The sequence below is a fragment of the Megascapheus bottae genome, unplaced genomic scaffold (assembly GCF_031878675.1).
Source record: "Megascapheus bottae isolate mThoBot1 unplaced genomic scaffold, mThoBot2.hap1 HAP1_SCAFFOLD_74, whole genome shotgun sequence".
NCBI classification, from domain to species: Eukaryota; Metazoa; Chordata; class Mammalia; order Rodentia; family Geomyidae; genus Megascapheus; species Megascapheus bottae.
Genome location: NW_028327284.1, coordinates 596720 through 740898, shown reverse-complemented (window position 1 = coordinate 740898; position 144179 = coordinate 596720).

Genomic DNA, 144179 nt, shown 5'->3' with positions numbered 1-144179 from the left:
AAGATAGAGTCCCTCCTACTTTTGGCCAGCTTCTTGTCCTTTGATACTTTTTTCTGCCAGTCCTGGGTTTTGAACGCTAGGCCTGGATGCTGTCACTGAGCTTGAGCTTCTTGCATTCAGTAGTTTATTGCAGATAAGATTCTCATGGATTTTCTGTCCTGGGTTGGATTTGAATTGTGATACTCAGATCTCAAACTCCTGAGTAGCTAGGATGACAGTCTTGAGCTACCAGTACCTGGTTCCTTTGCCTCTTTTACCCTTTTTTTGGCCCCACCACAGCCATGGTATCTACCTTCCTATGTTCTCTCCACCTGCCCCCAGACAGGGGTCTGACAGATGCTTTCCACCCACTTATTCATGTCCTCCTCTGTATTGGCTGACAGCTAAGACATGCACTCACATTTCTGGATGCCAAACACAAAGCCATGTGATTGTTTCTCAGTCTCGAACATCCTATCAGATTTATAGCACCACAGAGGGTCAGGTTGATGCTCCTCCAGGGCTTCTTAAATTGTTCTCATATTAATCCACAACACGTTTGTCATCACTTGTCCACCAATTCATGGACTATAGCAGCATTCCCTACAAACTTAGATCCCAATACCATGAGGACACTCAAGGGTGCATTAGGAGTGTGACCTGCAGGTGGATGTGAGCCTGTCTAACTTGGAGGGGATTTTTCCACCACAGGAAATGGAATACAAATTTAGAATCTGCTTTCATGAGGTGACAATCTCTGGCAGATGTTCTTATCAAATGTGGCACTGCCTACTTCCAGCTTAAAACATGGGTTGATGACCCAGCATAACAGAGAATGTATTCACCCAGGCCCAACACATAGGCTGGGACCCTGAACTTTCAGGTAGCATTTGGCTTTGAAGGTCATGAGATCTTAGTCTACAAATGATGAGCCCCCTCCCGTGAGGCATAGCAAACGGAGCCAAAGGGCAACCCAGTTAAGCACCAGATCAAGCTTCCCTTCTTCAGTAGGGTATGGTTTGAAAACTGTGCATAGCTTCTATTTGAAGCCAGTCCAGAAAGGAAAGTCCATGAAGCTCTCATTTCCAGTTAACTGCCAAGAAAAAGCCAAAGATAGAGATGAAGCTCAAGAGAGCTAGAGAGCCATCTGAAAAGAATGGTTACACCCTGCAACATCCTCATTATCTGATCTTGAAAACATCTCTGCGTGCATCCCAGCATGCAGCCAGCATCTGGGGGTGACAGTGACCCCTGCGGCCATTGACAGTCTGCACTGTCTCTGACATCTGTAATGTGAACCTCATTCTGTTGGGTTTGTGAAGCGGTGTCAACCCTGCAGAAGGAACCAACTGTGCCCTAACTCCCTCTGTCCCCTGGGGCCCCTAGAATTCCCCCATCTGCACCCCTCCTGTGGCTTCTGATCCTAGGGAGCCCTCCTGCCCTGTCCAACACTCACATGAAGTGCATATTTCTTCTCCTGGGGCAACTTCTCCACAGAGAGTACATGACATGCCCACTCTCCAGGCACGGGGAGATCCTGTCAAAGTAGCAAATCAGTGATAAGGACATAAAGTGATGAATAGAATTTTAGATCCTGATGGTAGACAGTCTGCAAAATCCAAGGGGGAATGGAATTGGAGGGTACCAGGGATCAGGATGTGGGCATGGAGATTCCCTGCAAAGGGGGTGGGGGAAGTCACAGGCTGGGGGATGCACAGGATGATCCATGGGCCCTGTGCAGCTACTGGGTCACCCCCTTCTGCATCTCAGCCTTTGGCTTTGAGCTCTGTGATCGTCAAGATGTGCACAGTCTGTACTCTGGCTGGCAAAAGAAAGGACCCTGGGAAGACAATTGTAGACCCTTTGTGAGTGTAGGAAGTGGTAGGCTGGACAACCAGTCCAAGAGGAGCTAAAACTGGAGTCGAGGGGTGTGCAAGGAGTGGGTGTGAGGGTTGTGGGCAGTCACAGTCACGGCAGAGGTGGCTCTGTCTGTGGGGTGAGTGCCTCCCTGCAGGCACAGCACTGGACATGTCAGAGATCCACATGAAAAGGAAAAGCTGGAAATGGCACTATGGTTCAAATGGCAGAGCATCAACCTTGAGCAAAAGAGCTCAGGGACAGTACCCAGGACCTGAGTTCAAGCCTCATGACTGTAAAAGAAAAAGAACCAGGACTATGAGAGGGAACCTGGTACTCTCTTGGTCTAATCAGACACAAGAAGAGGCCGGGATAGGCTGTGGAAAAACACAGAGAACATCTTCCCCCAGCTCATCCTGTCCTGCATGCAGGGACAGCCATGTAACTAGGGCTACGGTGAGATCACCTTCACCCCTGTGCTGCCATCTGAATTGTAGGCCTGTCCTGGCATGGGGTGTCCTGATGGCTGAGCAGGTGCCCTAACCCTAGATGGAGAGCAGCCACTGACTTTGGTAGCTAAGGAGAGATCTGTTCCATAGCTATCAGGCCACCCAGCATGGGAGCCATAACTACCCCTCACCCAGGTAGAGGCCAATGGTTCTCCAGGTGCTACTAACATTGCCCCACCCCTAGCTCTGGGTACACGTGACATTCCCTCCACAAGAAGCAGGACTAAGTGAAGGATCAGGAAGCTGCCTATGGGCTTCAGATGATGGCCAGGCTGGCACTACAGATGGCCTCACTCTGTCACCACCTTCCCCTGCCTCCATCATTCCTCCATCATGCCTCTCTTCCTCCCACCCATTAACCTTGGAAACCAATGAACTGGACTCTCATCATTCCTCTCATCTCTTCACCCACCTTGCCATGCGTCCATCCCTCTGTCACTTCCACCCCACACACATCCCACCACCAGCCACCCTGTAGCTTATGAGGATCCCAGAGGAAGCTCTTGGTGAAGGGCTTGTGACCACAAAACAGTTACTATCACCCGCTCCGGCCTGATCCACCACAGAATAAGAACAGCCAAGCAGGCACACACTGCAGCAGAGTTGCTCTGCTGCCACCCTGATTTCTTCATGGCCAGGACTTGGCTCTCCTCAGCCTCCCAGCTCAGTAACCAGAACATTGTGCTTTCACAGAGCCATGGCTTCCAGTCTCCATGGATACAATGACATCAAGGTGATGCCAACTTCCCCATCTCTATATAATTCTAACTATGGGATGGGAGCTGATGTTCTCTTCTGTGACTCCATCCGCTAAGAGGCTCATGCAGATTTCTATCCTTTGCTCATCATGGTGACTCTTTGTTTAACAAGTCACTGCTGGGCTTCCAGTTCACCACATATAGAATCCATACTCCAACACTTTTCTTAGAAGGACTGATGACTTTTAAATATTCTCTAGTTTTAAATTTCTAGTTCCTTCTCTCTTTCATTTATATATTTCCCTTCCTCACATACTTCCCTTTTTTCCCTTCCTTCTTTCATTCCTGGCCTTGAACTCAAGACCTGGAGCTTTTTCTTAGCTTTTCTTTGCTCAAGGTAGCACTCTAGCTCTTGAGCCACAGCTCTACTTCAATCTTTGTTCGTGCTCTAAACTGGGAGTAAGAGTCTCATGCATTTTTCCCTTTGCTGGGTTGATTTAAAACCACAATACTAAGATCAGGATCCTGAATATGCCTTGGATTACAGGTATTATCTAATCAAAACAAATTCCTGATTTCTTTTTTAGACATAATTAGTTCTTTCAGGTGAGCCACCAGCCACTCATGCAAGAGCATTGCAGGATCCCAGCATTCATCTTGTCTCCAGTCTTATTCCATCCATCTCACAATGGTCATCTAAAACACACTGCTGCATGCCTGAAGTCGCAAGGAACGTTGTCAACGCCATGAGAAGCCCCCTTAAGCTCTGCCTCAGACATGCCCAGCCCCCATCCCACTTCAACATGAGCATTTGTTTAGGAGAAATTTCCTGAGTACATCATCATCTTTTCCTCACCATTCAAATTTCATTTTTGGAGTCATTTCTCCCAGACAAAGAGGAACATGATCCTTGGTTTGATAGCAGCTCCAGCTTCATAGTTCCAGCCACCAACAACCCCCCTTACCCTGCCGGACACCTGAATTCAAGAACAATGTTTTCACTACCCCTGACTCTTATCAAATGTTTTAACTTATACAGTGCATTAAAATAATTTTACTAAATGGAATAAACACATGGCATTAAGCTTCAGAATCTTTGCACCTGAACTTTTAGTGAATAACAGACACACCAGCATTTCTGTAGCCAACAGAAATCTTAGATTTGAGATTTCAGCATTCCTGGTATCCAAGTTTGGATGTGCTAACACTGCCCTTAATGGGGCACTTCAATCACACAATCCCACAACAATCAATATCATTTGACATTCACTGGTAGGTGGTGCTAGGAAAAAGACTGATGTGCCAACTCCATGCTGGCTTGACCTATGCCATCTTCAAACCTGGAGCAAGTGGGCTCCTCTCTCCATGACACCTTTTGTGTACTACCCCAGGAGGACCTTTACCTTGAGACAAAATTATGAAGACTATCTCTACCAGCAAAGATTCCAGTGAGATGTGCCTACATGGATAAAGCTAAAATCTCGCTAAAGGGAGGTTGTTGGCAGTGCTGGAGCCTGAACTCAGGGCCTGGGCACTAAGCATTTGTACTCAAGACTAGCCCTTTACCACTTGAGCCCAAACTCCATTCCCAGCTGTTTTTATTTTTGGTAGTAAGAATCTATCAGACTTTCCTGTTCTAGGTGACTTGGAACTTCCATACTCAGATCTCAGCCTCCGGACCAGCCTGGATTAAAAGTGTGGATCAGCCATGCGCCAGACCTGAGGACTTCTGCCAGCACATTTTTTCCCAAAAATTGGAAGAGGAAGATGAGGGAGGGTTGGGCTCTTCCTGCCCTGCATATGAAGGAGAGCATCAGCGCCTGAACTTCATTCCCTGTTGTAGGCTGCTGGAGGAAAAGGAAGCAAATAGGCACAGGCTGGCAGCAGAAGACACAGAACAACTTGTGACCAAGACTCCCAGAGCAGACCTCAGAATCGATGACAGAGTTGGATCTACCCAGTAACAGAGGCAGTGGTGACACCTGAAACTGCGCGTTTGAGCCTTTGCTGCTAGTAAACAGGGCCACCTATGTCTCAATGAGAAAGGTGAGATTTTGGTGGAGAAGGTGAGATTAAACATTATCTATCATGCAAGAAGACAGACTATACGGGGTCTTTTATTATTCCAAGTGAAATTTTGGATTTCCTCTTCTGTTTCTTTAAAGAATGACATTGGGATATTGATGAATATTGCACTGAATTTGTAGATAGTCCTAATCAAGATTGCCATTTTTACAATATTTCTTCTTCCAAACCAGGAGCATAGGTTTTTGCATTTCCTCAGTTCTGCGTTAATTTCCGTCTCCAGGGTTTATAGTTCCATCAAAAAGGTGCTTTACATTCTAAGTTAATTCCTAGGTATTTATTTTCTTTGATAGCAAAATGAGTTGCTATCCTGATTCTTGCCTCATTCCTGTCATTTGTTGGCATATAGGAAGGCAGTTGACATTGAGGGTTAATTTTATACCCTGCTACCTTACCAAAGTTTTATATCAGCTCAAGCAGCTTTGGAGTAGAGTCTATAGGGTTCTTTAAATACAGAATCATGTCATCTGTAAGGAGAGAAAGTTTCAGTTCCTCTTTCCCTTTTCCTCCTCACTCCAGTTAGAATGGCCAAGATCCAGAAATCTAATAACGTATGCTGGAGGGGATGTGGCCAGGAGGGATCACTACTACACTGCTGGTGGGATTGCAAACTCGTTCAACCACTATGGAAAGCACTATGGCAGTATCCCAAAAAGACTAAACATAGAGCTCCCCTGTGATCCAGCAATTTCACTACTTGCCAATCGTCCAGATAGGACATACTAAATTCACTAGAACAATAACATTTATCACAGCACTATTTACTATAGCAAAGGTATGGAACCAACCCAGATGCCCGTCAGTTGATGAGTAGATCAAATATGGTATTTTTACACAATGGAATTCTGTGCTTCTGTCAGAAAGAATGACATAGACGAATTTGTAAGGAAATAGAAAGACTGTAAAATTTAGAAATTAGTTTCTGTCTCCTTCTCTCTCTCCTTCTCTATCTCTGTAAAATTTAGAAGTTTCTGTTTCTCTCTCTTTCTCTCTCTTTTCTCTCTTTCTCTCTCTCTTTCTATCTCTCTATGTCTCTGTCTCTGTCTCTGTCTCTGTCTCTCTCTCTCTCTCTCTCTCTCTCTCTCTCTCTCTCTCTCTCTCTCTCTCTCTCTCTCTCTCTCTCTCTCTCCAATCCTTAGGCTTGAACTCAGGGCCTGAGCTACTTTTGCTCAAGGTTAGCACTCTACCATTTGAACCACAGTGCTGCTTCTGGCTTGCTCTTTTCACGTAGTATTGAGGAATCTAACCCAGGCCTTCATCCTTGATAGGTTAGCACTCTACCACTAAGCCACACAGTCAGCTTTTAGAGGTTTCTGACAAAGGTTTCCCTACAGGCTATTATTTCTTCTGTGAGTGCTCTTAATGCTTGCTGAAGGTTGACTTTGTTTAGAAGACTTACCCTAATGCTCCCATATACAGAGATTCTATATATAGCTAAATGTTTTTCATTACTCAGAATTTCTCTATTGTGTATGTTCTGAAATGTACTGAAGACTGACTTCTGATTAAAAGTCATTGCACATTTGTTCTATTCATTAGTTTTCTTTTCATCTATGGGAATCAGGTTTGTGATGAACACAGAAGTATGCCTTCCAGGTCAAACACTTTCCACATTTGTAATATTCATAAGGTTTTTCTCTCCTATGTGCATTTTATACTTAGTCATGCGTTCATGATGGATTTTTCATATTCTTATATTCATACGATTTTTATCCTGTGTCTGTGTGGTATCATGCAAACTCAACTATGAGTTCTTCAAAGAAATTTCCCTTTCACTTTATTCATAGGATTCTATCCTGTGGGTGTTTAGTGATAAATCTTGACTTGTGCCTTCTGGGGAAAAGACTGAACATTTGCTACATTCATTAAGGGTTTTATCTTGTGTTGGTTCTGTGACACAAGCTGAGTTTTCTTCCACAGACTAAAAAGTCTTTCCTATTTATTACATTGCTAAGGCTTCTCATATGTGTGAACTCTCTTACGCTTCCTGAAGGGTGAATACTGCACGAAAGACTTTCAACTTTGGTTATATTCCTAAGGTTTCTAATATGTGTGAATTCTGTTATGCCTCCTGTAATGTGACTTCCATCTGAAGGTCTTACCACATTTGATGCACTCGTACAGTTTCTCTCCTGTGTGTGTTCTCTGATGCAATTTGAGGGAAGACTTCCATTTGAAAGACATTCCACATCGGTTACATTCATAAGGTTTTTCTCCTGTTTGAATTGTCTTATGCATGTTGAGGTTTGGCTTCTGTGTGAAGGACTTTCCACATATGTTACACTCATAAGGTGTTTCTCCTGAGTATATTCTCTGATGAACATGGAGATTTACCTTCCATTTGAAAGACTTTCCGCATTCACTACATGCATAAGTTTTCTCTCCTGTGTGTGTTCTATTATGCCCATCAAGATATGACTTCCACTTGAAGGTCTTTCCACATTTGTTGCACACATAAGGTTTCTCTCCTGTGTGTGTTCTTTGATGCAATTTGAGGGAAGATTTCTGTCTGAAAGACTTTACACATTGGTTACATTCATAAGGTTTCACTCCTGTGTGTATTCTCTGATGAACACGAAGTTTTCCCTTCCCTTGGAAAGACTTTCCACATTCATTACACTTATAAGATTTCTCTCCTGTGTGTGTTATTTGATGAACTCGAAGGTGTATCTTCTGGGTGAAAGACTTTTCACATTTGTTACATTCATAAGGTTTCTCTTCTGTGTGTCTTCTCTGGTGCAAAGTGAGGTATGATTTCAGTCTAAAAGTCTTCCCACATTGATCCCATTCATAAGATTTCTCTTCTGTGTGAGATCTCTGATGTGTGCTGAGAGCTGAATTGTGGGCAGAAATTTTATTACGTTCCTCATATTCATAAGGTTTGTCTTCTCTTGGAGATCGAGGTTGGAGCGTCAGGTCTGACTTCTCAGAAATTAATTTTCACACGATGTACGCATCACATATCTCAGGATATTTGTTCTGAGGTATTGTAAGGCGTATTTCATTACTGAAAGATTTCTCACATTCACTACATGTATGAGGAGTCTCTCCTGTGTACATTTTCGGATGTGTAGTGATGGTCGGTGTTAAGTACAATATTTTTCATCACACAGTACATTTAGCAGTTTTCCTCCCTCCCTGAAGAATTTCTTGGGCAGGGAGAACAGAATTATGATACTGCAGATCTTTTGGACTGTCACAATCATGAATAAAATGCTCTGAATATCCGATGGATTTTTTAAGAACAGGAGACATACGAGATCTATATGCAGCATGCATCTCATCAGGCTTAGGAGACAGAAGCATGTTCTGACACTTAATGAACTCCTCAGTCCTCACCCCTAAGTTGTTACCGTTATTACTAATCAGCTCTGGATTATGTGTAGAGCTCAAATTTAAAGTTGTTGCAAATCTCACGTTTTCCTCCACTTCGATACTACTTGCAACTGCTACTTCACAAAGACATTCATGTGGACTTTCCTGGCAGGTCTTGAACACATTTTCCATTACCTGGACATCTAAAATGAGTCATAGAAAAAAAGACACAAACATACATGAGATACAAATATTCCTTACTGTAAAGGTAATGACTTTACTTTCCCATCCTAAGTGTTAGATATTTTAAAATATAAAAGTGGAAATTGATTTGTGAGAAATATATGCTTTTCTCCCTAACATATTAAGAAAATGATATTTTACAATGACCAATAATGTTTTTCTGTGTTTTAGTTCTCTTTTATATCACAGGAAATATTTATTGAAATTACCCAACTCTGTATTACTACAGTTTTAAGCTGAGTACTACCTATACTATACCTGCAGCTGTTTTTATTTCAAATAATGTTTTGTTTATACATTGAGGAATAGCTGCCTTTCTTTTATTTTTGAGAAATAATCTAAATACTGTGCTGTTTTGCATCTTTTTAAAACTTTCTTTTCTTTTCTTTTCTTTTCTTTTTTTTTTGTAGTTCATAGGCCTCGGCCCTGTCCCTGAATACTTCAGCAGAAGACTATAACCCCTATCCTTGAGCTACAGCCCCACTTCCTCTTTTCTAGAGTTAACTACAGATAAGAGTCTCAGGTCCTGAGTAGCAGATAGGATTACCTTACCCAGTTTCAATGCTGTTTGCTTATTAACCATTAAGTGAGGAACACGAATTTTTTCTAGATTCAGCGGCCACAAGTTTGGTTTATATGTCTGTTTGCCTTTGATCCAAGCAAGAACGATTCTTGAGAGTAAGGACTTACACCTATATCCCTTCAGTTACAACTTCTCACTAAAGTCTCAATTTAGGTATTTGTGGGAATTTTGAAATTTGTTTCTTTCCATTTGAAGTCTTATAAAAATTCCTTTTCTAACACTCCTGTCCCTCAGAACCATGGAAGACCAGAAAATCCCCAGCTCATTGTCTAGTTAATTTTCTTATGTTGATTGAAACTTTGTTGTTTTTTTTCTTCCATTCCTGGGTTTGAACTTAGGACCTAACCACTGTCCTTGGGTTTTCTCAAGACTAGGACCCTATCAATGAAGTCATTACTTCTGGCTTTTTCTATGTATGTGGTAATAAGGAATCAAATCTGTGTCTTTGTGCATGCTAGGCAAGCACTCTACCACTAGGCTCAATTTCTGGTGGAAAGGTCTGGTTCTGAATACCAGTCTCTTCCTACCAGCAAAAAGATATTATCCTTATCAGAGAATAATGCCCTGACTTATTCCTTCTTTGCTCAATCATTTATAGTCTTAGTTTTAAAGAAATTAAATATCTTTCTTTCTTTCTTTCTTTCATTCTTTCTTCCTTTCCTTCCTTCCCTCTTTCTTCCCTCTTTCTTCTTTCTTTCTTTGTTACTCTCTTTCTTTCTTTCTTTCTTTCTTTCTTTCTTTCTTTCTTTCGTTCTTTCTTTCTTTCTTTCTTTCTTTCTTTCTTTCTTTCTTTCTTTCTTTCTTGTTTGCAGTCATGGGACTTGAATTCAAGACCTGGCTGTTCTTCCTGAGCTCTTCAGCTCAAGGCTAATGCCCTATGTCTTTAGCCTCAACCCCACTTCTCATTTTCTATTGGTTCATTGGAGAGAAGAGTCTAAGGTGTTTTTGTGATAGGTCAGTCTTTGAACCTTGATCCTCAGATCTCAGCCTCCTAAGTAGCTAGGATTACAGGCATGAGCCACGGGCTCAAGGCTTTCTCATTTTATTTTGTTTCACAGTGATTTCTACAGAGAAATCTAACTTTAACTCTACTGCCACATAGAATTCGAAATATCACCCTATGATTCTTGGTGCCGGGGGTTTGGGCTAGCATGCACAAAGACCTGGTTCAGTTCCTTGGTACTACATACAAAGAAAAAGCCAGAAGTAGTGCTATGACTCAAGAAGTAGAGAGCTAGCCTTGAGAAAACCCAAGGACCATGCTCAGGCCCTGAGACCAGGCATAGGATTGGGAAAAGAAAATGATTCTTGATTCATTCACAAAGAATTCCATAGGTTCCACACAGGATTTAGGGTAACTAAGAATATTATTGCTCAGTACATCACAACATGAACTTACCAATGGGGCTCAGGCTCCAACATCAATATGAAGATGCATTCACTCACCTGTGATATTCTTGTCAGAGGAATTTCCTATCCAGAGTTCTGCACAGTGCTCTAGCTTGTCAATTAATACAGGTTTGGGAACACAGGGCCCTGTAAATTAGAAACAGTAGAGAATTATTGCTTATGCTGTGTCATCATTGCTTTAAGTTCGCAGATATTATACTCACAAGTTATCTATTAAATCTTTTTTCTCATTTCTCACTGGCTCCATGGTTGACTTTTCCCCAGCTCTGGATTCTTTTATGGCATAAACTTAGCTGTCTTGCTCAAGGCTAGAAAAATACCAGTTTGAGTCCCAGCTCCACTTACATGCATAGGTCTTCATGCATGCTAGGCAAGCACTCAACCACTAAGTCAAACTCTTGACACTCCACTAACATTTTTGAGGGGTTACTTGGAGTTATACAGTTTCATGGCAATTTTTATGCCATTGCTGGCTTCAAATTAGAATTCTTAGATTTCTTCCTCCTGAATATTTTAAGATTACAGGCATGAAACATTGCACCTAGTGCCAGGTTTCCATTATAAACTCACTGTTTAGTGATTTGTAGATCCTATTTCCAATAATGATATATATTCTATTCTGGATGGTTTATCCACTTACAAATACTGTGTAAGTTTGGAATGTCGTCTCCATTAGAGCAAACATAATTTAGAACTGTTGTCAAAGTATCCTGAAGGTATCCAGAAGAATGAGTACAAAATTACCTTAGGTTTTCTTTAGAAAGTAATGATACTTCTCAGGGCCTGGAATCTTTCATTTAAATAGTATTGAAAGTTTGATAAACATTCACGTATCTGCAAAATAACAAGGTACTTGGCCTTGCAAGTGAATTTGACTTTTGCTCACCTAAGGACACCAGGTTGCTGTAGGTCTCCAGCATTACATCTCTGTACAGGGTCCTCTGAGCATTGTCCAGATGCTGCCACTCCTCCCAGCTGAAATCCACAGCTACATCATCAAATGACACCAGCTTCTGGAATGGCACATTTTCATCAAGTAATTAGCACTGAGTTATAAACACACCATGTCTGGAATTTTATTCTTTTTTTGTTGGAATTGTATTCCTTTACTTAAATGTTTAGACTTACATGAAATATTGACCTGAAAAGCTTAGGGATGGTGCCTAGGCCCAGAGTTCAAGTCCCAAGACCGACAAAAAAATAAAAAGTCAAGCCAGGTGTTGGTGGCTCACGCCTGTCATCCTAGCTACTCAGGAGACTGAGATCTGAGGACCATGGTTCAAAGCCAGCCTGGCACAAAATTCCATGACACTCCTTTCCAATTACCCACCATAAAATGTTTAATGGCTTGTGGCATATCATGGTAGAGCAATTGTGGTATCAACAAAAATAAGTCGGGGGAGTAGATTTAGGTTATAAATGGAATTATTCCATTGAAAAGCAACTACATTATATGATGACATATGCTGGTACTGTGAGAATATTGCAAAATCTTAGGGTATCAAGTAATAATACTGTGAAGTACACCCAGAATGTTAATGTTCTATGGCTGGCATAATAATCACTTGGGGAAGAAACTTTTTTTCTTTTTTTGGCTGGGGGATTTGTAAGGCTTGAACTCTGGGCCTGGGCACTGTTCCTGAGCTCTTCAACTCAAGGCTATCACTCTACCTATGAAGCCACAGTGCCATTTCCCATATTCTAGTGGTTAACTGTAGATGAGAGTCTCATAGATTTTCTAATGCCCAGGCTGGCTTTGAACCAGATCTTTAGATATCAGCCTGATATCTGAGTAGCTAGGATTACAAGTAGAAGTCACTGCACCTGGCAAGAAATTTATTTCTTGCTGTTTTATACTACAAATTTACTGTATGTTTTACTTTTTCAAAAAGACTGAGGATGACCTTTGTTCTGTATATAATGGGAAGAGGGATAGGGAGCTGTGAGCAGAAGAACTGAGGGGCAATACTCAGGGTAGGACAATAGCCTTGAACTAAAGAGCTCACGTCCCAAGGTCCAAGCCCCATGACTTTCACCACTACCCCTCAAAAAAAGGGAAAAAAATTGGAGATTGGAGAGGATTTTCTAAAAAGAATATATAGAAATAGTAGTTCAAAATGTAGAAAGAAGTTCAATATTAACAGTCATGAGAAAAATTAAAATTACAATGAAATCATTACTTTAAATATATTAATATAAATATAGTTTTAAACAAAAAGATCCACATACACACACACAAACACACACAAACACACGCATACAAAAAAACAACTTTCAATGTCTAACTACTACTGGGAAGGTAGTGAGAAGAAGTAGAACTTTGGAATAGTTCTGCAAGGAATATAAAACAATCAAAATTGCGTGGAGAGTGCTAAAAAGTACTAAATATAGAATTACATAGAAATATGGTCCAACACTTCTATTTCTAGATTTGTACCTAACGGAAGAGAAAGCAGAGACTAGAACAAATATGTGGAGAATCCATTCACAACTATTAATAATAATCAAAAGATAGAAATATGCAAAACAATGCATTGAAAAGGAAGAACATTTTACTTTATTGTACAGATGAATCTTGATTACAGTAAACTAAAAATACAGCAGTCATAAAGGAAGAGCTAGGGTATGTTTTTCCTTCCCGAGCTTCCAAGGATCAACAAACCCTTAGAGCCAAAAAGCACGATGGTTCCAGAGAATGGAGTAGAGAGGAACAGGAGCTGAATGTTTAATGATTATACATGGAAGATTAAAATTGCTCTAGATGGGTAGAATGAAGAGAGAACTGTACCCTAAACAATGGTTATGTAGCCACACAGGATGGGACAAACCTATACTCCCTGATCTTGGGAAACTCAAGAAGGATTTCTAGCCATCCTGGATGCATGGAAAGATCTATCATAAAAACTAATTTGGAGGGGCTGGGAGTTTGGCATATTTGTAGAGTGCTTGTATGAAGACGAAGGTTCAATTCCGCAGTACCACATACACAGAAAAAACCAGAAGTAGTGCTGGGGCTCAAGTAGAAGATCAGTAGGCTTGAGGAAAGCTGAAGGACAGTGCTCAGACCGAGTTCCAGCCAAAGGGCTTGTTTAAAAAAACCCCAGAAAACTGAGCATGATGGGGTGGTGGCTCACTTCTATAACCCTAGCTACTCAGGAGGCTGATATCTGAGGATCAAGGTTTAAAGCCATCCTGGCACAAAAATACCTGAGACTCTTATCTCCAATTTACCTTTAGAAAATGGGAAGTGGGGCTTGGCTCCAGGGTAAGGTGGTAGCCTGGAGCTGAAAAGCTCAGGGATAGTGCCCAGGCTGAGATCAAGATCTATGACCCACCAAAAAAACCAAAAAACAAAAAATAATATGGAAAAATTTGGATTCTGTGAATTTTATCAGGCATATAAATGTCTTTTTTTGCTGTTGAAATAACAAATTGTTTGGAAATATTTTAAAAGTTTTACCTAGAAATGTACACTACAAATGGAATTAATAACAAACACAAAATATGCAAAAGATACAAATTATCTTACACTGGCAGAATCTTCAATCTTTTGAGAATCTTCAAAAGGGTGTGTAAATATTTAGGATCGTTATGTCTTCCTGGAGGAAAGATCCCTTTAGTAGTATGTAGTAACCTTCTTTGTCTTTTCTTACTAATTTTAGTTTGAAGTCCATTGTATCTGATATGAGGATGGCAACTCCAGCCTGTTTATGGGGGCAGTTAGCTTGATAGAATTTATTCCAACCTCTCACTTTCAAAAGATGATTGTTTTGGGGTAAGATGTGTCTCTTGAAGACAGCAGAACGATGGCTCTTCCTTTTTGATCCAACTAGACAGACTATGCTGTTTAATTGGAGAGTTCAGTCCATTGATATTGAGAGTTAGGATTGAGAGATATTTATTAGTTCCTACCATTTTTAAAAGCTTTTAGTAGGGCCAGTGTCTTGACAGTCCTTGTGGTCCTTAGATGGTATGCTGTTTAGGTGCCATTTCTTTCCCTATGTTGCATTTATTTTGGTTTTCTATGTATAGAGCATCTTTGAGAATTCTCTGTATTGTTGGTTTTGTTTCGACATATTGTTGCAGCTTTTCCCTGGAATGGAATGTTTTTATTGTTCCCTCAGTTATGAATGAGAGCTAAGCTGGCTACAGTATTCTTGGTTTGATTTAAGGGCATGACATATATGCTTCCAGTAACTTCATGCTTGCATGGTCTCTGCTGAGAAATCTGGGGTTATTCTGATTGGTTTGCCTTTATAGGTTACTGATCCCTTTTCCCTGGCTGCCTTTAGGATCTTTTCTTTTGTTTCTATTGATCCAGATCGGATCACAATGTGGCGGTGGGATGTTCTTTTCTGGTCAGGTCTGTTTGGGGTTCCAAAAGCTTCTCGTATCTGGATGGGCGTGCCCTTCTGGATATTTGGGAAATTCTCTGAGATGCTTCCCTGAAGTATATTTCCAATACCATTGACCTCTTTCTCCACACCCTACTCAATACCAACTAGCCTTAAATTAGGCTTTCTAAGTGTATCTTGGAACTCCTGAAGCACTCGCTCATATTTCCTAGATTTGGATTGACTCATATTCTGTTCTTTCTCTATAATAACTAAATTATCTTCAGCCCCGGAAATTCTCTCCTCTGCATTGTCTAATCTGCTATGAAAGCTATCTACTTTATTTTTCATCTCCCTTGCTTCTAATTGCTCATTTTTGATGCCTTGCATCTCTTGTTTTAGAACATGTATGGATTTCTTTATCTCCTTGATTTAATGTTCAGTGGTTAGCTCAGTAGCTTTATTTTCTTTGGACATTTGCTGGAGTTTGGTCATGTTTTTATTTGTGGATTCTATGAATTCATCCATCTTTCTTTGAAAAACCTTTGTTATGGCCTCCTTTATGGCTTCTTCTTTTTCACTTATCACATTGTTTATGCTTTCCTCTTGTTCAGCTATGGCTTCCTCCATAATCTCTTTCTTTATATTTTCTCATTTTTCATTAATGATGTTTATCAATTGCATTTGTGTAGCACTTGGAAGACTCTCCTCTAGGTTTGCCAGTGACAGTTCCATTGTCTGTTTACATTGGGTGGGGGATGTTGTTTCTTGATTTGACATTTTTCTTGAGTTTCTTGTTCTGCCCATTTGAAAATGGGAGCAAGATTCCTACTAAATACGATTATAGTTATTCAGATATAACCAACCTAGACGTCTGTAGCTGGCAGAAACTAGATGTTCACAAGTTTTGATTGATATTATCACTCTTTCATTTTGTGCACTTACAGACCAGTGTAATACAACCACTGATAAGCGATTTATACCCAAAAAATAAGCCTCTCAATCCAATCTCTATTGTCTTTAAGTCCCTCTGAGCCTAGAGAATAATTAACCACCTACATATACAATATTGCTCAACAGCCATCAAGTGTATATCCGTGCAGTATAAGGGTTGAAAGACGAGCAGAGGTCCAGAGATAGAAAAAAAGAAAGAGAGAGGTCAGGGGAGGTGCAAGAGGATTAACGTAGGAGTGTAAGAATATTGTAGTAATAAAGAAAAGGTATAGCATAAGGATAACTGACCTAAGTTGGTAAGTAGGTAGCATATTTGAGTACAAAGTTTGGAAAGTATTAGAATAAAACTTATGTGTTGCTGCACGACTAGCTCTTAGCCCAACCAGTGGCCTCACAGTGGACCATGGGATGGATCTCTTTTTCTTGTCTACGTTGAGGGAAAGGGGTATTTCACAAGATGCAGAAGCGAATATTTCAGAAGCAAATGCTGTGAGTGAATTAGCTCATAAAAAGCATTTTTATTTTCTTTTATCTTTCTGCCAGTCTTGGGGCTTGAATTCAGGGCCTGAGCACTGTCCTCGGTTTTTCTCAAGTCTAGCCATCTGCCACTTGAGCCACAGTGCCACATCTAGATTTTCTATCTATGTGATACTGAGCAATCAAACCCAGATCTTCATGGATGCTAGGCAAGCACTCTACCACTATGCCAAACTCTCAACCCTGACATAGTAATTATAAAGTCATCATCATCATCATCATATCCAAATATCCTTTCTCCTACAAAGAATGAACACTTAACTGTGTTTAATGCTTTTTTTTTAATTTCACTAATTCTTCTGTGTTTTTCCCTCTTGCATTTTTTACACATGACAGCAAAGCTAATCATCAGGAAAAATTGATTAGGATACAGAAACCTAATAATATCCTAGTAGATTGACGTCAAAAATATGTGCAAGATGCCCTGTGTGTTTGACCTAGTGGTAGAGTACTTGGCTACCAAGCAATAAGCCTCAAGTTTGATTCCTCTTTACCACATACATAGAAAACGCTGCAAGTGGTGCTGTGGCTCGGTGGGACAGCTAAAGCCTAATGAAAGCCCAAGAACGATGTTCACACAATGAGGTCAAGACCCAAGACTAGCAAAAACAAAAAAAATTCGACAAGGGGCAAAATGCAGGCAGAGAAGTCACTGTGAAGCAAATGTTTTGTAAAGGATGAGGGCAATATTGACCCTTAAGTTTGGATCTTACCTAAGAAAGGCTCCTTGAGCCTGAGACCAGACTGGTAGTTGGGCCTAGTGGAAGACATTGGGATTGGACAAATAAGGTGTGCTGTATACTACATCCACATGTATATTGTGAGATTGGAGGAGAGATTCAGCCTCCAGTATGTCTTTGGTGAGGTCTTTTGTGAGCAAGGATCTTTGGTCATTGGGCCCTGAAAGGTGACCCTGCCTCCCTCACAATGGAACAGAATATGGAACCCTGGTAACCAAGCCACTGTAACTAACAAGGAACTCAAGCCAGCTCACTTGGCCTGTGGCTCAGGAGGAAGAAAGATGTTGCTGTGCTGTTGCCAAAGGTCAGGAAACTCGAGTCTCAGGCATGGAAGTTGTGGATGTCTTACTCGAAGACGTACATGCTAGATCATTGCCAAGCCACAAATCCAGTATAACAGAACTTTCTCTAAGAAGAAGGCCAGGAAAATCCAGGGCAACCAGATGAGGTAAATTTCTAAGAAGAAATGTATTTGACCCCATCATCCTCCCCACACACTACAAATTTCTTTTTTTTTATTTTTTTATTGTAATTAGTAAACGGGTTAGATGATATTTGCCAGATAGAAGGTGCATTAAGTCACATACATTGATACCCTTTCACATGTCTTGGTACCCATTTCCCTCCAACCCCACACCCCCCACCCGTCTTGGTTTTCCCCCCTTCCCTATCAAATGTCAAATATCCAAATACAAATAAATTCAATATATCAGATAACAAAGTGAGATACTATACCAATATGGGATAACCAAGGGACAGCAAACGAGATGAGAGACAACATAGTACATTAAGGACAACAATCATTCATTATATGGCTTTTGTGTCAATATCCTGGAGGTCCTTTCAATTAGCTTCACATTATATGGCCTTATATATGGCCTTTTGCTCTATTGCCAATCTCTGCTAGTAGAGCCCAAGGTTTCTACTGATTATGACGAATGAGGGAAACCACTGAGCCTAAGTTCCTTTGAGTCTGGCTTACTTCACTTAATATGATTTGTTCTAAGTCTTTCCATTTCCTAACAAATGGGGCGATGTCATTCTTTCTGACAGCAGCATAGAATTCCATTGTGTACAAATACCACAACTTGTTGATCCACTCATCAACTGAGGGACATCTGGGTTGGTTCCATATCTTTGCTATGGTGAATAGTGCTGCAATGAACATTGTTGTGCTAGTGGGTTTAGTATGCCCTTGTTTCTGGATTGTTGGGTAAATGCCAAGTAGTGGAATTGCTGGGTCATAGGGGAGTTCTATGTTTAGCCTTTTGAGGCACTGCCGCACTGCTTTCCATAGTGGTTGAACGAGTTTGCACTCCCACCAACAGTGTAGTAGTGATCCCTCCAGGCCACATCCCCTCCAGCATCTGTTGTCATTCGTTTTCCTGATCCTGGCCATTCTAACTGGAGTAAGGTGGAATCTTACACTTGTTTTGATTTGCATTTCTTTTATGATCAGAGATGTTGAGTATTTCTTCATGTGTCTATAGGCCATTTTTGTTTCTTCTTCAGAGAAGACTCTCTTTAAGTCTTTGGCCCATTTTTAATGGGATGGGTGTTACTTTGGGGGTTAGTTTTGGAGTGATTCAATTTTTTGAGTTGTTGATATATTTTATATATGAGGCCTTGGTCCGTTGTTTGGTCGGTGAAGATCTTCTCCCACTCTGTAGGCTTCCTGATTAGTTTACTAGCTATATCCGTTGCCATACAAAAGCTCTGCAGTTTAATGCGGTCCCACTTATCCAGCCTTTCTCTGATTTGTTGTGATTCTTGGTCCTTATTAAGAAAGTTTCGACCTGTGCCAAGGAGGCCTAGTGTATCTCCTATTCCTTCCTGTAAACTTTTCAGTCTGTCAGCTTTTACCTCCAGGTCTTTGATCCATTTGGAGTTAATTCTAGTGCAAGGTGACAAAGGAGGATCCAACTTTAGTTTTCTGCAGGTGTTTAACCAGTTCTGACAGCACAACTTGTTGAAGAGGCTATCTTTCTTCCATTCTATTTTTTTGGCTCCCTGGTCAAAGTTTAGGTGGCCATATGTCTGTGGTTTAATATCTGGGTACGCAGTTCTACTCCATTGGACTTCAGGCCTGTTCTTGTGCCAGTACCAAGCTGTTTGAGAATTATAGCTCTGTAATAGAGCCTTAAGTTTGGAATTGAAATTCCTCCAGCGCTGTTCTTTCTGCTAAGAAGTGTTTTTGCTATACGGGGTCTTTTATTATTCCATATGAAATTTTTAATTGCCTCTTCTATTTCTTTAAAGAATGACATTGGGATGTTGATGGGTATTACATTGAATTTGTAGATAGCCCTTGGCAAGATTGTCATTTTCATAATGTTGATTCTTCCAATCCAGGAGCATGGGAGGTTTTTCCATTTCCTTAGTTCTGCTTTAATTTCCTTTTTTAAGGTTTTAAAGTTTTCATCTAAACGGTCCTTTACATTTTTAGTTAAGCTAATTGCTAGGTACTTTATTTTCTTTGAGGCTATTGTGAAAGGAATTTCTTTCCTGATTATTGCCTCGTTCCTCTCAGTGTTGGCGTAAAGTAAGGCAGTTGATTTGTGAGGGTTGATTTTATGGCCTGCTACCCTTCCAAAGCTTTGAGTCAGCTCAAGGAACTTGGGAGTAGAGTCTATAGGATTCTTTAAATACAGAATCATGTCATCTGCAAAGAGGGATAGTTTTATTTCCTCTTTCCCTACTTGGATCCCCTTTATGCTTGCTTCTTGCCTTATTGCACTGCCTAGGAATTCTAGTACTATGTTAAAAAGGAGTGGAGATAGTGGGCATCCTTGTCTCGTTCCTGATTTTAGAGGGAATGGCTTTAGATTTTCACCATTAAGTATAATACTAGCAGTGGGTTTCTCATACACAGCCTTTATTACATTGAGAAATGTTCCATAGATTCCTAGTTTCTCCACATCTTTTAACATAAAGGGGTTTTGGATCTTGTCAAATGCCTTTTCCGCATCTATTGAGACAATCATGTGATTTTATCCCTGCTCCTGTTGATGTGTTGAATTATATTAATTGATTTGTGTATGTTGAACCAGCTTTGCCTCTCTGTGGTGAATCCAGTTTGATCATAGTGTATAATTTTTTTGATGAGTTGTTGTAGACGGTTGGCCAGTATTTTGTTGAGAAGTTTTGCATCGATGTTCATCAAAGAAATGGGTCTATAGATCTCTTTCTTTGATGAATCACTGTCTGGTTTAGGGATGAGGGATATGCTGGCTTCACAGAATCAGTTTGGTAAAGAACCTTCATTTTCAATTTCGTTGAAGAGCTTGAGGAGTATTGGTGTGAGCTCTGCTTTGAAGACTTTATAGAATTCAGCTTTGAATCCATCTGGCCCTGGGCTCTTTTTAAGTGGAAGTTGTCTAATTTCCATTTCTATTTCAGAGCTTGAAATAGGTCTGTGGAGTTGAGTTAGCTCTTCTTGGTTCATTGTGGTTACGTTAATATTGTCTAGGAATTCATCCATTTCTTCTAGATTCTCAAATTTGTTGGCGTAAAGGTTTGAGAAGTATTCCCTCATGATATTCTGGATCTTGGTAATTTCTGTCGTGATATTACCATTTTCATCTGCGATTTTGTTCATTTCGATATGCTCTCTTCTTTTTTTGGTAAGATTTGCTAAGGGCTTGTCAATTTTGTTAATTCTTTCAAAGAACCAACTCCTTGTTTTGTTGATTCTTTCTATAGATTTTTTTTATTCCAAATCATTTAATTCTGCTTTGATTTTAATAATTTGCTTTCTCCTAATCGGTTTAGGGTTGGTTTGTTGCTCTTTTTCCAGGAGGTTAAGGTGAGACATTAACTAGTTGGTTTGCCATTTTTCCAACTTGCTGTTGTAGGCACTCAGCGCTATAAATTTTCCTCTGAGTACTGCCTTTTTTGTGTCCCTACGGAGTTGATATTTGTGTACTCCTTATTGTTAAATTTCATAAACAGTTGGATATCTGTTCTGATCTCTTCGATTACCCATTGTTTTTGATTCAACAATGTGTTGTTCAGTCTCCATGAGTTACAGGGTTTTCTTTGGTGGAGATGTGTGTTCAGCTCCAATTTGATGCCTTTATGGTCTGAGAGTGTGCATGGAATAATTTCAGTGTTTCTGAATCTGTCCAGGTTTGCTTTATGGCCTAAGATGTGGTCTATTTTGGAAAATGTTCCATGTGCTGCTGAGAAAAACGTACATTGTGGTGTTACTGGGTGGAATACTCTGCAGATGTCTGTTAGATCTAGTTGGTCTATATAGTTGTTCAGTTCTAAGGTTTCTCTGTTGAATTTTTGCCTTGTTGATCTGTCCATAGGTGAGAGTGGTGTGTTAAACTCACCAACAATCACTGTATTTCAATCTATGTATGGTTTCAGTGTAAGTAAAGTTTGCTTGATGAAGTTTGGAGCTCCGGGATTGGGTGTGTAAATATTTAGGATCGTTATGTCTTCCTGGAGGAAAGATCCCTTTAGTAGTATGTAGTAACCTTCTTTGTCTTTTCTTACTAATTTTAGTTTAAAGTCTATTGTATCTGATATGAGGATGGCAACTCCAGCCTGTTTATGGGGGCAGTTAGCTTGATAGAGTTTATTCCAACCTCTCACTTTCAAAAGATGATTGTTTTTGGGTAAGATGTGTCTCTTGAAGACAGCAGAACGATGGCTCTTGCTTTTTGATCCAACTAGACAACCTATGCCGTTTAATTGGAGAGTTAAGTCCATTGATATTGAGAGTTAGGATTGAGAGATATTTATTAGTTCCTACCATTTTTAAAAGCTTTTAGTAGGGCCTGTGTCTTGACAGTTCTTGTGGTCCTTAGATGGTATGCTGTTTAGGTGCCTTTTCTTTCCCTATATTGCATTTATTTTGGTTTTCTATGTATAGAGCATCTTTGAGAATTCTCGGTAGTGTTGGTTTTGTTTCGACATATTGTTGCAGCTTTTCCCTGGAATGGAATGTTTTTCTTGTTCCCTCAGTTATGAATGAGAGCTTAGCTGGCTACAGTATTCTTGGTTGGTAGTTATTTGATTTAAGGGCATGACATATATGCTTCCAGTCACTTCGTGCTTGCATGGTCTCTGCTGAGAAATCTGGGGTTATTCTGATTGGTTTGCCTTTGTAGGTTACTGATCCCTTTTCCCTGGCTGCCTTTAGGATCTTTTCTTTCGTTTCTATTGATCCAGTTCGGATCACAATGTGGCGGTGGGATGGGATGTTCTTTTCTGGTCAGGTCTGTTTGGGGTTCTAAAAGCTTCTCATATCTGGATGGGCCTGCCCTTCTGGATATTTGGGAAATTCTCTGAGATGATTCCCTGAAGTATATTTCCAATATCATTGACCTCTTTCTCCACGCCCTCCTCAATACCAACTAGCCTTAAATTAGGCTTCCTAATTGTATCTTGGACCTCCTGAAGCGCTCTCTCATATTTCTTAGATTTGGATTGACTCATTTTCTGTTCTTTATAATACCTAAATTATCTTCAGCCACGGAAATTCTCTCCTCTGCAATGTCTAACCTGCTATCAAAGCTATCTATTTTATTTTTCATCTCCCTTGCTTCTAATTGCTCACTTTTGATGCCTTGCATCTCTTGTTTTAGATCATGTATGGATTTCTTTATCTCCTTGATTTCCTTTTGAGTGGTTAGCTCAGTAGCTTTATTTTCTTTGGACATTTGCTGGAGTTTGGTCACGTTTTTATTTGTGGATAATATGAATTCATCCATCTTTCTTTGAAAAACCTTTATTATGGCCTCCTTTATGGCTTCTTCTTTTTCACTTATCACCTTGTTTTTGCTTTCCTCTTGTTCAGCTATGGCTTCCACCATTATCTCTTTCTTTATATTTTCACATGTTTCATTAATGATGTTTATCAATTGCATTTGTGTAGCACTTGGAAGACTCTCCTCTAGGTTTGCCAGTGACTGTTCCATTGTCTGTTTACATTGGGTGGGGGATGTTGTTTCTTGATTTGACATTTTTCTTGAGTTTCTTGTTCTGCCCATTTGAAAATGGGAGCAAGATTACTACTAAATACGATTATAGTTTTTCAGATATAACCAACCTAGACCTCGGTAGCTGGCAGACACTAGATGTTCACAAGTTTTGATTGGTATTATCACTCTTTCTTTTTGTGCACTTACAGACCAGTCTAATACAACCACTGATAACTGATTTATACCCAAAACAATAAGCCTCTCAATCCAATCTCTATTGTCTTTAAGTCCCTCTGAGCCTAGAGAATAATTAACCACCTACATATACAATATTGCTCAACAGCCATCAAGTGTAGATCCGTGCAGTATAAGGGTTGAAAGACGAGCAGAGGTCCAGAGATAGAAAAAAAGAATGAGAGAGGTCAGGGGAGGTGCAAGAGGATTAACATAGGAGTGTAAGAATATTGTAGTAATGAAGAAAATGTATAGCATAAGGATAACTGACCTAATTTGGTAAGTAGGTAGCATATTTGAGTACAAAATTTGGAAAGTATTAGAATAAAACTTATGTGTTGCTGCACGACTAGCTCTTAGCCCAACCAGTGGCCTCACAGTGGACCATGGGATGGATATGTTTTTCTTGTCGACGTTGAGGGAAAGGGGTATTTCACAAGATGCAGAAGCGAAGATTTCAGAAGCAAATGCTGTGAGTGAATTAGCTCGTAAAAAGCATTTTTATTTTCTTTTATCTTTCTGCCAGTCTTGGGGCTTGAATTCAGGGCCTGAGCACTGTCCTCGGATTTTCTCAAGTCTAGCCCTCTGCCACTTGAGCCACAGTGCCACATCTAGATTTTCTATCTATGTGATACTGAGCAATCAAACCCAGATCTTCATGGATGCTAGGCAAGCACTCTACCACTATGCCAAACTCTCAACCCTGACATAGTAATTATAAAGTCATCATCATCATCATCATATCCTAATATCCTTTCTCCTACAAAGAATGAACACTTAACTGTGTCTAATGCTTTTTTTTAATTTCACTAATTCTTCTGTGTTTTTCCCTCTTGCATTTTTTACACATGACAGCAAAGCTAATCTTCAGGAAAAATTGATTAGGATACAGAAACCTAATAATATCTTAGTAGATTGACGTCAAAAATATGTGCAAGATGCCCTGTGTGTTTGACCTAGTGGTAGAGTACTTGGCTACCAAGCAATAAGCCTCAAGTTTGATTCCTCTTTACCACATACATAGAAAACGCTGCAAGTGGTGCTGTGGCTCGGTGGGACAGCTAAAGCCTAATGAAAGCCCAAGAACGATGTTCACACAATGAGGTCAAGACCCAAGACTAGCAAAAACAAAAAAAATTCGACAAGGGGCAAAATGCAGGCAGAGAAGTCACTGTGAAGCAAATGTTTTGTAAAGGATGAGGGCAATATTGACCCTTAAGTTTGGATCTTACCTAAGAAAGGCTCCTTGAGCCTGAGACCAGACTGGTAGTTGGGCCTAGTGGAAGACATTGGGATTGGACAAATAAGGTGTGCTGTATACTACATCCACATGTATATTGTGAGATTGGAGGAGAGATTCAGCCTCCAGTATGTCTTTGGTGAGGTCTTTTGTGAGCAAGGATCTTTGGTCATTGGGCCCTGAAAGGTGACCCTGCCTCCCTCACAATGGAACAGAATATGGAACCCTGGTAACCAAGCCACTGTAACTAACAACCAGCTCACGCCAGCTCACTTGGCCTGTGGCTCAGGAGGAAGAAAGATGTTGCTGTGCTGTTGCCAAAGGTCAGGAAACTCGAGTCTCAGGCATGGAAGTTGTGGATGTCTTACTCGAAAATGTACATGATAGATCATTGCCAAGCCACAAATCCAGTATAACAGAACTTTCTCTAAGAAGAAGGCCAGGAAAATCCAGGGCACCCAGATGAAGTAAATTTCTAAGAAGAAATGTATTTGACCCCATCATCCTCCCCACACACTACAACTTTCTTTTTTTTATTTTTTTATTGTAATTAGTAAACGGGTTAGATGATATTTGCCAGATAGAAGGTGCGTTAAGTCACATACATTGATACCCTTTCACATGTCTTGGTACCCATTTCCCTCCAACCCCACACCCTCCACCCGTCTTGGTTTCCCCCCTTCCCTATCAAATTTCAAATATCCAAACACAAATAAATTCAATATATCAGATAACAAAGTGAGATACTATACCAATATGGGATAACCAAGGGACAGCAAACGAGATGAGAGACAACATAGTACATTAAGGACAACAATCATTCATTATATGGCTTTGGTGTCAATATCCTGGAGGTCCTTTCAATTAGCTTCACATTATATGGCCTTATATATGGCCTTTTGCTCTATTGCCAGTCTCTGCTAGTAGAGCCCAAGGTTTCTACTGATAATGACGAATGAGGGAAACCACTGAGCCTAAGTTCCTTTGAGTCTGGCTTACTTCACTTAATATGATTTGTTCTAAGTCTTTCCATTTCCTAACAAATGGGGCGATGTCATTCTTTCTGACAGCAGCATAGAATTCCATTGTGTACAAATACCACAACTTGTTGATCCACTCATCAACTGAGGGACATCTGGGTTGGTTCCATATCTTTGCTATGGTGAATAGTGCTGCAATGAACATTGTTGTGCTAGTGGGTTTAGTATGCCCTTGTTTCTGGATTGTTGGGTAAATGCCAAGTAGTGGAATTGCTGGGTCATAGGGGAGTTCTATGTTTAGCCTTTTGAGGCACTGCCGCACTGCTTTCCATAGTGGTTGAACGAGTTTGCACTCCCACCAACAGTGTAGTAGTGATCCCTCCTCGCCACATCCCCTCCAGCATCTGTTGTCATTCGTTTTCCTGATCCTGGCCATTCTAACTGGAGTAAGGTGGAATCTTACACTTGTTTTGACTTGCATTTCTTTTATGACCAGATATGTTGAGTATTTCTTCATGTGTCTATAGGCCATTTTTGTTTCTTCTTCAGAGAAGACTCTCTTTAAGTCTTTGGCCCATTTTTAATGGGATGGGTTTTACTTTGGAGGTTAGTTTTGGAGTGATTCAATTTTTTGAGTTGTTGATATATTTTAGATATGAGGCCTTGGTCCGTTGTTTGGTTGGTGAAGATCTTCTCCCACTCTGTAGGCTTCCTGATTACTTTACTAGCTATATCCGTTGCCATACAAAAGCTGTGCAGTTTAATACTGTCCCACTTATCCAGCCTTTCTCTGATTTGTTGTGATTCTTGGTCCTTATTAAGAAAGTTTCGACGTGTGCCAAGGAGGCCTAGTGTATCTCCTATTCCTTCCTGTAAACTTTTCAGTGTGTCAGCTTTTACCTCCAGGTCTTTGATCCATTTGGAGTTAATTCTAGTGCAAGGTGACAAAGAAGGATCCAACTTTAGTTTTCTGCAGGTGTTTAACCAGTTCTGCCAGCACAACTTGTTGAAGAGGCTATCTTTTTTCCATTCTATTTTTTTGGCACCCTGGTCAAAGATTAGGTGGCCCTAGGTCTGTGGTTTAATATCTGGGTCCGCAGTTCTACTCCATTGGACTTCAGGCCTGTTCTTGTGCCAGTACCAAGCTGTTTTGAGAATTATAGCTCTGTAATAGAGCCTTAAGTTCGGAATTGAAATTCCTCCAGCGCTGTTCTTTCTGCTAAGAAGTGTTTCTGCTATACGGGGTCATTTATTATTCCATATGAAATTTTGAATTGCCTCTTCTATGTCTTTAAAGAATGACATTGGGATGTTGATGGGTATTACATTGAATTTGTAGATAGCCCTTGGCAAGATTGTCATTTTCACAATGTTGATTCTTCCAATCCAGGAGCAGGGGAGGTTTTTCCATTTCCTTAGTTCTGCTTTAATTTGCTTTTTTAGGTTTTTAAAGTTTTCATCTAAACGGTCCTTTACATTCTTAGTTAAGCTAATTGCTAGGTACTTTATTTTCTTTGAGGCTATTGTGAAAGGATTTTCTTTCCTGATTATTGCCTCGTTCCTCTCAGTGTTGGCGTAAAGAAAGGCAGTTGATTTGTGAGGGTTGATTTTATGGCCTGCTACCCTTCCAAAGCTTTGAATCAGCTCAAGGAACTTGGGAGTAGAGTCTATAGGATTCTTTAAATACAGAATCATGTCATCTGCAAAGAGGGATAGTTTTATTTCCTCTTTCCCTACTTGGATCCCCTTTATGCTTGCTTCTTGCCTTATTGCACTGCCTAGGAATTCTCGTACTATGTTAAAATGAGTGGAGAGAGTGGGCATCCTTGTCTCGTTCCTGATTTTAGAGGGAATGGCTTTAGGTTTTCACCATTAAGTATAATACTAGCAGTGGGTTTCTCATACACAGCGTTTATTACATTGAGAAATGTTCCATGGATTCCTAGTTTCTCCACATCTTTTAACATAAAGGGGTTTGCGATCTTGTCAAATGCCTTTTCCGCATCTATTGAGACAATCATGTGATTTTATCCCTGCTCCTGTTGATGTGTTGAATTATATTAATTGATTTGTGTATGTTGAACCAGCTTTGCCTCCCTGTGATGAATCCAGTTTGATCATAGTGTATAATTTTTTTGATGAGTTGTTGTGGACGGTTGGCCAGTATTTTGTTGAGAAGTTTTCATCGATGTTCATCAAAGAAATGGGTCTATAGATCTCTTTCTTTGATGAATCTCTGTCTGGTTTGGGGATGAGGGATATGCTGGCTTCACAGAATCAGTTTGGTAAAGGACCTTCATTGTCAATTTCGTTGAAGAGCTTGAGGAGTATTGGTGTGAGCTCTGCTTTGAAGACCTTATAGAATTCAGGTGTGAATCCATCTGGCCCTGGGCTCTTTTTAAGTGGAAGTTGTCTAATTTCCATTTCTATTTCAGAGCTTGAAATAGGTCTTTTGAGTTGGGTTAGCTCTTCTTGGTTCATTGTGGGTATGTTAATATTGTCTAGGAATTCATCCATTTCTTCTAGATTCTCAAATTTGTTGGCGTAAAGGTTTGAGAAGTATTCCCTCATGATATTCTGGATCTTGGTAATTTCTGTCGTGATATTACCATTTTCATCTGCGATTTTGTTCATTTCGATATGCTCTCTTCTTTTTTTGGTAAGATTTGCTAAGGGCTTGTCAATTTTGTTAATTCTTTCAAAGAACCAACTCCTTGTTTTGTTGATTCTTTCTATAGATTTTTTTTATTCCAAATCATTTAATTCTGCTTTGATTTTAATAATTTGCTTTCTCCTAATGGGTTTAGGGTTGGTTTGTTGCTCTTTTTCCAGGAGGTTAAGGTGAGACATTAACTAGTTGGTTTGCCATTTTTCCAACTTGCTGTTGTAGGCACTCAGCGCTATAAATTTTCCTCTGAGTACTGCCTTTGTTGTGTCCCTACGGAGTTGATATTTGTGTACTCCTTATTGTTAAATTTCATAAACAGTTGGATATCTGTTCTGATCTCTTCGATTACCCATTGTTTTTGATTCAACAATGTGTTGTTCAGTCTCCATGAGTTACAGGGTTTTCTTTGGTGGAGATGTGTGTTCAGCTCCAATTTGATTCCTTTATGGTCTGAGAGTGTGCATGGAATAATTTCAGTGTTTCTGAATCTGTCCAGGTGTGCTTTATGGCCTAAGATGTGGTCTATTTTGGAAAATGTTCCATGTGCTGCTGAGAAAAACGTATATTGAGGTGTTACTGGGTGGAATATTCTGCAGATGTCTGTTAGATCTAGTCGGTCTATATAGTTGTTCAGTTCTAAGGTTTCTCTGTTGAGTTTTTGCCTTGTTGATCTGTCCATAGGAGAGAGTGGTGTGTTAAACTCACCAACAATCACTGTATTTCGATATATGTATGGTTTCAGTGTAAGTAAAGTTTGCTTGATGAAGTTTGGAGCTCCGGGATTGGGTGTGTAAATATTTAGGATCGTTATGTCTCCCGGGAGGAAAGATCCCTTTAGTAGTATGTAGTAACCTTCTTTGTCTTTTATTACTAACTTTAGTTTGAAGTCTATTGTATCTGATATGAGGATGGCAATTCCAGCCTGTTTATGGGGGCAGTTAGCTTGATAGAGTTTATTCCAACCTCTCACTTTCAAAAGATGATTGTTTTTGGGTAAGATGTGTCTCTTGAAGACAGCAGAACGATGGCTCTTCCTTTTTGATCCAACAAGACAACCTATGCCGTTTAATTGGAGAGTTAAGTCCATTGATATTGAGAGTTAGGATTGAGAGATAATTATTAGTTCCTACCATTTTTAAAAGCTTTTAGTAGGGCCTGTGTCTTGACAGTTCTTGTGGTCCTTAGATGGTATGCTGTTTAGGTGCCTTTTCTTTCCCTATATTGCATTTATTTTGGTTTTCTATGTATAGAGCATCTTTGAGAATTCTCGGTAGTGTTGGTTTTGTTTCGACATATTGTTGCAGCTTTTCCCTGGAATGGAATGTATTTATTGTTCCCTCAGTTATGAATGAGAGCTTAGCTGGCTACAGTATTCTTGGTTGGTAGTTATTTGATTTAAGGGCATGACATATATGCTTCCAGTCACTTCGTGCTTGCATGGTCTCTGCTGAGAAATCTGGGGTTATTCTGATTGGTTTGCCTTTGTAGGTTACTGATCCCTTTTCCCTGGCTGCCTTTAGGATCTTTCCTTTCATTTCTATTGATCCAGTTCAGATCACAATGTGGCGGTGGGATGTTCTTTTCTGGTCAGGTCTGTTTGGGGTTCTAAAAGCTACTCGTATCTGGATGGGCCTGCCCTTCTGGATATTTGGGAAATTCTCTGAGATGATTCCCTGAAGTATATTTCCAATAACATTGACCACTTTCTCCACGCCCTCCTCAATACCAACTAGCCTTAAATTAGGCTTCCTAATTGTATCTTGGACCTCCTGAAGCGCTCTCTCATATTTCCTAGATTTGGATTGACTCATTTTCTGTTCTTTATAATACCTAAATTATCTTCAGCCACGGAAATTCTCTCCTCTGCAATGTCTAACCTGCTATCAAAGCTATCTACTTTATTTTTCATCTCCCTTGCTTCTAATTGCTCACTTTTGATGCCTTGCGTCCCTTGTTTTACATCATGTATGGATTTCTTTATCTCCTTGATTTCCTTTTGAGTGGTTAGCTCAGTAGCTTTATTTTCTTTGGACATTTGCTGGAGTTTGGTCACGTTTTTATTTGTGGATTCTATGAATTCATCCATCTTTCTTTGAAAAACCTTTGTTATGGCCTCCTTTATGGCTTCTTCTTTTTCACTTATCACCTTGTTTTTGCTGTCCTCTTGTTCAGCTATGGCTTCCACCATTATCTCTTTCTTTATATTTTCACATGTTTCATTAATGATGTTTATCAATTGCATTTGTGTAGCACTTGGAAGACTCTCCTCTAGGTTTGCCAGTGACTGTTCCATTGTCTGTTTACATTGGGTGGGGGATGTTGTTTCTTGATTTGACATTTTTCTTGAGTTTCTTGTTCTGCCCATTTGAAAATGGGAGCAAGATTACTACTAAATACGATTATAGTTTTTCAGATATAACCAACCTAGACCTCGGTAGCTGGCAGACACTAGATGTTCACAAGTTTTGATTGGTATTATCACTCTTTCTTTTTGTGCACTTACAGACCAGTCTAATACAACGACTGATAACAGATTTATACCCAAAACCATAAGCCTCTCAATCCAATCTCTATTGTCTTTAAGTCCCTCTGAGCCTAGAGAATAATTAACCACCTACATATACAATATTGCTCAACAGCCATCAAGTGTATATCCGTGCAGTATAAGGGTTGAAAGACGAGCAGAGGTCCAGAGATAGAAAAAAAGAATGAGAGAGGTCAGGGGAGGTGCAAGAGGCTTAACATAGGAGTGTAAGAATATTGTAGTAATGAAGAAAAGGTATAGCATAAGGATAACTGACCTAAGTTGGTAAGTAGGTACCATATTTGAGTACAAAGTTTAGAAAGTATTAGAATAAAACTTATGTGTTGCTGCACGACTAGCTCTTAGCCCAACCAGTGGCCTCACAGTGGACCATGGGATGGATATGTTTTTCTTGTCTACGTTGAGGGAAAGGGGTATTTCACAAGATGCAGAAGCGAAGATTTCAGAAGCAAATGCTGTGAGTGAATTAGCTCGTAAAAAGCATTTTTATTTTCTTTTATCTTCTTGCCAGTCTTGGGGCTTGAATTCAGGGCCTGAGCACTGTCCTCGGGTTTTCTCAAGTCTAGCCCTCTGCCACTTGAGCCACAGTGCCACATCTAGATTTTCTATCTATGTGATACTGAGCAATCAAACCCAGATCTTCATGGATGCTAGGCAAGCACTCTACCACTATGCCAAACTCTCAACCCTGACATAGTAATTATAAAGTCATCATCATCATCATCATATCCTAATATCCTTTCTCCTACAAAGAATGAACACTTAACTGTGTCTAATGCTTTTTTTTAATTTCACTAATTCTTCTGTGTTTTGCCCTCTTGCATTTTGAGGCACTGCCGCACTGCTTTCCATAGTGGTTGAACGAGTTTGCACTCCCACCAACAGTGTAGTAGTGATCCCTCCTGGCCACATCCCCTCCAGCATCTGTTGTCATTCGTTTTCCTGATCCTGGCCATTCTTACTGGACTGAGGTGGAATCTTAGACTTGTTTTGATTTGCATTTCTTTTATGACCAGAGATGTTGAGTATTTCTTCATGTGTCTATAGGCCATTTTTGTTTCTTCTTCAGAGAAGACTCTCTTTAAGTCTTTGGCCCATTTTTAATGGGATGGGTGTTACTTTGGAGGTTAGTTTTGGAGTGATTCAATTTTTTGAGTTGGTGATATATTTTAGATATGAGGCCTTGGTCTGTTGTTTGGTTGGTGAAGATCTTCTCCCAGTCTGAAGGCTTCCTGATTAGTTTACTAGCTATATCCGTAGCCATACAAAAGCTCTGCAGTTTAATGCAGTCCCACTTATCCAGCCTTTCTCTGATTTGTTGTGATTCTTGGTCCTTATTAAGAAAGTTTCGACGTGTGCCAAGGAGGCCTAGTGTATCTCCTATTCCTTCCTGTAAACTTTTCAGTGTGTCAGCTTTTACCTCCAGGTCTTTGATCCATTTGGAGTTAATTCTAGTGCAAGGTGACAAAGAAGGACCCCACCTTAGTTTTCTGCAGGTGCTTAACCAGTTCTGCCAGCACAACTTGTTGAAGAGGCTATCTTTCTTCCATTCTATTTTTTTGGCTCCCTGGTCAAAGATTAGGTGGCCCTAGGTCTGTAGTTTAATATCTGGGTCCGCAGTTCTATTCCATTGGACTTCAGGCCTGTTCTTGTGCCAGTACCAAGCTGTTTTAAGAATTATAGCTCTGTAATAGAGTCTAAAGTTTGGAATTGAAATTCCTCCAGCGCTGTTCTTTCTGCTAAGAAGTGTTTTTGCTATACGGCTCTTTTACTATTCCATATGAAATTTTGAATTGCCTCTTCTATTTCTTCAAAGAATGACATTGGGATGTTGATGGGTATTGCATTGAATTGGTAGATAGCCCTTGGCAAGATTGTCATTTTCACAATGTTGATTCTTCCAATCCAGGAGCATGGGAGGTTTTTCCATTTTCATAGTTCTGCTTTAATTTCCTTTTTTAGGGTTTTAAAGTTTTCATCTAAACGGTCCTTTACATTCTTAGTTAAGCTAATTCCTAGGTACTTTATTTTCTTTGAGGCTATTGTGAAAGGAGTTTCTTTCCTGATTATTGCCTCGTTCCTCTCACTGTTGGCGTAAAGGAAGGCAGTTGATTTTTGAGGGATGATTTTATGGCCTGCTACCCTTCCAAAGCTTTGAATCAGCTCAAGGAGCTTGGGAGTAGAGTCTATAGGATTCTTTATATACAGAATCATGTCATCTGCAAAGAGGGATATTTTTATTTCCACTTTCTCCACTTGGATCCCCTTTATGCTTGCTTCTTGCCTTATTGCACTGCCTACGAATTCTAGTACTATGTTAAAAAGGAGTGGAGAGAGTGGCATCCTGAATGCTAACCCTTACCACTTTTATGCAAAGCTTAGGCCTGTGGCATTTTACGCACAATTCAACGCTCTGTTTTTTGCTGGTTAATTAGAGGTAAAAATCTTATGGAATTTATTGCATGGCTGATTATGAACTGGAATCCTCACGTGTCAGCTTATCTTGAGTAGCTAGGATTACAGTACTTTTACAACCTGTATGCTCATACACATCGCTTCTGATCCAAACACTCATTGTTCAATTTAACTAACAAGATGTGAGGAAAGATGATTGACTGTAATTTACTAGATGGGCTTCTAGTGAGTATATATATATCCACTTCCACTCTGAAGCCAGGGAAATGTTTCTGGTACATGTTTCAACTATCTCCCAAAGAGGAAATTATGTGTGAGTACGTTTGCTAGTATTTCAGATAGGAGATGTACTTTGGTGTTTGGAACCTGTTGAGCAGATTGTATCAGCTGAGCTGTGATAACAGAGATGATGTTTCAGACAGGAATATTTTCATAACAGACAGACTTAATCCAGATCCTTGGATTTCAGGCCTTGAGTAGATAGAATTACAAGTGTGAGCTGCCACCACCACCTGGTTCATTTTGGAAACCTTAATTGCTTCTCATTTGTTCCTTTCCTTTTTTGGAAGATTGATCTAAGCTGGCTGATTGTGCATCACAATGAAGTGATTGGCCTCAGGAATTGCAAATATTTGTTTTATCAGCACGGAATGAATGAAAGTTGATCTAAACCCAATAGTATTTTCCTTCTGATAAATAGGGAACTTACTTAAATCATTTTTCCTTGCCTTTGCTTTCCCAAAGCAAGCAACATGTTTCTTAAAACTATACTTCATGAGAATAGTATAATTAGAAGCTATCTTCTGCACACTTCAGAATAGTCCTTGCATTTATAAACTTATATTACAATATTAGGTAGAAGAATGGTGACTGTTAGTTTCATAACTATTTCATATGTTTTACTCTTTAAGGCTCATTAACTCAAGAAGTGATTAAAGACATTTAGATAATAGTAGATCATAGCTGCTGCTGATTTGATGTGTGTGCAGATGATACACAGATTTATTAGGATTACTCAAAAGTTTTCTTCAAATTTTCAGTAGTAGACTGCTATGCTAACGGGAAGGTGATAGTAATGATGCTGAAATTCTATGAATCAGCTATGAAGCAGAATTTCAGGGGAGAGTATTTGCTAGGGACTTAATTTCTAAGACGCATATCAAGAATATTGAACTATAACACCAAATGATGGAGGACTCAGCGTCACATTTTGTTTGTTTTATGCAAGTCCTGGGACTTGAACCCAGGGCCTGGGAACTGTCCTTAAATGTTTTTTTCTTTGCTTCAGGCTAGTGTTCTACCACTTGATCCACAGCTCCACCTCCAGATTTTTGGTAATGAACTGTAAATCAGAATATCATGCAATTTGTTTGGGCTGGATTCAAACCTGATTCTGTGTAGATAGGATTCCAAGTGTGAGCGCACAGAGCCTGGCTAGTATCATTCATCATTCAAGTCATAGGACTGCAATTCTGCACCTGGGTCTTGTCACTGAGCTTTTCAGCTCAAGACTACTGCCCTATCCCTTGAGCCATAGGGCCACTTCTCGGTTTCTGGTGGTTAATTGGAGATAAGAGTCACATGGACTTCAGTGCCCAGGCTGACTTTGAACTGCTATCCTTGGATCCCAGCCTCTTGAGTAGCTACATTTACAAGTGTGAGCCACCATACCCGGCTAAATTATTTTTTAAGTTAATTTTTTTTGTTAAGTCAATATATAGTTGGCATACGGTTACATAAGTAATGAACACATTTCTTAAGAAAATTGTTATCCCCTCCCTCATTTTTCTCTCTTTTCCTACCCTCAGCCCCCTCTCCACCCAGATTGTTCAGTTCATTTCCGTTTAGTGTCTTCCAAGTAGCACTGTTCAATTGGTTCACCCTTTTTCCTTTGTTGTTTTTTTTTTTTACCATTTTATTATACCCTCTCCATTCCCCAAATCACCTAAACCTATGTACAAGACACAGGGTACCCGAATTCAACACAGTGACTACAGAGAATAAAACTAAAGGGAAAAAGAAGAAAAGAGGTAAAATCAAAGAAAATGAAAGAACATCATACAGTACCTTAGAAGCAACAACACTGAAAAAACAAAACATAAAACCTTGGGCTGAAAATGAAGCTTGCCTAGCATGTATGAAAACCTGGATTCCGTTCCTCAGCACCACATAAACAAAAACTGGAAGTGCGACTGTGACTCAGCTGGTAGATTTCTAACGTTCAGCACAGAGTGTCTCCAAGTGACAAAAATCTGTCACATTTAAGTCAGGCTTTAAAAATTTGCTAGGAACCAGTTACGTGATTTGGAAGAAAGTCCAATTTTCAAAAGATCACTAGCCAGGCGCTGGAAGGTCATAATTGTCATTCTACTAGCCAGGGAGAAGGTGATTTAAAGCCTTTGCAAGCAAAACAAAGAAAACAAAAAAACTGTAAGATTCTTCTCTCCACTTAGCCACCCAAAAACTAAGTGGAGTTGTGGCTAAAACTGGTACAGCATTAGCCTTGAAGAAGAAGAACTAAGAGACCTTGCCCAGGTCCAGAGTTCAAGTTCCCCACCAAGAAAGAAAAAAAAGGAGTCCAGATACCTTAGTTTCAAAAGTATATCTGGATATCTTAGTAGATTTTTCTGATCTTTCCTCATTCATCTGATGGAACCACATAATCTTGATCCTGACCTGACTAAGAGCCTGCATTGTGCTTAATAAATTCATTCCACATATTCCAGTAGAATCTGGACAGCTAACAGCCACTTACTAATGCTTTATTCTACGTTTAGGCCAGTATGTCTTCACACCATCTACACAGTCAGCTATATCATCTTTCCAGAAGTATCATTGAGTGTAGAACACTCAGAACGAAAATAATTGCATAAAGATGTAATAAAACCCCTTGATTCATTAAAAAAATTTCTGTACCACTTAGAGCAAGTACATTAGTGGTATTTACCTCTAGCCTCTTTTTTAAAAAATTTATTAACATTGAATTTTACATCATATTTCAAATGTCATGTTTAACCAACAAGTATTCAAAAAGGGAATTGGTATACAATCACTGGCACATAAATTTTAGAATATAGTAAAAATTAAGCTGAGTCTTTGTATGTCATAGATACAGATTAATCTATAATAAAACACATGTCTATAGAGTGTATAGTCTATCCTAGATTTTTATGTCTATGTAGTTATGTTTATATCTCCAAAATTATGTCCAGAACTTTGGGTATCAACTATTCAATCATCGCTCTACTACTGTTTGAAACTAATATCCATATATTAAGGATACCATGTACCTTTTGTTCCTTCTTCTTGACTTATCGCACTCAACAGGATTCACTCTAATTTCATCCACTACCCCAAAAATGCCATTATTATTTTTTTCTGTGCAGATCTTCTTTTATGTATTTATTTTTATTGTAATTTATAGAAGGGTTACATTATATTCACCAGATAGAAGGTGCATTACTTCTCAAACTTTGATACCCCATGTAATGATATGGTCCCCATTTCCCTTCCCCTACCCCCACTCATGTTCATTTCCCCCCTTCCCTATCCAATTTCAAATAACCCATTAGGCACATATGAAATATATCAGAAACCAAGGTGAAATATTGTAACAATATGATATAACCAAGGGACAACAAAAGAGATAAGAGATCACATAGTTCATTAAGGACAACAATCACTCATTATATGAGTTTTGTTTCTTTATCTTGGAGGTCCTTACATTTAGTGTCATACTATTTGTCACGATGTCTCTAGATTTTGTTCTATTGTAAATCTCTGGTAGCAGAGCCCAAGGTTTCTACTGAATTTGACAAATGAGGGAGACTCTTGGGGCTATGTTCCTTTGAGTTTGGCTTACTTCACTTAATATGATTTTTTCCTTTTCATTCACTTCCCCGAGAATGCCATTATTTTATCTTGTCGGTTGGCTATGTATCATTCCATTGTGTGTGTGTGCGTTTGTGTGTGTGTGTGTCTGTGTGTGTGTGCATGTATCACATTTTTTGTAGTAGGGCATCTGGTTGTTTCCATCATCCAGCCTCATTTTCTACAGATATTTTTATAGTCTCTTTTTTATTTTCAGGGTAATGTATAGAGGGGTTACGATTACATTTACAGGTAGTGGACTGCATTACTTCTTAAACATTTATTCCACTCCACATGTTTTTCTCCCCAGTTCCCTCTCCCCTCCCCTTCCCAATCATCTTGTTTCCCCCCTTCCCTTTCCTATTGGACATAAACAAATAAACATATATACAATATGCCAGGGAAAAAATCAGATACAGTAACAATCTGACATTAACCAAAGGGCAAAATAAGAGATGAGAAATAACATAGTAGATTAAGGACAAAAATCACACAAGATTAAGAGCAACGATGACACAAGATATAGCTCTTGTTCCCATATCCTAGAGATCCTTTCATTTAGTCTCATCTTATATGACCTTATATACCTAGGTTTTTGAGTTATTGTAATGCTCTGCTAGGAGAGTCCTAGATGTGAACTAATTATTACAAATGAGGGAAACCATTGAGCTTATGTTTCTTTGCGTCTGGCTTGCTTCACTTAATATGAATTTTTCCAAGTCTTTCCATTTCCTTACAAATTGGGCGATGTCTTTCCTTCTGATGGCAGCATAGCATTCCATTTTGTATAAGTACCACATCTTCTTGATTCAGTCATCTACTGAGTGGCATCTGGGTTGGTTTCATAGCTTTGCTATGGTAAATTGTGCTGCAATGAGCATCATTGTGCTAGTGGCTTTAGTATGTCCTTTTTTCTGGACATTTGAGTAGATGCCAAGTAGTGGATTTGCTGGATCATAGGGGAGCTCTATGTTCAGTCTTTTGAGGAACCACCACACTGCTTTCCCTAGTGGTTGAACGAGTTTACACTCACACCAGCAGTGTAGGTGTGATCCCCCCTGGTCAGTTTCCCACCAGTATCTCTTATTAGATTTTTTGATAATGGCCATTCTGACTGGAGTCAGGTGGAATCTCAAAGTTGTTTTGATTTTCATTTCCCTTATTTCTAGAGATATGGAGCATTTCTTCATGTGTCTAAAGCCCATTTTAATTTTTTCTTCAGAGAATACTCTTTTAAGTCTTTAGCCCACCTTTTAATAGGATGGTTGTTTCTTTGAAGATTTGTTTGGGAGAGATTCATTTTTTTCAGCTATAGATATATTTTAGATAACTACATATATTATTGTAGAAAAACAATGGAAGCCATCATGCTGGCTCACAACTTAATTTCAGCTACTTAGGAGGCTCAGGGCTTAGGATCACAGGTCAAATCCAACCAGGGCCCTACAGTGTGTGAGATCAAACTCTGTGAACATACAATGACTGTAAGAGGAATCTCACTGCCTGGGAATGTAGCCTAATGGTAGAGTGCTCACCTAGAATGCATGAAGACCTAGGTTCTATTCACCGGTACTGCATACTCAGAAAAAAGCTAGAAGTGGTGCTGTGTCTCAAGAGGCAGAGCACTCACCTTGGGCAAGCGAGTCCAATGAAAACGTCTAGGCCCTGAGTCCAAGCCGTAGGACTGGCAAAAAGAAAAAAAAAGAGCAATCTTACTTAAGTAACAAGGAATGTACCCTATATTTATACAGACTGAAAAATTCATTAAGAAATTAGAAAATATGTATAAAGTGCATAATTTCTTTTGTGTGTTGGCATTGGGTCTTCAACTGAGTGCTTCAGCTCTATCCCTGATCTTTTCTGCTCAAGGCTAGCACTCTACCAATGCAGCCCCAAATCAACTATCTTCAATTGAGATATAAGCGAGGGATATTTCAGGGTGCTTCATGAAAAACATATTTATAAATTGAAACTTTCAACACAGTCTTATTTTAGTATGAATGTTGAGATGGGAAGAGACAGAAAAAGTGAAATGTTTCCTGATCCCCATAGAGAAGAGACTCAGCAGAACCACTGTGGTCTGCAGGCTTCTTTGTGAGTTTTGTTTGTTTGTTTGATTTTTGTCAATTGTGGGGCTTGAACTCTGGGCCTGGGAACTGTCCCTGAGCTCTTCAGCTCAAGGCTAGTGCTTTAATCTGTGAGCCACAGTGCCACTTCTGGTTTTTCTGGCAGTTAACTGGGTACTTTGGCTGGCTTTAAACTTTGATTCTCAGATCTTAGCCTCCTGAGTAGCTAAGATTATAGGTGTGAGGTACCATCACCAGGCTGCTGCTCTGTTACTATGCAGGTTCTGGATCAAGAACTTCAAGTTCTTACTTCAATTTTTTCTTCTCTTGCCTGATACTCTGCCATTTGAACGAAGCCCCAGTTCCTGGTCTTTGTTGGTTAGTGAGAGATATTATGATTTTCTAATATTCAGAGCAACGATTATAAAACCCAGCGTTTTACTTACTTGAATAAATTAAGAGACAGGACCTAGTGAGATGGAAAACAATTTTTTTTCAAGTTGCTATCCTGTTCTAATGCATAAGTCTGGCTATTTTGCTTACACACAAATATATATTTTACCAGTTTCTACTCTATTTTTGCTTAGCTTAAAACCACCACTGCCATTTCATAGATTTTGTTGTTGTTGTTTGCGGTGCTTGAACTCTGTGCCTGGGCTGTTCCTCAGATCTTCAGTTCAATGCCAGTGCTCTACTACTTTTGATTTGGCCAGTCCTGGGCTTGAACTCAGGGACTGAGCACTGTCCTTATATTTTCTCAAGGCTAGGGCTCTACCACTTCAGCCTCAGCACCACTTCCAGCATTTTTCTATGTATGTGGTATTGAGGAATTGAATCCAGGTCTTCGTGCATGCTAGGCAAGCACTCTACCACTAGGCCAAACTCCCAGCCCAAAATTATTCATCATTACTATTAGCTATCTTCTTTTATTATTATTGATTCATCATGGTGCTTGGACTTTGGCCTGGACACTGTCCCTGAGCTCTTCAGCTCAAGGCTAGCGCACTTCCTCTACAGCTCCATTTTTGGTTTCTGGTAGTTAATTGGTGAGGTAAGTCTCACAAACACATGTGTCCAGGCTGGCTTTGGGCTTTGAACCAAGATCCTCCAATCTCAGCCTCCATAGTAAGTAGAATTACACGCTTCAGCCAGCAGTGCTTGGCTGTTTGATGTCTCTGTCTCTGTCTCTCTGTCTCTGTCTTTCTGCCTGTCTGTCTGTCTCTCTCTCTGTCTCTGTGTCTCTGTGTCTCTGTCTCTCTGTCTCTCTCTCTGTCTCTCTCTCTCTGTCTCTGTCTCTCTCTCTCTCTCTCTCTCTCTCTCTCTCTCTCTCTTTTGGTTGTAAGACTTTAATTGTGCACCTGGGCAGTGTCCCTGGGCTCTTCAGCTCAAGGCTACAACCTTAAACACCTTGAGCCACAGTGTCACTTCTGGTTTTCTGGTGCTCAAGTGGAAGTAACAGTTTCATGGACTTTAGTGTCTGGCCTGGCTTTGAACTGTGATCCTCAGAACCCAACCTTATGAGATCATTTCCAGCTTTTCTTTTTTGGTGTAAGTGGTACAGAGTAATTGAACACAGGGCTTTGTGCATACTAGGCAAGCAAACTACCACTAGTGTGCACTCCAGCCTTAGATAGGGGCTTTATATTTCTTTTTCTTTTTTTCACTCATGGGGCTTGAACTCTGGGCCTGGATGTTTACCTTAAGCTCTTCAGCTCAAGGCAAGAGCTCTACCACTTGAGGCACATTGTCATTTTGAATTTTCTGGCTTATTTGGAAATAAGATTCTCACAGATTTTTATGCCTGGGCCGTCTTTGAACCTGGATCCTTCAGGGTAGCTAGGATTACCAGGGTGAGCCACCAGTCACGGGCATTAAATTATTATTTTTTGCATGTCCTATGGCTTCAACTCATGGCCAGAGCACTGTCCTAGGGCTTGCTCAAGGATAGCACTTTACTTCAGCCAGCCAACTCCCGGTCCAAATAGGCCACTCTTGAAGCTAGAATTACAGAGATCTGCCATAATACTGGCATGTCGTTATCTAAGTATATAATTTTTCTCCTATTTTTGATGGCTTTTCCTTAGTGTACCTATTTCCTACATATTTTATGGAAAACTTCCTTCCCACTGGGGCCATAAGTTAAGCCTAGTGGAAGAGTTCTTGCCGAGCATGAATGAAGACCCAAGTTCAATTCCTCAGCACAACATAGATAAAAAAAAAATAAAAGTAGTGCTGTGGCACATGTGATAGAACTTGCGCCTTAAGAATAAACAAAAACAAAAACAAGGATCGTGCTCAGGTCCTGAGTCTAAGCCCAGTACTGGCAAAAAAAAATCTGCCCAAAGTAGACATTTAAACTTATTGTACTTTTCAAAAAATTTGTTGTCAAGGTGATATACAAAGAGATTGCTGTTACATATGTAATGAGTACATTTCTTGTAAACACTGTTACCCCCTTCCCCTTTTCTCTTTCCCATACCCCCAAGTCATAAATTTCATTTACAACAAATATATATGTATTTTCATTCCTGAAAAAAATAGTTTAAAATGTGTTCAAATAAATGATGTAGGTTAATATATTTACCAAAATGGATTACTTGAACTCTAAAATAAACATTCTAGGTAATTTTTCTCATAAAATTGTAGTAATGCTATAAAACTAATGAAAAAGGAATTTTAGTTATTAATTTCTTATGTTTTACATTTAACATTATTACACTAAGCATACTGATTATGGCATTAATACAGACAGCATGAAATATGATTATGTAAAAAAATTAAATGATTAAAAATAGTAAGGTTGTGGGCCAGTAGTTTGGCTTGGTGGCACACACCCTGGACTGGCAAAAAAGAAGTAGGTTTAGATAAAACAGATTTATTTCCAAATGAGAAACAGAATGTCCTTCCTGAGTTAAGAGGGGGATGGATTCTGGTTTGTCGAATGGAGATTGAGTCTCTTTTAGTGAGATGGATGGGTCTGGATATTCTGTGAGGATGGATTCATTTTCCTCCAATGAATCCAGTATTGAGAATACACTTGATGCTTCCCATGGGGACATTTTCCATGAGCCCAGCGTGTGCCCCTTCAGCTTGCACAATAAGTGGAGTGTTACTCTGACTCAGATGGACTGACTCTGGGTGGAGTGTGAAAGGAAACGGAAGGAAATCTGGCTGCTCTTTTTCTTCCTCCATAGTATCTGCAGGTTCAACTGTGTCACACATGGGGTTCAGAGCAAAAGGTATATCCACAGGACTCTAAACCTGTTTGGTAATTTCTACAGAAGGCCCATGGTTTCTGGAGTGCAGTGATGATTCTCAGTCTCCCTCAGTCACCAGCTCCATTGGTGGGTTTTTCATCCGGAGTTCAGGATAAGCTCTTCCACGATGACCCAAACCTAAGAATGGAAATAGGTACAGAGTGGACAGAGTGGACTCTGCAAGTTGAAGTGTCACTCAACTTCCATGAGGATCTAATGGAGGAACCTGTAGAACTGGAGTTTGGACTGAACACTGAGGAGGTATAGGGTCTTTCTAATGAGTGCTCATTCCCGAGTCCTTTCAGAGGACAGACATTACCTGTCTGACACCAGCCATAAAGGGCATTTTTCCAAGCTCTGTAGAAGTAAGGGCCAACCAATATCTAGACCACATGGGCTTCCTACTCACAGGCTCTGAGGCACCCACACCAGGACTTCTACTTTTTCTTGGTCTTACTGGTCGCACATTCCTCCAGCTGGTCAAAAATTATGTGTTTAGAAGAGCAGGTCCAAAGCCGGCATGTGGAGCCTCATATAGAGCTTGAGATGTGTCAGGGTGTGGCAGTTCTTGAACTCGTAGAAATCACTGGGGTAGAAATCCATTCACATAGTTTAGATGGAACACATGATTCTGTGGGCACATTCGCTTCAAGGAAAGTGAGAGCCCTCTCTCTCCATCCTGAGCCTTCTACAAAAGCCCCTTTCTTGCAGAACTCTAATGCTGTGGCTGTCCTGCAGAGATGTGCACTTATGTGCTGGGAGGGGGGTAAGAGACACTCGAGAACAGGATGACTTTTACACCCCACTTCCAGAAGCTTCTGAGAGAGGCCTCTATGCATCTGTCCAAAGTAAACGCACCTTAAATTAACTAAGTAAATGCTCTAAATAAATCAATAAGTGAATGCTCTAAATAAAGAACTAAATGCTCATTCCTCTAATCTTAGCCACCCAGCAGGCTGAGCTCTGAAGATCACAGTGGAAAGCCAGTCTAGTCAGTAAAAGTCTAAAGGCACTTGTCTTCAATTAGGCAGCAAAAAGCCAGAACTTGACCTATGACTCAAATGGTACAGTGCTAAATTTTGAACACCAAAGGGATGGCATTTAGACCTGGGTTCAGGTTCAAGTGGCAGCACTGGACCACACACCAAAATGTAAATGCTTTCAGGTTCTAACAGGCAAATCTATCACAATCCCTCCCTGATGGCTCAAAAGTGATTCAGCCCCCAGCTTTTCCTCTGACTCCAGTATTTCACAGGCCTCCGCCATTAGTACTGACACCTCATTTCTTACTGGGAAATGGGATTTCCTAGGATGTCACCTAGGTGAGGGCTGCAGTTGGGAGCCACTTACTCATGCCTGAAATCCAACTTCTCAGTAAGCACACTGTTGAGACTCCAGTAGCTTGTGAGGGAAATGAAATGGCATGGTGTCCCAGTCTTAATGGAGTAGTTTGTGCACTTGTATCATGCTTAGCTCCCCTGTGAACACCCAGTGAACCAAACAGGCTCAGAGAGGAGCCAAGTATTCCAAGACTTGGCCAGGAGGGGTGAGCAAACCTGGGTTTGGAGGGGGAACACTAACTTTTTCAAGAGAATTTCCAGCAACTACTACATTGTCCTCCACTATTTGAAATTGTGCAGGAAGTTTCCCACATAAAAGAGATCACCTTTCTGGTAGGCAGGGATCAGCTTTGTCAGCAGCATCTCCAACAGGCCTTCCTCCAGGATCCATAGGTTACAAGGCTCATTCAGAGTCTTAGCTGACTTACCATCACACTATGTTGGCAAAACAGTGGATATTTCAAACGTAGGAATGGGACCACTCTTCACATTGAGGAATTGGAATAGAGTAGATTGGAAATGACACACTCTAATCTCAGTAGAGTCACTTGAAAGCACACAAGAAGGTTGTAGTGTGTGGGCTGGATGATGGGTTCAAATAGGTTTCCTCTCAATATACCTCATCTGAGTTGCCCTGGAGTTTCCTGGCTTTCTTCCTAGAGAAATGCCTGATATACGGGAATTTTGGCTTTGCACTGATTCAGCATCTACTTCTTCAAGTGAGAGATCCATATCTCTCATGCCTGAGATCCGAGCCTCCTGACTTTTGGCAACAGCACAGCAACAACTTTCTTCCTCCTGAGCCACCGGCCAAGGGAGCTGGCTTGCGCTGGTTGTCACATACAGTGGCTTGGTTACCAGGGTTCCATATTCTGTTCCATTGTGAGGGAGGTAGGGTCACCTTTCAAGGCCCAGTGACCAAAGCTCCTTGCTCACAGAAGACCTCCCCAAAGACATACTGGAGGCTGAATCTCCCTTCCCACCTCACATATGGATGTAGTAAACAGCACACCTTTTTGGTCAAATCCCAAGTCATTAAGTAGGCGTAAGTGCTAGCCTGGTCTCAGGCTCAAGGAGCCTTTCTTAGGTAAGATCCAAACTTAACTGTCACTATTCCCCTTACCCTTCACAAGACATTTTGCTTCACAGTGCCTTCTCAGCTTGCATTTTGCCTCTTGCACCTTTTTTTGCTAGTCCTGGGACTTGACCTCAGAGCCTGACCATTGTTCTTAGGCTTTCTTTAGGCTATAGCTGTCCCACCAAGCCACAGCACCACTTCCAGCGTTTTCTATGTATATGGTACTGCAGAATCAAACCGGCGTCTTTTTGTGTGGTAGCCAAGCACTCTACAAATAGATGAAACACCCAGGCCATCTTGCACATATTTTTCACTTCAATCTACTAGGACGTTGTTAGGTTTCTGTATCCTAATCTATTTTTCTTCCTGATGAATATCTGTGCTGTCATCTGTAAAAATGCAAGTGGGAAAATCACAGAAGCATTGGTGACATAAAAAAGTCTTACAGACATAGATAAGTGTTCATTCTTTGTAGGAGAAAGGATATTTTGATATGATGATGATGACTATTTATAAATACTTTATCGGGGTTTAGAGTTTGGCCCAGTGGTAGAGTGCTTGCCTAGCATCCATGAAGATCTAGGTTTGAGTCCTTAATATCACACAGATATAAAAATCCATATGGCAATGTGGCTCAAGTGGCAGAGGGCTAGACTTGGGTAAAGCCAAGAGCAGTGCTCAGGCCCTGAGTTCAAGCCCCAGGAATGGCAGAAAAAACAAAAGAAAAGAAATGTGCTTTTTACAAGTTATTCACTCACAGCATTTGCCTCTGAATTCTTCGCTTCTGCATCTTGTGACTTATCCCTTTCCCTCAATGTAGACAAGAAAAACAGATTTTATTACTTGCTATCCTGTTGTCCAATCTTTGGATATTAATTCAAAATACAATATTGCCTGAGATATTGTGTGTGTGCGTGTGTGTGTGTGTATCTGCCTATGTGTGCATGCACACATGTGTACAGGGTTTAGGGCTTACTCATAGGGCCTGTGTGATAACCCTCAGCATCTTTTCCTCAAAGGTATTGGTCTTTCACTTCTAGCTTATTATAGCTAATTGGAGTTGAGAGATTCACTCAATTTCTTGCCCTGTGCATTGGAACCCAGTGCTGGGTTCTCATATTGTTAATTGTAGCTATAGAGAAGGCTGAGGTCTGGGGATCCTCGTTAGAATCCAGCCCCTGAAAGAAAGTCACTGATAGAAATCTTTATCTTCAGTTAAGCACGAATAAATAAGGCAAAAGTGGAACTGTGGCTCAGTTCCTCTTGTACCAGCCATGAGAAAATTAGTAATTGGCAGCACCTGGTCCCTGAGAGAAATCCTTAGCACTGGTTCAAAAAAAGAAAGAAAATAATGAAAAAAATTAAAACTTGCTGAGGAATCCATAAGGATAAACGTGCCTGTGAATAATCTTGTCATTTCAGATTCCCTCAAGAGCTTATGTCTCTGTATATTTTATCAAGTTTTTTTTAAAGATATTTACATATTTTCTATCTTTCTTAAACAGAGATAGCCATCCACAAAACACAAACACAAACTCTCACACAGTATACCACTCACCCATAAGTGTCTGGCTATGTATATATGTATAGTCATATGTATTGATCTGTCTCTCTCTACTAATATATAAATGCATAAACATATGTATTTAGACAAACAGGAAACATACATAGATAGGTCTCAGGCATTTCCAGATTTTGTGCAAGTCTTCTGAGTGCAACTTACCATTGTATTGTTTGTCAAGATAGAGTCCCTCTAACTTTTGGCCAGCTTCTTGTCCTTTGATACTTTTTTCTGGCAGTCCTGGATTTTGAACGCTAGGCCTGGATGCTGTCACTGAGCTTGAGCTTCTTGCATTCAGTAGTTTATTGCAGATAAGAGTCTCACGGAGTTTCTGTCCTGGGCTGGCTTTGAATTGTGATCCTCAGATCTCAAACTCCTGAGTAGCTAGGATGACAGTCTTGAGCTACCAGTACCTGGTTCCTTTGCCTCTTTTACCCTTATTTTGGCCACACCACAGCCATGGTATCTACCTTGCTATGTTCTCTCCACCTGCCCCCAGACAGGGGTCTGACAGATGCTTTCCACCCACTTATTCATGTCCTCCTCTGTATTGGCTGACAGCTAAGACATGCACTCACTTGTCTGGATGCCAAACACAAAGCCATGTGATTGTTTCTCAGTCTGGAACATCCTATCAGATTTATAGCACCACAGAGGGTCAGGTTGATGCTCCTCCAGGGCTTCTTAAATTGTTCTCATATTAATCCACAACACGTTTGTCATCACTTGTCCAGCTAATTCATGGACTAAACCAGCATTCCCTAAAAAATTAGATCCCAATACCATGAGGACACTCAAGGGTGCATTCGGAGTGTGACCTGCAGGTGGATGTGAGCCTGTCTAACTTGGAGGGGATTTCTCCACCACAGGAAATGGAATACAAATTTAGAATCTGCTTTCATGAGGTGACAATCTCTGGCAGATGTTCTTATCAAATGTGGCACTGCCTACTTCCAGCTTAAAACATGGGTTGATGACCCAGCATAACAGAGAATGTATTCACCCCGGCCCAACACATAGGCTGGGACCCTGAACTTTCAGGTAGCATTTGGCTTTGAAGGTCATGAGATCTTAGTCTACAAATGATGAGCCCCCTCCCGTGAGGCATAGCAAACGGAGCCAAAGGGCAACCCAGTTAAGCACCAGATCAAGCTTCCCTTCTTCAGTAGGGTATGGTTTGAAAACTGTGCATAGCTTCTGTTTGAAGCCAGTCCAGAAAGGAAAGTCCATGAAACTCTCATTTCCAGTTAACTGCCAAGAAAAAGCCAAAGATAGAGATGAAGCTCGAGAGAGCTAGAGAGCCATCTGAAAAGAATGGTTACACCCTGCAACATCCCCATTATCTGATCTTGAAAACATCTCTGCGTGCATCCCAGCATGCAGCCAGCATCTGGGGGTGACAGTGACCCCTGCGCCCATTGGAAAGCTACACTGTCTCTGATATCTGTAATGTGAACCTCATTCTGTTGGGTTTGTGAAGCGGTGTCAACCCTGCAGAAGGAACCAACTGTGCCCTAACTCCCACTGTCCCCTGGGGACCCTAGCATTCCCCCATCTGCACCCCTCCTGTGGCTTCTGATCCTAGGGAGCCCTCCTGCATTGTCCAACACTCACATGAAGTGCATATTTCTACTCCTGGGGCAACTTCTCCACAGAGAGTACATGACATGCCCACTCTCTAGGCACGGGGAGATCCTGTCAAAGTAGCAAATCAGTGATAAGGACATAAAGTGATGAATAGAATTTTAGATCCTGATGTAGACAGTCTGCAAAATCCAAGGGGGAATGGAATTGGAGGGGACCAGGGAACAGGATGTGGGCATGGAGCTTCCCTGCCGAGGGGGTGGGGGAAGTCACAGGCTGGGGGATGCACAGGATGATCCATGGGCCCTGTGCAGCTACTGGGTCACCCCCTTCTGCATCTCAGCCTTTGGCTTTGAGCTCTGTGATCATCAGGATGTGCACAGTCTGTACTCTGGCTGGCAGAAGAAAGGACCCTGGGAAGACAATTGTAGACCCTTTGCGAGTGTAGGAAGGGGTAGGCTGGACACCCAGTCCAAGAGGAGCTAAAACTGGAGTCGAGGGGTGTGCAAGGAGTGGGTGTGAGGGTTGTGGGCAGTCACATTCATGGCAGAGGTGGCTCTGTCTGTGGGGTGAGTGCCTCCCTGCAGGCACAGCACTGGACATGTCAGAGATCCACATGAAAAGGAAAAGCTGGAAATGGCACTATGGTTCAAATGGTAGAGCATCAACCTTGAGCAAAAGAGCTCAGGGACAGTACCCAGTACCTGAGTTCAAGCCTCATGACTGTAAAAGAAAAAGAACCAGGACTATGAGAGGGAACCTGGTACTCTCTTGGTCTAATCAGACACAAGAAGAGGCCGGGATAGGCTGTGGAAAAACACAGAGAACATCTTTCCCCAGCTCATCCTGTCCTGCATGCAGGGACAGCCATGTAACTAGGGCTACGGTGAGATCATCTTCACCCCTGTGCTGCCATCTGAATTGTAGGCCTCTGTCCTGGCATGGGGTGTCCTGATGGCTGAGCAGGTGCCCTAACCCTAGATGGAGAGCAGCCACTGACTTTGGTAGCTAAGGAGAGATCTGTTCCATAGCTATCAGGCCACCCACCATGGGAGCCATAACCACCCCTCACCCAGGTAGAGGCCAATGGTTCTCCAGGTGCTACTAACATTGCCCCACTCCTAGCTCTGGGTACACGTGACATTCCCTCCACAAGAAGCAGGACTAAGTGAAGGATCAGGAAGCTGCCTATGGGCTTCAGATGATGGCCAGGCTGGCACTACAGATGGCCTCACTCTGTCACCACCTTCCCCTGCCTCCATCATTCCTCCATCATGCCTCTCTACCTCCCACCCATTAACCTTGGAAACCAATGAACTGGGCTCTCATCATTCCTCTCATCTCTTCACCCACCTTGCCATGCGTCCATCCCTCTGTCACTTCCACCCCACACACATCCCACCACCAGCCACCCTGTAGCTTATGAGGATCACAGAGGAAGCTCTTGGTGAAGGGCTTGTGACCACAAAACAGTTACTATCACCCGCTCTGGCCTGATCCACCACAGAATAAGAAAAGCCAAGCAGGCACACACTGCAGCAGAGTTGCTCTGCTGCCACCCTGATTTCTTCATGGCCAGGACTTGGCTCTCCTCAGCCTCCCAGCTCAGTAACGAGAACATTGTGCTTTCACAGAGCCATGGCTTCCAGTCTCCATGGACACAATGACATCAAGGTGATGCCAACTTCCCCATCTCTATATACTTCTAACTATGGGATGAGAGCTGATGTTCTCTTCTGTGACTCCATCCGCTAAGAGCCTCATGCAGATTTCTGTCCTTTGCTCATCATGGTGACTCTTTGGTTAACAAATCACTGCTGGGCTTCCAGTTCACCACATATAGAACCCATACTCCAACACTTTTCTTAGAAGGACTGATGACTTTTAAATATTCTCTAGTTTTAAATTTCTAGTTCCTTCTCTCTTTCATTTATATATTTCCCTTCCTCACATACTTCCCTTTTTTACCTTCCTTCTTTCATTCCTGGCCTTGAACTCAAGTCCTGGAGCTTTTTCTTAGCTTTTCTTTGCTCAAGGTAGCACTCTAGCTCTTGAGCCACAGCTCTACTTCAATCTTTGTTCTTGCTCTAAACTGGGAGTATGAGTCTCATGCATTTTTCCCTTTGCTGGGTTGGTTTTAAACCACAATACTAAGATCAGGATCCTGAATATGCCTCTGATTACAGGTATTATCTAATCAAAACAAATTCCTGATTTCTTTTTTAGACATAATTAGTTCTTTCAGGTGAGCCACCAGCCACTCATGCAAGAGCATTGCAGGATCCCAGCATTCATCTTGTCTCCAGTCTTATTCCATCCATCTCACAATGGTCATCTAAAACACCCTGCTGCATGCCTGAAGTCGCAAGGAACGTTGTCAACGCCATGAGAAGCCCCCTTAAGCTCTGCCTCAGACATACCCAGCCCCCATCCCACTTCCACATGAGCATTTGTTTAGGAGAAATTTCCTGAGTACATCATCATCTTTTCCTCACCATTCAAATTTCATCTTTGGAGTCATTTCTCCCAGACAAAGAGGAACATGATCCATGGTTTGATAGCAGCTCCAGCTTCATAGTCCCAGCCACCAACACCCCCCCATTACCCTGCCAGACACCTGAATTCAAGAACAATGTTTTCACTACCCCTGACTCTTATCAAATGTTTTAACTTATACAGTGCATTAAAATAATTTTACTAAATGGAATAAACACATGGCATCAAGCTTCAGAATCTTTTCACCTGAACTTTTAGTGAATCACAGACACACCAGCATTTCTGTAGCCAACAGAAATCTTAGCTTTGAGATTTCAGCATTCCTGGTATCCAAGTTTGGATGTTGTAACACTGCCCTTAATGGGGCACTTCAATCACACAATCCCACAACAATCAATGTCATTTGACATTCACTGGTAGGTGGTGCTAGGAAAAAGACTGATGTGCCAATTCCATGCTCGCTTGACCTATGCCATCTTCAAACCTGGAGCAAGTGGGGCTCCTCTCTCCATGACACCTTTTGTGTACTACCCCAGGAGGACCTTTACCTTGAGACAAAATTATGAAGACTATCTCTACCAGCAAAGATTCCAGTGAGATGTGCCTTCATGGATAAAGCTAAAATCTCACTAAAGTGAGGTTGTTGGCAGTGCTGGAGCCTGAACTCAGGGCCTGGGCACTAAACATGTGTACTCAAGACTAGCCCTTTACCACTTGAGCACAAACTCCATTCCAAGCTGTTTTTATTTTTGGTAGTAAGAATCTATGAGACTTTCCTGTTCTAGGTGACTTGGAACTTCCATTCTCAGATCTCAGCCTCCTGACCAGCCTGGAATAAAACTGTGGATCAGCCATGCACCACACCTGAGGACTTCATCCAGCACATTTTTTCCCAAAAATTGGAAGAGGAAGATGAGGGAGGGTTGGGCTCATCCTGCCCTGCATATGAAGGAGAGCATCAGCGCCTGAACTTCATTCCCTGTTGTAGGCTGCTGGAGGAAAAGGAAGCAAATAGGCACAGGCTGGCAGCAGATGCCACAGAACAACTTGTGACCAAGACTCCCAGAGCAGACCTCAGAATCGATGACAGAGTTGGATCTACCCAGTAACAGAGGCAGTGGTGACACCTGAAACTGCGCGTTTGAGCCTTTGCTGCTAGTAAACAGGGCCACCTATGTCTCAATGAGAAAGGTGAGATTTTGGTGGAGAAGGTGAGATTAAACATTATGTATCATGCAAGAAGACAGACTATAAGGGGTCTTTTATTATTCCAAGTGAAATTTTGGATTTCCTCTTCTGTTTCTTTAAAGAATGACATTGGGATATTGATGAATATTGCACTGAATTTGTAGATAGTCCTTATCAAGATTGCCATTTTTACAATATTACTTCTTCCAAACCAGGAGCATAGGTTTTTGCATTTCCTCAGTTCTGCGTTAATTTCCTTCTCCAGGGTTTATAGTTCCATCAAAAAGGTGCTTTACATTCTAAGTTAATTCCTAGGTATTTTATTTTCTTTGATAGCAAAATGAGTTGCTATCCTGATTCTTGCCTCATTCCTCTCATTTGTTGGCATATAGGAAGGCAGTTGACATTGAGGGTTAATTTTATACCCTGCTAACTTACCAAAGTTTTATATCAGCTCAAGCAGGTTTGGAGTAGAGTCTATAGGGTTCTTTAAATACAGAATCATGTCATCTGTAAGGAGAGAAAGTTTCAGTTCCTCTTTCCCTTTTGCTCCTCACTCCAGTTAGAATGGCCAAGATCCAGAAATCTAATAACATATGCTGGAGGGGATGTGGCCAGGAGGGATCACTACTACACTGCTGGTGGGATTGCAAACTCGTTCAACCACTATGGAAAGCACTATGGCAGTATCCCAAAAAGAATAAACATAGAGCTCCCCTGTGATCCAGCAATTTCACTACTTGCCAATCGTCCAGATAGGACATACTAAATTCACTAGAACAATAACATTTATCACAGCACTATTTACTATGGCAAAGGTATGGAACCAACCCAGATGCTCGTCAGTTGATGAGTAGATCAAATATGGTATTTTTACACAATGGAATTCTGTGCTTCTGTCAGAAAGAATGACAGACGAATTTGTAAGGAAATAGAAAGACTGTAAAGTTTAGAAATTAGTTTCTGTCTCCTTCGCTCTCTCCTTCTCTATCTCTGTAAAATTTAGAAGTTCCTGTTTCTCTCTCTTTTCTCTCTTTCTCTCTCTTTCTGTCTCTCTCTTTCTGTCTCTCTCTCTCTCTCTCTCTCTTTCTCTCTCTCTCTCTCTCTCGCTCTCTCTCTCTCTCTCTCTCTCTCCAATCCTTAGGCTTGAACTCAGGGCCTGAGCTACTTTTGCTCAAGGTTACCACTCTACCATTTGAACCACAGTGCTGCTTCTGGCTTGCTCTTTTCACGTAGTATTGAGGAATCTAACCCAGGCCTTCATCCTTGATAGGTTAGCACTCTACCACTAAGCCACACAGTCAGCTTTTAGAGGTTTCTGACAAAGGTTTTCCTACATGCTATTATTTCTTCTGTGAGTGCTCTTAATGCTTGCTGAAGGTTGACTTTGTTTAGAAGACTTACCCTAATGCTCCCATATACAGAGATTCTATATATCTAAATGTTTTTCATTACTCAGAATTTCTCTATTGTGTATGTTCTGAAATGTACTGAAGACTGACTTCTGATTAAAAGTCATTGCACATTTGTTCTATTCATTAGTTTTCTTTTCTTCTATGGGAATCAGGTTTGTGATGAACACAGAAGTATGCCTTCCAGGTCAAACACTTTCCACATTTGTAATATTCATAAGGTTTTTCTCTCCTATGTGCATTTTATACTTAGTCATGCGTTCATGATGGATTTTTCATATTCTTATATTCATACGATTTTTATCCTGTGTCTGTGTGGTATCATGCAAACTCAACTATGAGTTCTTCAAAAAAATTTCCCTTTCATTTTATTCATAGGATTCTATCCTGTGGGTGTTTAGTGATAAATCTTGACTTGTGCCTTCTGGGGAAAAGACTGAACATTTGCTACATTCATTAAGGATTTTATCTTGTGTTGGTTCTGTGACACAAGCTGAGTTTTCTTCCACAGACTAAAAAGTCTTTCCTATTTATTACATTGCTAAGGCTTCTCATATGTGTGAACTCTCTTACGCTTCCTGAAGGGTGAATACTGCACGAAAGACTTTCAACTTTGGTTATATTCCTAAGGTTTCTAATATGTGTGAATTCTGTTATGCCTCCTGTAATGTGACTTCCATCTGAAGGTCTTACCACATTTGATGCACTCGTACAGTTTCTCTCCTGTGTGTGTTCTCTGATGCAATTTGAGGGAAGACTTCCATTTGAAAGACATTCCACATCGGTTACATTCATAAGGTTTTTCTCCTGTTTGAATTGTCTTATGCATGTTGAGGTTTGGCTTCTGTGTGAAGGACTTTCCACATATGTTACACTCATAAGGTGTTTCTCCTGAGTATATTCTCTGATGAACATGGAGTTTTACCTTCCATTTGAAAGACTTTCCGCATTCACTACATGCATAAGTTTTCTCTCCTGTGTGTGTTCTATTATGCCCATCAAGATATGACTTCCACTTGAAGGTCTTTCCACATTTGTTGCACACATAAGGTTTCTCTCCTGTGTGTGTTCTTTGATGCAATTTGAGGGAAGATTTCTGTCTGAAAGACTTTACACATTGGTTACATTCATAAGGTTTCACTCCTGTGTGTATTCTCTGATGAACACGAAGTTTTCCCTTCCCTTGGAAAGACTTTCCACATTCATTACACTTATAAGATTTCTCTCCTGTGTGTGTTATTTGATGAACTCGAAGGTGTATCTTCTGGGTGAAAGATTTTCACATTTGTTACATTCATAAGGTTTCTCTTCTGTGTGTCTTCTCTGGTGCAAAGTGAGGTATGATTTCAGTCTAAAAGTCTTCCCACATTTATCCCATTAAAGATTTCTCTTCTGTGTGAGATCTCTGATGTGTGCTCAGAGCTGAATTCTGGGCAGAAATTTTATTACATTCCTCATATTCATAAGGTTTGTCTTCTCTTGGAGATCGAGGTTGGAGCGTCAGGTCTGACTTCTCAGAAATTAATTTTCACACTTGATGTACGCATCACATATCTCAGGATATTTGCTCTGAGGTATTGTAAGGCGTATTTCATTACTGAAAGATTTCTCACATTCACTACATGTATGAGGAGTCTCTCCTGTGTACATTTTTGGATGTGTAGTGATGGTCGGTGTTAAGTACAATATTTTTCATCACACAGTACATTTAGCAATTTTCCTCCCTCTCTGAAGAATTTCTTGGGCAGGGAGAACAGAATTATGATACTGCAGATCTTTTGGACTGTCACAATCATGAATAAAATGCTCTGAATATCCGATGGATTTTTTAAGAACAGGAGACATACGAGATCTATATGCAGCATGCATCTCATCAGGCTTAGGAGACAGAAGCATGTTCTGACACTTAATGAACTCCTCAGTCCTCACCCCTAAGTTGTTACCGTTATTACTAATCAGCTCTGGATTATGTGTAGAGCTCAAATTTAAAGTTGTTGCAAATCTCACGTTTTCCTCCACTTCGATACTACTTGCAACTGCTACTTCACAAAGACATTCATGTGGACTTTCCTGGCAGGTCTTGAACACATTTTCCATTACCTGGACATCTAAAATGAGTCATAGAAAAAAAGACACAAACATACATGAGATACAAATATTCCTTACTGTAAAGGTAATGACTTTACTTTCCCATCCTAAGTGTTAGATATTTTAAAATATAAAAGTGGAAATTGATTTGTGAGAAATATATGCTTTTCTCCCTAACATATTAAGAAAATGATATTTTACAATGACCAATAATGTTTTTCTGTGTTTTAGTTCTCTTTTATATCACAGGAAATATTTATTGAAATTACCCAACTCTGTATTACTAGTTTTAAGCTGAGTACTACCTATACTATACCTGCAGCTGTTTTTATTTCAAATAATGTTTTGTTTATACATTGAGGAATAGCTGCCTTTCTTTTATTTTTGAGAAATAATCTAAATACTGTGCTGTTTTGCATCTTTTTAAAACTTTCTTTTCTTTTGTTTTCTTTTTTTTTTTGTAGTTCATAGGCCTCGGCCCTGTCCCTGAACACTTCAGCAGAAGACTATAACCCCTATCCTTGAGCTACAGCCCCACTTCCTGTTTTCTAGAATTAACTACAGATAAGAGTCTCAGGTCCTGAGTAGCAGATAGGATTACCTTACCCAGTTTCAATGCTGTTTGCTTATTAACCATTAAGTGAGGAACACGAATTTTTTCTAGATTCAGCGGCCACAAGTTTGGTTTATATGTCTGTTTGCCTTTGATCCAAGCAAGAACGATTCTTGAGAGTAAGGACTTACACCTATATCCCTTCAGTTACAACTTCTCACTAAAGTCTCAATTTAGGTATTTGTGGGAATTTTGAAATTTGTTTCTTTCCATTTGAAGTCTTATAAAAATTCCTTTTCTAACACTCCTGTCCCTCAGAACCATGGAAGACCAGAAAATCCCCAGCTCATTGTCTAGTTAATTTTCTTATGTTGATTGAAACTTTGTTGTTTTTTTTTCTTCCATTCCTGGGTTTGAACTTAGGACCTAACCACTGTCCTTGGGTTTTCTCAAGACTAGAACCCTATCAATGAAGTCATTACTTCTGGCTTTTTCTATGTATGTGGTAATAAGGAATCAAACCTGTGTCTTTGTGCATGCTAGGCAAGCACTCTACCACTAGGCTCAATTTCTGGTGGAAAGGTCTGGTTCTGAATACCAGTCTCTTCCTACCAGCAAAAAGATATTATCCTTATCAGAGAATAATTCCCTGACTTATTCCTTCTTTGCTCAATCATTTATAGTCTTAGTTTTAAAGAAACGAAATATCATTGTTTCTTTCTATCTTTCCTTCCTTCTTTCTTACTTTCTTCCTTTCTTTCTTTCTTCCTTTCCTTCCTTCCCTCTTTCTTCCCTCTTTCTTCTTTCTCTCTCTCTTTCTTTCTTTCTTTCTTTCTTTCTTTCTTTCATTCTTTCTTTCTTTCTTTCTTTCGTTCTTTCTTTCTTGTTTTGCGGTCATGGTACTTGAATTCTAGACCTGGCTGTTCTTCCTGAGCTCTTCAGCTCAAGGCTACTGCCCTATGTCTTTAGCCTCAACCCCACTTCTCATTTTCTATTGTTTCATTGGAGAGAAGAGTCTAAGGTGTTTTTGTGATAGGTCAGTCTTTGAATCTTGATCCTCAGATCTCAGCCTCCTAAGTAGCTAGGATTACAGGCATGAGCCACGGGCTCATGGCTTTCGCATTTTATTTTGTTTCACAGTGATTTCTACAGAGAAATCTAGCTTTAACTCTACTGCCACATAGAATTCATTATATCACCCTATGATTCTTGGTGCCGGGGGTTTGGGCTAGCATGCACAAAGACCTGGTTCAGTTCCTTGGTACTACATACAAAGAAAAAGCCAGAAGTGGTGCTATGACTCAAGAAGTAGAGAGCTAGCCTTGAGAAAACCCAAGGACCATGCTCACGCCCTGAGACCAGGCATAGGGTTGGGAAAAGAAAATGATTCTTGATTCATTCACAAAGAATTCCATAGGTTCCACACAGGATTTAGGGTAACTAAGAATATTATTGCTCAGTACATCACAACATGAACTTACCAATGGGGCTCAGGCTCCAACATCAATATGAAGATGCATTCACTCACCTGTGATATTCTTGTCAGAGGAATTTCCTATCCAGAGTTCTGCACAGTGCTCTAGCTTGTCAGTTAATACAGGTTTGGGAACACAGGGCCCTGTAAATTAGAAACAGTAGAGAATTATTGCTTATGCTGTGTCATCATTGCTTTAAGTTCGCAGACATCCTACTCACAAGTTATCTATTAAATCTTTTTTCTCATTTCTCACTGGCTCCATGGTTGACTTTTCCCCAGCTCTGGATTCATTTTGTATGGCATAAACTTAGCTGTCTTGCTCAAGGCTAGAAAAATACCAGTTTGAGTCCCAGGTGCACTTACATGCATAGGTCTTCATGCATACTAGGCAAGCACTCAACCACAAAGTCAAACTCTTGACACTCCACTAACATTTTTGAGGGGTTACTTGGAGTTATACAGTTTCATGGCAATTTTTATGCCATTGCTGGCTTCAAATTAGAATTCTTAGATTTCTTCCTCCTGAATATTTTAAGATTACAGGCATGAAACATTGCACCTAGTGCCAGGTTTCCATTATAAACTCACTGTTTAGTGATTTGTAGATCCTATTCCCAATAATGATATATATTCTATTCTTGATTGTTTATCCACTTACAATTACTGTGTAAGTTTGGAATGTCGTCTCCATTAGAGGAAACATAATTTAGAACTGTTGTCAAAGTATCCTGAAGGTATCCTGAAGAATGAGTACAAAATTACCTTAGGTTTTCTTTAGAAAGTAATGATACTTCTCAGGGCCTGGAATCTTTCATTTAAATAGTATTGAAAGTTTGATAAACATTCACGTATCTGCAAAATAACAAGGCACTTGGCCTTGCAAGTGAATTTGACTTTGCTCACCTAGGACACCAGGTTGCTGTAGGTCTCCAGCATTACATCTCTGTACAGGGTCCTCTGAGCATTGTCCAGATGCTGCCACTCCTCCCAGCTGAAATCCACAGCTACATCATCAAATGACACCAGCTTCTGGAATGGCACACTTTCATCAAGTAATTAGCACTGAGTTATAAACACACCATGTCTGGAATTTTATTCTTTTTTTTGTTGGAATTGTATTCCTTTACTTAAATGTTTACACTTACATGAAATATTGACCTGAAAAGCTTAGGGATGGTGCCTAGGCCCAGAGTTCAAGTCCCAAGACCCACAAAAAAATAAAAAGGAAAGCCAGGTGTTGGTGGCTCACGCCTGTCATCCTAGCTACTCAGGAGACTGAGATCTGAGGACCATGGTTCAAAGCCAGCCTGGCACAAAATTCCATGAGACTCTGTTCAATTACCCACCATAAAATGTTTAATGGCTTGTGGCATATCATGGTAGAGCAATTGTGATATCGACAAAAATAAGTTGGGGGAGTAGATTTAGGTTATAAATGGAATTATTCCATTGAAAAGCAACTACATTATATGATGACATATGCTGGTACTGTGAGAATATTGCAAAATCTTAGGGTATCAAGTAATAATACTGTGAAGTACACCCAGAATGTTAATGTTCTATGGCTGGCATAATAATCACTTGGGGAAGAAACTTTTTTTTCTTTTTTTTGGCTGGGGGATTTGTAAGGCTTGAACTCTGGGCCTGGGCACTGTTCCTGAGCTCTTCAACTCAAGGCTATCACCCTACCTATGAAGCCACAGTGCCATTTCCCATATTCTAGTGGTTAACTGTAGATGAGAGTCTCATAGACTTTCTAATGCCCAGGCTGGCTTTGAATCAAATCTTTAGATATCAGCCTGATATCTGAATAGCTAGGATTACAGGTATAAGGCACTGCACCTGGCAAGAAATTTATTTCTTGCTGTTTTATACTACAAATTTACTGTATGTTTTACTTTTTCAAAAAGACTGAGGATGACCTTTGTTCTGTGTACAATGGGAAGAGGGGTAGGGAGCTGTGAGCAGAAGAACTGAGGGGCAATACTCAGGGTAGGACAATAGCCTTAAACTAAAGAGCTCACGGCCCAAGGTCCAAGCCCCATGACTTTCCCCACTACCCCACAAAAAAAGGGAAAAAAATTGGAGATTGGAGAGGATTTTCTAAAAAGAATATCTAGAAATAGTAGTTCAAAATGTAGAAAGAAGTTCAATATTAACAGTCATGAGAATAATTAAAATTACAATGAAATCATTACTTTAAATATGTTAATAGAAATATAGTTTTAAACAAAAAGATCCACATACACACACACAAACACACACACACACACGCATACAAAAAAACAACTTTCAAAGTCTAACTATTACTGGGAAGGTAGTGAGAAGAAGTACAACTTTGGAATAGTTCTGCAAGGAACAAAAACAATCAAAAATTGCGTGGAGAGTGCTAAAAAAGTACTAAATATAGATTTACATAGAAATATGGTCCAACACTTCTACTTCTAGATTTAGACCTAACGGAAGAGAAAGCAGAGACTAGAACAAATATGTGGAGAATCCATTCACAACTATTAATAATAATCCAAAGATAGAAACATGCAAAACAATGCATTGAAAAGGAAGAACATTTTACTATATTTTACAGATGAATGTTGATTACAGTAAATTAAAAATACAGCAGTCATAAAGGAAGAGCTAGGGTATATTTTCCCTTCCAGAGCTTCCAAGGATCAACAAACCCTTAGAGCCAAAAAGCACGATGGTTCCAGAGAATGGAGTAGAGAGGAACAGGAGCTGAATGTTTAATGATTATACATGGAAGATGAAAATTGCTCTAGATGGGTAGAATGAAGAGAGAACTGTACCCTAAACAATGGTTATGTAGCCACACAGGATGGGACACACCTATACTCCCTGATCTTGGGAAACTCAACAAGGATTTCTAGCCCACCTGGATGCATGGAAAGATCTATCATAAAAACTAATGTGGAGGGGCTGGGAGTTTGGCATAGTTGTAGAGTGCTTGTATGAAGACGAAGGTTCAATTCCGCAGTACCACATACACAGAAAAAACCAGAAGTAGTGCTGTGGCTCAAGTAGAAGATCACTAGGCTTGAGGAAAGCTGAAGGACAGTGCTCAGACCGAGTTCCAGCAAAAGGGCTTGTTTAAAAAAAAACCAGAAAGCTGAGCATGATGGGGTGGTGGCTGACTTCTATAATCCTAGCTACTCAGGAGGCTGAGATCTGAGGATCAAGGTTTAAAGCCATCCTGGCACAAAAAGACCTGAGACTCTTATCTCCAATTTACTTTTAGAAAATGGGAAGTGGGGCTTGGCTCCAGGGTAAGGTGGTAGCCTGGAGCTGAAGAGCTCAGGGATAGTGCCCAGGCTGAGTTCTAGATCTATGACCCACCAAAAAAAACACAAAAAACAAAAAATAAGATGGAAAAATTGGATTCTGTGAATTTTATCAGGCATATAAATGTCTTTTTTTACGGTTGAAATAACAAATTGTTTGGAAAAAAGTTTTTACCTAGAAATGTACACTACAAATGGAATTAACAACAAACACAAAATATGCAAAAGATACAAATTATCACAATATGGGTATCCTGCTTCTGTATCTTTCACTGACTCCTGTTCAAATGAGTCACATATTCTGAATCATTTCTCCCAGTCGATATATGCCACAAGTGTTAGCTTGTACTGTACTTCTTGGGAAATCAAAAGCAAATACTAATCAAATGTGTGTTAGATTTTGTCAACAGTGATATTTCAAATATAAATCCCTCCTCATTGCATTATTTAATATCAATGCCGGAATCTAACTTACACTGGCAGAATCTTCAATCTTTTGAGAATCTTCAAAAGGGTGTGTAAATATTTAGGATCATTATGTCTTCCTGGAGGAAAGATCCCTTTAGTAGTAGTAGTAACCTTCTTTGTCTTTTCTTACTAATTTTAGTTTGAAGTCTATTTTATCTGATATGAGGATGGCAACTCCAGCCTGTTTATGGGGGCAGTTAGCTTGACAGAGTTTATTCCAACCTCTCACTTTCAAAAGATGATTGTTTGGGGGTAAGATGTGTCTCTTGAAGACAGCAGAACGATGGCTCTTGCTTTTTGATCCAACTAGACAGCCTATGCCGTTTAATTGGAGAGTTAAGTCCATTGATATTGAGAGATAGGATTGAGAGATATTTATTACTTCCTACCATTTTTAAAAGCTTTTAGTAGGGCCTGTGTCTTGACAGTTCTTGTGGTCCTTAAATGGTATGCTGTGTAGGTGCCATTTCTTTCCCTACATTGCATTTATTTTGGTTTTCTATGTATAGAGCATCTTTGAGAATTCTCTGTAGTGTTGGTTTTGTTTCGACATATTGTTGCAGCTTTTCCCTGGAATGGAATGTTTTTATTGTTCCCTCAGTTATGAATGAGAGCTTAGCTGGCTACAGTATTCTTGGTTGGTAGTTATTTGATTTAAGGGCATGACATATATGCTTCCAGTCACTTCGTGCTTGCATGGTCTCTGCTGAGAAATCTGGGGTTATTCTGATTGGTTTGCATTTATAGGTTACTGATCCCTTTTCCCTGGCTGCCTTTTGAATCTTTTCTTTCGTTTCTATTGATCCAGTTCAGATCACAATGTGGCGGTGGGATGTTCTTTTCTGGTCAGGTCTGTTTGGGGTTCTAAAAGCTTCTCGTATCTGGATGGGCCTGCCCTTCTGGATATTTGGGAAATTCTCTGAGATGATTCCCTGAAGTATATTTCCAATACCATTGACCTCTCTCTCCATGCCCTCCTCAATACCAGCTAGCCTTAAATTAGGCTTCCTAATTGCATCTTGGACCTCCTGAAGCGCTCTCTCATATTTCCTAGATTTGGATTGACTCATTTTCTGTTCTTTATAACACCTAAATTATCTTCTGCCAGGGAAATTCTCTCCTCTGCATTGTCTAACCTGCTATCAAAGCTATCTACTTTATTTTTCATCTCCCTGGCTTCTAATTGCTCACTTTTGATGCATTGCATCTCTTGTTTTAGATCATGTATGGATTTCTTTATCTCCTTGATTTCCTTTTGAGTGGTTAGCTCAGTAGCTTTATTTTCTTTGGACATTTGCTGGAGTTTGGTCACGTTTTTATTTGTGGATTCTATGAATTCATCCATCTTTCTTTGAAAAACCTTCATTATGGCCTCCTTTATGGCTTCTTCTTTTTCACTTATCCCCTTGATTTTGCTTTCCTCTTGTTCAGCTATGGCTTCCTCCATTTTCTCTTTCTTTATATTTTCACATTTTTCATTAATGATGTTTATCAATTGCATTTGTGTAGCACTTGGAAGACTCTCCTCTAGGTTTGCCAGTGACTTTTCCATTGTCTGTTTACATTGGGTGGGGGATGTTGTTTCTTGATTTGACATTTTTCTTGAGTTTCTTGTTCTGCCCATTTGAAAATGGGAGCAAGATTACTACTAAATACGATTATAGTTTTTCAGATATAACCAACCTAGACCTCTGTAGCTGGCAGACACTAGATGTTCACAAGTTTTGATTGGTATTATCACTCTTTTTGTGCACTTACAGACCAGTCTAATACAACCAATGATAAGCGATTTATACCCAAAACAATAAGCCTCTCAATCCAATCTCTATTGTCTTTAAGTGCCCCTGAGCCTAGAAAATAATTAACCACCTACATATACAATATTGCTCAACAGCCTTCAAGTGTACATCCGCGCAGTATAAGGGTTGAAAGACGAACAGAGTTCCAGAGATAGAAAAAAAGAATGAGAGAGGTCAGGGGGGTACAAGAGGATGAACGTAGGAGTGTAAGAGTATTGTAGTCATGAAGAAAAGGTTTAGCATAAGGATAACTGACTTAAGTTTGTAAGTAGGTAGCATATTTGAGAACAAAGTTTGGAAAGTATTAGAATAAAGCTTGTGTGTTGCTGCACGACTAGCTCTTAGCCCAACCAGTGGCCTCACAGTGGACCATGGGATGGATCTGTTTTTCTTGTCTACGTTGAGGGAAAGGGGTATTTCACAAGATGCAGAAGCGAAGATTTCAGAAGCAAATGCTGTGAGTGAATTAGCTCGTAAAAAGCATTTTTATTTTCTTTTATCTTTCTGCCAGTCTTGGGGCTTGAATTCAGGGCCTGAGCACTGTCCTCGGGTTTTCTCAAGTCTAGCCCTCTGCCACTTGAGCCACAGTGCCACATCTAGATTTTCTATCTATGTGATACTGAGCAATCAAACCCAGATCTTCATGGATGCTAGGCAAGCACTCTACTACTATGCCAAACTCTCAACCCTGACATAGTAATTATAAAGTCATCATCGTCATATCAAAATATCCTTTCTCCTACAAAGAATGAACACTTATCTATGTGTGTAATGCTTTTGTTTAAATTTCACTAATTCTTCTGTGTTTTTCCCTCTTGCATTTTTTACACATGACAGCAAAGCTAATCATCAGGAAAAAATTGATTACGATACAGAAACCGAATAATATCCTAGTAGATTGACGTCAAAAATATGTGCAAGATGCCCTGTGTGTTTGACCTAGTGGGAGAGTCCTTGGCTACCACGCAAAAAACCTCAGGTTTGATTCCTCATTACCACATACATAGAAAATGCTGCAAGTGGTGCTGTGGCTCGGTGGGACATCTAAAGCCTAAAGAAAGCCCAAGAACAATGTTCACACTCTGAGGTCAAGTCCGAAGACAAGCAAAAACAAAAAAAAAATTCGACAAGGGGCAAAATGCAGGCATAGAAGGCACTGTGAAGCGAATGTTTTGTAAAGGATGAGGGCAATATTGACCCTTAAGTTTGGATCTTACCTAAGAAAGGCTCCTTGAGCCTGAGACCAGACTGGTATTTGGGCCCAGTGGAAGACATTGGGATTGGACAAATAAGGTATGCTGTTTACTACATCCACATGTATATTGTGAGATTGGAGGAGAGATTCAGCCTCCAGTATGTCTTTGGTGAGGTTTTCTGTGAGCAAGGATCTTTGGTCATTGGGCCCTGAAAGGTGACCCTGCCTCCCTCACAATGGAACAGAATATGGAACCCTGGTAACCAAGCCACTGTAACTAACAACCAACTCAAGCCAGCTCACTTGGCCTGTGGCTCAGGAGGAAGAAAGATGTTGCTGTGCTGATGCAAAAGGTCAGGAAACTCGAGTCTCAGGCATGGAAGTTGTGGATGTCTTACTCAAAGATGTACATGCTAGATCATTGCCAAGCCACAAATCCAGTATAACAGTCCTTTCTCTAAGAAGAAGGCCAGGAAAATGCAGGGCAACCAGATGAGGTATATTTCTAAGAAGAAATGTATTTGACCCCATCATCCTCCCCACACACAACAACTTTCTGTGTTTTAATTTTTTAATTGTAATTAGTAAAAGGGTTACATGCTATTTGCCAGATAGAAGGTGCATTAATTCACATACATTGATACCCACTCACATGTCTTGGTACCCATTTCCCTCCAACCGCACACCCTCCACCCGTCTTGGTTTTCCCCCCTTCCCTATCAAATTTCAAATATCCAAATACAAATAAATTCAATATATCAGATAACAAAGTGAGATACTATACCAATATGGGATAACCAAGGGACAGCAAACGAGATGAGAGACAACATAGTACATTAAGGACAACAATCATTCATTATGTGGCTTTTGTTTCAATATCCTGGAGGTCCTTTCAATTAGCTTCACATTATATGGCCTTATATATGGCCTTTTGCTCTATTGACAGTCTCAGCTAGTAGAGCCCAAGGTTTCTACTGATTATGACGAATGAGGGAAACCACTGAGCCTAAGTTCCTTTGAGTCTGGCTTACTTCACTTAATATGATTTGTTCTAAGTCTTTCCATTTCCTAACAAATGGGGCGATGTCATTCTTTCTGACAGCAGCATAGAATTCCATTGTGTACAAATACCACAACTTGTTGATCCACTCATCAACTGAGGGACATCTGGGTTGGTTCCATATCTTTGCTATGGTGAATAGTGCTGCAATGAACATTGTTGTGCTAGTGGGATTAGTATTTCCTTGTTTCTGGATTGTTGGGTAAATGCCAAGTAGTGGAATTGCTGGGTCATAGGGGAGTTCTATGTTTAGCCTTTTGAGGCACTGCCGCACTGCTTTCCATAGTGGTTGAACGAGTTTGCACTCCCACCAACAGTGTAGAGTGATCCCTCCTGGCCACATCCCCTCCAGCATCTGTTGTCATTCATTTCCTGATCCTGGCCATTCTAACTGGAGTGAGGTGGAATCTTAGAGTTGTTTTGATTTGCATTTCTTTTATGACCAGAGATGTGGAGCATTTCTTCATGTGTCTATAGGCCATTTTTGTTTCTTCTTCAGAGAAGATTCTCTTTAAGTCTTTGGCCCATTTTTTAATGGGATGGGTGTTACTTTGGAGGTTAGTTTTGGAGTGATTCAATTTTTTTAGTTGTTGATATATTTTAGATATGAGGCCTTTGTCCATGTTTGGTTGGTGAAGATCTTCTCCCTGTCTGTAGGCTTCCTGATTAGTTTACTAGCTATATCCATTGTCATACAAAAGCTCTGCAGTTTAATGCAGTCCCACTTATCCAGCCTTTCTCTGATTTGTTGTGATTCTTGGTCCTTATTAAGAAAGTTTCGACCTGTGCCAAGGAGGCCTAGTGTATCTCCTAGTCCTTCCTGTAAACTTTTCCGTGTGTCAGCTATTACCTCCAGGTCTTTGATCCATTTGGAGTTAATTCTAGTGCAAGGTGACAAAGAAGGACCCAACTTTAGTTTTCTGCAGGTGCTTAACCAGTTCTGCCAGCACAACTTGTTGAAGAGTCTATCTTAGTTCCATTCTATTTTTTTGGCTCCCTTGTCAAAGATTAGGTGGCCATAGGTCTGTGGTTTAATATCTGGGTCCGCAGTTCTATTCCATTGGACTTCAGGCCTGTTCTTGTGCCAGTACCAAGCTGTTTTGAGAATTATAGCTCTGTAATAGAGTCTAAAGTTTGGAATTGAAATTCCTCCAGCGCTTTTCTTTCTGCTAAGAAGTGTTTTTGCTATACGGGGTCTTTTATTATTCCATATGAAATTTTGAATTGCCTCGTCTATTTCTTTAAAGAATGACATTGGGATGTTGATGGGTATTGCATTGAATTTGTAGATAGCCCTTGGCAAGATTGTCATTTTCACAATGTTGATTCTTCCAATACAGGAGCATGGGAAGTTTTTCCATTTCCTTAGTTCTGCTTTAATTTCCTTTTTTATGGTTTTAAAGTTTTCATCTAAACGGTCCTTTACATTCTTAGTTAAGCTAATTCCTAGGTACTTTATTTTCTTTGAGGCTATTCTGAAAGGAGTTTCTTTCCTGATTATTGCCTCGTTCCTCTCACTGTTGTCGTAAAGGAAGGCAGTTGATTTGTGAGGGTTGATTTTATGGCCTGCTGCCCTTCCAAAGCTTTGAATCAGCTCAAGGAGCTTGGGAGTAGAGTCTATAGGATTCTTTAAATACAGAATCATGTCATCTGCAAAGAGGGATAGTTTTATTTCCTCTTTCCCTACTTGGATCCCCTTTATGCTTGCTTCTTGCCTTATTGCACTGCCTAGGAATTCTAGTACTATGTTAAAAAGGAGTTGAGGGAGTGGGCATCCTGAATGCTACCCCTTAGCACTTTTATGCAAAGCTTAGGCCTGTGGCATTTTAAGCACAATTCAACGCTCTGTTTTTTGCTGGTTAATTAGAGGTAAAAATCTTATGGAATTTATTGCATGGCTGATTTTGAAGTGGAATCCTCAGGTTTCAGCTTATCTTCAGTATCTAGGATTACAGTACTTTTACAACCTGTATGCTCATACACATCGCTTCTGATCCAAACACTCAATGTTCAGTTTAACTAACAAGATGTGAGGAAAGATGATTGACTGTAATTTACTAGATGGGATTCTAGTGAGTATATATTTCCACTTCCACTCTGAAGCCAGGGAAATGTTTCTGGTACATGTTTCAACTATCTCCCAAAGAGGAAATAATGTGTGGGTACATTTGCTAGTATTTCAGATAGGAGATGGACTTTGGTGTTTGGAACCTGTTGGGCAGAGTGTGTCAGCTGGGCTGTGATAACAGAGATGATGTTACAGACAGGAATATTTTCATCCCAGACAGACTTAATCCAGATCCTTGGATTTCAGGCCTTGAGAAGATAGAATTACACGTGTGAGCTGCCACCACCACCTGGTTCATTTTGGAAACCTTAATTGCTTCTCATTTGTTCCTTTCCTTTTTTGGAAGATTGATCTAAGCTGGCTGATTGTGCATCACAATGAAGTGATTGGCCTCAGGAATTGCAAATATTTGTTTCATCAGCACGGAATGAATGAAGTTGATCTAAACCCAGTAGGATTTTCCTTCTGATAAATAGGGAACTTACTTATATCATTTTTCCTTGCCTTTGCTTTCCCAAAGCAAGCAACATGTTTCTTAAAAACTATACTTCATGAGAATATTATAATTAGAATCTATCTTCTGCACTCTTCAGAATAGTCCTTGCATTTATAAACTTATATTAAAATATTAGGTAGAAGAATGGTGACTGTTAGTTTCATAACTATTTCATATATTTTACTCTTTAAGGCTCATTAACTCAAGAAGGGATTAAATATATTTAGATAATAGTAGAACATAGCTGCTGCTGATTTGATGTGTGTGCAGATGATACACAGATTTATTAGGATTACTCAAAAGTTTTCTTCAAATTTTCAGTAGTAGACTGCTATGCTAACTGGAAGGTGATAGTAATGATGCTGAAATTCTATGAATCAACTATGAAGCAGAATTTCAGGGGAGAGTATTTGCTAGGGACGTAATTTCTAAGACGCATGTCAAGAATATTGAACTATAATACCAAATGATGGAGGACTCAGCGTCACATTTTGTTTGTTTTATGCAAGTCCTGGGACTTGAACCCAGGGCCTGGCAACTGTCCTTAAATGGTTTTTTTTGCTTCAGGCTAGTGTTCTACCACTTGATGCACAGCTCCACTTCCAAATTTTTGGTAATGAACTGTAAATCAGAATATCATGCAATTTGTTTGGGCTGGATTCAAACCTGATTCTGTGTAGATAGGATTCCAAGTGTGAGCGCACAGAGCCTGGCTAGTATTATTCATCATTCAAGTCATGGGACTGCAATTCTGCAACTGGGTCTTGTCACTGAGCTTTTCAGCTCAAGACTACTTCCCTATGCCTTGAGCCATAGGGCCACTTCTGGGTTTCTGGTGGTTAATTGGAGATAAGAGTCACATGGACTTCAGTGCCCAGGCTGACTTTGAACTGCTATCCTTGGATCCCAGCCTCTTGAGTAGCTACATTTACAAGTGTGAGCCACCATACCCGGCTAAAGTATTTTTTAAGTTAATTTTTTTGTTATGTCAATAAATAGTTGGCATACGGTTACATAAGTAATGAACACATTTCTTAAGAAAATTGTTATCCCCTCCCTCCTTTTTCTCTGTTTTCCTACCCTCAGGCCCCTCTCCACCCAGATTGTTCAGTTCATTTCCGTATAGTGTCATCCAAGTATCACTGTTCAATTGGTTCACCCTTTTTCCTTTGTTTTTTTTTTTTACCATTTTATTATACCCTCTCCATTCCCCAAATCACATAAACCTATGTACAAGACACAGGGTACCCGAATTCAACACAGTGACTACAGAGAATAAAACTAAAGGGAAAAAGAAGAAAAAAAGGTAAAAAGCAAAGAAAATGAAAGAACATCATACAGTACCTTAGAAGCAACAACACTGAAAAAACAAAACATAAACATTGGGCTGAAAATGTAGCTTGCCTAGCATGTATGAAACCCTGGATTACATTCCTCAGCACCACATAAACAAAAACTGGAAGTGCGACTGTGACTCAGCTGGTAGATTTCTAACGTTCAGCACAGAGTGTCTCCAAGTGACAAAAATCTGTCACATTTAAGTCAGGCTTCAAAACCTTGCTAGGAACCAGTTACGTGATTTGGAAGAAAGTCCAATTTTCAAAAATCACTAGCCAGGCGCTGGAGGGTCCTAATTGTCATTCTACTAGCCAGGGAGAAGGTGATTCAAAGCCTTTGCAAGCAAAAAAAACGAAAACAAAAAAAACTGTACGATTCTTCTCTCCACTTATCCACCCAAAAACTAAGTGGAGTTGTGGCTAAAACTGGTACAGCATTAGACTTGAGGAAAAAGAACTAAGAGACCTTGCCCAGGTCCAAAGTTCAAGCTCCCCACCAAGAAAGAAAAAAAAGGAGTCCAGATACCTTAGTTTCAAAAGTATATCTGGATATCTTAGTAGATTTTCCTGATCTTTTCTCATTCATCTCATGGAACCACATAACCTTGATCGTGATCTGACTAAGAGCCTGCATTTTGCTTAATAAATTCATTCCACATATTCCAGTAGAATCTGGACAGCTAACAGCCACTTACCAATGCTTTATTCTACGTTTAGGCCGGTATGTCTTCATACCATCTACACAGTCAGCTATATCATCTTTCCAGAAGTATCATTGAGTGTAGAACACTCAGAACTAAAATAATTGCATAAAGATGTAATAAAACCCCTTGATTCATTAAGAAAATTTCTGTACCGCTTAGAGCAAGTACATTAGTGGTATTTACCTCTAGACTCTTTTTAAAAAAATTTATTAACATTGAATTTTACATCATATTTCAAATGTCATGTTTAACCAACAAGTATTCAAGAAGGGAATCGCTGTACAATCACTGGCACATAAATTTTAGAATATAGTAAAAATTAAGCTGAGTCTTTGTATGTCATAGATACAGATTAATCTATAATAAAACACATGTCTATAGAGTGTATAGTCTATCCTAGATTTTTATGTCTATGTAGTTATGTTTATATCTCCAAAATTATGTCCAGAACTTTGGGTATCAACTATTCAATCATTGCTCTACTACTGTTTGAAACTAATATCCATTATATTAAGGATACCATGTACCTTTTGTTCTTGGTCTTGACTTATCTCACTCAACAGGATTCAATCTAATTTCATCCACTACCCCAAAAATGCCATTATTATTTTTTTCTGTGCAGATGTTCTTTTTATGTATTTATTTTTATTGTAATTTATAGAAGGGTTACATTATATTCACCAGATAGAAGGTGCAATACTTCTCAAACTTTGATACCCCATGTAATGATATGGTCCCCATTTCCCTTCCCCTACCCCCATTCATGTTCATTTCCCCCCTTCCCAATCCAATTTCAAATAACCAATTAGGCACATATGAAATATATCAGAAAACAAGGTGAAATATTGTAACAATATGATATAACCAAGGGATAGCAAAAGAGATAAGAGATCACATAGTTCATTAAGGACAACAATCACTCATTATATGAGTTTTGTTTCTTTATCTTGGAGGTCCTTACATTTAGTGTCATACTATTTGTCATGATGTCTCTAGATTTTGTTCTATTGTAAATCTCTGGTACCAGAGCCCAAGGTTTCTACTGAATTTGACAAATGAGGGAGACTCTTGGGCCTATGTTCCTTTGAGTTTGGCTTACTTCACTTAATATGATTTTTTTTTCCTTTTCATCCACTTCCCCGAGAATGCCATTATTTTATCTTGTCGGTTGGCTACGTATCATTCCATTGTGTGTGTGTGCGTTTGTATGTGTGTGTGTGTGTGTGTGTGTGTGTGTGTGTGTGTGTGTGTGCGTGTATCACATTTTTTGTAGTAGATCATCTGGTTGTTTCCATCATCCAAACTCATTTTCTACAGATATTTTTATTGTCTCTTTTTTATTTTCAGGGTAATGTATAGAGGGGTTATGATTACATTTATAGGTAGTGGACTGCATTACTTCTCACACATTTATTCCACTCCACATGGTTTTGTCCCCAGTTCCCTCTCCCCTCCCCTTCCCAATCATCTTGTTTCCCCCCTTCCCTTTCCTATTTGACATAAACAAATAAACATATACACAATATGCCAGGGAAAAAATCAGATACAGTAACAATCTGACATTAACCAAAGGGCAAAATAAGAGATGAGAAATAACATAGTAGATCAAGGACAAAAAATCACACAAGATTAAGAGCAACGATGACACAAGATATAGCTCTTGTTCCCATATCCTAGAGATCCTTTCATTTAGTCTCATCCTATATGACCTTATATACCTAGGTTTTTGAGTTATTGTAATCTTCTGCTAGGAGAGTCCTAGATGTGAACTAATTATTACAAATGAGGGAAACCATTGAGCTTATGTTTCTTTGGGTCTGGCTTGCTTCACTTAATATGATTTTTTCCAAGTCTTTCCATTTTCTTACAAATGGGGCGATGTCATTCCTTCTGATGGCAGCATAGCATTCCATTGTTTATAAGTACCACATATTCTTGATTCAGTCATCTACTGAGTGGCATCTGGGTTGGTTTCATAGCTTGGCTATGGTAAATAGTGCTGCAATGAGCATCATTGTGCTAGTGGCTTTAGTATGTCCTTTTTTCTGGACATTTGGGTAGATGCAAGTAGTGGATTTGCTGGATCATAGGGGAGCTCTATGTTCAGTCTTTTGAGGAACCACCACACTGCTTTCCCTGGTGGTTGAACGAGTTTACACTCACACCAACAGTGTAGGTGTGATCCCCCCTGATCACTTCCCCACCAGTATCTCTTATTAGATTTTTTGATAATGGCCATTCTGACTGGAGTCAGGTGGAATCTCAAAGTTGTTTTGATTTTCATTTCCATTATTGCTAGAGATATGGAGCATTTCTTCATGTGTCTAAAGCCCATTTTAATTTTTTCTTCAGAGAATACTCTTTTAAGTCTTTAGCCCACCTTTTAATAGGATGGTTGTTTCTTTGAAGATTTGTTTGGGAGAGATTCATTTTTTTCAGCTATAGATATATTTTAGATAACTACATATATTTTTGTAGAGAAAAGAATGGAAGCCATCATGCTGGCTCACAACTTAATTTCAGCTACTTAGGAGGCTCAGGGCTTAGGATCACAGGTCAAAGCCAACCAGGGCCCTACAGTGTGTGAGATCAAACTCTGTGAACATACAATGACTGTAAGAGGAATCTCACTGCCTGGGAATGTAGCCTAATGGTAGAGTGCTCACCTAGAATGCATGAAGACCTAGGTTCTATTCACCGGTACCGCATACTGAGAAAAAAGCTAGAAGTGGCTCTGTGTCTCAAGAGGCAGAGCACTCACCTTGGGCAAGCGAGTCCAATGAAAATGTCTAGGCCCTGAGTCCAAGCCGTAGGACTGGCAAAAAGAAAAAAAAAGAGCAATCTTAATTAAGTAACAAGGAATGTACCCTATATTTATACAGACTGAAAAATTCATTAAGAAATAGAAAATATGTATAAAGTGCATAATTTCTTTTGTTTGTTGGCACTGGGTCTTCAACTGAGTGCTTCAGCTCTATCCCTGACCTTTTCTGCTCAAGGCTAGCACTCTACCAATGCAGCCCCAAATCAACTATCTTCAATTGAGATATAAGCGATGAATATTTCAGGGTGCTTCATGAAAAACATTTTTATAAATTGAAACTTTCAACCCAGTCTTATTTTAGTATGAATGTTGAGATGGGAAGAGACAGAAAAAGTGAAATATTTCCTGATTCCCATAGAGAAGAGACTCAGCAGAACCACTGTGGTCTGCAGGCTTCTTTGTGAGTTTTGTTTGCTTGTTTGATTTTTGTCAATCGTGGGGCTTGAACTCTAGGCCTGCGCACTGTCCCTGAGCTCTTCAGCTCAAGGCTAGTGCTTTAATCTGTGAGCCCCAGTGCCACTTCTGGTTTTTCTGGCAGTTAACTGGGTACTTTGGCTGGCTTTAAACTTTGATTCTCAGATCTTAGCCTCCTGAGTAGCTAAGATTATAGGTGTGAGGTACCATCACCAGGCTGCTGCTCTGTTACTATGCAGGTTCTGGATCAAGAACTTCAAGTTCTTTCTTCAATTTTTTCTTCTCTTGCCTGATACTCTGCCATTTGAACGAAGCCCCAGTTCCTGGTCTTTGTTGGTTAATGAGAGATATTATGATTTTATAAATTTCAGAGCAATGAGTATAAAACCCAGCATTTTACTTACTTGAATAAATTAAGAGACAGGACATAGTGAGATGGAAAAATTTTTTTTCAAGTTGCTATCCTGTTCTAATGCATAAGTCTGGCTATTTTGCTTACACACAAATATGTATTTTACCAGTTTCTACTCTATTTTTGCTTAGCTTAAAACCACCACTGCCATTTCATAGATTTTGTTGTTGCTGTTTGCGGTGCTTGAAATCTGTGCCTGGGCTGTTCCTCAGATCTTCAGTTCAATGCCAGTGCTCTACTACTTTTGATTTGGCCAGTCCTGGGCTTGAACTCAGGGACTGAGCACTGTCCTTATATTTTCTCAAGGCTAGGGCTCTACCACTTCAGCCTCAGCTCCACTTCCAGCATTTTTCTATGTATGTGGTATTGAGGAATTGAACCCAGGTCTTCGTGCATGCTAGGCAAGAACTCTACCACTAGGCCAAACTCCCAGCCCAAAATTATTCATCATTACTATTAGCTATCTTCTTTTTTTTATTATTGATTCGTCATGGTGCTTGGACTTTGGGCCTGGACTGTCCCTGACCTCTTCAGCTCAAGGCTAGCGCTTTTCCTCTACAGCTCCATTTTTGGTTTCTGGTAGTTAATTGGTGATGTAAGTCTCACAAACATATGCGTGCAGGATGGCTTTGGGCTTTGAACCAAGATCCTCCAATCTCAGCCTCCATAGTAGGTAGAATTACATGCTTCAGCCAGCAGTGCCTGACTGTTTGATGTCTCTGTCTCTTTGTCTCTGTCTGTCTCTGTCTGCCTGTTTCTCTCTCTCTCTGTCTCTCTCTCTCTGTGTCTCCCTGTCTCTCTGTCTCTCTGTCTCTCTGTCTCTCTCTCTGTCTGTGTCTCCCTGTCTCTCTGTCTCTCTGTCTGTCTGTCTGTCTGTCTGTCTGTCTGTCTGTCTCTCTCTCTCTCTCTCTCTCTCTCTCTCTCTCTCTCTCTCTCTCTCTCTCTCTGTCTCTCTCTGTCTCTCTCTTCTGGTTGTAAGACTTTAATTGTGCACCTGGGCAGTGTCCCTGGGCTCTTCAGCTCAAGGCTACAACCTTAAACACCTTGAGCCACAGTGTCACTTCTGGTTTTCTGGTGCTTAAGTGGAAGTAACAGTTTCATGGACTTTAGTGTCTGGTCTGGCTTTGAACTGTGATCCTCAGAACCCAACCTTATGAGATCATTTCCAGCTTTTCTTTTTTGGTGTAAGTGGTACAGAGTAATTGAACACAGGGCTTTGTGCATACTAGGCAAGCAAACTACCACTAGTGTGCACTCCAGCCTTAGATAAGGGCTTTCTTTTTCTTTTTCTTTTTTTCACTCATGGGGCTTGAACTCTGGGCCTGGATGTTTACCTTAAGCTCTTCAGCTCAAGGCAAGAGCTCTACCACTTGAGGCACATTGTCATTTTGAATTTTCTGGCTTATTTGGAAATAAGATTCTCACAGATTTTTATGCCTGGGCCGTCATTGAACCTCGATCCTCCAGGGTAGCTAGGATTACCAGGGTGAGCCACCAGTCACGGGCATTAAATTATTATTTTTTGCATGTCCTATGGCTTCAACTCATGGCCAGAGCACTGTCCTAGGGCTTGCTCAAGGATAGCACTTTACTTCAGCCAGCCAACTCCCGGTCCAAATAGGCCACTCTTGAAGCTAGAATTACAGAGATCTGCCATAATACTGGCATGTCGTTATCTAAGTATATAATTTTTCTTCTATTTTTGATGGCTTTTCCTTAGTGTACATATTTCCTACATATTTTATGGAAAACTTCCTTCCCACTGGGGCCATAAGTTAAGCCTAGTGGAAGAGTTCTTGCCGAGCATGAATGAAGACCCAAGTTCAATTCCTCAGCACAACATTGATAAAAAAAGATAAAAGTGGTGCTGTGGCACATGTGATAGAACTTGCGCCTTAAGAATAAACAAAAACAAAAACAAGGATCGTGCTCAGGTCCTGAGTCTAAGCCCAGTACTGGCAAAAAAAAATTCTGCCCAAAGTAGACATTTAAACTTATTGTACTTTTCAAAAAATTTGTTGTCAAGGTGATATACAAAGAGATTGCTGTTACATATGTAATGAGTACATTTCTTGTAAACACTGTTACCCCCTCCCCCCTTTTCTCTTTCCCTTCACCCCAAGACATAAATTTCATTTACAACAAATATATATGTATTTTCATTCCTGAAAAAAATAGTTTAAAATGTGTTCAAATAAATGATGTAGGTTGATATATTTATCAAAATGGATTACTTGAACTCTAAAATAAACATTCTAGGTAATTTTTCTCATAAAATTGTAGTAATGCTATAAAACTAATAAAAAAGGAATTTTAGTTATTAATTTCTTATGTTTTACCTTTAACATTATTACACTAAGCATACTGTTTATGGTATTAATACAGACAGCATGAAATATGATTATGTAAAAAAATTAAATGATTAAAAATAGTAAGGTTGTGGGCCAGTAGTTGGGCTTGGTGGCACACACCCTGGACTGGCAAAAAATAAGTAGGGTTAGATAAAACAGTTTTATTTCCAAATGTGTGGAAAATGGTATGATTTCTTGTTTGGGTAGTCCTGTGGCTTGAACTGAGGGACCAGGAACTGTCCTTGGCCACATTTGTTCAAGGGTGGAACTCTTACACCTGAGCAACAGTGCCTCATCTGATTTTTCTGTGTATGCAGGGTCGAGGAATTGAATCAAGGACTTCTTGTATTCTAGGCGAGCACTCTACAACTAGGCCACATTCAAAGCCAAAGTAGATTTTTGATGCTATTGTGGAGTTTTAATTTTCTTAAATATTTGTACAAAGCACAATGGATATATAGACAGACTTGAACTCACAGAACAGAGTCCCACATAATATTACAGTTACTCTGGCACTTCTCCCGATTGACAAAACACATTTCCAGGCATCTGCTCTGTCCTTAAGCTTTGGTAGCTGACTTGTCTTTCATGGAGGCCTGGCCTGGATTCCTGGTGATTCCATGCATTTCATAGTTCCCTGTATATCCAGTAAGGTTGTCTTCTATGGGACCAGACCTGTCTGGTTTTTGGCCCACCCAGGACCTATGTGTCTGAGGTCTCACATTATAAGTGGAAAATAAAACACAGTATAATAAGCACTGAAGAACTGCACACCATAATATTAACAATGAGAGTTTAATAGTTAGCAAAGTAAATACAATGAATACTTGACAAGAATCATGAGAGCAAGATAAAGAGATATCTTTTTAGGAAGGGGACAGGGAAGCTCTAAATCCAGACTGGCCTCCAAGTTGCCTTCAGACAGTAATTCTACTTCATAGTCCTCAGAAGGGTCTCCCTCCTCATGAGAAACAGAATGTCCTTCCTGAGTTAAGAGGGGGATGGATTCTGGTTTGTCGAATGGAGATTGAGTCTCTTTTAGTGAGATGGATGGGTCTGGATATTCTGTGAGGATGGATTCATTTTCCTCCAATGAATCCAGTATTGAGAGTACACTTGCTGCTTCCCATGGGGACATTTTCCATGAGCCCAGCGTGTGCCCCTTCAGCTTGCACAATAAGTGGAGTGTTACTCTGACTCAGATGGACTGACTCTGGGTGGAGTGTGAAAGGAAACGGAAGGAAATCTGGCTGCTCTTTTTCTTCCTCCAGAGTATCTGCAGGTTCAACTGTGTCACACATGGGGTTCAGAGCAAAAGGTATATCCACAGGACTCTATACCTGTTTGGTAATTTCTACAGAAGGCCCATGCTTTCTGGAGTGCAGTGATGATTCTCAGTCTCCATCAGTCACCAGCTCCATTGGTGGGTTTTTCATCCGGAGTTCAGGATAAGCTCTTCCACGATGACCCAAACCTAAGAATGGAAATAGGTACAGAGTGGACAGAGTGGACTCTGCAAGTTGAAGTGTCACTCAACTTCCATGAGGATCTAATGGAGGAACCTGTAGAACTGGAGTTTGGACTGAACACTGAGGAGGTGTAGGGTCTTTCTAATGAGGGCTTATTCCTGAGTCCTTTCAGAGGACAGACATTACCTGGCTGACACCACCCATAAAGGGCATTTTGCCAAGCTCTGTAGAAGTAAGGGCCAACCAATATCTAGACCACATGGGCTTCCTACTCACAGGCTCTGAGGCACCCACACCAGGACTTCTACTTTTTCTTGGTCTTACTGGTCGCACATTCCTCCAGCTGGTCAAAAAGTATGTGTTTAGAAGAGCAGGTCCAAAGCCGGCATGTGGAGCCTCATATAGAGCTTGAGTTGTGTCAGGGTGTGGCAGTTCTTGAACTCGTAGAAATCACTGGGGTAGAAGTCCATTCACATCGTATAGATGGAACACATGATGCTGTGGGCACATTCGGTACAAGGAAAGTGAGAGCCTTCTCTCTCCATCCTGAGCCTTCTACAAAAGCCCCTTTCTTGCAGGAGTCTAATGCTGTGGCTGTCCTGCAGAGATGTGCACTTATGTGCTGGGAGGGAGGTAAGAGACACTCGAGAACAGGATGACTTTTACACCCCACTTCCAGAAGCTTCTTAGAGAGGCCTCTTTGCATCTGTCCAAAGTAAACGCACCTTAAATTAACTAAGTAAATGCTCTAAATAAATCAATAAGTGAATGCTCTAAATAAAGAACTAAATGCTCATTCCTCTAATCTTAGCCACCCAGCAGGCTGAGCTCTGAAGATCACAGTGGAAAGCCAGTCTAGTCAGTAAAAGTCTAAAGGCACTTGTCTTCAATTAGGCAGCAAAAAGCCAGAACTTGACCTATGACTCAAATGGTACAGTACTAATTTTTGAACACCAAAGGGATGGCATTTAGACCTGGGTTCAGGTTCAAGTGGCAGCACTGGACCACACACCAAAATGTAAATGCTTTCAGGTTCTAACAGGCAAAGCTATCACAATCCCTCCCTGATGGCTCAAAAGTGATTCAGCCCCCAGCTTTTCCTCTGACGCCAGTATTTCACAGGCCTCCGCCATTAGTACTGACACCTCATTTCTTACTGGGAAATGGGATTTCCTAGGATGTCACCTAGGTGAGGGCTGCAGTTGGGAGCCACTTACTCATTCCTGAAATCCAACTTCTCAGTAAGCACACAGTTGAGACTCCAGTAGCTTGTGAGGGAAATGAAATGGCATGGTGTCCCAGTCATAATAAAGTAGTTTGTGCACTTGTATCATGCTTAGCTCCCCTGTGAACACCCCAGTGAACCAAACAGGCTCAGAGAGGAGCCAAGTATTCCAAGACTTGGCCAGGAGGGGTGAGCAAACTTGGGTTTGGAGGGGGAACCCTCACTTTTTCAAGAGAATTTCCAGCAACTACTACATTGTCCTCCACTATTTGAAATTGTGCAGGAAGTTTCCCACATAAAAGAGATCACCTTTCTGGTAGGCAGGGATCAGCTTTGTCAGCAGCATCTCCAACAGGCCTTCCTCCAGGATCCATAGGTTACAAGGCTCATTCAGAGTCTGAGCTGACTTACCATCACACTATGTTGGCAAAACAGTGGATATTTCAAACGTAGGAATGGGACCACATTTCACACTGAGGAATTGGAATAGAGTAGATTGGAAATGACACACTCTAATCTCAGTAGAGTCACTTGAAAGCACACAAGAAGGTTGTAGTGTGTGGGCAGGATGATGGGTTCAAATAGGTTTCCTCTCAATATACCTCATCTGAGTTGCCCTGGAGTTTCCTGGCTTTCTTCCTAGAGAAATGCCTGATATACTGGAATTTTGGCTTGGCACTGATCCAGCATCTACTTCTTCAAGTGAGACATCCATATCTCTCATGCCTGAGATCCGAGCCTCCTGACCTTTGGCAACAGCACAGCAACATCTTTCTTCCTCCTGAGCCACAGGCCAAGGGAGCTGGCTTGAGCTGGTTGTCACATACAGTGGCTTGGTTACCAGGGTTCCATATTCTGTTCCATTGTGAGGGAGGTAGGGTCACCTTTCAAGGCCCAATGACCAAAGCTCCTTGCTCACAGAAGACCTCCCCAAAGACATACTGGAGGCTGAATCTCCCTTCCCACCTCACATATGGATGTAGTAAACAGAACACCTTTTTGTTCAAATCCCAAGTCATTAACTAGGCGTAAGTGCTAGCCTGGTCTCAGGCTCAAGGAGCCTTTCTTAGGTAAGATCCAAACTTAACTGTCACTATTCCCCTTACCCTTCACAAGACATTTTGCTTCACAGTGCCTTCTCAGCTTGCATTTTGCCTCTTCCACAATTTTTCTAGTCCTGGGACTTGACCTCAGAACCTGACCATTGTTCTTAGGCTTTCTTTAGGCTATAGCTGTCCCACCAAGCCACAGCACCACTTCCAGCGTTTTCTATGTATATGGTACTGCAGAATCAAACCGGAGTCTTTTTGTGTGGTAGCCCAGCACTCTACAAATAGAAGAAACACTCAGGCCATCTTGCACATATTTTTCACTTCAATCTACTAGGACGTTGTTAGGTTTCTGTATCTTAATCTATTTTTCTTCCTGATGAATATCTGTGCTGTCATCTGTAAAAATGCAAGTGGGAAAATCACAGAAGCATTGGTGACATAAAAAAAGTTTTACAGACATAGATAAGTGTTCATTCTTTGTAGGAGAAAGGATATTTTGATATGATGATGATGACTATTTATAAATACTTTATCGGGGTTTAGAGTTTGGCCCAGTGGTAGAGTGCTTGCCTAGCATCCATGAAGATCTAGGTTTGAGTCCTTAATATCACACAGATATAAAAATCCATATGGCAGTGTGTCTCAAGTGGCAGAGGGCTAGACTTGGGAAAAGCCAAGAGCAGTGCTCAGGCCGTGAGTTCAAGCCCCAGGAATGGCAGAAAAAAACAAAAGAAAAGAAAAGAAAAGAAATGTGCTTTTTACAAGTTATTCACTCACAGCATTTGCCTCTGAATTCTTCGCTTCTGCATCTTGTGACTTATCCCTTTCCCTCAATGTAGACAAGAAAAACAGATTTTATTACTTGCTATCCTGTTGTCCAATCTTTGGATATTAATTCAAAATACAATATTGCCTGAGATATTGTGTGTGTGCATGTGTGTGTGTATCTGCCAATGTGTGCATGCACACGTGTACAGGGTTTCGGGCTTACTCAAAGGGCCTGTGTGATAACCCTCAGCATCTTTTCCTCAAAGGTATTGGTCTTTCACTTGTAGCTTATTATAGCTAATTGGAGTTGAGAGATTCACTCAATTTCTTGCCCTGTGCATTGGAACCCAGTGCTGGGTTCTCATATTGTTAATTGTAGCTATAGAGAAGGCTGAGGTCTGGGGATCCTCGTTAGAATCCAGCCCCTGAAAGAAAGTCACTGATAGAAATCTTTATCTTCAGTTAAGCACGAATAAATAAGGCAAAAGTGGAACTGTGGCTCAGTTCCTCTTGTACCAGCCATGAGAAAATTAGTAATTGGCAGCACCTGGTCCCTGAGAGAAATCCTTAGCACTGGTTCAAAAAAAGAAAGAAAATAATGAAAAAAATTAAAACTTGCTGAGGAATCCATAAGGATTAACGTGCCTGTGAATAATCTTGTCATTTCCAATTCCCTCAAGAGCTTATGTCTCTCTATATTTTATCAAGTTTTTTTTTAAAGATATTTACATATTTTCTATCTATCTTAAACAGAGATAGCCATCCACAAAACACAAACACAAACTCTCACACAGTATACCACCCACCCATAAGTGTCTGGCTATGTATATATGTATAGTCATATGTATTGATCTGTCTCTCTATACTAATATATAAATGCATAAACATATGTATTTAGACAAACAGGAAACATACATAGATAGGTCTCAGGCATTTCCAGATTTTGTGCAAGTCTTCTGAGTGCAACTTACCATTGTATTGTTTGTCAAGATAGAGTCCCTCTAACTTTTGGCCAGCTTCTTGTCCTTTGATACTTTTTTCTGCCAGTCCTGGGTTTTGAACGCTAGGCCTGGATGCTGTCACTGAGCTTGAGCTTCTTTCATTCAGCAGTATATTGCAGATAAGAATCTCATGGAGTTTCTGTCCTGGGCTGGCTTTGAATTGTGATCCTCAGATCTCAAACTCCTGAGTAGCTAGGATGACAGTCTTGAGCTACCAGTACCTGGTTCCTATGCCTCTTTTACCCTTTTTTTTGGCCCCACCACAGCCATGGTATCTACCTTCCTATGTTCTCTCCACCTGCCCCCAGACAGGGGTCTGACAGATGCTTTCCACCCACTTATTCATGTCCTCCTCTGTATTGGCTGACAGCTAAGACAGGCACTCACTTGTCTGGATGCCAAACACAAAGCCATGTGATTGTTTCTCAGTCTGGAACATCCTATCAGATTTATAGCACCACAGAGGGTCAGGTTGATGCTCCTCCAGAGCTTCTTAAATTGTTCTCATATTAATCCACAACACGTTTTTCATCACTTGTCCAGCTAATTCATGGACTAAACCAGCATTCCCTACAAACTTAGATCCCAATACCATGAGGACACTCAAGGGTGCATTCGGAGTGTGACCTGCAGGTGGATGTGAGCCTGTCTAACTTGGAGGGGATTTCTCCACCACAGGGAATGGAATACAAATTTAGAATCTGCTTTCATGAGGTGACAATCTCTGGCAGATGTTCTTATCAAATGTGGCACTGCCTACTTCCAGCTTAAAACATGGGTTGATGACCCAGCATAACAGAGAATGTATTCACCCCGGCCTAACACATAGGCTGGGACCCTGAACTTTCAGGTAGCATTTGGCTTTGAAGGTCATGAGATCTTAGTCTACAAATGATGAGCCCCCTCCCGTGAGGCATAGCAAACGGAGCCAAAGGGCAACCCAGTTAAGCACCAGATCAAGCTTCCCTTCTTCAGTAGGGTATGGTTTGAAAACTGTGCATAGCTTCTGTTTGAAGCCAGTCCAGAAAGGAAAGTCCATGAAACTCTCATTTCCAGTTAACTGCCAAGAAAAAGCCAAAGATAGAGATGAAGCTCAAGAGAGCTAGAGAGCCATCTGAAAAGAATGATTACACCCTGCAACATCCTCATTATCTGATCTTGAAAACATCTCTGCGTGCATCCCAGCATGCAGCCAGCATCTGGGGGTGACAGTGACCCCTGCGCCCATTGGCAATCTGCACTGTCTCTGACATCTGTAATGTGAACCTCATTCTGTTGGGTTTGTGAAGCGGTGTCAACCCTGCAGAAGGAACCAACTGTGCCCTAACTCCCACTGTCCCCTGGGGCCCCTAGCATTCCCCCATCTGCACCCCTCCTGTGGCTTCTGATCCTAGGGAGCCCTCCTGCCCTGTCCAACACTCACATGAAGTGCATATTTCTTCTCCTGGGGCAACTTCTCCACAGAGAGTACATGACATGCCCACTCTCCAGGCACGGGGAGATCCTGTCAAAGTAGCAAATCAGTGATAAGGACATAAAGTGATGAATAGAATTTTAGATCCTGATGGTAGACAGTCTGCAAAATCCAAGGGAGAATGGAATTGGAGGGGACCAGGGATCAGGATGTGGGCATGGAGCTTCCCTGCCAAGGGGGTGCTGGAAGTCACAGGCTGGGGATGCACAGGATGATCCATGATCCCTGTGCATCTACTGGGTCACCCCCTTCTGCATCTCAGCCTTTGGCTTTGAGCTCTGTGATCGTCAAGATGTGCACAGTCTGTACTCTGGCTGGCAGAAGAAAGGACCATGGGAAGACAATTGTATACTCTTTGTGAGTGTAGGAAGGGGTAGGCTGGACACCCAGTCCAAGAGGAGCTAAAACTGGAGTCGAGGGGTGTGCAAGGTGTGGGCCTGTCCTTCTGGATATTTGGGAAATTCTCTGAGATGATTCCCTGAAGTATATTTCCAATATCATTGACCTCTTTCTCCACGCCCTCCTCAATACCAACTAGCCTTAAATTAGGATTCCTAATTGTATCTTGGACCTCCTGAAGCTCTCTGTCATATATCCTAGATTTGGATTGACTCATTTTCTGTTCTTTCTCTATAATACCTAAATTATCTTCAGCCCCTGAAATTCTCTCCTCTGCATTGTCTAACCTGCTATCGAAGCTATCTACTTAATTTTCATCTCCCTTGCTTCTAATTGCTCATTTTTGATGCCTTGCATCTCTTGTTTTAGATCATGTATGGATTTCTATATCTCCTTGATTTCCTTTTGAATGATTAGATCAGTAGCTTTATTTTCTTCGGACATTTGCTGGAGTTTGCTCACGTTTTTATTTGTGGATTCTATGAATTCATCCATCTTTCTTTGAAAATCCTTTATTATGGCCTCCTTTATGGCTTCTTCTTTTTCACTTATCACCTTGTTTATGCTTTCCTCTTGTTCAGCTATGGCTTCCTCCATTATCTCTTTCTTTATATTTTCACATTTTCCATTAATGATGTTTATCAATTGCATTTGTGTAGCACTTGGAAGACTATCCTATAGGTTTGCCAGTGACTGTTCCATTGTCTGTTTACATTGGGTGGGGGATGTTGTTTCTTGATTTGACATTTTTCTTGAGTTTCTTGTTCTGCCCATTTGAAAATGGGAGCAAGATTACTACTAAATACAATTATAGTTTTTCAGATATAACCAACCTAGATCTCTGTAGCTGGCAGACACTAGATGTTCACAAGTTTTGATTGGTATTATCACTCTTTCTTTTTGTGCACTTACAGACCAGTCTAATACAACCAATGATAAGCGATTTATACCCAAAACAATAAGCCTCTCAATCCAATCTCTATTGTCTTTAAGTCCCTCTGAGCCTAGAGAATAATTAACCACCTGAATATACAATATTGCTCAACAGCCATCAAGTGTAGATCCGTGCAGTATAAGGGTTGAAAGACGAGCAGAGGTCCAGAGATAGAAAAAAAAGAATGAGAGAGATCAGGGGAGGTACAAGAGGATTAACGCAGGAGTGTAAGAATATTGCAGTAATGAAGAAAAGGTATAGCATAAGGATAAATGACCTAAGTTGGTAAGTAGGTAGCATATTTGAGTACAAAGTTTGGAAAGTATTAGAATAAAACTTATGTGTTGCTGCACGACTAGCTCTTAGCCCAACCAGTGGCCTCACAGTGGACCATGGGATGGATCTGTTTTTCTTGTCTACGTTGAGGGAAAGGGGTATTTCACAAGATGCAGAAGCGAAGATTTCAGAAGCAAATGCTGTGAGTGAATTAGCTCAGAAAAAGCATTTTTATTTTCTTTTATCTTTCTGCCAGTCTTGGGGCTTGAATTCAAGGCCTGAGCACTGTCCTGGCGTTTTCTCAAGTCTAGCCCTCTTCCACTTGAGCCACAGTGCCACATCTAGATTTTCTATCTATGTGATACTGAGCAATCAAACCCAGATCTTCATGGATGCTAGGCAAGCACTCTACCACTATGCCAAACTCTCAACCCTGACATAGTAATTATAAAGTCATCATCATCATCATCATCATATCCAAATATCTTTTCTCCTACAAAGAATGAACACTTAACTGTGTCTAATGCTTTTTTTTAATTTCACTAATTCTTCTGTGTTTTTCCCTCTTGCATTTTGTACATTTGACAGCAAAGCTAATCATCAGGAAAAAATTGATTAGGATAAAGAACCCTAATGATATCCTAGTAGATTGACGTCAAAAATATGTGCAAGATGCCCTGTGTGTTTGACCTAGTGGTAGAGTACTTGGCTACCAAGCAAAAAGACTCAGGTTTGATTCCTCATTACCACATACATAGAAAACGCTGCAAGTGGTGCTGTGGCTCGGTGGGACAGCTAAAGCCTAAAGAAAGCCCAAGAACAATGTTCACACTCTGAGGTCAAGTCCCAAGACTAGCAAAAACAAAAAAAAATTCGACAAGGGGCAAAATGCAGGCAGAGAAGGCACTGTGAAGCAAATGTTTTGTAAAGGATGAGGGCAATATTGACCCTTAAGTCTGGATCTTACCTAAGAAAGGCTCCTTGAGCCTGAGACCAGACTGGTAGTTGGGTCTAGTGGAAGACATTGGGATTGGACAAATAAGGTGTGCTGTTTACTACATCCACATGTATATTGTGAGATTGGAGGAGAGATTCAGCCTCCAGTATGTCTTTGGTGAGGACATTTGTGAGCAAGGATTTTTGGTCATTGGGCCCTGAAAGGTGACCCTGCCTCCCTCACAATGGAACAGAATATGGAACCCTGGTAACCAAGCCACTGTAACTAACAACCAGCTCAAGCCAGCTCACTTGGCCTGTGGCTCAGGAGGAAGAACGATGTTGCTGTGCTGTTGCCAAAGGTCAGGAAACTCGAGACTCAGGCATGGAAGTTGTGGATGTCTTACTCGAAGATGTACATGCTAGATCATTGCCAAGCCACAAATCCAGTATAACAGAACTTTCTCTAAGAAGAAGGCCACGAAAATCCAGGGCAACCAGATGAGGTAAATTTCTAAGAAGAAATGTATTTGACCCCATCATCCTCCCTACACACTACAACTTTCTTTTTTTTCATTTTTTTATTGTAATTAGTAAAAGGGTTAGATGATATTTGCCAGATAGAAGGTGCATTAATTCACATACATTGATACCCTTTCACATGTCTTGGTACCCATTTCCCTCCAACCGCACACCCCCCACCCGTCTTGGTTTTCCCCCCTTCCCTATCAAATTTCAAATATCCAAATACAAATAAATTCAATATATAAGATAAAGTGAGATACTATACCAATATGGGATAACCAAGGGACAGCAAACGAGATGAGAGACAACATAGTACATTAAGGACAACAATCATTCATTATGTGGCTTTTGTGTCAATATCCTGGAGGTCCTTTCAATTAGCTTCACATTATATGGCCTTATATATGGCCTTTTGATCTATTGACAATCTCTGTTAGTAGAGCCCAAGGTTTCTACTGAGTATGACGAATGAGGGAAACCACTGAGCCTAAGTTCCTTTGAGTCTGGCTTACTACACTTAATATGATTTGTTCTAAGTCTTTCCATTTCCTAACAAATGGGGCGATGTCATTCTTTCTGACAGCAGCATAGAATTCCATTGTGTACAAATACCACAACTTGTTGATCCACTCATCAACTGAGGGACATCTGGGTTGGTTCCATATCTTTGCTATGGTGAATAGTGCTGCAATGAACATTGTTGTGCTAGTGGGTTTAGTATGCCCTTGTTTCTTGATTGTTGGGTAAATGCCAAGTAGTGGAATTGCTGGGTCATAGGGGAGTTCTATGTTTAGCCTTTTGAGGCACTGCCACACTGCTTTCCATAGTGGTTGAATGAGTTTGCACTCCCACTAACCGTGTAGTAGTGATCCCTCCTGGCCACATCCCCTCCAGCATCTGTTGTCATTCGTTTTCCTGATCCTGGCCATTCTAACTGGAGTGAGGTGGAATCTTAGAGTTGTTTTGATTTGCATTTCTTTTATGACCAGATATGTGGAGCATTTCTTCATGTGTCTACAGGCCATTTTTGTTTCTTCTTCAGAGAAGACTCTCTTTAAGTCTTTGGCCCATTTTTATTGGGATGGGTGTTACTTTGGAGGTTAGTTTTGGAGTGATTCAATTTTTTGAGTTGTTGATATATTTTAGATATGAGGCCTTTGTCCGTTGTTTGGTTGGTGAAGATCTTCTCCCACTCTGTAGGCTTCCTGATTAGTTTACTAGCTATATCCGTTGCCACACAAAATCTCTGCAGTTTAATGCAGTCCCACTTATCCAGCCTTTCTCTGATTTGTTTTGATTCTTGGTTCTTATTAAGAAATGTTTCGACCTGTGCCAAGGAGGCCTAGTGTATCTCCTATTCCTTCCTGGAAACTTTTCAGTGTGTCAGCTTTTACCTCCAGGTCTTTGATCCATTTGGAGTTAATTCTAGTGCAAGGTGACAAAGAAGGATCCAACTTTAGTTTTCTGCAGGTGTTTAACCAGTTCTGCCAGCACAACTTGTTGAAGAGGCTAATTTTCTTCCATTCTATTTTTTTGGCTTCCTGGTCAAAGATTAGGTGGCCATAGGTCTGTGGTTTAATATCTGGTTCCGCAGTTCTACTCCATTGGACTTCAGGCCTGTTCTTGTGCCAGTACCAAGCTGTTTTGAGAATTATAGCTCTGTAATAGAGTCTTAAGTTTGGAATTGAAATTCCTCCAGCGCTGTTCTTTCTGCTAAGAAGTGTTTTTGCTATACGGGGTCTTTTATTATTCCATATGAAATTTTTAATTGCCTCTTCTATTTCTTTAAAGAGTGACATTGGGATGTTGATTGGTATTGCATTGAATTTGTAGATAGCCCTTGGCAAGATTGTCATTTTCACAATGTTGATTCTTCCAATCCAGGAGCATGGGAGGTTTTTGCATTTCCTTAGTTCTGCTTTAATTTCCTTTTTTATGGTTTTAAAGTTTTCATCTAAACGGTCCTTTACATTCTTAGTTAAGCTAATTGCTAGGTACTTTATTTTCTTTGAGGCTATTGTGAAAGGAGTTTCTTTCCTGATTATTGCCTCGTTCCTCTCAGTGTTGGCGTAAAGTAAGGCAGTTGATTTGTGAGGGTTGATTTTATGGCCTGCTACCCTTCCAAAGATTTGAATCAGCTCAAGGAACTTGGGAGTAGAGTCTATAGGATTCTTTAAATACAGAATCATGTCATCTGCAAAGAGGGATAATTTTATTTCCTCTTTCCCTACTTGGATCCCCTTTATGCTTGCTTCTTGCCTTATTGCACTGCCTAGGAATTCTAGTACTATGTTAAAAAGGAGTGGAGAGAGTGGGCTTCCTTGTCTCGTTCCTGATTGTAGAGGAAATGGCTTTAGATTTTCACCATTAAGTATAATACTAGCAGTGGGTTTCTCATACACAGCCTTTATTACATTGAGAAATGTTCCATGGATTCCTAGTTTCTTCACATCTTTTCACATAAAGGGGTTTTGGATCTTGTGAAATGCCTTTTCCGCATCTATTGAGACAATCATGTGATTTCTGTCCTTGCTCCTGTTGATGTGTTGAATTATATTAATTGATTTGTGTATGTTGAACCAGCTTTGCCTCCCTGTGATGAATCCAGTTTGATCATAGTGTATAATTTTTTTGATGAGTTGTTGTAGACGGTTGGCCAGTATTTTGTTGAGAAGTTTTGCATCGATGTTCATCAAAGAAATGGGTCTATAGATCTCTTTCTTTGATGAATCTCTGTCTGGTTTGGGGATGAGGGATATACTGGCTTCACAGAATGAGTTTGGTAAAGAACCTTCATTTTCAATTTCGTTGAAGAGCTTGAGGAGTATTGGTGTGAGCTCTGCTTTGAAGACCTTATACAATTCAGCTGTGAATCCATCTGGCCCTGGGCTCTTTTTAAGTGGAAGTTGTCTAATTTCCATTTCTATTTCAGAGCTTGAAATAGGCCTGTTGAGTTGGGCTAGCTCTTCTTGGTTCAGTGTGGGTATGTTAATATTGTCTAGGAATTCATCCACTTCTTCTAGATTCTCAAATTTGTTGGCGTAAAGGTTTGAGAAGTATTCCCTCATGATATTCTGGATCTTGGTAATTTCTGTCGTGATATTACCATTTTCATCTGCGATTTTCTTTATTTCGATATGCTCTCTTCTTTTTTTGGTAAGATTTGCTAAGGGCTTGTCAATTTTGTTAATTGTTTCAAAGAACCAACTCCTTGTTTTGTTGATGCTTTCTATAGTTTTTTTTATTCCAAATCATTTAATTCTGCTTTGATTTTAATAATTTGCTTTCTCCTAATGGGTTTAGGGTTGGTTTGTTGCTCTTTTTCCAGGAGGTTAAGGTGAGACATTAACTAGTTGGTTTGCCATTTTTCCAACTTGCTGTTGTAGGCACTCAGCGGTATAAATTTTCCTCTGAGTACTGCCTTTGATGTGTCCCTAAGGAGTTGATATTTGTGTGCTCCTTATTGCTAAATTTCATAAACAGTTGGATATCTGTTCTGATCTCTTCGATTACCCATTGTTTTTGATTCAAAAATGTGTTGTTCAGTCTCCATGAGTTGCAGGGTTTTCGTTGTTGGAGATGTGTGTTCAGCTCCAATTTGATGCCTTTATGGTCTGACAGTGTGCATGGAATAATTTCAGTGTTTCTGAATCTGTCCAGGTTTGCTTTATGGCCTAAGATGTGGTCTATTTTGGAAAATGTTCCATGTGCTGCTGAGAAAAACGTATATTGTGGTGTTACTGGGTGGAATATTCTCCAGATGTCTGTTAGATCTAGTTGGTCTATATAGTTGTTCAGTTCTAAGGTTTCTCTGTAGAGTTTTTGCCTTGTTGATCTGTCCGTAGGTGAGAGTGGTGTGTTAAACTCACCAACAATCACTGTATTTCGATCTATGTATGGTTTCAGTGTAAGTAAAGTTTGCTTGATGAAGTTTGGAGCTCCGGGATTGGGTGTGTAAATATTTAGGATCGTTATGTCTTCCTGGAGGAAAGATCCCTTTAGTAGTATGTAGTAACCTTCTTTGTCTTTTCTTACTAATTTTAGTTTGAAGTCTATTGTCTGATATGAGGATGGCAACTCCAGCCTGTTTATGGGGGCAGTTAGCTTGATAGAATTTATTCCAACCTCTCACTTTCAAAAGATGATTGTTTTTGGGTAAGATGTGTCTCTTGAGATAGCAGAACGATGGCTCTTGCTTTTTGATCCAACTAGACAGCCTATGCCATTTAATTGGAGAGTTAAGTCCATTGATATTGAGAGTTAGGATTGAGAGATATTTATTAGTTCCTACCATTTTTAAAAGCTTTTAGTAGGGCCTGTGTCTTGACAGTTCTTGTGGTCCTTAGATGGTATGCTGTTTAGGTGCCATTTCTTTCCCTATGTTGCATTTATTTTGGTTTTGTATGCATAGAGCATCGTTGAGAATTCTCTGTAGTGTTGGTTTCGTTTCGACATATTGTTGCAGCTTTTCCCTGGAATGGAATGTTTTATTGTTCCCTCAGTTTGAATGAGAGCTTAGCTGGCTACAGTATTCTTGGTTGGTAGTTGTTTGATTTAAGGGCATGACATACATGCTTCCAGTCACTTCGGGCTTGCATGGTCTCTGCCGAGAAATCTGGGGTTATTCTGATTGGTTTGCTTTTATAGGTTACTGATCCCTTTTCCCTGGCTGCCTTTAGGATCTTTCCTTTCGTTTCTATTGATCCAGTTCGGATCACAATGTGGCGGTGGGATGTTCTTTTCTGGTCAGGTCTGTTTGGGGTTCTAAAAGCTTCTCGTATGTGGATGGGCCTGCCCTTCTGGATATTTGGGAAATTCTCTGAGATGATTCCCTGAAGTATATTTCCAATACCATTGACCTCTTTCTCCACGCCCTCGTCAATACCAACTAGCCTTAAATTAGGCTTCCTAATTGTATTTGGACCTCCTGAAGCGCTCTCTCATATTTCCTAGATTTGGACTGACTCATTTTCTGTTCTTTCTCTATAATAACTAAATTATCTTCAGCCCCGGAAATTCTCTCCTCTGCATTGTCTAAACTGCTATCAAACTATCTACTTTATTTTTCATCTCCCTTGCTTCTAATTGCTCATTTTTGATGCCTTGCATCTCTTGTTTTAGATCATGTATGGATTTCTTTATCTCCTTGATTTCCTTTTGAGTGGTTAGCTCAGTAGCTTTATTTTCTTTGGACATTTGCTTTAGTTTGGTCGCGTTTTTATTTGTGGATTCTATGAATTCATCCTTATTTCTTTGAAAAACCTTTATTATGGCCTCCTTTATGTCTTCTTCTTTTTCACTTATCACCTTGTTTATGCTTTCCTCTTGTTCAGCTATGGCTTCTTCCATTATCTCTTTCTTTATATTTTCACATTTTCCATTAAGGATGTTTATCAATTGCATTTGTGTAGCACTTGGAAGACTCTCCTCTAGGTTTGCCAGTGACTGTTCCATTGTCTGTTTATATTTGGTGGGGGATGTTGTTTCTTGATTTGACTTTTTTCTTGAGTTTCTTGTTCTGCCCATTTGAAATGGGAGCAAGATTACTACTAAATACGATTATAGTTTTTCAGATATAACCAACCTAGGCATCTGTAGCTGGCAGAAACTAGATGTTCACAAGTTTTGATTGGTATTATCACTCTTTCTTTTTGTGCACTTACAGACCAGTCTAATACAACCACTGATAAGCGATTTATACCCAAAACAATAAGCCTCTCAATCCAATCTCTATTGTCGTTAAGTCTCTCTGAGCCTAGAGAATAATTAACCACCTACATATACAATATTGCTCAACAGCCATCAAGTGTAGATCCGTGCAGTATAAGGGTTGAAAGACGAGCAGAGGGCCAGACATAGAATAAAAGAAGGAGAGAGGTCAGGGGAGGTACAAGAGGATTAACGTAGGAGTGTAAGAATATTGTAGTCATGAAGAAAATGTATAGCATAAGGATAACTGACCTAAGTTGGTAAGTAGGTAGCATATTTGAGTACAAAATTTGGAAAGTATTAGAATAAAACTTATGTGTTGCTGCACGACTAGCTCTTAGCCCAACCAGTGGCCTCACAGTGGACCATGGGATGGATCTGTTTTTCTTGTCTACGTTGAGGGAACGGGGTATTTCACAAGATGCAGAAGCGAAGATTTCAGAAGCAAATGCTGTGAGTGAATTAGCTCATAAAAAGCATTTTTATTTTCTTTTATCTTTCTGCCAGTCTTTGGGCTTGAATTCAGGGCCTGAGCACTGTCCTGGGGATTTCTCAAGTCTAGCCCTCTACCACTTGAGCCACAGTGCCACATCTAGATTTTCTATCTATGTGATACTGAGCAATCAAACCCAGATCTTCATGGATGCTAGGCAAGCACTCTACCACTATGCCAAACTCTCAACCCTGACATAGTAATTATAAAGTCATCATCATCATATCAAAATATCCTTTCTCCTACCAAGCATGAACACTTATCTATGTGTGTAATGCTTTTTTTTAAATTTCACTAATTCTTCCGTGTTTTTCCCTCTTGAATTTTTACACATGACAGCAAAGCTAATCATTAGGAAAAAATTGATTAGGATACAGAAACCTAATAGTATCCCAGTATATTGACGTCAAAAATAAGTGCAAGATGCCCTGTGTGTTTGACCTAGTGGTAGAATCCCTGGGTACCACGCAAAAAGCCTCAGGTTTGATTCCTCATTAACACATAGATAGAAAACGCTGCAAGTGGTGCTGTGGCTCGGTGGGACAGCTAAAGCCTAAAGAAAGCCCAAGAACAATGTTCACACTCTGAGGTCAAGTCCCAAGACTAGCAAAAACAAAAAAAATTCGACAAGGGGCAAAATGCATGCAGAGAAGGCACTGTGAAGCAAATGTTTTGTAAAGGATGAGGGCAATATTGACCCTTAAGTTTGGATCTTACCTAAGAAAGGCTCCTTGAGCCTGAGACCAGACTGGTAGTTGGGCCTAGTGGAAAACATTGGGATTGGACAAATAAGGTGTGCTGTTTACTACATCCACATGTATATTGTGAGATTGGAGGAGAGATTCTGCCTCCAGTATGTCTTTGGTGAGGTCTTTTGTGAGCAAGGATCTTTGGTCATTGGGCCCTGAAAGGTGACCCTGCCTCCCTCACAATGGAACAGAATATGGAACCCTGGTAACCAAGCCACTGTAACTAACAACCAACTCAAGCCAGCTCACTAGGCTTGTGGCTCAGGAGGAAGAACGATGTTGCTGTGCTGTTGCCAAAGGTCAGGAAACTCGAGTCTCAGGCATGGAAGTTGTGGATGTCTTACTCAAAGATGTACATGCTAGATCATTGCCCAGAAACAAATCCAGTATAACAGGCCTTTCTCTAAGACGAAGGCCAGGAAAATCCAGGGCAACCAGATGAGGTATATTTCTAAGAAGAAATGTATTTGACCCCATCATCCTCCCACACACTACAACTTTCTTTTTTTTAATGTTTTTATTGTAATTAGTAAAAGGGTTACATGATATTTGCCAGATAGAAGGTGCATTAATTCACATACATTGATACCCATTCACATATCTTGGTACCCATTTCCCTCCAACCCTACACCCCCCACCCGTCTTGGTTTTCCTCCCTTCCCTATCAAATTTCAAATATCCAAATACAAATAAATTCAATATATCAGATAACAAAGTGAGATACTACACCAATATGGGATAACCAAGGGACAGCAAAGGAGGTGAGAGACAACATAGTACATTAAGGGCAACAATCATTGATTATGTGGCTTTTGTTTCAATATCCTGGAGGTCCTTTCAATTAGCTTCACATTATATGGCCTTATATATGGCCTTTTGCTCTATTGCAAATCTCTGCTAGTAGAGCCCAAAGTTTCTACTGATTATGACGAATGAGGGAAACCACTGAGCCTAAGTTCCTTTGAGTCTGGCTTACTACACTTAATATGATTTGTTCTAAGTCTTTCCATTTCCTAACAAATGGGGCGATGTCATTCTTTCTGACAGCAGCATAGAATTCCATTGTGTACAAATACCACAACTTGTTGATCCACTCATCAACTGAGGGACATCTGGGTTGGTTCCATATCTTTGCTATGGTGAATAGTGCTGCAATGAACATTGTTGTGCTAGTGGGTTTAGTATTCCCTTGTTTCTGGATTGTTGGGTAAATGCCAAGTAGTGGAATTGCTAGGTCATAGGGGAGTTCTAGGTTTAGCCTTTTGAGGCACTGCCACCCTGCTTTCCATAGTGGTTGAACGAGTTTGCACTCCCACCAAGAGTGTAGTAGTTATCCCTCCTGGCCACAACCCCTCCAGCATCCGTTGTCATTCGTTGTCCTGATCCTGGCCATTCTAACTGGAGTGAGGTGGAATCTTAGACTTGTTTTGATTTGCATTTCGTTTATGACCAGAGATGTGGAGCATTTCTTCATGTGTCTATAGGCCATTTTCGTTTCTTCTTCAGAGAAGACTCTCTTTAAGGCTTTGGCCCTTTTTTTAATGGGATGGGTGTTACTTTGGAGGTTAGTTTTGGAGTGATTCAATTTTTTGAGTTGTTGATATATTTTAGATATGAGGCCTTTGTCCGTTGTTTGGTTGGTGAAGATCTTCTCCCACTCTGTAGGCCTACTGATTCGTTTACTAGCTATATCCGTTGCCATACAAAAGCTTTGCAGTTTAATGCAGTCCCACTTATCCAGCCTTTCTCTGATTTGTTGTGATTCTTGGTCCTTATTAAGGAAGTTTCGACCTGTGCCAAGGAGGCCTAGTGTATCTCCTATTCCTTCCTGTAAACTTTTCAGTGTTTCAGCTTTTACCTCCAGGTCTTTGATCCATTTGAATTTAATTCTAGTGCAAGGTGACAAAGAAGGACCCAACTTTAGTTTTCTGCAGGTGCTTAACCAGTTCTGCCAGCACAACTTGTTGAAGAGTCTATCTTAGTTCCATTCTATTTTTTTGGCTCCCTTGTCAAAGATTAGGTGGCCATAGGTCTGTGGTTTAATATCTTGGTCCGCAGTTCTATTCCATTGGACTTCAGGCCTGTTCTTGTGCCAGTACCAAGCTGTTTTGAGAATTATAGCTCTGTAATAGAGTCTAAAGTTTGGAATTGAAATTCCTTCAGCCCTTTTCTTTCTGCTAAGAAGTGTTTTTGCTATATGGCTCTTTTATTATTCCATATGAAATTTTGAATTGCCTCTTCTATTTCTTTAAAGAATGACATTGGGATGTTGATGGGTATTGCATTGAATTTATACATAGCCCTTGGCAAGATTGTCATTTTCACAATGTTGATTCTTCCAATCCAGGAGCATGGATTTCCATTTCCTTAGTTCTGCTTTAATTTCCTTCTTTACGGTTTTAAAGTTTTCATCTAAACGGTCCTTTACATTCTTAGTTAAGCTAATTCCTAGGTACTTGATTTTCTTTGAGGCTATTGTGAAAGGAGATTCTTTCCTGATTATTGCCTCTTTCCTCTCACTGTATGCTTGCTTCTTGCCTTATTGCACTGCCTAGGAATTCTAGTACTATGATAAAAAGGAGTGGAGAGAGTGGGCATCCTGAATGCTACCCCTTAGCACTTTTATGCAAAGCTTAGGCCTGTGGCATTTTAAGCACAATTCAACGCTCTGTTTTTTGCTGGTTAATTAGAGGTAAAAATCTTATGGAATTTATTTCATGGCTGATTTTGAACTGGAATCCTCAGGTCTCAGCTTATCTTGAGTAGCTAGGATTACAGTACTTTTACAACCTGTATGCTCACACACATCGCTTCTGATCCAAACACTCATTGTTCAATTTAACTAACAAGATGTGAAGAAAGATGATTGACTGTAATTTACTGGATGGGCTTCTAGTGAGTATATATTTCCACTTCCACTCTGAACTCAGGGAAATATTTCTGGTACATGTTTCAACTATCTCCCAAAGAGGAAATATTCTGTGAGTACGTTTGCTAGTTGTAGGCTGTTGTAGGCTGCTGGAGGAAAAGGAAGCAAATAGGCACAGGCTGGCAGCAGATGCCACAGAACAACTTGTGACGAAGACTCCCAGAGCAGACCTCAGAATCGATGACAGAGTTGGATCTACCCAGTAACAGGGGCAGTGGTGACACCTGAAACTGCGCGTTTGAGCCTTTGCTGCTAGTAAACAGGGCCACCTATGTCTCAATGAGAAAGGAGAGATTTTGGTGGAGAAGGTGAGATTAAACATTATGTATCATGCAAGAAGACAGACTATAAGGGGTCTTTTATTATTCCAAGTGAAATTTTGGATTTCCTCTTCTGTTTCTTTAAAGAATGACATTGGGATATTGATGAATCTTGCTTTGAATTTGTAGATAGTCCTTATCAAGATTGCCATTTTTACAATATTACTTCTTCCAAAACAGGAGCATAGGTTTTTGCATTTCCTCAGTTCTGCGTTAATTTCCTTCTCCAGGGTTTATAGTTCCATCAAAAAGGTGCTTTACATTCTAAGTTAATTCCTAGGTATTTATTTTCTTTGATAGCAAAATGAGTTGCTATCCTGATTCTTGCCTCATTCCTCTCATTTGTTGGCATATGGGAAGGCAGTTGACATTGAGGGTTAATTTTATACCCTGCTACCTTACCAAAGTTTTATATCAGCTCAAGCAGGTTTGGAGTAGAGTCTATAGGGTTCTTTAAATACAGAATCATGTCATCTGTAAGGAGAGAAAGTTTCAGTTCCTCTTTCCCTTTTCCTCCTCAATCCAGTTAGAATGGCCAAGATCCAGAAATCTAATAACATATGCTGGAGGGGATGTGGCCAGGAGGGATCACTACTACACTGCTGGTGAGATTGCAAACTCGTTCAACCACTATGGAAAGCACTATGGCAGTATCCCAAAAAGACTAAACATAGAGCTCCCCTGTGATCCAGCAATTTCACTACTTGCCAATCGTCCAGATAGGACATACTAAATTCACTAGAGCAATAACATTTATCACAGCACTATTTACTATAGCAAAGGTATGGAACCAACCCAGATGCCCGTCAGTTGATGAGTAGATCAAATATGGTATTTTTACACAATGGAATTCTGTGCTTCTGTCAGAAAGAATGACATAGACGAATTTGTAAGGAAATAGAAAGACTGTAAAGTTTAGAAATTAGTTTCTTTCTCCTTCTCTCCCTCCTTCTCTATCTCTGTAAAATTTAGAAGTTCCTGTTTCTCTCTCTTTCTCTCTCTTTTCTCTTTTTCTCTCTCTCTTTCTGTCTGTCTGTCTGTCTCTCTCTCTCTCTCTCTCTCTCTCTCTCTCTCTCTCTCTCTCTCTCTCTCTCTCTCTCTCTCTCTTTCTCTCTCTCCAATCCTTAGGCTTGTACTCAGGGCCTGAGCTACTTTTGCTCAAGGTTAGCACTCTACCATTTGAACCACAGTGCTGCTTCTGGCTTGCTCTTTTCACGTAGTATTGAGGAATCTAACCCAGGCCTTCATCCTTGATAGGTTAGCACTCTACCACTAAGCCACACAGTCAGCTTTTAGAGGTTTCTGACAAAGGTTTTCCTACATGCTATTACTTCTTCTGTGAGTGCTCTTAATGCTTGCTGACGGTTGACTTTGTTTAAAAGACTTACCCTAATGCTCCCATATACAGAGATTCTATATATAGCTAAATGTTTTTCATTACTCAGAATTTCTCTATTGTGTATGTTCTGAAATGTACTGAAGACTGACTTCTGATTAAAAGTCATTGCACATTTGTTCTATTCATTAGTTTTCTTTTCTTCTATGGGAATCAGGTTTGTGATGAACACAGAAGTATGCCTTCCAGGTCAAACACTTTCCACATTTGTAATATTCATAAGGTTTTTCTCTCCTATGTGCATTTTATACTTAGTCATGCGTTCATGATGGATTTTTCATATTCTTATATTCATACGATTTTTATCCTGTGTCTGTGTGGTATCATGCAAACTCAACTATGAGTTCTTCAAAAAAATTTCCCTTTCATTTTATTCATAGGATTCTATCCTGTGGGTGTTTAGTGATAAATCTTGACTTGTGCCTTCTGGGGAAAAGACTGAACATTTGCTACATTCATTAAGGGTTTTATCTTGTGTTGGTTCTGTGACACAAGCTGAATTTTCTTCCACAGACTAAAAAGTCTTTCCTATTTATTACATTGCTAAGGCTTCTCATATGTGTGAACTCTCTTACGCTTCCTGAAGGGTGAATACTGCACGAAAGACTTTCAACTTTGGTTATATTCCTAAGGTTTCTAATATGTGTGAATTCTGTTATGCCTCCTGTAATGTGACTTCCATCTGAAGGTCTTACCACATTTGATGCACTCGTACAGTTTCTCTCTTGTGTGTGTTCTCTGATGCAATTTGAGGGAAGACTTCCATTTGAAAGACATTCCACATCGGTTACATTCATAAGGTTTTTCTCCTGTTTGAATTGTCTTATGCATATTGAGGTTTGGCTTCTGTGTGAAGGACTTTCCACATATGTTACACTCATAAGGTGTTTCTCCTGAGTATATTCTCTGATGAACATGGAGTTTTACCTTCCATTTGAAAGACTTTCCGCATTCACTACATGCATAAGTTTTCTCTCCTGTGTGTGTTCTATTATGCCCATCAAGATATGACTTCCACTTGAAGGTCTTTCCACATTTGTTGCACACATAAGGTTTCTCTCCTGTGTGTGTTCTTTGATGCAATTTGAGGGAAGATTTCTGTCTGAAAGACTTTACACATTGGTTACATTCATAAGGTTTCACTCCTGTGTGTATTCTCTGATGAACACGAAGTTTTCCCTTCCCTTGGAAAGACTTTCCACATTCATTACACTTATAAGATTTCTCTCCTGTGTGTGTTATTTGATGAACTCGAAGGTGTATCTTCTGGGTGAAAGACTTTTCACATTTGTTACATTCATAAGGTTTCTCTTCTGTGTGTCTTCTCTGGTGCAAAGTGAGGTATGATTTCAGTCTAAAAGTCTTCCCACATTGATCCCATTCATAAGATTTCTCTTCTGTGTGAGATCTCTGATGTGTGCTGAGAGCTGAATTGTGGGCAGAAATTTTATTACGTTCCTCATATTCATAAGGTTTGTCTTCTCTTGGAGATCGAGGTTGGAGCGTCAGGTCTGACTTCTCAGAAATTAATTTTCACACGATGTACGCATCACATATCTCAGGATATTTGTTCTGAGGTATTGTAAGGCGTATTTCATTACTGAAAGATTTCTCACATTCACTACATGTATGAGGAGTCTCTCCTGTGTACATTTTCGGATGTGTAGTGATGGTCGGTGTTAAGTACAATATTTTTCATCACACAGTACATTTAGCAGTTTTCCTCCCTCCCTGAAGAATTTCTTGGGCAGGGAGAACAGAATTATGATACTGCAGATCTTTTGGACTGTCACAATCATGAATAAAATGCTCTGAATATCCGATGGATTTTTTTAAGAACAGGAGACATACGAGATCTATATGCAGCATGCATCTCATCAGGCTTAGGAGACAGAAGCATGTTCTGACACTTAATGAACTCCTCAGTCCTCACCCCTAAGTTGTTACCGTTATTACTAATCAGCTCTGGATTATGTGTAGAGCTCAAATTTAAAGTTGTTGCAAATCTCACGTTTTCCTCCACTTCGATACTACTTGCAACTGCTACTTCACAAAGACATTCATGTGGACTTTCCTGGCAGGTCTTGAACACATTTTCCATTACCTGGACATCTAAAATGAGTCATAGAAAAAAAGACACAAACATACATGAGATACAAATATTCCTTACTGTAAAGGTAATGACTTTACTTTCCCATCCTAAGTGTTAGATATTTTAAAATATAAAAGTGGAAATTGATTTGTGAGAAATATATGCTTTTCTCCCTAACATATTAAGAAAATGATATTTTACAATGACCAATAATGTTTTTCTGTGTTTTAGTTCTCTTTTATATCACAGGAAATATTTATTGAAATTACCCAACTCTGTATTACTAGTTTTAAGCTGAGTACTACCTATACTATACCTGCAGCTGTTTTTTTTTCAAATAATGTTTTGTTTATACATTGAGGAGTAGCTGCCTTTCTTTTATTTTTGAGAAATAATCTAAATACTGTGCTGTTTTGCATCTTTTTAAAACTTTCTTTTCTTTTCTTTTCTTTTTTTTTGTAGTTCATAGGCCTCGGCCCTGTCCCTGAACACTTCAGCAGAAGACTATAACCCCTATCCTTGAGCTACAGCCCCACTTCCTGTTTTCTAGAATTAACTACAGATAAGAGTCTCAGGTCCTGAGTAGCAGATAGGATTACCTTACCCAGTTTCAATGCTGTTTGCTTATTAACCATTAAGTGAGGAACACGAATTTTTTCTAGATTCAGCGGCCACAAGTTTGGTTTATATGTCTGTTTGCCTTTGATCCAAGCAAGAACGATTCTTGAGAGTAAGGACTTACACCTATATCCCTTCAGTTACAACTTCTCACTAAAGTCTCAATTTAGGTATTTGTGGGAATTTTGAAATTTGTTTCTTTCCATTTGAAGTCTTATAAAAATTCCTTTTCTAACACTCCTGTCCCTCAGAACCATGGAAGACCAGAAAATCCCCAGCTCATTGTCTAGTTAATTTTCTTATGTTGATTGAAACTTTGTTGTTTTTTTTTCTTCCATTCCTGGGTTTGAACTTAGGACCTAACCACTGTCCTTGGGTTTTCTCAAGACTAGAACCCTATCAATGAAGTCATTACTTCTGGCTTTTTCTATGTATGTGGTAATAAGGAATCAAACCTGTGTCTTTGTGCATGCTAGGCAAGCACTCTACCACTAGGCTCAATTTCTGGTGGAAAGGTCTGGTTCTGAATACCAGTCTCTTCCTACCAGCAAAAAGATATTATCCTTATCAGAGAATAATGCCCTGACTTATTCCTTCTTTGCTCAATCATTTATAGTCTTAGTTTTAAAGAAATGAAATATCATTGTTTCTTTCTATCTTTCCTTCCTTCTTTCTTACTTTCTTCCTTTCTTTCTTTCTTCCTTTCCTTCCTTCCCTCTTTCTTCCCTCTTTCTTCTTTCTCTCTTTCTTTCTTTCTTTCTTTCTTTCTTTCTTTCTTTCTTTCTTTCTTGTTTTGCGGTCATGGTACTTGAATTCTAGACCTGGCTGTTCTTCCTGAGCTCTTCAGCTCAAGGCTACTGCCCTATGTCTTTAGCCTCAACCCCACTTCTCATTTTCTATTGTTTCATTGGAGAGAAGAGTCTAAGGTGTTTTTGTGATAGGTCAGTCTTTGAATCTTGATCCTCAGATCTCAGCCTCCTAAGTAGCTAGGATTACAGGCATGAGCCACGGGCTCATGGCTTTCGCATTTTATTTTGTTTCACAGTGATTTCTACAGAGAAATCTAGCTTTAACTCTACTGCCACATAGAATTCATTATATCACCCTATGATTCTTGGTGCCGGGGGTTTGGGCTAGCATGCACAAAGACCTGGTTCAGTTCCTTGGTAGTACATACAAAGAAAAAGCCAGAAGTGGTGCTATGACTCAAGAAGTAGAGAGCTAGCCTTGAGAAAACCCAAGGACCATGCTCACGCCCTGAGACCAGGCATAGGGTTGGGAAAAGAAAATGATTCTTGATTCATTCACAAAGAATTCCATAGGTTCCACACAGGATTTAGGGTAACTAAGAGTATTATTGCTCAGTACATCACAACATGAACTTACCAATGGGGCTCAGGCTCCAACATCAATATGAAGATGCATTCACTCACCTGTGATATTCTTGTCAGAGGAATTTCCTATCCAGAGTTCTGCACAGTGCTCTAGCTTGTCAATTAATACAGGTTTGGGAACACAGGGCCCTGTAAATTAGAAACAGTAGAGAATTATTGCTTATGCTGTGTCATCATTGCTTTAAGTTCGCAGACATCCTACTCACAAGTTATCTATTAAATCTTTTTTCTCATTTCTCACTGGCTCCATGGTTGACTTTTCCCCAGCTCTGGATTCATTTTGTATGGCATAAACTTAGCTGTCTTGCTCAAGGCTAGAAAAATACCAGTTTGAGTCCCAGGTGCACTTACATGCATAGGTCTTCATGCATACTAGGCAAGCACTCAACCACAAAGTCAAACTCTTGACACTCCATTAACATTTTTGAGGGGTTACTTGGAGTTATACAGTTTCATGGCAATTTTTATGCCATTGCTGGCTTCAAATTAGAATTCTTAGATTTCTTCCTCCTGAATATTTTAAGATTACAGGCATGAAACATTGCACCTAGTGCCAGGTTTCCATTATAAACTCACTGTTTAGTGATTTGTAGATCCTATTCCCAATAATGATATATATTCTATTCTTGATTGTTTATCCACTTACAATTACTGTGTAAGTTTGGAATGTCGTCTCCATTAGAGGAAACATAATTTAGAACTGTTGTCAAAGTATCCTGAAGGTATCCTGAAGAATGAGTACAAAATTACCCTAGGTTTTCTTTAGAAAGTAATGATACTTCTCAGGGCCTGGAATCTTTCATTTAAATAGTATTGAAAGTTTGATAAACATTCACGTATCTGCAAAATAACAAGGCACTTGGCCTTGCAAGTGAATTTGACTTTGCTCACCTAGGACACCAGGTTGCTGTAGGTCTCCAGCATTACATCTCTGTACAGGGTCCTCTGAGCATTGTCCAGATGCTGCCACTCCTCCCAGCTGAAATCCACAGCTACATCATCAAATGACACCAGCTTCTGGAATGGCACACTTTCATCAAGTAATTAGCACTGAGTTATAAACACACCATGTCTGGAATTTTATTCTTTTTTTTGTTGGAATTGTATTCCTTTACTTAAATGTTTACACTTACATGAAATATTGACCTGAAAAGCTTAGGGATGGTGCCTAGGCCCAGAGTTCAAGTCCCAAGACCCACAAAAAAATAAAAAGGAAAGCCAGGTGTTGGTGGCTCACGCCTGTCATCCTAGCTACTCAGGAGACTGAGATCTGAGGACCATGGTTCAAAGCCAGCCTGGCACAAAATTGCATGAGACTCTGTTCAATTACCCACCATAAAATGTTTAATGGCTTGTGGCACATCATGGTAGAGCAATTGTGGTATCGACAAAAATAAGTCGGGGGAGTAGATTTAGGTTATAAATGGAATTATTCCATTGAAAAGCAACTACATTATATGATGACATATGCTGGTACTGTGAGAATATTGCAAAATCTTAGGGTATCAAGTAATAATACTGTGAAGTACACCCAGAATGTTAATGTTCTATGGCTGGCATAATAATCACTTGGGGAAGAAACTTTTTTTTCTTTTTTTTGGCTGGGGGATTTGTAAGGCTTGAACTCTGGGCCTGGGCACTGTTCCTGAGCTCTTCAACTCAAGGCTATCACCCTACCTATGAAGCCACAGTGCCATTTCCCATATTCTAGTGGTTAACTGTAGATGAGAGTCTCATAGACTTTCTAATGCCCAGGCTGGCTTTGAATCAAATCTTTAGATATCAGCCTGATATCTGAGTAGCTAGGATTACAGGTATAAGGCACTGCACCTGGCAAGAAATTTATTTCTTGCTGTTTTATACTACAAATTTACTGTATGTTTTACTTTTTCAAAAAGACTGAGGATGACCTTTGTTCTGTGTACAATGGGAAGAGGGGTAGGGAGCTGTGAGCAGAAGAACTGAGGGGCAATACTCAGGGTAGGACAATAGCCTTAAACTAAAGAGCTCACGGCCCAAGGTCCAAGCCCCATGACTTTCCCCACTACCCCACAAAAAAAGGGAAAAAAATTGGAGATTGGAGAGGATTTTCTAAAAAGAATATCTAGAAATAGTAGTTCAAAATGTAGAAAGAAGTTCAATATTAACAGTCATGAGAATAATTAAAATTACAATGAAATCATTACTTTAAATATGTTAATAGAAATATAGTTTTAAACAAAAAGATCCACATACACACACACAAACACACACACACACACGCATACAAAAAAACAACTTTCAAAGTCTAACTATTACTGGGAAGGTAGTGAGAAGAAGTACAACTTTGGAATAGTTCTGCAAGGAACAAAAACAATCAAAAATTGCGTGGAGAGTGCTAAAAAAGTACTAAATATAGATTTACATAGAAATATGGTCCAACACTTCTACTTCTAGATTTAGACCTAACGGAAGAGAAAGCAGAGACTAGAACAAATATGTGGAGAATCCATTCACAACTATTAATAATAATCCAAAGATAGAAACATGCAAAACAATGCATTGAAAAGGAAGAACATTTTACTATATTTTACAGATGAATGTTGATTACAGTAAATTAAAAATACAGCAGTCATAAAGGAAGAGCTAGGGTATATTTTCCCTTCCAGAGCTTCCAAGGATCAACAAACCCTTAGAGCCAAAAAGCACGATGGTTCCAGAGAATGGAGTAGAGAGGAACAGGAGCTGAATGTTTAATGATTATACATGGAAGATGAAAATTGCTCTAGATGGGTAGAATGAAGAGAGAACTGTACCCTAAACAATGGTTATGTAGCCACACAGGATGGGACACACCTATACTCCCTGATCTTGGGAAACTCAACAAGGATTTCTAGCCCACCTGGATGCATGGAAAGATCTATCATAAAAACTAATGTGGAGGGGCTGGGAGTTTGGCATAGTTGTAGAGTGCTTGTATGAAGACGAAGGTTCAATTCCGCAGTACCACATACACAGAAAAAACCAGATGTAGTGCTGTGGCTCAAGTAGAAGATCACTAGGCTTGAGGAAAGCTGAAGGACAGTGCTCAGACCGAGTTCCAGCAAAAGGGCTTGTTTAAAAAAAAACCAGAAAGCTGAGCATGATGGGGTGGTGGCTGACTTCTATAATCCTAGCTACTCAGGAGGCTGAGATCTGAGGATCAAGGTTTAAAGCCATCCTGGCACAAAAAGACCTGAGACTCTTATCTCCAATTTACTTTTAGAAAATGGGAAGTGGGGCTTGGCTCCAGGGTAAGGTGGTAGCCTGGAGCTGAAGAGCTCAGGGATAGTGCCCAGGCTGAGTTCTAGATCTATGACCCACCAAAAAAAAAACACAAAAAACAAAAAATAAGATGGAAAAATTGGATTCTGTGAATTTTATCAGGCATATAAATGTCTTTTTTTACGGTTGAAATAACAAATTGTTTGAAAAAAGTTTTTACCTAGAAATGTACACTACAAATGGAATTAACAACAAACACAAAATATGCAAAAGATACAAATTATCACAATATGGGTATCCTGCTTCTGTATCTTTCACTGACTCCTGTTCAAATGAGTCACATATTCTGAATCATTTCTCCCAGTCTATATATGCCACAAGTGTTAGCTTGTACTGTACTTCTTGGGAAATCAAAAGCAAATACTAAGCAAATGTGTGTTAGATTTTGTCAACAGTGATATTTCAAATATAAATCCCTCCTCATTGCATTATTTAATATCAATGCCGGAATCTAACTTACACTGGCAGAATCTTCAATCTTTTGAGAATCTTCAAAAGGGTGTGTAAATATTTAGGATCATTATGTCTTCCTGGAGGAAAGATCCCTTTAGTAGTAGTAGTAACCTTCTTTGTCTTTTCTTACTAATTTTAGTTTGAAGTCTATTTTATCTGATATGAGGGTGGCAACTCCAGCCTGTTTATGGGGGCAGTTAGCTTGACAGAGTTTATTCCAACCTCTCACTTTCAAAAGATGATTGTTTGGGGGTAAGATGTGTCTCTTGAAGACAGCAGAACGATGGCTCTTGCTTTTTGATCCAACTAGACAGCCTATGCCGTTTAATTGGAGAGTTAAGTCCATTGATATTGAGAGATAGGATTGAGAGATATTTATTACTTCCTACCATTTTTAAAAGCTTTTAGTAGGGCCTGTGTCTTGACAGTTCTTGTGGTCCTTAAATGGTATGCTGTGTAGGTGCCATTTCTTTCCCTACATTGCATTTATTTTGGTTTTCTATGTATAGAGCATCTTTGAGAATTCTCTGTAGTGTTGGTTTTGTTTCGACATATTGTTGCAGCTTTTCCCTGGAATGGAATGTTTTTATTGTTCCCTCAGTTATGAATGAGAGCTTAGCTGGCTACAGTATTCTTGGTTGGTAGTTATTTGATTTAAGGGCATGACATATATGCTTCCAGTCACTTCGTGCTTGCATGGTCTCTGCTGAGAAATCTGGGGTTATTCTGATTGGTTTGCATTTATACTTTACTGATCCCTTTTCCCTGGCTGCCTTTTGAATCTTTTCTTTCGTTTCTATTGATCCAGTTCAGATCACAATGTGCGGTGGGATGTTCTTTTCTGGTCAGGTCTGTTTGGGGTTCTAAAAGATTCTCGTATCTGGATGGGCCTGCCCTTCTGGATATTTGGGAAATTCTCTGAGATGATTCCCTGAAGTATATTTCCAATACCATTGACCTCTCTCTCCACGCCCTCCTGAATACCAACTAGCCTTAAATTAGGCTTCCTAATTGCATCTTGGACCTCCTGAAGCGCTCTCTCATATTTCCTAGATTTGGATTGACTCATTTTCTGTTCTTTATAACACCTAAATTATCTTCAGCCAGGGAAATTCTCTCCTCTGCATTGTCTAACCTGCTATCAAAGCTATCTACTTTATTTTTCATCTCCCTGGCTTCTAATTGCTCACTTTTGATGCATTGCATCTCTTGTTTTAGATCATGTATGGATTTCTTTATCTCCTTGATTTCCTTTTGAGTGGTTAGCTCAGTAGCTTTATTTTGTTTGGACATTTGCTGGAGTTTGGTCACGTTTTTATTTGTGGATTCTATGAATTCATCCATCTTTCTTTGAAAATCCTTTATTATGGCCTCCTTTATGGCTTCTTCTTTTTCACTTATCCCCTTGATTTTGCTTTCCTCTTGTTCAGCTATGGCTTCCTCCATTTTCTCTTTCTTTATATTTTCACATTTTTCATTAATGATGTTTATCAATTGCATTTGTGTAGCACTTGGAAGACTCTCCTCTAGGTTTGCCAGTGACTTTTCCATTGTCTGTTTACATTGGGTGGGGGCTGTTGTTTCTTGATTTGACATTTTTCTTGAATTTCTTGTTCTGCCCATTTGAAAATGGGAGCAAGATTACTACTAAATACGATTATAGTTTTTCAGATATAACCAACCTAGACCTCTGTAGCTGGCAGACACTAGATGTTCACAAGTTTTGATTGGTATTATCACTCTTTTTGTGCACTTACAGACAAGTCTAATACAACCAATGATAAGCGATTTATACCCAAAACAATAAGCCTCTCAATCCAATCTCTATTGTCTTTAAGTGCCCCTGAGCCTAGAAAATAATTAACCACCTACATATACAATATTGCTCAACAGCCATCAAGTGTACATCCGTGCAGTATAAGGGTTGAAAGACGAACAGAGTTCCAGAGATAGAAAAAAAGAATGAGAGAGGTCAGGGGGGTACAAGAGGATGAACGTAGGAGTGTAAGAGTATTGTAGTCATGAAGAAAAGGTTTAGCATAAGGATAACTGACTTAAGTTGGTAAGTAGGTAGCATATTTGAGAACAAAGTTTGGAAAGTATTAGAATAAAGCTTGTGTGTTGCTGCACGACTAGCTCTTAGCCCAACCAGTGGCCTCATTGTGGACCATGGGATGGATCTGTTTTTCTTGTCTACGTTGAGGGAAAGGGGTATTTCACAAGATGCAGAAGCGAAGATTTCAGAAGCAAATGCTGTGAGTGAATTAGCTCGTAAAAAGCATTTTTATTTTCTTTTATCTTTCTGCCAGTCTTGGGGCTTGAATTCAGGGCCTGAGCACTGTCCTCGGGTTTGCTCAAGTCTAGCCCTCTGCCACTTGAGCCACAGTGCCACATCTAGATTTTCTATCTATGTGATACTGAGCAATCAAACCCAGATCTTCATGGATGCTAGGCAAGCATTCTACTACTATGCCAAACTCTCAACCCTGACATAGTAATTATAAAGTCATCATCGTCATATCAAAATATCCTTTCTCCTACAAAGAATGAACACTTATCTATGTGTGTAATGCTTTTGTTTAAATTTCACTAATTCTTCTGTGTTTTTCCCTCTTGCATTTTTTACACATGACAGCAAAGCTAATCATCAGGAAAAAAATTGATTAGGATACAGAAACCTAATAATATCCTAGTAGATTGACGTCAAAACTATGTGCAAGATGCCCTGTGTGTTTGACCTAGTGGGAAAGTCCTTGGCTACCACGCAAAAAACCTCAGGTTTGATTCCTCATTACCACATACATAGAAAATGCTGCAAGTGGTGCTGTGGCTCGGTGGGACATCTAAAGCCTAAAGAAAGCCCAAGAACAATGTTCACACTCTGAGGTCAAGTCCGAAGACAAGCAAAAACAAAAAAAAATTCGACAAGGGGCAAAATGCAGGCATAGAAGGCACTGTGAAGCGAATGTTTTGTAAAGGATGAGGGCAATATTGACCCTTAAGTTTGGATCTTACCTAAGAAAGGCTCCTTGAGCCTGAGACCAGACTGGTATTTGGGCCCAGTGGAAGACATTGGGATTGGACAAATAAGGTGTGCTGTTTACTACATCCACATGTATATTGTGAGATTGGAGGAGAGATTCAGCCTCCAGTATGTCTTTGGTGAGGTTTTCTGTGAGCAAGGATCTTTGGTCATTGGGCCCTGAAAGGTGACCCTGCCTCCCTCACAATGGAACAGAATATGGAACCCTGGTAACCAAGCCACTGTAACTAACAACCAACTAAAGCCAGCTCACTTGGCCTGTGGCTCAGGAGGAAGAAAGATGTTGCTGTGCTGATGCCAAAGGTCAGGAAACTCGAGTCTCAGGCATGGAAGTTGTGGATGTCTTACTCAAAGATGTACATGCTAGATCATTGCCAAGCCACAAATCCAGTATAACAGTCCTTTCTCTAAGAAGAAGGCCAGGAAAATCCAGGGCAACCAGATGAGGTATATTTCTAAGAAGAAATGTATTTGACCCCATCATCCTCCCCACACACAACAACTTTCTTTGTTTTAATTTTTTTATTGTAATTAGTAAAAGGGTTACATGCTATTTGCCAGATAGAAGGTGCATTAATTCACATACATTGATACCCACTCACATGTCTTGGTACCCATTTCCCTCCAACCGCACACCCCCCACCCGTCTTGGTTTTCCCCCCTTTCTATCAAATTTCAAATATCCAAATACAAATAAATTCAATATATCAGATAACAAAGTGAGATACTATACCAATATGGGATAACCAAGGGACAGCAAAGGAGATGAGAGACAACATAGTACATTAAGGACAACAATCATTCATTATGTGGCTTTTGTTTCAATATTCTGGAGGTCCTTTCAATTAGCTTCACATTATATGGCCTTATATATGGCCTTTTGCTCTATTGACAATCTCAGCTAGTAGAGCCCAAGGTTTCTACTGATTATGACGAATGAGGGAAACCACTGAGCCTAAGTTCCTTTGAGTCTGGCTTACTTCACTTAATATGATTTGTTCTAAGTCTTTCCATTTCCTAACAAATGGGGCGATGTCATTCTTTCTGACAGCAGCATAGAATTCCATTGTGTACAAATACCACAACTTGTTGATCCACTCATCAACTGAGGGACATCTGGGTTGGTTCCGTATCTTTGCTATGGTGAATAGTGCTGCAATGAACATTGTTGTGCTAGTGGGATTAGTATTTCCTTGTTTCTGGATTGTTGGGTAAATGCCAAGTAGTGGAATTGCTGGGTCATAGGGGAGTTCTATGTTTAGCCTTTTGAGGCACTGCCACACTGCTTTCCATAGTGGTTGAACGAGTTTGCACTCCCACCAACAGTGTAGAGTGATCCCTCCTGGCCACATCCCCTCCAGCATCTGTTGTCATTCATTTCCTGATCCTGGCCATTCTAACTGGAGTGAGGTGGAATCTTAGAGTTGTTTTGATTTGCATTTCTTTTATGACCAGAGATGTGGAGCATTTCTTCATGTGTCTATAGGCCATTTTTGTTTCTTCTTCAGAGAAGACTCTCTTTAAGGCTTTGGCCCATTTTTTAATGGGATGGGTGTTACTTTGGAGGTTAGTTTTGGAGTGATTCAATTTTTTTAGTTGTTGATATATTTTAGATATGAGGCCTTTGTCCATGTTTGGTTGGTGAAGATCTTCTCCCTGTCTGTAGGCTTCCTGATTAGTTTACTAGCTATATCCATTGTCATACAAAAGCTCTGCAGTTTAATGCAGTCCCACTTATCCAGCCTTTCTCTGATTTGTTGTGATTCTTGGTCCTTATTAAGAAAGTTTCGACCTGTGCCAAGGAGGCCTAGTGTATCTCCTAGTCCTTCCTGTAAACTTTTCCGTGTGTCAGCTATTACCTCCAGGTCTTTGATCCATTTGGAGTTAATTCTAGTGCAAGGTGACAAAGAAGGATCCAACTTTAGTTTTCTGCAGGTGCTTAACCAGTTCTTCCAGCACAACTTGTTGAAGAGGCTATCTTTCTTCCATTCTATTTTTTGGCTCCCTTGTCAAAAATTAGGAGGCCATAGGTCTGTGGTTTAATATCTGGGTCCGCAGTGCTATTTCATTGGACTTCAGGCCTGTTATTGTGCCAGTACCAAGCTGTTTTGAGAATTATTGCTCTGTAATAGAGTCTAAAGTTTGGAATTGAAATTCCTCCAGCGCTGTTCTTTCTGCTAAGAAGTGTTTTTGCTATGCGGGGTCTTTTATTATTCCATATAAAATTTTGAATTTCCTCTTCTTTTTCTTTAAAGAATGACATTGGGATGTTGATGGGTATTGCATTGAATTTGTAGACAGCCCTTGGCAAGATTGTCATTTTCACAATGTTGATTCTTCCAATCCAGGAGCATGGGAGGTTTTGACATTTCCTTAGTTCTACTTTAATTTCCTTTTTTAGGGTTTTAAAGTTTTCATCTAAACGGTCCTTTACATTCTTAGTTAAGCTAATTCCTAGGTACTTTATTTTTTTGAGGCTATTGTGAAAGGAGTTTCTTTCCTGATTATTGCCTCGTTCCTCTCACTGTTGTCGTAAAGGAAGGCAGTTGATTTGTGAGGGTTGATTTTATGGCCTGCTGCCCTTCCAAAGCTTTGAATCAGCTCAAGGAGCTTGGGAGTAGAGTCTATAGGATTCTTTAAATACAGAATCATGTCATCTGCAAAGAGGGATAGTTTTATTTCCTCTTTCCCTACTTGGATCCCCTTTATGCTTGCTTCTTGCCTTATTGCACTGCCTAGGAATTCTAGTACTATGTTAAAAAGGAGTGGAGGGAGTGGGCATCCTGAATGCTACCCCTTAGCACTTTTATGCAAAGCTTAGGCCTGTGGCATTTTAAGCACAATTCAACGCTCTGTTTTTTGCTGGTTAATTAGAGGTAAAAATCTTATGGAATTTATTGCATGGCTGATTTTGAAGTGGAATCCTCAGGTTTCAGCTTATCTTCAGTATCTAGGATTACAGTACTTTTACAACCTGTATGCTCATACACATCGCTTCTGATCCAAACACTCATTGTTCAATTTAACTAACAAGATGTGAGGAAAGATGATTGACTGTAATTTACTAGATGGGATTCTAGTGAGTATATATTTCCACTTCCACTCTGAAGCCAGGGAAATGTTTCTGGTACATGTTTCAACTATCTCCCAAAGAGGAAATAATGTGTGGGTACGTTTGCTAGTATTTCAGATAGGAGATGGACTTTGGTGTTTGGAACCTGTTGGGCAGAGTGTGTCAGCTGGGCTGTGATAACAGAGATGATGTTACAGACAGGAATATTTTCATCCCAGACAGACTTAATCCAGATCCTTGGATTTCAGGCCTTGAGTAGATAGAATTACAAGTGTGAGCTGCCACCACCACCTGGTTCATTTTGGAAACCTTAATTGCTTCTCATTTGTTCCTTTCCTTTTTTGGAAGATTGATCTAAGCTGGCTGATTGTGCATCACAATGAAGTGATTGGCCTCAGGAATTGCAAATATTTGTTTCATCAGCACGGAATGAATGAAGTTGATCTAAACCCAATAGTATTTTCCTTCTGATAAATAGGGAACTTACTTATATCATTTTTCCTTGCCTTTGCTTTCCCAAAGCAAGCAACATGTTTCTTAAAAACTATACTTCATGAGAATATTATAATTAGAAGCTATCTTCTGCACACTTCAGAATAGTCCTTGCATTTATAAACTTATATTAAAATATTAGGTAGAAGAATGGTGACTGTTAGTTTCATAACTATTTCATATATTTTACTCTTTAAGGCTCATTAACTCAAGAAGGGATTAAATATATTTAGATAATAGTAGAACATAGCTGCTGCTGATTTGATGTGTGTGCAGATGATACACAGATTTATTAGGATTACTCAAAAGTTTTCTTCAAATTTTCAGTAGTAGACTGCTATGCTAACTGGAAGGTGATAGTAATGATGCTGAAATTCTATGAATCAACTATGAAGCAGAATTTCAGGGGAGAGTATTTGCTAGGGACGTAATTTCTAAGACGCATGTCAAGAATATTGAACTATAATACCAAATGATGGAGGACTCAGCGTCACATTTTGTTTGTTTTATGCAAGTCCTGGGACTTGAACCCAGGGCCTGGCAACTGTCCTTAAATGGTTTTTTTTTGCTTCAGGCTAGTGTTCTACCACTTGATGCACAGCTCCACTTCCAGATTTTTGGTAATGAACTGTAAATCAGAATATCATGCAATTTGTTTGGGCTGGATTCAAACCTGATTCTGTGTAGATAGGATTCCAAGTGTGAGCGCACAGAGCCTGGCTAGTATTATTCATCATTCAAGTCATGGGACTGCAATTCTGCACCTGGGTCTTGTCACTGAGCTTTTCAGCTCAAGACTACTTCCCTATGCCTTGAGCCATAGGGCCACTTCTGGGTTTCTGGTGGTTAATTGGAGATAAGAGTCACATGGACTTCAGTGCCCAGGCTGACTTTGAACTGCTATCCTTGGATCCCAGCCTCTTGAGTAGCTACATTTACAAGTGTGAGCCACCATACCCGGCTAAATTATTTTTTAAGTTAATTTTTTTTGTTATGTCAATAAATAGTTGGCATACGGTTACATAAGTAATGAACACATTTCTTAAGAAAATTGTTATCCCCTCCCTCCTTTTTCTCTGTTTTCCTACCATCAAGCCCCTCTCCACCCAGATTGTTCAGTTCATTTCCGTATAGTGTCATCCAAGTATCACTGTTCAATTGGTTCACCCTTTTTCCTTTGTTTTTTTTTTTTACCATTTTATTATACCCTCTCCATTCCCCAAATCACATAAACCTATGTACAAGACACAGGGTACCCGAATTCAACACAGTGACTACAGAGAATAAAACTAAAGGGAAAAAGAAGAAAAAAGGTAAAAAGCAAAGAAAATGAAAGAACATCATACAGTACCTTAGAAGCAACAACACTGAAAAAACAAAACATAAACATTGGGCTGAAAATGTAGCTTGCCTAGCATGTATGAAACCCTGGATTACATTCCTCAGCACCACATAAACAAAAACTGGAAGTGCGACTGTGACTCAGCTGGTAGATTTCTAACGTTCAGCACAGAGTGTCTCCAAGTGACAAAAATCTGTCACATTTAAGTCAGGCTTCAAAACCTTGCTAGGAACCAGTTACGTGATTTGGAAGAAAGTCCAATTTTCAAAAATCACTAGCCAGGCGCTGGAGGGTCCTAATTGTCATTCTACTAGCCAGGGAGAACGTGATTCAAAGCCTTTGCAAGCAAAAAAAACGAAAACAAAAAAAACTGTAAGATTCTTCTCTCCACTTATCCACCCAAAAACTAAGTGGAGTTGTGGCTAAAACTGGTACAGCATTAGACTTGAGGAAAAAGAACTAAGAGACCTTGCCCAGGTCCAAAGTTCAAGCTCCCCACCAAGAAAGAAAAAAAAGGAGTCCAGATACCTTAGTTTCAAAAGTATAACTGGATATCTTAGTAGATTTTCCTGATCTTTTCTCATTCATCTCATGGAACCACATAATCTTGATCGTGATCTGACTAAGAGCCTGCATTTGCTTAATAAATTCATTCCACATATTCCAGTAGAATCTGGACAGCTAACAGCCACTTACCAATGCTTTATTCTACGTTTAGGCCGGTATGTCTTCATACCATCTACACAGTCAGCTATATCATCTTTCCAGAAGTATCATTGAGTGTAGAACACTCAGAACTAAAATAATTGCATAAAGATGTAATAAAACCCCTTGATTCATTAAGAAAATTTCTGTACCGCTTAGAGCAAGTACATTAGTGGTATTTACCTGTAGACTCTTTTTAAAAAAATTTATTAACATTGAATTTTACATCATATTTCAAATGTCATGTTTAACCAACAAGTATTCAAGAAGGGAATCGCTGTACAATCACTGGCACATAAATTTTAGAATATAGTAAAAATTAAGCTGAGTCTTTGTATGTCATAGATACAGATTAATCTATAATAAAACACATGTCTATAGAGTGTATAGTCTATCCTAGATTTTTATGTCTATGTAGTTATGTTTATATCTCCAAAATTATGTCCAGAACTTTGGGTATCAACTATTCAATCATCGCTCTACTACTGTTTGAAACTAATATCCATTATATTAAGGATACCATGTACCTTTTGTTCTTGGTCTTGACTTATCTCACTCAACAGGATTCAATCTAATTTCATCCACTACCCCAAAAATGCCATTATTATTTTTTTCTGTGCAGATGTTCTTTTTATGTATTTATTTTTATTGTAATTTATAGAAGGGTTACATTATATTCACCAGATAGAAGGTGCAATACTTCTCAAACTTTGATACCCCATGTAATGATATGGTCCCCATTTCCCTTCCCCTACCCCCATTCATGTTCATTTCCCCCCTTCCCAATCCAATTTCAAATAACCAATTAGGCACATATGAAATATATCAGAAAACAAGGTGAAATATTGTAACAATATGATATAACCAAGGGATAGCAAAAGAGATAAGAGATCACATAGTTCATTAAGGACAACAATCACTCATTATATGAGTTTTGTTTCTTTATCTTGGAGGTCCTTACATTTAGTGTCATACTATTTGTCATGATGTCTCTAGATTTTGTTCTATTGTAAATCTCTGGTACCAGAGCCCAAGGTTTCTACCTAATTTGACAAATGAGGGAGACTCTTGGGCCTATGTTCCTTTGAGTTTGGCTTACTTCACTTAATATGATTTTTTTTTCCTTTTCATCCACTTCCCCGAGAATGCCATTATTTTATCTTGTCGGTTGGCTACGTATCATTCCATTGTGTGTGTGTGCGTTTGTATGTGTGTGTGTGTGTGTGTGTGTGTGTGTGTGTGTGTGTGCGTGTATCACATTTTTTGTAGTAGATCATCTGGTTGTTTCCATCATCCAAACTCATTTTCTACAGATATTTTTATAGTCTCTTTTTTATTTTCAGGGTAATGTATAGAGGGGTTATGATTACATTTACAGGTAGTGGACTGCATTACTTCTCACACATTTATTCCACTCCACATGGTTTTGTCCCCAGTTCCCTCTCCCCTCCCCTTCCCAATCATCTTGTTTCCCCCCTTCCCTTTCCTATTGGACATAAACAAATAAACATATATACAATATGCCAGGGAAAAAATCAGATACAGTAACAATCTGACATTAACCAAAGGGCAAAATAAGAGATGAGAAATAACATAGTAGATCAAGGACAAAAAATCACACAAGATTAAGAGCAACGATGATACAAGATATAGCTCTTGTTCCCATATCCTAGAGATCCTTTCATTTAGTCTCATCCTATATGACCTTATATACCTAGGTTTTTGAGTTATTGTAATCTTCTGCTAGGAGAGTCCTAGATGTGAACTAATTATTACAAATGAGGGAAACCATTGAGCTTATGTTTCTTTGGGTCTGGCTTGCTTCACTTAATATGATTTTTTCCAAGTCTTTCCATTTTCTTACAAATGGGGCGATGTCATTCCTTCTGATGGCAGCATAGCATTCCATTGTGTATAAGTACCACATCTTCTTGATTCAGTCATCTACTGAGTGGCATCTGGGTTGGTTTCATACCTTTGCTATGGTAAATAGTGCTGCAATGAGCATCATTGTGCTAGTGGCTTTAGTATGTCCTTTTTTCTGGACATTTGGGTAGATGCCAAGTAGTGGATTTGCTGGATCATAGGGGAGCTCTATGTTCAGTCTTTTGAGGAACCACCACACTGCTTTCCCTGGTGGTTGAACGAGTTTACACTCACACCAACAGTGTAGGTGTGATCCCCCCTGATCACTTCCCCACCAGTATCTCTTATTAGATTTTTTGATAATGGCCATTCTGACTGGAGTCAGGTGGAATCTCAAAGTTGTTTTGATTTTCATTTCCATTATTGCTAGAGATATGGAGCATTTCTTCATGTGTCTAAAGCCCATTTTAATTTTTTCTTTAGAGAATACTCTTTTAAGTCTTTAGCCCACCTTTTAATAGGATGGTTGTTTCTTTGAAGATTTGTTTGGGAGAGATTCATTTTTTTCAGCTATAGATATATTTTAGATAACTACATATATTTTTGTAGAGAAAAGAATGGAAGCCATCATGCTGGCTCACAACTTAATTTCAGCTACTTAGGAGGCTCAGGGCTTAGTATCACAGGTCAAAGCCAACCAGGGCCCTACAGTGTGTGAGATCAAACTCTGTGAACATACAATGACTGTAAGAGGAATCTCACTGCCTGGGAATGTAGCCTAATGGTAGAGTGCTCACCTAGAATGCATGAAGACCTAGGTTCTATTCACCGGTACCGCATACTGAGAAAAAAGCTAGAAGTGGCGCTGTGTCTCAAGAGGCAGAGCACTCACCTTGGGCAAGCGAGTCCAATGAAAATGTCTAGGCCCTGAGTCCAAGCCGTAGGACTGGCAAAAAGAAAAAAAAAGAGCAATCTTAATTAAGTAACAAGGAATGTACCCTATATTTATACAGACTGAAAAATTCATTAAGAAATAGAAAATATGTATAAAGTGCATAATTTCTTTTGTTTGTTGGCACTGGGTCTTCAACTGAGTGCTTCAGCTCTATCCCTGACCTTTTCTGCTCAAGGCTAGCACTCTACCAATGCAGCCCCAAATCAACTATCTTCAATTGAGATATAAGCGATGAATATTTCAGGGTGCTTCATGAAAAACATTTTTATAAATTGAAACTTTCAACCCAGTCTTATTTTAGTATGAATGTTGAGATGGGAAGAGACAGAAAAAGTGAAATATTTCCTGATTCCCATAGAGAAGAGACTCAGCAGAACCACTGTGGTCTGCAGGCTTCTTTGTGAGTTTTGTTTGCTTGTTTGATTTTTGTCAATCGTGGGGCTTGAACTCTAGGCCTGCGCACTGTCCCTGAGCTCTTCAGCTCAAGGCTAGTGCTTTAATCTGTGAGCCCCAGTGCCACTTCTGGTTTTTCTGGCAGTTAACTGGGTACTTTGGCTGGCTTTAAACTTTGATTCTCAGATCTTAGCCTCCTGAGTAGCTAAGATTATAGGTGTGAGGTACCATCACCAGGCTGCTGCTCTGTTACTATGCAGGTTCTGGATCAAGAACTTCAAGTTCTTTCTTCAATTTTTTCTTCTCTTGCCTGATACTCTGCCATTTGAACAAAGCCCCAGTTCCTGGTCTTTGTTGGTTAATGAGAGATATTATGATTTTATAAATTTCAGAGCAATGAGTATAAAACCCAGCATTTTACTTACTTGAATAAATTAAGAGACAGGACATAGTGAGATGGAAAAATTTTTTTTCAAGTTGCTATCCTGTTCTAATGCATAAGTCTGGCTATTTTGCTTACACACAAATATGTATTTTACCAGTTTCTACTCTATTTTTGCTTAGCTTAAAACCACCACTGCCATTTCATAGATTTTGTTGTTGCTGTTTGCGGTGCTTGAAATCTGTGCCTGGGCTGTTCCTCAGATCTTCAGTTCAATGCCAGTGCTCTACTACTTTTGATTTGGCCAGTCCTGGGCTTGAACTCAGGGACTGAGCACTGTCCTTATATTTTCTCAAGGCTAGGGCTCTACCACTTCAGCCTCAGCTCCACTTCCAGCATTTTTCTATGTATGTGGTATTGAGGAATTGAACCCAGGTCTTCGTGCATGCTAGGCAAGAACTCTACCACTAGGCCAAACTCCCAGCCCAAAATTATTCATCATTACTATTAGCTATCTTCTTTTTTTTATTATTGATTCGTCATGGTGCTTGGACTTTGGGCCTGGACTGTCCCTGACCTCTTCAGCTCAAGGCTAGCGCTCTTCCTCTACAGCTCCATTTTTGGTTTCTGGTAGTTAATTGGTGATGTAAGTCTCACAAACATATGCGTGCAGGATGGCTTTGGGCTTTGAACCAAGATCCTCCAATCTCAGCCTCCATAGTAGGTAGAATTACATGCTTCAGCCAGCAGTGCCTGACTGTTTGATGTCTCTGTCTCTTTGTCTCTGTCTGTCTCTGTCTGTCTGCCTGTTTCTCTCTCTCTCTGTCTCTCTCTCTCTGTGTCTCCCTGTCTCTCTGTCTCTCTGTCTCTCTCTCTGTCTGTGTCTCCCTGTCTCTCTGCCTCTCTGTCTCTCTCTCTGTCTGTCTGTCTGTCTGTCTGTCTGTCTCTCTCTCTCTCTCTCTCTCTCTCTCTCTCTCTCTCTCTCTCTCTCTCTCTCTCTCTCTCTCTCTGTCTCTCTCTGTCTCTCTCTTCTGGTTGTAAGACTTTAATTGTGCACCTGGGCAGTGTCCCTGGGCTCTTCAGCTCAAGGCTACAACCTTAAACACCTTGAGCCACAGTGTCACTTCTGGTTTTCTGGTGCTTAAGTGGAAGTAACAGTTTCATGGACTTTAGTGTCTGGTCTGGCTTTGAACTGTGATCCTCAGAACCCAACCTTATGAGATCATTTCCAGCTTTTCTTTTTTGGTGTAAGTGGTACAGAGTAATTGAACACAGGGCTTTGTGCATACTAGGCAAGCAAACTACCACTAGTGTGCACTCCAGCCTTAGATAAGGGCTTTCTTTTTCTTTTTCTTTTTTTCACTCATGGGGCTTGAACTCTGGGCCTGGATGTTTACCTTAAGCTCTTCAGCTCAAGGCAAGACCTCTACCACTTGAGGCACATTGTCATTTTGAATTTTCTGGCTTATTTGGAAATAAGATTCTCACAGATTTTTATGCCTGGGCCGTCATTGAACCTCGATCCTCCAGGGTAGCTAGGATTACCAGGGTGAGCCACCAGTCACGGGCATTAAATTATTATTTTTTGCATGTCCTATGGCTTCAACTCATGGCCAGAGCACTGTCCTAGGGCTTGCTCAAGGATAGCACTTTACTTCAGCCAGCCAACTCCCGGTCCAAATAGGCCACTCTTGAAGCTAGAATTACAGAGATCTGCCATAATACTGGCATGTCGTTATCTAAGTATATAATTTTTCTTCTATTTTTGATGGCTTTTCCTTAGTGTACATATTTCCTACATATTTTATGGAAAACTTCCTTCCCACTGGGGCCATAAGTTAAGCCTAGTGGAAGAGTTCTTGCCGAGCATGAATGAAGACCCAAGTTCAATTCCTCAGCACAACATTGATAAAAAAAGATAAAAGTGGTGCTGTGGCACATGTGATAGAACTTGCGCCTTAAGAATAAACAAAAACAAAAACAAGGATCGTGCTCAGGTCCTGAGTCTAAGCCCAGTACTGGCAAAAACAAATTCTGCCCAAAGTAGACATTTAAACTTATTGTACTTTTCAAAAAATTTGTTGTCAAGGTGATATACAAAGAGATTGCTGTTACATATGTAATGAGTACATTTCTTGTAAACACTGTTACCCCCTCCCCACTTTTCTCTTTCCCTTCACCCCAAGACATAAATTTCATTTACAACAAATATATATGTATTTTCATTCCTGAAAAAAATAGTTTAAAATGTGTTCAAATAAATGATGTAGGTTGATATATTTATCAAAATGGATTACTTGAACTCTAAAATAAACATTCTAGGTAATTTTTCTCATAAAATTGTAGTAATGCTATAAAACTAATAAAAAAGGAATTTTAGTTATTAATTTCTTATGTTTTACCTTTAACATTATTACACTAAGCATACTGTTTATGGTATTAATACAGACAGCATGAAATATGATTATGTAAAAAAATTAAATGATTAAAAATAGTAAGGTTGTGGGCCAGTAGTTGGGCTTGGTGGCACACACCCTGGACTGGCAAAAAATAAGTAGGGTTAGATAAAACAGTTTTATTTCCAAATGTGTGGAAAATGGTATGATTTCTTGTTTGGGTAGTCCTGTGGCTTGAACTGAGGGACCAGGAACTGTCCTTGGCCACATTTGTTCAAGGGTGGCACTCTTACACCTGAGCAACAGTGCCTCATCTGATTTTTCTGTGTATGCAGGGTCGAGGAATTGAATCAAGGACTTCTTGTATTCTAGGCGAGCACTCTACAACTAGGCCACATTCAAAGCCAAAGTATATTTTTGATGCTATTGTGGAGTTTTAATTTTCTTAAATATTTGTACAAAGCACAATGGATATATAGACAGACTTGAACTCACAGAACAGAGTCCCACATAATATTACAGTTACTCTGGCACTTCTCCCGATTGACAAAACACATTTCCAGGCATCTGCTCTGTCCTTAAGCTTTGGTAGCTGACTTGTCTTTCATGGAGGCCTGGCCTGGATTCCTGGTGATTCCATGCATTTCATAGTTCCCTGTATATCCAGTAAGGTTGTCTTCTATGGGACCAGACCTGTCTGGTTTTTGGCCCACCCAGGACCTATGTGTCTGAGGTCTCACATTATAAGTGGAAAATAAAACACAGTATAATAAGCACTGAAGAACTGCACACCATAATATTAACAATGAGAGTTTAATAGTTAGCAAAGTAAATACAATGAATACTTGACAAGAATCATGAGAGCAAGATAAAGAGATATCTTTTTAGGAAGGGGACAGGGAAGCTCTAAATCCAGACTGGCCTCCAAGTTGCCTTCAGACAGTAATTCTACTTCATAGTCCTCAGAAGGGTCTCCCTCCTCATGAGAAACAGAATGTCCTTCCTGAGTTAAGAGGGGGATGGATTCTGGTTTGTCGAATGGAGATTGAGTCTCTTTTAGTGAGATGGATGGGTCTGGATATTCTGTGAGGATGGATTCATTTTCCTCCAATGAATCCAGTATTGAGAGTACACTTGCTGCTTCCCATGGGGACATTTTCCATGAGCCCAGCGTGTGCCCCTTCAGCTTGCACAATAAGTGGAGTGTTACTCTGACTCAGATGGACTGACTCTGGGTGGAGTGTGAAAGGAAACGGAAGGAAATCTGGCTGCTCTTTTTCTTCCTCCAGAGTATCTGCAGGTTCAACTGTGTCACACATGGGGTTCAGAGCAAAAGTTATATCCACAGGACTCTATACCTGTTTGGTAATTTCTACAGAAGGCCCATGCTTTCTGGAGTGCAGTGATGATTCTCAGTCTCCATCAGTCACCAGCTCCATTGGTGGGTTTTTCATCCGGAGTTCAGGATAAGCTCTTCCACGATGACCCAAACCTAAGAATGGAAATAGGTACAGAGTGGACAGAGTGGACTCTGCAAGTTGAAGTGTCACTCAACTTCCATGAGGATCTAATGGAGGAACCTGTAGAACTGGAGTTTGGACTGAACACTGAGGAGGTGTAGGGTCTTTCTAATGAGGGCTTATTCCTGAGTCCTTTCAGAGGACAGACATTACCTGGCTGACACCACCCATAAAGGGCATTTTGCCAAGCTCTGTAGAAGTAAGGGCCAACCAATATCTAGACCACATGGGCTTCCTACTCACAGGCTCTGAGGCACCCACACCAGGACTTCTACTTTTTCTTGGTCTTACTGGTCGCACATTCCTCCAGCTGGTCAAAAAGTATGTGTTTAGAAGAGCAGGTCCAAAGCCGGCATGTGGAGCCTCATATAGAGCTTGAGTTGTGTCAGGGTGTGGCAGTTCTTGAACTCGTAGAAATCACTGGGGTAGAAGTCCATTCACATCGTATAGATGGAACACATGATGCTGTGGGCACATTCGGTACAAGGAAAGTGAGAGCCTTCTCTCTCCATCCTGAGCCTTCTACAAAAGCCCCTTTCTTGCAGGAGTCTAATGCTGTGGCTGTCCTGCAGAGATGTGCACTTATGTGCTGGGAGGGAGGTAAGAGACACTCGAGAACAGGATGACTTTTACACCCCACTTCCAGAAGCTTCTGAGAGAGGCCTCTTTGCATCTGTCCAAAGTAAACGCACCTTAAATTAACTAAGTAAATGCTCTAAATAAATCAATAAGTGAATGCTCTAAATAAAGAACTAAATGCTCATTCCTCTAATCTTAGCCACCCAGCAGGCTGAGCTCTGAAGATCACAGTGGAAAGCCAGTCTAGTCAGTAAAAGTCTAATGGCACTTGTCTTCAATTAGGCAGCAAAAAGCCAGAACTTGACCTATGACTCAAATGGTACAGTGCTAATTTTTGAACACCAAAGGGATGGCATTTAGACCTGGGTTCAGGTTCAAGTGGCAGCACTGGACCACACACCAAAATGTAAATGCTTTCAGGTTCTAACAGGCAAAGCTATCACAATCCCTCCCTGATGGCTCAAACGTGATTCAGCCCCCAGCTTTTCCTCTGACGCCAGTATTTCACAGGCCTCCGCCATTAGTACTGACACCTCATTTCTTACTGGGAAATGGGATTTCCTAGGATGTCACCTAGGTGAGGGCTGCAGTTGGGAGCCACTTACTCATTCCTGAAATCCAACTTCTCAGTAAGCACACTGTTGAGACTCCAGTAGCTTCTGAGGGAAATGAAATGGCATGGTGTCCCAGTCATAATAAAGTAGTTTGTGCACTTGTATCATGCTTAGCTCCCCTGTGAACACCCCAGTGAACCAAACAGGCTCAGAGAGGAGCCAAGTATTCCAAGACTTGGCCAGGAGGGGTGAGCAAACCTGGGTTTGGAGGGGGAACCCTCACTTTTTCAAGAGAATTTCCAGCAACTACTACATTGTCCTCCACTATTTGAAATTGTGCAGGAAGTTTCCCACATAAAAGAGATCACCTTTCTGGTAGGCAGGGATCAGCTTTGTCAGCAGCATCTCCAACAGGCCTTCCTCCAGGATCCATAGGTTACAAGGCTCATTCAGAGTCTGAGCTGACTTACCATCACACTATGTTGGCAAAACAGTGGATATTTCAAACGGAGGAATGGGACCACGTTTCACCCTGAGGAATTGGAATAGAGTAGATTGGAAATGACACACTCTAATCTCAGTAGAGTCACTTGAAAGCACACAAGAAGGTTGTAGTGTGTGGGCAGGATGATGGGTTCAAATAGGTTTCCTCTCAATATACCTCATCTGAGTTGCCCTGGAGTTTCCTGGCTTTCTTCCTAGAGAAATGCCTGATATACTGGAATTTTGGCTTGGCACTGATCCAGCATCTACTTCTTCAAGTGAGACATCCATATCTCTCATGCCTGAGATCCGAGCCTCCTGACCTTTGGCAACAGCACAGCAACATCTTTCTTCCTCCTGAGCCACAGGCCAAGGGAGCTGGCTTGAGCTGGTTGTCACATACAGTGGCTTGGTTACCAGGGTTCCATATTCTGTTCCATTGTGAGGGAGGTAGGGTCACCTTTCAAGGCCCAATGACCAAAGCTCCTTGCTCACAGAAGACCTCCCCAAAGACATACTGGAGGCTGAATCTCCCTTCCCACCTCACATATGGATGTAGTAAACAGAACACCTTTTTGTTCAAATCCCAAGTCATTAACTAGGCGTAAGTGCTAGCCTGGTCTCAGGCTCAAGGAGCCTTTCTTAGGTAAGATCCAAACTTAACTGTCACTATTCCCCTTACCCTTCACAAGACATTTTGCTTCACAGTGCCTTCTCAGCTTGCATTTTGCCTCTTGCACAATTTTTGCTAGTCCTGGGACTTAACCTCAGAACCTGACCATTGTTCTTAGGCTTTCTTTAGGCTATAGCTGTCCCACCAAGCCACAGCACCACTTCCAGCGTTTTCTATGTATATGGTACTGCAGAATCAAACCGGAGTCTTTTTGTGTGGTAGCCCAGCACTCTACAAATAGAAGAAACACTCAGGCCATCTTGCACATATTTTTCACTTCAATCTACTAGGACGTTGTTAGGTTTCTGTATCTTAATCTATTTTTCTTCCTGATGAATATCTGTGCTGTCATCTGTAAAAATGCAAGTGGGAAAATCACAGAAGCATTGGTGACATAAAAAAAGTTTTACAGACATAGATAAGTGTTCATTCTTTGTAGGAGAAAGGATATTTTGATATGATGATGATGACTATTTATAAATACTTTATCGGGGTTTAGAGTTTGGCCCAGTGGTAGAGTGCTTGCCTAGCATCCATGAAGATCTAGGTTTGAGTCCTTAATATCACACAGATATAAAAATCCATATGGCAGTGTGTCTCAAGTGGCAGAGGGCTAGACTTGGGAAAAGCCAAGAGCAGTGCTCAGGCCGTGAGTTCAAGCCCCAGGAATGGCAGAAAAAAACAAAAGAAAAGAAAAGAAAAGAAATGTGCTTTTTACAAGTTATTCACTCACAGCATTTGCCTCTGAATTCTTCGCTTCTGCATCTTGTGACTTATCCCTTTCCCTCAATGTAGACAAGAAAAACAGATTTTATTACTTGCTATCCTGTTGTCCAATCTTTGGATATTAATTCAAAATACAATATTGCCTGAGATATTGTGTGTGTGCATGTGTGTGTGTATCTGCCAATGTGTGCATGCACACGTGTACAGGGTTTCGGGCTTACTCAAAGGGCCTGTGTGATAACCCTCAGCATCTTTTCCTCAAAGGTATTGGTCTTTCACTTCTAGCTTATTATAGCTAATTGGAGTTGAGAGATTCACTCAATTTCTTGCCCTGTGCATTGGAACCCAGTGCTGGGTTCTCATATTGTTAATTGTAGCTATAGAGAAGGCTGAGGTCTGGGGATCCTCGTTAGAATCCAGCCCCTGAAAGAAAGTCACTGATAGAAATCTTTATCTTCAGTTAAGCACGAATAAATAAGGCAAAAGTGGAACTGTGGCTCAGTTCCTCTTGTACCAGCCATGAGAAAATTAGTAATTGGCAGCACCTGGTCCCTGAGAGAAATCCTTAGCACTGGTTCAAAAAAAGAAAGAAAATAATGAAAAAAATTAAAACTTGCTGAGGAATCCATAAGGATTAACGTGCCTGTGAATAATCTTGTCATTTCCAATTCCCTCAAGAGCTTATGTCTCTCTATATTTTATCAAGTTTTTTTAAAAATATTTACATATTTTCTATCTATCTTAAACAGAGATAGCCATCCACAAAACACAAACACAAACTCTCACACAGTATACCACCCACCCATAAGTGTCTGGCTATGTATATATGTATAGTCATATGTATTGATCTGTCTCTCTATACTAATATATAAATGCATAAACATATGTATTTAGACAAACAGGAAACATACATAGATAGGTCTCAGGCATTTCCAGATTTTGTGCAAGTCTTCTGAGTGCAACTTACCATTGTATTGTTTGTTAAGATAGAGTCCCTCTAACTTTTGGCCAGCTTCTTGTCCTTTGATACTTTTTTCTGCCAGTCCTGGGTTTTGAACGCTAGGCCTGGATGCTGTCACTGAGCTTGAGCTTCTTTCATTCAGCAGTATATTGCAGATAAGAATCTCATGGAGTTTCTGTCCTGGGCTGGCTTTGAATTGTGATCCTCAGATCTCAAACTCCTGAGTAGCTAGGATGACAGTCTTGAGCTACCAGTACCTGGTTGCTTTGCCTCTTTTACCCTTTTTTTTGGCCCTACCACAGCCATGGTATGTACCTTCCTATGTTCTCTCCACCTGCCCCCAGACAGTGGTCTGACAGATGCTTTCCACCCACTTATTCATGTCCTCCTCTGTATTGGCTGACAGCTAAGACATGCACTCACTTGTCTGGATGCCAAACACAAAGCCATGTGATTGTTTCTCAGTCTGGAACATCCTATCAGATTTATAGCACCACAGAGGGTCAGGTTGATGCTCCTCCAGGGCTTCTTAAATTGTTCTCATATTAATCCACAACACGTTTGTCATCACTTGTCCAGCTAATTCATGGACTAAACCAGCATTCCCTACAAACTTAGATCCCAATACCATGAGGACACTCAAGGGTGCATTCGGAGTGTGACCTGCAGGTGGATGTGAGCCTGTCTAACTTGGAGGGGATTTCTCCACCACAGGGAATGGAATACAAATTTAGAATCTGCTTTCATGAGGTGACAATCTCTGGCAGATGTTCTTATCAAATGTGGCACTGCCTACTTCCAGCTTAAAACATGGGTTGATGACCCAGCATAACAGAGAATGTATTCACCCCGGCCTAACACATAGGCTGGGACCCTGAACTTTCAGGTAGCATTTGGCTTTGAAGGTCATGAGATCTTAGTCTACAAATGATGAGCCCCCTCCCGTGAGGCATAGCAAACGGAGCCAAAGGGCAACCCAGTTAAGCACCAGATCAAGCTTCCCTTCTTTAGTAGGGTATGGTTTGAAAACTGGGCATAGCTTCTGTTTGAAGCCAGTCCAGAAAGGAAAGTCCATGAAACTCTCATTTCCAGTTAACTTCCAAGAATAAGCCAAAGATAGAGATGAAGCTCAAGAGAGCTAGAGAGCCATCTGAAAAGAATGATTACACCCTGCAACATCCTCATTATCTGATCTTGAAAACATCTCTGCGTGCATCCCAGCATGCAGCCAGCATCTGGGGGTGACAGTGACCCCTGCGCCCATTGGCAATCTGCACTGTCTCTGACATCTGTAATGTGAACCTCATTCTGTTGGGTTTGTGAAGCGGTGTCAACCCTGCAGAAGGAACCAACTGTGCCCTAACTCCCACTGTCCCCTGGGGCCCCTAGCATTCCCCCATCTGCACCCCTCCTGTGGCTTCTGATCCTAGGGAGCCCTCCTGCCCTGTCCAACACTCACATGAAGTGCATATTTCTTCTCCTGGGGCAACTTCTCCACAGAGAGTACATGACATGCCCACTCTCCAGGCACGGGGAGATCCTGTCAAAGTAGCAAATCAGTGATAAGGACATAAAGTGATGAATAGAATTTTAGATCCTGATGGTAGACAGTCTGCAAAATCCAAGGGAGAATGGAATTGGAGGGGACCAGGGATCAGGATGTGGGCATGGAGCTTCCCTGCCAAGGGGGTGCTGGAAGTCACAGGCTGGGGATGCACAGGATGATCCATGATCCCTGTGCATCTACTGGGTCACCCCCTTCTGCATCTCAGCCTTTGGCTTTGAGCTCTGTGATCGTCAAGATGTGCACAGTCTGTACTCTGGCTGGCAGAAGAAAGGACCCTGGGAAGACAATTGTATACTCTTTGTGAGTGTAGGAAGGGGTAGGCTGGACACCCAGTCCAAGAGGAGCTAAAACTGGAGTCGAGGGGTGTGCAAGGTGTGGGCCTGTCCTTCTGGATATTTGGGAAATTCTCTGAGATGATTCCCTGAAGTATATTTCCAATATCACTGACCTCTTTCTCCACGCCCTCCTCAATACCAACTAGCCTTAAATTAGGATTCCTAATTGTATCTTGGACCTCCTGAAGCTCTCTGTCATATATCCTAGATTTGGATTGACTCATTTTCTGTTCTTTCTCTATAATACCTAAATTATCTTCAGCCCCTGAAATTCTCTCCTCTGCATTGTCTAACCTGCTATCGAAGCTATCTACTTTATTTTCATCTCCCTTGCTTCTAATTGCTCATTTTTGATGCCTTGCATCTCTTGTTTTAGATCATGTATGGATTTCTTTATCTCCTTGATTTCCTTTTGAATGATTAGATCAGTAGCTTTATTTTCTTCGGACATTTGCTGGAGTTTGCTCACGTTTTTATTTGTGGATTCTATGAATTCATCCATCTTTCTTTGAAAATCCTTTATTATGGCCTCCTTTATGGCTTCTTCTTTTTCACTTATCACCTTGTTTATGCTTTCCTCTTGTTCAGCTATGGCTTCCTCCATTATCTCTTTCTTTATATTTTCACATTTTCCATTAATGATGTTTATCAATTGCATTTGTGTAGCACTTGGAAGACTATCCTATAGGTTTGACAGTGACTGTTCCATTGTCTGTTTACATTGGGTGGGGGATGTTGTTTCTTGATTTGACATTTTTCTTGAGTTTCTTGTTCTGCCCATTTGAAAATGGGAGCAAGATTACTACTAAATACAATTATAGTTTTTCAGATATAACCAACCTAGATCTCTGTAGCTGGCAGACACTAGATGTTCACAAGTTTTGATTGGTATTATCACTCTTTCTTTTTGTGCACTTACAGACCAGTCTAATACAACCAATGATAAGCGATTTATACCCAAAACAATAAGCCTCTCAATCCAATCTCTATTGTCTTTAAGTCCCTCTGAGCCTAGAGAATAATTAACCACCTGAATATACAATATTGCTCAACAGCCATCAAGTGTAGATCCGTGCAGTATAAGGGTTGAAAGACGAGCAGAGGTCCAGAGATAGAAAAAAAAGAATGAGAGAGATCAGGGGAGGTACAAGAGGATTAACGCAGGAGTGTAAGAATATTGCAGTAATGAAGAAAAGGTATAGCATAAGGATAAATGACCTAAGTTGGTAAGTAGGTAGCATATTTGAGTACAAAGTTTGGAAAGTATTAGAATAAAACTTATGTGTTGCTGCACGACTAGCTCTTAGCCCAACCAGTGGCCTCACAGTGGACCATGGGATGGATCTGTTTTTCTTGTCTACGTTGAGGGAAAGGGGTATTTCACAAGATGCAGAAGCGAAGATTTCAGAAGCAAATGCTGTGAGTGAATTAGCTCAGAAAAAGCATTTTTATTTTCTTTTATCTTTCTGCCAGTCTTGGGGCTTGAATTCAAGGCCTGAGCACTGTCCTGGCGTTTTCTCAAGTCTAGCCCTCTTCCACTTGAGCCACAGTGCCACATCTAGATTTTCTATCTATGTGATACTGAGCAATCAAACCCAGATCTTCATGGATGCTAGGCAAGCACTCTACCACTATGCCAAACTCTCAACCCTGACATAGTAATTATAAAGTCATCATCATCATCATCATCATATCCAAATATCTTTTCTCCTACAAAGAATGAACACTTAACTGTGTCTAATGCTTTTTTTTAATTTCACTAATTCTTCTGTGTTTTTCCCTCTTGCATTTTTTACACTTGACAGCAAAGCTAATCATCAGGAAAAAATTGATTAGGATAAAGAACCCTAATAATATCCTAGTAGATTGACGTCAAAAATATGTGCAAGATGCCCTGTGTGTTTGACCTAGTGGTAGAGTACTTGGCTACCAAGCAAAAAGACTCAGGTTTGATTCCTCATTACCACATACATAGAAAACGCTGCAAGTGGTGCTGTGGCTCGGTGGGACAGCTAAAGCCTAAAGAAAGCCCAAGAACAATGTTCACACTCTGAGGTCAAGTACCAAGACTAGCAAAAACAAAAAAAAATTCGACAAGGGGCAAAATGCAGGCAGAGAAGGCACTGTGAAGCAAATGTTTTGTAAAGGATGAGGGCAATATTGACCCTTAAGTCTGGATCTTACCTAAGAAAGGCTCCTTGAGCCTGAGACCAGACTGGTAGTTGGGTCTAGTGGAAGACATTGGGATTGGACAAATAAGGTGTGCTGTTTACTACATCCACATGTATATTGTGAGATTGGAGGAGAGATTCAGCCTCCAGTATGTCTTTGGTGAGGTCATTTGTGAGCAAGGATCTTTGGTCATTGGGCCCTGAAAGGTGACCCTGCCTCCCTCACAATGGAACAGAATATGGAACCCTGGTAACCAAGCCACTGTAACTAACAACCAGCTCAAGCCAGCTCACTTGGCCTGTGGCTCAGGAGGAAGAACGATGTTGCTGTGCTGTTGCCAAAGGTCAGGAAACTCGAGACTCAGGCATGGAAGTTGTGGATGTCTTACTCGAAGATGTACATGCTAGATCATTGCCAAGCCACAAATCCAGTATAACAGAACTTTCTCTAAGAAGAAGGCCACGAAAATCCAGGGCAACCAGATGAGGTAAATTTCTAAGAAGAAATGTATTTGACCCCATCATCCTCCCTACACACTACAACTTTCTTTTTTTTCATTTTTTTATTGTAATTAGTAAAAGGGTTAGATGATATTTGCCAAATAGAAGGTGCATTAATTCACATACATTGATACCCTTTCACATGTCTTGGTACCCATTTCCCTCCAACCGCACACCCCCCACCCGTCTTGGTTTTCCCCCCTTCCCTATCAAATTTCAAATATCCAAATACAAATAAATTCAATATATAAGATAAAGTGAGATACTATACAATATGGGATAACCAAGGGACAGCAAACGAGATGAGAGACAACATAGTACATTAAGGACAACAATCATTCATTATATGGCTTTTGTGTCAATATCCTGGAGGTCCTTTCAATTAGCTTCACATTATATGGCCTTATATATGGCCTTTTGATCTATTGACAATCTCTGTTAGTAGAGCCCAAGGTTTCTACTGAGTATGACGAATGAGGGAAACCACTGAGCCTAAGTTCCTTTGAGTCTGGCTTACTACACTTAATATGATTTGTTCTAAGTCTTTCCATTTCCTAACAAATGGGGCGATGTCATTCTTTCTGACAGCAGCATAGAATTCCATTGTGTACAAATACCACAACTTGTTGATCCACTCATCAACTGAGGGACATCTGGGTTGGTTCCATATCTTTGCTATGGTGAATAGTGCTGCAATGAACATTGTTGTGCTAGTGGGTTTAGTATGCCCTTGTTTCTGGATTGTTGGGTAAATGCCAAGTAGTGGAATTGCTGGGTCATAGGGGAGTTCTATGTTTAGCCTTTTGAGGCACTGCCACACTGCTTTCCATAGTGGTTGAATGAGTTTGCACTCCCACTAACCGTGTAGTAGTGATCCCTCCTGGCCACATCCCCTCCAGCATCTGTTGTCATTCGTTTTCCTGATCCTGGCCATTCTAACTGGAGTGAGGTGGAATCTTAGAGTTGTTTTGATTTGCATTTCTTTTATGACCAGATATGTGGAGCATTTCTTCATGTGTCTACAGGCCATTTTTGTTTCTTCTTCAGAGAAGACTCTCTTTAAGTCTTTGGCCCATTTTTAATGGGATGTGTGTTACTTTGGAGGTTAGTTTTGGAGTGATTCAATTTTTTGAGTTGTTGATATATTTTAGATATGAGGCCTTTGTCCGTTGTTTGGTTGGTGAAGATCTTCTCCCACTCTGTAGGCTTCCTGATTAGTTTACTAGCTATATCCGTTGCCACACAAAATCTCTGCAGTTTAATGCAGTCCCACTTATCCAGCCTTTCTCTGATTTGTTTTGATTCTTGGTTCTTATTAAGAAATGTTTCGACCTGTGCCAAGGAGGCCTAGTGTATCTCCTATTCCTTCCTGGAAACTTTTCAGTGTGTCAGCTTTTACCTCCAGGTCTTTGATCCATTTGGAGTTAATTCTAGTGCAAGGTGACAAAGAAGGATCCAACTTTAGTTTTCTGCAGGTGTTTAACCAGTTCTGCCAGCACAACTTGTTGAAGAGGCTAATTTTCTTCCATTCTATTTTTTTGGCTTCCTGGTCAAAGATTAGGTGGCCATAGGTCTGTGGTTTAATATCTGGGTCCGCAGTTCTACTCCATTGGACTTCAGGCCTGTTCTTGTGCCAGTACCAAGCTGTTTTGAGAATTATAGCTCTGTAATAGAGTCTTAAGTTTGGAATTGAAATTCCTCCAGCGCTGTTCTTTCTGCTAAGAAGTGTTTTTGCTATACGGGGTCTTTTATTATTCCATATGAAATTTTTAATTGCCTCTTCTATTTCTTTAAAGAGTGACATTGGGATGTTGATTGGTATTGCATTGAATTTGTAGATAGCCCTTGGCAAGATTGTCATTTTCACAATGTTGATTCTTCCAATCCAGGAGCATGGGAGGTTTTTGCATTTCCTTAGTTCTGCTTTAATTTCCTTTTTTATGGTTTTAAAGTTTTCATCTAAACGGTCCTTTACATTCTTAGTTAAGCTAATTGCTAGGTACTTTATTTTCTTTGAGGCTATTGTGAAAGGATTTTCTTTCCTGATTATTGCCTCGTTCCTCTCAGTGTTGGCGTAAAGTAAGGCAGTTGATTTGTGAGGGTTGATTTTATGGCCTGCTACCCTTCCAAAGATTTGAATCAGCTCAAGGAACTTGGGAGTAGAGTCTATAGGATTCTTCAAATACAGAATCATGTCATCTGCAAAGAGGGATAATTTTATTTCCTCTTTCCCTACTTGGATCCCCTTTATGCTTGCTTCTTGCCTTATTGCACTGCCTAGGAATTCTAGTACTATGTTAAAAAGGAGTGGAGAGAGTGGGCTTCCTTGTCTCGTTCCTGATTTTAGAGGAAATGGCTTTAGATTTTCACCATTAAGTATAATACTAGCAGTGGGTTTCTCATACACAGCCTTTATTACATTGAGAAATGTTCCATGGATTCCTAGTTTCTTCACATCTTTTCACATAAAGGGGTTTTGGATCTTGTCAAATGCCTTTTCCGCATCTATTGAGACAATCATGTGATTTCTGTCTTTGCTCCTGTTGATGTGTTGAATTATATTAATTGATTTGTGTATGTTGAACCAGCTTTGCCTCCCTGTGATGAATCCAGTTTGATCATAGTGTATAATTTTTTTGATGAGTTATTGTAGACGGTTGGCCAGTATTTTGTTGAGAAGTTTTGCATCGATGTTCATCAAACAAATGGGTCTATAGATCTCTTTCTTTGATGAATCTCTGTCTGGTTTGGGGATGAGGGATATACTGGCTTCACAGAATGAGTTTGGTAAAGAACCTTCATTTTCAATTTCGTTGAAGAGCTTGAGGAGTATTGGTGTGAGCTCTGCTTTGAAGACCTTATACAATTCAGCTGTGAATCCATCTGGCCCTGGGCTCTTTTTAAGTGGAAGTTGTCTAATTTCCATTTCTATTTCAGAGCTTGAAATAGGCCTGTTGAGTTGGGCTAGCTCTTCTTGGTTCAGTGTGGGTATGTTAATATTGTCTAGGAATTCATCCACTTCTTCTAGATTCTCAAATTTGTTGGCGTAAAGGTTTGAGAAGTATTCCCTCATGATATTCTGGATCTTGGTAATTTCTGTCGTGATATTACCATTTTCATCTGCGATTTTCTTTATTTCGATATGCTCTCTTCTTTTTTTGGTAAGATTTGCTAAGGGCTTGTCAATTTTGTTAATTGTTTCAAAGAACCAACTCCTTGTTTTGTTGATGCTTTCTATAGTTTTTTTATTCCAAATCATTTTATTCTGCTTTGATTTTAATAATTTGCTTTCTCCTAATGGGTTTAGGGTTGGTTTGTTGCTCTTTTTCCAGGAGGTTAAGGTGAGACATTAACTAGTTGGTTTGCCATTTTTCCAACTTGCTGTTGTAGGCACTCAGCGGTATAAATTTTCCTCTGAGTACTGCCTTTGATGTGTCCCTAAGGAGTTGATATTTGTGTGCTCCTTATTGTTAAATTTCATAAACAGTTGGATATCTGTTCTGATCTCTTCGATTACCCATTGTTTTTGATTCAAAAATGTGTTGTTCAGTCTCCATGAGTTGCAGGGTTTTCGTTGTTGGAGATGTGTGTTCAGCTCCAATTTGATGCCTTTATGGTCTGACAGTGTGCATGGAATAATTTCAGTGTTTCTGAATCTGTCCAGGTTTGCTTTATGGCCTAAGATGTGGTCTATTTTGGAAAATGTTCCATGTGCTGCTGAGAAAAACGTATATTGTGTTGTTACTGGGTGGAATATTCTCCAGATGTCTGTTAGATCTAGTTGGTCTATATAGTTGTTCAGTTCTAAGGTTTCTCTGTAGAGTTTTTGCCTTGTTGATCTGTCCGTAGGTGAGAGTGGTGTGTTAAACTCACCAACAATCACTGTATTTCGATCTATGTATGGTTTCAGTGTAAGTAAAGTTTGCTTGATGAAGTTTGGAGCTCCGGGATTGGGTGTGTAAATATTTAGGATCGTTATGTCTTCCTGGAGGAAAGATCCCTTTAGTAGTATGTAGTAACCTTCTTTGTCTTTTCTTACTAATTTTAGTTTGAAGTCTATTGTCTGATATGAGGATGGCAACTCCAGCCTGTTTATGGGGGCAGTTTGCTTGATAGAATTTATTCCAACCTCTCACTTTCAAAAGATGATTGTTTTTGGGTAAGATGTGTCTCTTGAGATAGCAGAACGATGGCTCTTGCTTTTTGATCCAACTAGACAGCCTATGCCATTTAATTGGAGAGTTAAGTCCATTGATATTGAGAGTTAGGATTGAGAGATATTTATTAGTTCCTACCATTTTTAAAAGCTTTTAGTAGGGCCTGTGTCTTGACAGTTTTTGTGGTCCTTAGATGGTATGCTGTTTAGGTGCCATTTCTTTCCCTATGTTGCATTTATTTTGGTTTTGTATGCATAGAGCATCGTTGAGAATTCTCTGTAGTGTTGGTTTCGTTTCGACATATTGTTGCAGCTTTTCCCTGGAATGGAATGTTTTATTGTTCCCTCAGTTTGAATGAGAGCTTAGCTGGCTACAGTATTCTTGGTTGGTAGTTGTTTGATTTAAGGGCATGACATACATGCTTCCAGTCACTTCGGGCTTGCATGGTCTCTGCCGAGAAATCTGGGGTTATTCTGATTGGTTTGCTTTTATAGGTTACTGATCCCTTTTCCCTGGCTGCCTTTAGGATCTTTCCTTTCGTTTCTATTGATCCAGTTCGGATCACAATGTGGCGGTGGGATGTTCTTTTCTGGTCAGGTCTGTTTGGGGTTCTAAAAGCTTCTCGTATGTGGATGGGCCTGCCCTTCTGGATATTTGGGAAATTCTCTGAGATGATTCCCTGAAGTATATTTCCAATACCATTGACCTCTTTCTCCACGCCCTCGTCAATACCAACTAGCCTTAAATTAGGCTTCCTAATTGTATTTGGACCTCCTGAAGCGCTCTCTCATATTTCCTAGATTTGGATTGACTCATTTTCTGTTCTTTCTCTATAATAACTAAATTATCTTCAGCCCCGGAAATTCTCTCCTCTGCATTGTCTAAACTGCTATCAAACTATCTACTTTATTTTTCATCTCCCTTGCTTCTAATTGCTCATTTTTGATGCCTTGCATCTCTTGTTTTAGATCATGTATGGATTTCTTTATCTCCTTGATTTCCTTTTGAGTGGTTAGCTCAGTAGCTTTATTTTCTTTGGACATTTGCTTTAGTTTGGTCGCGTTTTTATTTGTGGATTCTATGAATTCATCCTTATTTCTTTGAAAAACCTTTATTATGGCCTCCTTTATGTCTTCTTCTTTTTCACTTATCACCTTGTTTATGCTTTCCTCTTGTTCAGCTATGGCTTCTTCCATTATCTCTTTCTTTATATTTTCACATTTTCCATTAAGGATGTTTATCAATTGCATTTGTGTAGCACTTGGAAGACTCTCCTCTAGGTTTGCCAGTGACTGTTCCATTGTCTGTTTATATTGGGTGGGGGATGTTGTTTCTTGATTTGACTTTTTTCTTGAGTTTCTTGTTCTGCCCATTTGAAATGGGAGCAAGATTACTACTAAATACGATTATAGTTTTTCAGATATAACCAACCTAGGCATCTGTAGCTGGCAGAAACTAGATGTTCACAAGTTTTGATTGGTATTATCACTCTTTCTTTTTGTGCACTTACAGACCAGTCTAATACAACCACTGATAAGCGATTTATACCCAAAACAATAAGCCTCTCAATCCAATCTCTATTGTCGTTAAGTCCCTCTGAGCCTAGAGAATAATTAACCACCTACATATACAATATTGCTCAACAGCCATCAAGTGTAGATCCGTGCAGTATAAGGGTTGAAAGACGAGCAGAGGGCCAGACATAGAATAAAAGAAGGAGAGAGGTCAGGGGAGGTACAAGAGGATTAACGTAGGAGTGTAAGAATATTGTAGTCATGAAGAAAATGTATAGCATAAGGATAACTGACCTAAGTTGGTAAGTAGGTAGCATATTTGAGTACAAAGTTTGGAAAGTATTAGAATAAAACTTATGTGTTGCTGCACGACTAGCTCTTAGCCCAACCAGTGGCCTCACAGTGGACCATGGGATGGATCTGTTTTTCTTGTCTACGTTGAGGGAACGGGGTATTTCACAAGATGCAGAAGCGAAGTTTTCAGAAGCAAATGCTGTGAGTGAATTAGCTCATAAAAAGCATTTTTATTTTCTTTTATCTTTCTGCCAGTCTTGGGGCTTGAATTCAGGGCCTGAGCACTGTCCTGGGGATTTCTCAAGTCTAGCCCTCTACCACTTGAGCCACAGTGCCACATCTAGATTTTCTATCTATGTGATACTGAGCAATCAAACCCAGATCTTCATGGATGCTAGGCAAGCACTCTACCACTATGCCAAATTCTCAACCCTGACAAAATAATTATAAAGTCATCATCATCATATCAAAATATCCTTTCTTCTACCAAGCATGAACACTTATCTATGTGTGTAATGCTTTTTTTTAAATTTCACTAATTCTTCCGTGTTTTTCCCTCTTGAATTTTTACACATGACAGCAAAGCTAATCATTAGGAAAAAATTGATTAGGATACAGAAACCTAATAATATCCCAGTAGATTGACGTCAAAAATATGTGCAAGATGCCCTGTGTGTTTGACCTAGTGGTAGAATCCTTGGGTACCACGCAAAAAGCCTCAGGTTTGATTCCTCATTAACACATAGATAGAAAACGCTGCAAGTGGTGCTGTGGCTCGGTGGGACAGCTAAAGCCTAAAGAAAGCCCAAGAACAATGTTCACACTCTGAGGTCAAGTCCCAAGACTAGCAAAAACAAAAAAAATTCGACAAGGGGCAAAATGCATGCAGAGAAGGCACTGTGAAGCAAATGTTTTGTAAAGGATGAGGGCAATATTGACCCTTAAGTTTGGATCTTACCTAAGAAAGGCTCCTTGAGCCTGAGACCAGACTGGTAGTTGGGCCTAGTGGAAAACATTGGGATTGGACAAATAAGGTGTGCTGTTTACTACATCCACATGTATATTGTGAGATTGGAGGAGAGATTCTGCCTCCAGTATGTCTTTGGTGAGGTCTTTTGTGAGCAAGGATCTTTGGTCATTGGGCCCTGAAAGGTGACCCTGCCTCCCTCACAATGGAACAGAATATGGAACCCTGGTAACCAAGCCACTGTAACTAACAACCAACTCAAGCCAGCTCACTAGGCTTGTGGCTCAGGAGGAAGAAAGATGTTGCTGTGCTGTTGCCAAAGGTCAGGAAACTCGAGTCTCAGGCATGGAAGTTGTGGATGTCTTACTGGAAGATGTACATGCTAGATCATTGCCCAGAAACAAATCCAGTATTACAGGCCTTTCTCTAAGACGAAGGCCAGGAAAATCCAGGGCAACCAGATGAGGTATATTTCTAAGAAGAAATGTATTTGACCCCATCATCCTCCCACACACTACAACTTTCTTTTTTTTAATTTTTTTATTGTAATTAGTAAAAGGGTTACATGATATTTGCCAGATAAAGGTGCATTAATTCACATACATTGATACCCATTCACATATCTTGGTACCCATTTCCCTCCAACCCTACACCCCCCACCCGTCTTGGTTTTCCCCCCTTCCCTATCAAATTTCAAATATCCAAATACAAATAAATTCAATATATCAGATAACAAAGTGAGATACTACACCAATATGGGATAACCAAGGGACAGCAAAGGAGATGAGAGACAACATAGTACATTAAGGACAACAATCATTGATTATGTGGCTTTTGTTTCAATATCCTGGAGGTCCTTTCAATTAGCTTCACATTATATGGCCTTATATATGGCCTTTTGCTCTATTGCAAATCTCTGCTAGTAGAGCCCAAAGTTTCTACTGATTATGACGAATGAGGGAAACCACTGAGCCTAAGTTCCTTTGAGTCTGGCTTACTTCACTTAATATGATTTGTTCTAAGTCTTTCCATTTCCTAACAAATGGGGCGATGTCATTCTTTCTGACAGCAGCATAGAATTCCATTGTGTACAAATACCACAACTTGTTGATCCACTCATCAACTGAGGGACATCTGGGTTGGTTCCATATCTTTGCTATGGTGAATAGTGCTGCAATGAACATTGTTGTGCTAGTGGGTTTAGTATTCCCTTGTTTCTGGATTGTTGGGTAAATGCCAAGTAGTGGAATTGCTAGGTCATAGGGGAGTTCTAGGTTTAGCCTTTTGAGGCACTGCCACCCTGCTTTCCATAGTGGTTGAACGAGTTTGCACTCCCACCAACAGTGTAGAGTGATCCCTCCTGGCCACAACCCCTCCAGCATCCGTTGTCATTCGTTGTCCTGATCCTGGCCATTCTAACTGGAGTGAGGTGGAATCTTAGAGTTGTTTTGATTTGCATTTCTTTTATGACCAGAGATGTGGAGCATTTCTTCATGTGTCTATAGGCCATTTTCGTTTCTTCTTCAGAGAAGACTCTCTTTAAGGCTTTGGCCCTTTTTTTAATGGGATGGGTGTTACTTTGGAGGTTAGTTTTGGAGTGATTCAATTTTTTGAGTTGTTGATATATTTTAGATATGAGGCCTTTGTCCGTTGTTTGGTTGGTGAAGATCTTCTCCCACTCTGTAGGCTTCCTGATTAGTTTACTAGCTATATCCGTTGCCATACAAAAGCTCTGCAGTTTAATGCAGTCCCACTTATCCAGCCTTTCTCTGATTTGTTGTGATTCTTGGTCCTTATTAAGGAAGTTTCGACCTGTGCCAAGGAGGCCTAGTGTATCTCCTATTCCTTCCTGTAAACTTTTCAGTGTTTCAGCTTTTACCTCCAGGTCTTTGATCCATTTGAATTTAATTCTAGTGCAAGGTGACAAAGAAGGACCCAACTTTAGTTTTCTGCAGGTGCTTAACCAGTTCTGCCAGCACAACTTGTTGAAGAGTCTATCTTAGTTCCATTCTATTTTTTTGGCTCACTTGTCAAAGATTAGGTGGCCATAGGTCTGTGGTTTAATATCTTGGTCCGCAGTTCTATTCCATTGGACTTCAGGCCTGTTCTTGTGCCAGTACCAAGCTGTTTTGAGAATTATAGCTCTGTAATAGAGTCTAAAGTTTGGAATTGAAATTCCTTCAGCCCTTTTCTTTCTGCTAAGAAGTGTTTTTGCTATATGGCTCTTTTATTATTCCATACGAAATTTTGAATTGCCTCTTCTATTTCTTTAAAGAATGACATTGGGATGTTGATGGGTATTGCATTGAATTTATAGATAGCCCTTGGCAAGATTGTCATTTTCACAATGTTGATTCTTCCAATCCAGGAGCATGGATTTCCATTTCCTTAGTTCTGCTTTAATTTCCTTCTTTACGGTTTTAAAGTTTTCATCTAAACGGTCCTTTACATTCTTAGTTAAGCTAATTCCTAGGTACTTGATTTTCTTTGAGGCTATTGTGAAAGGAGATTCTTTCCTGATTATTGCCTCTTTCCTCTCACTGTATGCTTGCTTCTTGCCTTATTGCACTGCCTAGGAATTCTAGTACTATGATAAAAAGGAGTGGAGAGAGTGGGCATCCTGAATGCTACCCCTTAGCACTTTTATGCAAAGCTTAGGCCTGTGGCATTTTAAGCACAATTCAACGCTCTGTTTTTTGCTGGTTAATTAGAGGTAAAAATCTTATGGAATTTATTTCATGGCTGATTTTGAACTGGAATCCTCAGGTCTCAGCTTATCTTGAGTAGCTAGGATTACAGTACTTTTACAACCTGTATGCTCACACACATCGCTTCTGATCCAAACACTCATTGTTCAATTTAACTAACAAGATGTGAAGAAAGATGATTGACTGTAATTTACTGGATGGGCTTCTAGTGAGTATATATTTCCACTTCCACTCTGAACTCAGGGAAATATTTCTGGTACATGTTTCAACTATCTCCCAAAGAGGAAATATTCTGTGAGTACGTTTGCTAGTTGTAGGCTGTTGTAGGCTGCTGGAGGAAAAGGAAGCAAATAGGCACAGGCTGGCAGCAGATGCCACAGAACAACTTGTGACGAAGACTCCCAGAGCAGACCTCAGAATCGATGACAGAGTTGGATCTACCCAGTAACAGGGGCAGTGGTGACACCTGAAACTGCGCGTTTGAGCCTTTGCTGCTAGTAACAGGGCCACCTATGTCTCAGTGAGAAAGGAGAGATTTTGGTGGAGAAGGTGAGATTAAACATTATGTATCATGCAAGAAGACAGACTATAAGGGGTCTTTTATTATTCCAAGTGAAATTTTGGATTTCCTCTTCTGTTTCTTTAAAGAATGACATTGGGATATTGATGAATCTTGCTTTGAATTTGTAGATAGTCCTTATCAAGATTGCCATTTTTACAATATTACTTCTTCCAAAACAGGAGCATAGGTTTTTGCATTTCCTCAGTTCTGCGTTAATTTCCTTCTCCAGGGTTTATAGTTCCATCAAAAAGGTGCTTTACATTCTAAGTTAATTCCTAGGTATTTATTTTCTTTGATAGCAAAATGAGTTGCTATCCTGATTCTTGCCTCATTCCTCTCATTTGTTGGCATATGGGAAGGCAGTTGACATTGAGGGTTAATTTTATACCCTGCTACCTTACCAAAGTTTTATATCAGCTCAAGCAGCTTTGGAGTAGAGTCTATAGGGTTCTTTAAATACAGAATCATGTCATCTGTAAGGAGAGAAAGTTTCAGTTCCTCTTTCCCTTTTCCTCCTCAATCCAGTTAGAATGGCCAAGATCCAGAAATCTAATAACATATGCTGGAGGGGATGTGGCCAGGAGGGATCACTACTACACTGCTGGTGGGATTGCAAACTCGTTCAACCACTATGGAAAGCACTATGGCAGTATCCCAAAAAGACTAAACATAGAGCTCCCCTGTGATCCAGCAATTTCACTACTTGCCAATCGTCCAGATAGGACATACTAAATTCACTAGAACAATAACATTTATCACAGCACTATTTACTATAGCAAAGGTATGGAACCAACCCAGATGCCCGTCAGTTGATGAGTAGATCAAATATGGTATTTTTACACAATGGAATTCTGTGCTTCTGTCAGAAAGAATGACATAGACGAATTTGTAAGGAAATAGAAAGACTGTAAAGTTTAGAAATTAGTTTCTTTCTCCTTCTCTCCCTCCTTCTCTATCTCTGTAAAATTTAGAAGTTCCTGTTTCTCTCTCTTTCTCTCTCTTTTCTCTTTTTCTCTCTCTCTCTTTCTGTCTGTCTGTCTGTCTGTCTGTCTGTCTGTCTCTCTCTCTCTCTCTCTCTCTCTCTCTCTCTCTCTCTCTCTCTCTCTCTCTCTCTCTCTCTCTCTCTCTCTCTCTTTCTCTCTCTCCAATCCTTAGGCTTGTACTCAGGGCCTGAGCTACTTTTGCTCAAGGTTAGCACTCTACCATTTGAACCACAGTGCTGCTTCTGGCTTGCTCTTTTCACGTAGTATTGAGGAATCTAACCCAGGCCTTCATCCTTGATAGGTTAGCACTCTACCACTAAGCCACACAGTCAGCTTTTAGAGGTTTCTGACAAAGGTTTTCCTACATGCTATTACTTCTTCTGTGAGTGCTCTTAATGCTTGCTGACGGTTGACTTTGTTTAAAAGACTTACCCTAATGCTCCCATATACAGAGATTCTATATATAGCTAAATGTTTTTCATTACTCAGAATTTCTCTATTGTGTATGTTCTGAAATGTACTGAAGACTGACTTCTGATTAAAAGTCATTGCACATTTGTTCTATTCATTAGTTTTCTTTTCTTCTATGGGAATCAGGTTTGTGATGAACACAGAAGTATGCCTTCCAGGTCAAACACTTTCCACATTTGTAATATTCATAAGGTTTTTCTCTCCTATGTGCATTTTATACTTAGTCATGCGTTCATGATGGATTTTTCATATTCTTATATTCATACGATTTTTATCCTGTGTCTGTGTGGTATCATGCAAACTCAACTATGAGTTCTTCAAAAAAATTTCCCTTTCATTTTATTCATAGGATTCTATCCTGTGGGTGTTTAGTGATAAATCTTGACTTGTGCCTTCTGGGGAAAAGACTGAACATTTGCTACATTCATTAAGGGTTTTATCTTGTGTTGGTTCTGTGACACAAGCTGAGTTTTCTTCCACAGACTAAAAAGTCTTTCCTATTTATTACATTGCTAAGGCTTCTCATATGTGTGAACTCTCTTACGCTTCCTGAAGGGTGAATACTGCACGAAAGACTTTCAACTTTGGTTATATTCCTAAGGTTTCTAATATGTGTGAATTCTGTTATGCCTCCTGTAATGTGACTTCCATCTGAAGGTCTTACCACATTTGATGCACTCGTACAGTTTCTCTCCTGTGTGTGTTCTCTGATGCAATTTGAGGGAAGACTTCCATTTGAAAGACATTCCACATCGGTTACATTCATAAGGTTTTTCTCCTGTTTGAATTGTCTTATGCATGTTGAGGTTTGGCTTCTGTGTGAAGGACTTTCCACATATGTTACACTCATAAGGTGTTTCTCCTGAGTATATTCTCTGATGAACATGGAGTTTTACCTTCCATTTGAAAGACTTTCCGCATTCACTACATGCATAAGTTTTCTCTCCTGTGTGTGTTCTATTATGCCCATCAAGATATGACTTCCACTTGAAGGTCTTTCCACATTTGTTGCACACATAAGGTTTCTCTCCTGTGTGTGTTCTTTGATGCAATTTGAGGGAAGATTTCTGTCTGAAAGACTTTACACATTGGTTACATTCATAAGGTTTCACTCCTGTGTGTATTCTCTGATGAACACGAAGTTTTCCCTTCCCTTGGAAAGACTTTCCACATTCATTACACTTATAAGATTTCTCTCCTGTGTGTGTTATTTGATGAACTCGAAGGTGTATCTTCTGGGTGAAAGACTTTTCACATTTGTTACATTCATAAGGTTTCTCTTCTGTGTGTCTTCTCTGGTGCAAAGTGAGGTATGATTTGAGGCTAAAAGTCTTCCCACATTGATCCCATTCATAAGATTTCTCTTCTGTGTGAGATCTCTGATGTGTGCTGAGAGCTGAATTGTGGGCAGAAATTTTATTACGTTCCTCATATTCATAAGGTTTGTCTTCTCTTGGAGATCGAGGTTGGAGCGTCAGGTCTGACTTCTCAGAAATTAATTTTCACACGATGTACGCATCACATATCTCAGGATATTTGTTCTGAGGTATTGTAAGGCGTATTTCATTACTGAAAGATTTCTCACATTCACTACATGTATGAGGAGTCTCTCCTGTGTACATTTTCAGATGTGTAGTGATGGTCGGTGTTAAGTACAATATTTTTCATCACACAGTACATTTAGCAGTTTTCCTCCCTCCCTGAAGAATTTCTTGGGCAGGGAGAACAGAATTATGATACTGCAGATCTTTTGGACTGTCACAATCATGAATAAAATGCTCTGAATATCCGATGGATTTTTTAAGAACAGGAGACATACGAGATCTATATGCAGCATGCATCTCATCAGGCTTAGGAGACAGAAGCATGTTCTGACACTTAATAAACTCCTCAGTCCTCACCCCTAAGTTGTTACCGTTATTACTAATCAGCTCTGGATTATGTGTAGAGCTCACATTTAAAGTTGTTGCAAATCTCACGTTTTCCTCCACTTCGATACTACTTGCAACTGCTACTTCACAAAGACATTCATGTGGACTTTCCTGGCAGGTCTTGAACACATTTTCCATTACCTGGACATCTAAAATGAGTCATAGAAAAAAAGACACAAACATACATGAGATACAAATATTCCTTACTGTAAAGGTAATGACTTTACTTTCCCATCCTAAGTGTTAGATATTTTAAAATATAAAAGTGGAAATTGATTTGTGAGAAATATATGCTTTTCTCCCTAACATATTAAGAAAATGATATTTTACAATGACCAATAATGTTTTTCTGTGTTTTAGTTCTCTTTTATATCACAGGAAATATTTATTGAAATTACCCAACTCTGTATTACTAGTTTTAAGCTGAGTACTACCTATACTATACCTGCAGCTGTTTTTTTTCAAATAATGTTTTGTTTATACATTGAGGAGTAGCTGCCTTTCTTTTATTTTTGAGAAATAATCTAAATACTGTGCTGTTTTGCATCTTTTTAAAACTTTCTTTTCTTTTCTTTTCTTTTTTTTTTGTAGTTCATAGGCCTCGGCCCTGTCCCTGAACACTTCAGCAGAAGACTATAACCCCTATCCTTGAGCTACAGCCCCACTTCCTGTTTTCTAGAATTAACTACAGATAAGAGTCTCAG